Below are 140,949 nucleotides of genomic sequence, written 5' to 3'. Positions count from 1 at the left end.
GAGGGGATTCTATGTCAACAGCTAGATGGTGGTAGAGGGTGTGTGTCTGCACTGGTGGGGCAGAGAAGGGTGCTTACCCCGAATGGCAGTGACCTTGCACACCCTCATACATTTGAAATTTTTTTTTAACGTTCATTTATTTATTTTTTGAGAGAAAGAGACAGAACGTGACAGGGAGAGGGACAGAGAGAGGGAGACACAGAATCGGAAGCAGGCTCCAGGCTCCAAGCCGTCAGCACAGAGCCCGACGCGGGGCTCGAACCCATGGGCCGTGAGATCATGACCTGAGCTGAAGTTGGACGCTCAACCGACTGAGCCACCCAGGCGCCCCAACCCTCATTCACTTGAAGGTCTGAGCAACCTCAGCAGCTGGGCCCCTATTGGTGAGTGTGGGTTCCCACGCTGGGCTTGAAAACAGGTGGGTGCCAAGATAGGGTGTCGGAGGGGAGGCGGCCCTCCTTGAGGCCCTCACCTTGACATTGTGCATGCTCATGAGGTTTCCACAGTGGTCCAGATACTGCTTCAGGTCACTGTCCTGGAACACAGAGCCTGGCTCAGCCCTGACTTGTCCTGACCCCCGGCCGGAAGCCCCTCCCTGGGCAGAGCCCAAGGTCCGAGCTGTCCTTTAAGCCCCCCTGGCCCACTCCTGCATGGGAGCATGTGAGAACCTGGTTCTAGAACAAGGCCTGGGCTGCCCCCTCCCGCTGTCCCCACCCCTACCACAGAAAGGAGAAGCCCCTAGCCCCAGCCCAACTCACCAGGTACTCAAACACCAGGGTGAGAGACCGCTCCGTGTGGATGAGGTCATGCAGCGTCACAATATTGGCATGCTTTAGATTCTTCAGAAGAGACACTGTGGGGTGACAGGCCCACCTGGGTCCCTGGGGCCCCACAAACCCCTCATTCCCTCTCTTCCCGCAATCAGCCTCGGGAGCCCCCCCTCCCCCAGCAATGACCCTCTGTCCCCAAGCACCCACTGGGGATCAGGTCAATGAAGCCCTCCTCCCAGGAGCCCCCAGGAGCGCAGGACCCTAGGACGTTGTACCCTCTCGGATGGCGGTGCAAGGCGCCCCCTCCTCATGCTCCAGCCGGATCTCCTTCAGGGCCACGAGGTTCTCTGTCAGTTTGCTGCGCCCCTTGAAGACTGTGGCATAGGTACCCTGGGGACAAGAACCCCAGCCGCACCAGCCACACTCAGGGCCCACAGTCCTCTGTCCAGCACCCTCCCCCTCGTGCCTCCGCTTGGGCTGGGCCCTTCGTCCTTCTTCTCCTTTCACTGCTATTCTCTGTTTCCTCTGAGGGCCACCTCTCTATGACTTTCTCCCTCCCTCCTCCCTGTTCAGGATGCACTGTCCTCCCCCGAGGCCCCCAGTAGGCTAGGTGCCCTTCTATTCTAACACCAGTTTGCCCTTCCTCATGTCGATGTTTACAGGTCGGTCTCCTCTTTGGGTTTCGGGAGGGAGAGGGCTGTGTCTGTAGACCTCCGCCCACCCCGAGGCTCTGACACCAAGCGTGGTAACAGAAACTGCGGACGGCACCCAGTGCTTACCGTGTGCCGGGCACTAAGTGTGCACACGAGCTTATTATAGTAACCTGTTCCGGCCTCACAACCCTAGGCGGCAGAGCAATTGCATCTCCATTTCCAGAGGAAGGAACTAAGGCAGAGAGAGGTCATACGACTGGCCAAGGCGACAGAGCTAGCAAATGCTAGAGCAGGGATTTGAATCCAGAGAAGTACTTTCAGGCAAAAAAAAAAATAAAAAAAAAAAAAAAAGGCTGGATTATGCCCAGAGCCCACGGGCCACTGTGTCCTCAATGTCCTCCAGGACCTGGGCCCCCCTCAACGCCTGCAAAAGGCTGGGCCAGACTGGCCGGCCAAAATGGTACGCCTCTGTGGGGCGGGGGCAGTGAGAAGGCAGGAAGGGCAAGGAAGATGCTGACCCTGCTCTTGAGCGTCCTGCCCGGTCTCTTACCTCCCCCAGTTTGTCCAGTTTCACGTATGTTTCCAGTTTCCCAAAGCCGATATCGGACTGAGAGGGAGAGACACAGGGTCCTGTGAGCTTCAAGGCCCCAGTAGCCCCACATACATGACACCCCCCCAACCAGCCTCCGGGAGGGAAGGGAATGAGACCCCCATTGGTGAGAGGGAAGAACAGAGGCTAGCGGGGATGAGGGCAGCCACAAACCCTGCCTCTTGGCCTCTCCCCTCTATCCCTGTGATAAAGGAAGGAGCCTTGGAAGTAAGAGTTCCCTCCTCCCCTGGCAGTGGAGGGTGTGGAGCCAGGGCTGGGGCACGTGGGACTGTCGCACACCTTCTCACTGTCTGCCTCCACCTTGCTCGGATGACCAGCTCCCCCCGGGCGGGAACTGTGCCTTTCAGGACCCAGTTCAGAACCCGCCTCCCCGGCAGCCTCTCTCATCAGCATACCTCCTCTAGCTCAGTGGTACCTGACCCTTAACGACAAGATTCCTTGACCCCACCACCCGGAGTCTAGTTCTGTAGGTATCTGGAGCAGGGACCAGAGTCCATGTTTTTTGCAAGATGCTCCCAAGGAAATCTGATAAGCGTCCGCGACTGGAAAGCACGGGCCAGCTGGTCTATGGATCTCACCCCAGTGGAGATCCAGGGGCCCAGAGAGGGCTGGGGGCTCAGCCCCAGGCCCGGCGGGACTCCTCTAGGGAAGGGATGTTGACCAAGTACAAGGTTTGTGAGTCTCCTGAGGCCAGCAGGTGGCGCTGGAGGCCCACAGACTACCGCAGGCCTCAGCTGGGACCCTCAAAACGAGGACTGATGTATCCAAGTTGGGGAGAGGATGGTCCACCCTGGTGACCTCTGACCCTTTTAGGACTCACCAGGGATGCTCGGCGGGACATGCGGCTGAGCGGTTTGGGCAGGTCTGGACTCTCCAGCTGTAGCTTCTGCAGGAATTCCTGGGGCAGGCGGATGTCCATGGGCAGAGAGAGCCTCTTACTGATGTCCTACGTGGCCGGGATGAGACAGGGACACTAGCATTTGCTCCAGGTTACCTCGTGCTGTGGGACCCTCGCCTTTCCCCCAGGGCCCGGCTTTCCTGTACAGCAATCCCAGCAGGGCCAAACCATGGACTGTGGCCCCAGGCTCACAGCTGCTTCAAAGATGTGCTCAGAGACATATGTGAACACACAGGGGTTGCTGTGTGACCTTAGGAGGTCCCTTCCTCTCTCTGGGCTGCAGTATAACCATCTACGGGATGAGGTTCCTACAGACGCTGTGATTCTGTAAGCCTGTTTTTCATTTACTCGGGCACATGCATACGGGTCACAAGAACAATAATCAAATTGTCCAGCCCTTGCCATGTACCGGGACTGTTCTATGCACTTGGTATATATTAACTTGCCTAATCTCCACGATGGCCATTTTGACACAAGGAGACTGGTATGCAGTGCATGAGAAACTTGCTCAAGGTCGCAGAGCTGAATAGTGGCGGAGCTGGGATTTGAACCCATGAAGTCTGGCTCCCACGCAACCACCCTCCTTGGGCATACGTTGTAGACGCGTCTGTCACCTGCACAGGGCAGAGCCCTGGGCCCCTCACCTCCATGGAGAAGCGGCGCTGATTCTGCCGCCGGTACTGCATGCCCGGGGACAGCTGCCCAGGGTCCTCCCCGCTGTCTGTCGGGGAGAAGGTGCTGGACGCCGGCTGGGGGTCTCTGCCGAGAGGACTGAGCTGCAGGTCTGAGAGCAGAGGCATGAGTTGCCCACCCCGGCCCTCTGCCCCGGAGGGAGGGGAGGGGTGGGGAGGGGAGTCTGCTGCCCCACCTCTGTCCTTCCCCAGCAGTGAGGGCGTGGTCAGGACGGGCCAGGAGGGGCCGTGGGGGAGCATCAAGGATGGGGCGGGGGTGGGGGGGGGGCAGACACCTCACCCTCATTGCGCCGGTTGTGGAGCTGGTTGAACTGCTCTGTGAACTCGGTCAAGGACTCCTCGATGGTCTCTGTGCGGGGCACGGATAAGGAAAGACGACGCTTAAAGTTCTTCATCTTGTTCATGGTCAGCAGGGACCAGGCAGCAGGGCCTAAGACGGGAGAGGGGAGAAGGGCAGGTGAGGACACGGCACCGGGTCCGTGCTGACACCAGATGTGAATTCTCGGTCTTGGTCTCCGTCTGCCCCTCGAGCTCTGGGGCCCTGCATCCAGAAGCTGGGGTTGCATCTTCTTAACCAAAGTTCGAGCCCCCAGAGGGGAGGACCTAGCAGCCCTCTTCCTCCCTGCGATTCTCGTTCCCCCAGGATCCCCTGCCCCCCGGGGGAGACGGTCACACCATGAATCAGTCAGTATAGCAAAGTACTGCTCATAATAACCGCACGATGTGCCAGCAGGACCCTGGGGGCCTCACCGGGGCCAGATGGTAACCTTTTAGCTGCTGGAGGTCTAGAAGGTTCTCAAAAGAGGCCTCGAGTGGCAGCAAGGGGACCGGAACTCGGTGACGCTCAGGCCAAATAGCTCTTTACCAACTTGTATGTGAGAGCCTGAGTATGCGAACAGCCAGTAAGCCTTACTGATTGACGCCCACAAGCTGGACATCAGCTCTGCCTACAGCTTTGTGACAGAATCTGGCCCCAACTCCCATTTCATCGTGCTACTGACACCTGGAGGTCCCTCTCTGGCTTGTCCTAGGTCCCTGGGAGACAGGAGAAGAGAAGGGAGGGACAAGGGAGGGGACATATGCATCTGAGCGGGCCCGGCCCCATCTCTCCAGCTGGAGGGAGGTCAGGAGCAGCTGAAGGTCTCAGGGGAAACACAGAAGTTTGCCGGAAAAAGAGGGCCCCAGGGACAGGAGGCTGGGCCCGTCCCTCGCCAGAGCCCCGAGGGCGGCAGGGTGTCCACTGCAGAGAACACAATGGGGGAAGAGGGTGGGCTGCTAGGCTCACCCCCAAGGCCCCTGTCCCAACCAGAAAGGGTTCCCTCCTTGTGGCTCCCCAGCCCTCCCGCCCTGTGAGTGAGAGGACACCCCCAGCCACCCAGTAAGACTGCTTCTTCCTACAGACACTTTCTTCTCTATCCTGCCCTGAAAACCAGAGCGGGGCTGGCCCACCTCGCTTCCCCCAAATCACCCCCTCCCTGCTCTCCTCCATGATTTCATAAGCTCTCGGTGTGGCTGCCCTCATCCCGCTCTGCCCACACCTCCCTCAGCTGCAGGGGGACTGAGAGGCCTCACAAGGGCCCCACTGACGCCTGCCAAGAAGACACCCAGGGCCAGTCCTGTGATGGGAGGGGGGCACCCTGCACCCTCTCCCAGCTTTTACCCAAGCACCAGGCACAGCCCATCCCCAGGGGATGCTCTCCGCCCCGTCACTAGCCAGTACCCCGTTGCCAAGGCAACCAGACCCCTCCGGAATCCTCCCGGTTTAAGGGATTATGGGTCAGTAACATGTTTGCTTTGCTTAATGATCATCCTCTGTCCTCAGCCAGCCTGGAAAGGGTCCCTTCCCTGGGCCTGCTGGCTCCTGGCTGCCCCCAAATGCACCTGAGTCGTGGCCCTGCAGCAACCCTGAGCCCAGAGACTGGGGGTGGCCAGGCCCTCTTTCCTCAGGCCGGCAGGTCTCAGCGTAGAGGTCTCAGGTCTGCACTGCCTACCGAGCCCATCTTTGTCAGCGGGTCCTGGAGGCTCACTTAGTTCAGTGAGGACTGAGCAAATGAGGACTGAGCACCTACTGTGTCCAGGCATTGTGCTAAGGCACGGGGGTCACGACGGCGAGTAAAGTGCGGCCTGTGTTCTCAAGGAACTCGGGCTGGTGACACCTTTGATGAGAAGGTATCAGAAGCTCTTCTACCAGCTTCCTTGGCAAAGCCCAGCAGGCTTGGACTTTCCCGTTCTCCATCCCTAAGCTCATTCCTGCCAGCCAACCTCAGCTGCTCTTCCATGGCTCTTGGCCATCTCGGGCCTGCCCTCTGCTTTTTAAAAAAAAAATTTTGTTTTTTGATGTTTATTTACTTTTTTTGAGAGAGAGAGAGACAGAGACAGAGCGTGAGCGGGGAGGGGCAGGGAGACAGGGAGACACAGGATCCGAAGCAGGCTCCAGGCTGCGAGCTGTCAGCACAGAGCCCGATGCGGGGCTCAAACCCACGAACTGCGAGATCATGACCTGAGCCGAAGTCGGATGCTCAACTGACTGAGCCACTCAGGCGCCCCGACAAGACTAATTTTTAAAAATCAACGTCAAAAGCTCATTCTGATTAGTTTACAAAGAATAACATTAAGGACGGACCAATGTATTTTCTAATTACATACGTTCTATTATAAAATCTGTCATCATAGAATAAACGCACAAAGGAATTTAGTCCCTTGAGGCAGAGCTAAACTCTGTATTTTAATCCAGATTCTTACACTTTCTAGGTTATCAACACATTAACACAAAACTATAGTGCAAAATTTTAAGGATCCGAACAAAGAATTTATCTTAGTTTTAAGGCAAGTCAGAAAAATTTTCAGTTGAGCAGCACAAGATTTATCAACCTTAATAAAGATTTAAGTAACACACATATGAAATACAACATAAAAAGACTACTTTTTCATGGCATTAACAGTTTTCTGTCAGTATGATGTCCTTAAGACACCTGCACAAAGTGGCAGAACTGGGCACACCATAATCATCACAAGTCCCCATCTATAAATTTAAAAAGAGTTACTATTTGTGAGTCCCTCAGTGGAGTCCAATGACCACTCACTGATGGGTGTCTATCAGGAAAGGTTTTGGTTTTTTGTTTATTTTTGAGACAGAGAGAGACAGCACAAGAGGGCAAAGGGCAGAGACAGAGGGAGACACAGGATCCGAAGCAGGCTCCAGGCTCCGAGCTGTCAGCACAGAGCCCAACGCGGGGCTCGAACCCACGAAGCGTGAGATCATGACCTGAACCGAAGTCGATGCTCAACCGACAGAGCCCCCCGGGCGCCCCTGGTGCCTTCTGTAGGACTCACAGACGGGAAGCTCCCAGAGGGCAGCCACCCCACTTCACGCTGTAGTGGCAGCCAGCTGAGGGCGAGGGGGTGTCCCGCGATAGAAGTTTCGTGATAGCGGCGGCATATGGGTTCCGGGGACAAGAAGATCTAGACGCGTCCTACCTGTGGCCTCCCATTCCCAAGCAGGACAGGAGAGAGGAGATGTCCCCAGCGTACAGGTCCATTGTTTACCAAGCGGGCTGAACATTAGCAGCACCAAGGGAGTATTTTTAAAAACTCAGATTCCTGGGTCTCACCCTCAGAGTCTGGAACGGAGAATGGGGACTGGGAAAAGGAATTTTTTTTTTTTTTTTTTTTTTTTTTTTTTTTTTTAAAGAAGCATCCCCAGTGCTCTGGACACGGAGCCATGGTGAAAAGCATCCGATGTCCAGGTAAGGGATGGTAGTTCACCCCGGTTTCCAGCTTCTGTGCTGATGGGGAATCCTCAGAGCTGGGGAGGTGCAGGAGGGCAGAAGGAAGGCATGCTGAGTAAAGCAGCGGACCCCCCACCCCTCCCTGCCAACCACCACCGCACAGAAGGGAGAGGAATGTCTGCCCTGCAGACTGATGCCCCAGGCTTGGTCATCGTTATCCTAGGGCCTCGCGGCAGTGGAGGGGGGGCAGTCACTTGGCTCCTTGAGGTCTGAGCTCTGCCAAGAGGGACTAGTCACGCCCCCTCCTAAAAACAGGGCTCCCCCATAAAGCCGTCCTGCAGTCTGGGATTTATGGGATGGCATGCTGGGTTTGTGTTCAGGAATCCACCAGTAGCTGCCATAAATCTTATGCCCTTGCTCTTGTCTGTAGGGAAGGGGGGCTCATTAAAGGCCTTTGGGGAGGGAGGCCCCCAATTTCTGCAAGACTCGCACCTGCTCCTGCTCTCCCCTCACTTCAGTTAGGAGCCAGGAGCCACCGGCTTGGGTCTAGGGTGGGGTGGAGGGTGGGGTGGGAGCTGGAAGGAGGGTGAAGCAGAGGACGGCTTCTCAAGCAGGAATGCAGGGCCACGCGATGCGGAGGGATGGGGACCGGCTGTTCTCCACCCACTCGGGACCCAGAGGAAGTGATTGTCACTGTAGCAGGAGGGATAGAGGGCAGATGTAAGGATGGACTTTCTGATGGTGACAGTGGAGCAGGCGGCAGGGGTGGTGGCCACAGCAGAGAGTGGACGTCTCTCTCTGCTGGGGACAATCGGGGCATTGAGCCGGACAGGGTCTTGGGTGCGACAGGGCAGACGGAGTAGTGAATGGTTAGTTGTTCCCCAGCTCAAGACATAAGATGCCTCTGTCGCTTTTCCCTTGAGAGAATCGGCTCTTCAGATTTGGGGGTCAAGGGGGAAGGGAGATAGGAAAAAGGCCTGTCACCTTGGTGCTGTCTGCCCCTCACCCCCATCTGGGGACAGAAGGGCTCAGTGTGACCCAGCCTGCGGCCGGCCCAAGGCCGGGCACAGTGTGGCCTTTGTCCCTGGGCCAGGGAGCCATCTGGGGCTGCCTTCGTGCAACTGGTGCCAGGGGAGGAGGGGGATGGGCATGGGGGATACTGGCCTGGCTGGGCTGTCTGGGGGGGGGGGCATGTCGAAGCAGAAGGGCCCCCCTCAGGAACTGTGGGGTAGACCCTCCACAAGCAGATGCCCAACTAGGCCTTCCCTCCTGCACCCCCTGCCAGGGAAGCCTAAAGCTCTCAGCCTACCTGCTGTCACTTCCTCCCGGGCATACACCGGCCAGCCCGGAGCTTCCTGCTGGGGCCAGAGAAGCGGGCAGCACAGGAGGAACCACAGGAGGAACCGGCCGGGAGGAAACCGACACTTGCCCAGAGGCCACCATGCACCCAGTGATGAAGGGCTGAACTTCTGGAATGTCAGCCGCAGCACTTACAGATCCACCACTGCAACCCCCTTGCTGGCCCAGGCAGGGAGGACGCTGAGGCTCCAAGATGAGAGCTGACTTGCTCAAAATCATGCGGCAACTTCCTGGTCATTGCCGAGCGCACAGACTCCGTGACCACACGGCTCCTTGCTTCTCTTAAGGGGAGCTCTCCCCGCCCCACCCCTCCCTATGGACGAGGCTGTGAGTGCTGTTTCCTGTTCCGGGTCTCTCCCACCCCCGCCCCGAATTAAAAACCAAATTCAAATCCTGGTGTTACATTAGCAGGGCTGGATGGTGGCAGTGATGTCCTATGATCTCTCTTAGCTTTGGTTCTGGTCCTTCATTTGACAAGTATCTATTGAACGGCTACTACATGCCATGCCCTGTTGTAGACCCTGAGAATCCATTTATGAAAGAAACAGACATAGTTCCTGCCCTCATGGTACTTATATTTTAATGGTGGGGAGCAGCAGACAAGCAAACAAATACATAAATGCACAGGATGTTAGATGGCGACAAGTGCAATGGAGGAAAACGAAGTAGCAAAGAAGGATGGGGTGTGGGGGGGTGGGGTGTTGCAACCTGAAACAGGGTGGTCAGGAAGGCCTCCATGGGGAAGTGACACCTCAGGAAGAATTCCAAGAAGGTGTAGGCGAGGGAGTTAGTCATGCCGAACCTGGGGGGGAGCAGATCAGTGCGGAACAGGAGGTGCAAAGGTCCTGAGGCAGAAGTGTTAGTGTGCTCTAGGAACAGCAGTGTGGTTGCAGAGGAGGCCATGGACGAGCACGGAGCAGATGGTGTTGGTCCCCCCGGGGAACAGGAAGGTTCTGGCAGATGACTGACATGATCCCACTTAGATTTTAACAGGGTACCTCTGGCTGCTGTGTTGAGAACAGACCGTATGGGCAAGGAAGGAAGGGGGAGCCTAGTCAGGAGGCTCCTGTAGAGATCCAGGTGACAGATGGTGGTGGCTGAGACCAGCGTGGGAGCAGTGGAAGTGGTTGGCTTCTGGATACATCTTGCAGGTGGAGCCAAAGGGATTTACGGACGGATTTGTCCAGGGGGTGACAGAGGGAGTCAAGCGGGACCCCGAAGGGCTCTGGCTGGAGCACGTGGAAGGATGGGGTGGCCATCGGTGCAGGTGAGCAAAGCTGGGATGGAGGTTCTGGAGGGAAGCCCAGGAACTGGGTTTGGGGCAAGTGCTGATGTCCAGTGGGCACCTGTGTGCAGGCACGGAGCACCCGGACACGGTGCAGCCCGCACAAGGAAGACACTTGTCTAGTCTTCTCTCAAGCCCCTGCTAAGATGCAAGGATGTGCCGGAAGAGAGGCCCCAGATCAAGCTCATCAGACACGTCCCTCGCACACCTCTTTACAGCCTGTGAAGGGCTCTGAGACCCCGGATGGAAGAGGGGCAGGAGGCAGGAGCCTGCCAGCTATCTGCAGGCCTGAATCCCCTGACAAAGAGGGACAGGCCAGGCAGGCAGGGTCCCCCCCTCCCCCCACCCCTGCTCAGACTGATACAACTCTCCAAAGCCATGCAGGGCAGAGGACCCCGGTCCTCAGAGGACCAGGCTGGTCCACAGGCTCTTTGCACAGGTAGTCCGGACACAGCCTGCTGCCCCCGACCCCAGGACAGCCTCTCCCAGCCCCTCCCGCCTACCACCTGCCGGGCCCTTACCGGGAAGCTACGGAGGCAGAGAAGGAGGTTGGCAGAGCATCCAGGGAAGCTGGGTAGGAACGTCCACCTCACGGAAGTGAGACTAACGTGGAAGGCAGGGGTCAGCTCCATCCCTTAACCTCCAGGGAGCCAGGCTTTGAGATTTCTCTCAGCAAACCCTTCCGAGAAGCCCTTTGCCTTCTCCCTAAATAAAGCCCCCATCTGCAGCCTGCACCCAAGGTCCTTCGATCCAGCCCCCTTGCTCCCCGGCTTTGCTCTCCCCGCTCCCCACAACCCTAGCTCGGCTCCAGCACCTGTACCCCCTGCACACGGTTCAGGCCTGGGGTCTTCCAAGGCTTCCCCGAACCCCCAGGGCCACCGGGCAGCCCTGTGATGGACACAGTCCGAGAACACGCATAATCTCCCAGGGCCACAGTGAGGACTTTTCAAGTGCCTCTCCCACAAGGGTGCTCTGCTCTCTCTGCCCGGTGCCGGTGACGTACAGCAGACAGGCACGTGGTGAGCACCTACTGGGTTCCAGGAACAAGTCAGATGCTTCTCCCAGCCCCTCTTCTGGTTTCGTCCCGTTTGCTTTTCTTTTTTAGATCCCTGTCTCCGTGGTCCCGGGGGCAGGGCTCCAAGGACAGAACTCCCAACTGCCCACTTTCTGGAGCCCAGAGGGTCTGAGCCTCAGTCTCAAAGGCTGCCCACTGGCCAGGATCCTCAGGGCACCCTCTGCTGCTCGCTCCCTGCCCCCAATCCCGGTCACTCTGCCGCTTTGGGCGGGTTTCAAAAGAACAAGAGGCCACGGCCGAGCAAGTTTGCAGCCGTCATGAGCTGGGACTTCAGAGACATGCCCTGTTCCCAGTGAGAAGCGTGCCTCAGGGAGCCCTGCAGATATTACCTGTTCTGCCCTCCTCTGGCTGCCCCGGGCCTGCACAGCGTGGGGCTTCGGTTTTTCTCCAGCTTGTGACAAACCTCGGGCCCACCAGTCACCCCACAGCTGCCTGGAGTTGCTGCCACAGCAGAAGCCCCGGAGCCCCCATCACGGACCTCACCCCGCCCCAGCTCCGGCCTGGATGGGAGGCTGGGAGCCTGGCGCGTTCTGGGTGGCCAGCCTCAAGGAGGACAGATAGGCCCACAGCCGCCCTGCCAGTGAACAGACGCTGCCCGCAGCCTCTGTTTGGAATGCAGGAAGCAGGTGGGGAAGGCCTTCCGGGAGCCAGCCGAGCTGACCCGCAGGAAGCATGGTCAGGAGGTGAAGTGTCTGGGGCTCGGGGGGGCCTCTGCTCTCTGGACAGATGCACCATTTACCCCTGCAGGGTCCCACCTGATGGAAGTGTCCTAGAGTGAGGGCCACATGCTGTCCAGGCCTGCTCTCCGAAATTCTCTGCCGCTCGGGAGTATGGAAGAAACCCCAGCTCTCCCACTTACCAGCACCGTGACCTGGGAAGACCCCCCCCCCCCATGCCTCAGTTTCCTTGTCCGCTAAGTGGAGAGAATACCTAATCCCCGATCCAACTGCCAAGAAGCTGCCAGACTTAACTTTCTTGGCTACTTTCTGACAATATCACTCTCCTCTTTAAAATCCTTCAAAATAACATTGCCCTCAGACAAAAGTCCAAACTCCAGGGCCCAGCCAACTAGGCCTCTTGTGTTTTGATCTGTCTCCTTCTGGAGTCTCGGCTCTCACGCCTCCCTGGAGGGTTATGGAGTTAACCTCCCATATGGAGGGTTGGTAAGACTGCTTCTAAACTCCAGTGTTGCTTTCCCTGGAAAGTCACATGTGACCGCACCTCCTTCCTTTAGGTAAAATGGGATGCTTCCTCCTTGTTGCTCCCATTCCAGCCTGTGAACATCTGTCCCTAGACTGTGATGTCCTTCGGGACAAGAGCAGGGGCTCTGTGAGCTGTTTTCCCAGCATCTTTCACAGGGTAAGGAACCTACAAGGTGCTCAGTCCGTGTTCGTGGAGTGAATGAGACCATCGGGCCACTGCACCCCAACGGCCTGTTTCAAGCTCTTCCCTCTGCAGCTATGATGGGGACGAGGCCCATTGTCCTCCCTCCACCCCCCCAAGGTCCCCTTGAACCTCCAGGGTGCTCTCTCTGTGTGAGGCATATGTGATTCTCTTCCTACATCCAGCCCAGCCAAGGCCCTGATTCTAAGTGGTTCTTCTCATCAGGCCAGCTCTACTCTAATCAGGTAGGCCTCCAGCACAATGGGGGTGAGCCTGGCCCTGCCCTCCTTCCGGGCACACCAGAGCGAGCCCTGCGGCCCAGTCAACCAGCCCTAGTCCCCCGGGACGTCGCTCCTCCTTGGTTCTCCTGACTCTCAGTGGGAACTGGAACACGGGCAGGACTGGTGGGCTGGGACTAGGGAAAGCCGGGGAAACGCTCCCATCTTCAAGGCCTGACGGAGGCGCAGACTCTCCCACGAGGCCCTCTGCGACGGTCCTCCCTTCTCCTCCAACCGGAAAGCCCACTGGCCCCAGCCTGCGGCGTGCCAGCCGTCCCCAAGCAGGGCACTTGGCACCCTGTACTGTTCCTGTTCACCTGTCTGCTTCTCCAGTTTGCCTGTGAGTTGTTAGGGCAAGGACTGGGTCTGACTCGTCATTACACCCCCAGGGCCTGGCACTGAGCGAGCCCTCAAACGATTAGTGAGGGAGTACCTGGAAGGTGTGAGTTCTGAGTTCTAGGGGCTGTTCAGAGACAAGAGAACAGCCAGGAACAGCCAGGAGACTGTCCGTTGCTCACTGGCCTCGAGGCCTCAGCTGTAACCGAACCTTCCTTCTCTAGCCCTCCACTGATGGCAGTGGTGGGGGCCAGGGGGCCACTGAGGCATGGGGGGGAAGCTGCCTGCCCCACGACAACTCCCTCAGTGAGGTCTGCAGAGGTCTCTACTTGGGCTGATGACCCACCATGATGGCTAGACTGGTGATGGAGAAAGTCCTAAGGGGGGGGGTTCCAACAAAACACCATCCATTGGGGCCTACAGGGCTTGTGGGGAAGGGGGGATGACAGGGCCTGGACCCTCCTCATGGGTTCCCATCCCTCAGGGGCAGACTCCCAGTGCCTCACAGGTCAGGTGCATTATCCGGGATCAGACCTTGACCTTGACCCCTCCTGACCCCCTGACTGCCCACTTCTAGCCCCTCTGTGTGGGCCCCACACCAACCCTGCTGATATTCACTCTCTGTTGCTCTCTTTGGCTTCCTACGGTTCAAGGAATGGAGGCTCATGTATCCTGTTCTCGTATTTTCTTTTTGACCCTTTTTGAGACCCAGCTAAGTCTAGTCTGCAATCTTTAGGGAGGCTCTGAATTTGCAAGTGATACGATGGGGACAAGGTGCCCTTCCGCCAGGTCGAGCCCTGGCAGAACATCCCAGACCAGAGGCTACAGCAAGGGGCAGTGTAGGCAAGACCTGTCCCCACATTGTCCTGCTTCGAGACCGGGCCCGCCTCCCCTGCCAGGGGAGAAGCCCGCTCCTTTCAGCAGGCTCCATTAAAGACCCTCAAGGATGGGGAGCCTGGGTGGCTCAGTCGGTTGAGCATCCAACTTCGGCTCAGGTCATGATCTCACGGTTTGTGGGTTCGAGCCCTGCGTCGGGCTCTGTGCTGACAGCTCGGAGCCTGGAGCCTGCTTCAGATTCTGTGTCTCCCTCTCTCTCTGCCCCTCCCCTGCTCATGCTCCGTCTCTCAAAAATAAATAAATGTAAATAAAATAAAATAAAGACCCTTAAGGAAGGTCCCTCAGCCACCTAGCCCAGCATTTTCATTTTTTTGTTGTTTTTGTTTTTTTAGATTTAATTCTTAAGCAATCCCTATACTCAGCATGGGGCTTGAACACACAACCCTGAGATCGAGAGTTGCATGCTCCACTGACTGGGCCAGGCGACCCCAGTCTAGTGTTTTCAAAATCCCAAGGTCTGGAACCTTTTCTTCAGTCCCAAAGGAAACAGCTCACACCTGTGTCCTCTGCATTTGCTGAAGTTTAGAGGCCGGTGCCCACCAGCTTCCACACGATAAAAAGGAGGAGAAATAAGGCCTATCAAGTTCACCCACCCTGTCCCTCATCCACGGAAGAAGCCCAGCTTTCATGGTGGTCTGTCACGGGATCTTTGTTAACATCAAGCGCTAGCATCCCTGGGGACCTCTCAGTCTCAGGAGCAGGGAGGGCAGGAGGGGAGGCTTTCCCAGCATCTCTCGACTCTGTTCCTATTTATATTCCACTCCCAGTCGCGCCCCGTGTCCCCCCCCCCCCCCCCCCGCCCCAGTCTGGCCCACATTCCAACAGGACCCTCGGCCAATATTTCCCAACCTTTAGGGCAAGCTGGCCTCCTCACACTCAGCAGGTCTTCCCTCCCACCAGGCTGGGCCCAGGCGGCCCCCTCTGCCCAGACCTCCTCCCACCCCTCCCCGCTTCCAAGGCGCCCTCCGAACATCTCACAGTTGTTCAGCTTATCCTCTAAATGCCCCCATCAGTGGCCCCTGCTGCCTGGAGCTCAGGCTCCCCCACTGGTTTCTCCTGGTCACTCGCTCCTTCCACAAGTACCTGCTCTGGGCCAGGCACAGTCCCAGGCTCCACGCCCCGTCTTCCCCTCCCTCAGCCTCCCGGCTCTCCTCCTGCTTCTCTCTGCCCCTTGCGTCTGTCCGATTCACTTCCTCTACCTGTCCCTCAGTGCCCGGGCTCCTCCGGCCCTCTGTTCTTCCCCTCCACACACTTTCCTGGTGACCTCATGCTCTCCCGTGGTGGAAACCACCAGCCACGTGCTGATGACTCCCAGACCCACAGCTCTGGCCCCAGCAAGCCCCGGAGCCTCAGTGCTACCTGTAGATCTGACCACTTGCCGGGCCACCGCCGGCTGGATGTCCCCCCACCAGGGTCTGAAATACTAGAATAAACCTCACTGGGCCCGGATGTAGCAAATAGTTTGAGATGTGTTGTTAAGTGGAAAGGGCAGATGTGTACCACTGGTAAAGCTGTGTGTGTGCTAGATAGGCAAGTGTCATACGTATACACTTACACGTGTGGACTTGTAAATATGAACACTAGATACAGTCCAGAAAGATGCAGGTTAAAATGCTAACGGGAGTGAGCTCAGGGTGGCAGAATGGGGGTGACTGTCGCATCTTCTTTTTGCTTATTCGCATCTTCCAATACTTCCACAATGGCCATTCATTGCTTATGTTAAAAGAAGTAACACTTCTTTTAAAATAAAAAGAAAGTATTTTTAGATTGAGATTCCGAAACTGTTTAGTGCAAGCCTTGGGAGGGCTATAATTATCTGGAACAGGGATTGGCCAACTTTTTCTGTAAAAGGCCAGAGAGTCAATATTTTAAGCTTTGGGGGTCATATGGTCTCTGCGGCAGTCACACAACCCTCCCCCCCCCGCCTTGTAGAAAAGTATCCAGAGATGGGGCGCCTGGGTGGCTCCGTCGGTTAAGTGTCCGACTTCAGCTCAGGTCATGATCTCACAGTTCGTGGGTTGGAGCCCCGCATCGGGCTCTGTGCTGACAACTCAGAGCCTGGAGCCTGCTTCAGATTCTGTGTCTCCCTCTCTCTCTGCCCCTCCCCTGGCTTGCGATCTGTCTCTCTCAAAAATAAATGTACATTTAAAAAAAAAATTTTTTTTAAATACCCAGAGACCAGATGTAACCAAGTGAGTGTGGCTGCATTCCAGTAAACTTTGACTCGTGGACAGTAGAACTTGAATTTTATATAAGTCTCCATGTCTTCGAATATTATTTTCTTCTTCTGACTCTTCCCCAACCATTTAAAACCGTAGAAACTATTCTTAGCTCACGTGCCATACTGCAACAGGCTGGACCCGGCCGAGAGCCAAGTCCCTTGTCCCCGAGCATCCAGTGCCTGGGTGACACTTGAATCCAGCACCCCCTGCTTTGAGAGGGTTTTTTTTTCCCCCTCATTATCTGGCTGTGGGGAGGCCTTCCAGGGTTTCCTGGTTCATCTGAGCCGTGGCAGGGACCAGGTCCACAGGCCTCCGCTGGGGAAGCCCCTGTCCGTGCTCCAGAGTTTAAAAGAACGGCAGAGAGAGTGTCCCTCCTGGAGTCTCAGAGTACAGCTCACCTGATCAGCACGACCGGCAAAAGCTGGAACCACAAACCAGCAGTCTTGCGTGGAGCTTTAGAAATCCCTTGATCTGTGCCCTCATTTTTCAGGCGAAGGCAAGACTCAGAAAGGGGAATGGGCTGCCCAAGACCACTCAGGCTGAAGAGGCCGAGCTGAGACCAGAACTGAGGGCCTGTGACTGTAAGTGCAATGCCCTTTTGGCTCCCTCAGGGACTGCAAGGACCTGCCCAGAGATAGCTCTCTCCGCACAGGGCAATATCACCTAGACAATCATCAGCCCACCCAAGGACCCGCTTGCCTAGGGAAGAAGCCATGTCAGGTATGGCCTCAGCCCAGAACACGGCACCCAGCCCAGCCACATGGAGGGTACTGCCCGCTGGGCTCCGTGCCAGGAACAGGGAGAGGCTCTGGGACCCCTCGTCTGGCCTCATCCCAGAGGTGGTCTGGAGACCCAGCACTGCTGACGTTACGAGGGATACCCTCCGGCACAGGACCTACCTCCTACCTGCTTCCAGGCACCGAACCCTGCCACGGACACGGGGAAGGACCCAAACCGGTCACCCAGCAAGGGTCTCCTCTGCTGGATGGCTGGGGCCAGGGGAGAGAAGCAGCCCAGTTCCTGAAGGGACCCCCAGAGGCAAGAAAGGGTGGGTTTCTTTAGGGAGGCAAGATGTAAGGACAGAAACCATTCTGGAGTTCTGCTGGAACTTACCACGATAACAATAAAAATGCAGAAGGTGCCTGGAATGAGGGAGGGTGGAAATGGCTTAGGAATACTGCCCTTCTGGATTTGAGGCCTAAGCCCTGGTTTCTACAGGGGCCACGCAGAGGCCAGGCTACTGAGAACTGCTACGCGTGTCCCAGTGACTCCGCTGGCCACCGCTCCTCGATGACGACACGAGGTGAGGCAAAAAGCTGGGAGTGCTGTGGCCACGACCCCACGGACATCCTCGTAACCACACGAAGTAATACTGCGACTCTCCCCGTTTTCTAAATGAGGAAACTGAACCTTGGGTGGACAAGTCCCTTCACCCAGACCCACCGCTCACTGAACAGCAGGGGCAGGGTTTGAACGAACCTCAAAGTCTGTAAAGTGCCCCCACCCATGCAGGACATTAGACGGGCACTTGTAAAGAATGAGTGAAGGCATCAGCCGTTACGGAGTCCTCTTGTCTGTCCCCCGCCCCCCCCCCCGGCCCCCCCCTAATTCCAGGGAAGACCTGAACGTCGGTAGGTGCGGTGGCAGCACAGGGTGAACCATCCGCGGTTCCAAGAAAGAGGCTCTCACCACCGTCCCTTCAAAAGTTCTGGCCAGTGTCTCCGCCACCAGGGTGCCCTGTCTCAGCGGGGACACTCATGCCTGCAGGGAGCTTCAGGACCCTTTTTGGTTGTAAGCTAAACCTCTTCCTTGCCTGCCCACCCCTCCCCCTCTGCAGACGAAACTGGGAAGATTTCAGAAGCAGATGGGCTCTCCTTCAGACAGGAGTTCTGGCTGAGATGCGCCTACAGCTTTCCTTCTTCCTTCATCTGCTGCCGCACCACTGGCCAGCTCCTGCCGCGCCCGGCCCCCAGCTCTGGGGCGACCCCCAGGACCCCAGCCCCCTGCCCCAACGGCCAGAAGCCCAGCCTCAGCGCTGGGTTCTGTGGGTGTGCACGCCGCTGTGGGGACCAGGACGAGACAAGACTAACCGTGGCGTGTTCCCACCCCCTGGAAATGGCAGAGTGCCCACTCAGCAGCTCACGCCAGGAGGGCAAAGGCAAAGGGTCCAGGGTGGGGGAGAGAAGGGGTTAGGGCAGGACACAGGGCTAGAGAAGAGAAATGTGACTTGTTCCCAACGAGGTAAAGCTGATCAGGTGAGTTTGGACCCAGGCCAGCCACTCCCTCATGGACAACAGAGCCAAACAGAGACGGTAATTAATGAAGCAGTGAGCAAGGGTCTCCTTACCCCGGGAAATGGAGGCCCCGCCAGAGGCCTGTCAGAGCAGGAGGCTGTTGGTTTTCCAGCTTCCGGTGCCCCCCTCACTCATGCTGGGAACTAGAGGGCGGAGTCCCTACCACACAGACTCCTGGTCCCCTCCTGGCAGGTTTCCATCCAACCCTTCTTTCCCAACCTGCAAGAGCAGAAACGATGTGCAGGGCCCAGCCTGCTGGAATTAGGAAAGCCTGCCTCAGTCTCTACCCCAGAGCCAGGCATGGCGTGATAACTAGGAAATTTCCTTCCCAAATAACCTTCCACGGTACAGCTAGCAGTCATTTAACATCTGCTGCGTGCCAGGCACTAGGAGTTGTTTTATTTAACTCATGTGACAACCCTCCTTACGATGAGCCCCATTTCACAGATGAGGACACTGAGGCTGAGAGAAGCTCAGGAGTTTGCTGGGGACAGGGGAGTCACACAGCTTGTATGTTCTGGAGCCGGAGTCCAACAAGACCCTGGGTTTGCCCTCCCGTGTAGGTCTCAAACTCAGGGAGGAAAGGAATCGGGAGGGATAGACGGACATGCCGGACAAAAATCCCAGACAGGGTGACCCCCGAAAGAAGAGGCATGGCTGGGGTAGCAGCTGAGAAGACAAGCCAGGCTCCACCCTACAGCATGGGGCGTGTTTGCCTGGGCCCGGCCGGCCGACGACAGAGTCTGGGTCTACAGAGAAAACAAGTACAGCCGTAAAGGCAGCTCCACGTCCCCTGGGCCCTGGGGGGTGGCTTCCAGGGCAGGCGGCTGGATCCCAGGAGATCTCAGACCAAGAACCCACTTGCTCCTCAGATCTGGTGCCTTCTCTCCTGCGACCCATGGAGAAGCCTGGCTCTGCCTGGCACAGGACAAGCAGGGGGGCCTCATTTACTCGGAGCACCACACCCATCCTTCCTTCTCCTGAGGACTGATGTCAAACCAGAGAACCCCCAGAGTGGGCTGGGATCTCCCTTGATGGGGCAGGGACTGCGAGCAGGGAGCTCGGGGTCAGATGAAAGAAGGCTGGATCCCACTTATGCGGGACTCTGGGAAAGTTGGCCCCTCAGACTCTCTGTTTCCTTGCCTGTAAAACGGGGCTAGTAATGCCTACTTTATAAAGCCGGGTAAGACACTGCTTGGCACCCAGTAGATATTCTATAAACGGTAGCCATCAAGGCATTCAGAAATCGGATGTAACTACTGAAGTCTACTCTGGTTCCGGGAAGCCCCGTGAATATGGGAAGAACAAAGGCTCCAGGCTCCTGGAAGGGCATGGGCAGACGGCAGGGAGAGTCCCAGAACCCTAATGGGCAGTGAGGTTGCAGGGGTGGGGGGAGGTCTGCCTCACAGGTTCATCAGTCCAAACAGGAGGTGGCTGGGACAGAGTAATCCGAGACAGTAGCTTTGCTGTGGCAAGGTGATCCTCTCTCCAGACCGCCTTCAAGATGCAGACCCAAACCCAGAAGACACTGTTGCCTGGGCCCATCCTTTCACCAATTTTCCCAGCCCCCTCCCAAGGCCACACTAAAGGTAGGGGCTCTCCCAGGGCCAGCGGTGCCCGTCAGCCCGGCCTCCCGGCATCTTGGAGGCCTCTGCTCCCTCAGGCCAGCGTCCTGGAATGTGCCATGTGCCCATGCCCAGTGGAAAACGCTACCGAACATGCTGTATCTCACAGGGTACTGACCAGGAGGGGCAAGCTGGTGTTGGTAGTGAGTCACAGCGCCCAGGCCGCAGCTGGGGAACTGCTGAGGGTTAGGCTGGGGGGAGGGAGGAGATTGGGGGGAGCTGATCTCCCCCCACTCCTCACACCACCCTAACTTTGCAGCCCCCCACCTTCCCCCCCCCCTCTTCCCCACCGCCTCCCTGTCAGGAAAGGGTTTGGAGAGCCTTAAAGAGGCCACTGGTGCCTAGGGGCGTGCTGACCCCACAGCACAGAAAATCAGTCACTGTCTCAACAGCCGGAGGCCCACAGGGCCTGCAGACAGCTCCAGGGAACCCCCGCCACCAACAGGGAGAGGGGAGAGGCTTCCAGCCCATTCCCGATTTCAGATCCCCGATCCTCCCCCTCTAACCTCCCCCCCCCCATACAGCAGAATCCTCCAGCCACAGAGCGCAACAGGCCGCCCGCCCTTCCCCACCGCTGTATTATTAACCCTTCGCCCACGACTGCTGCGGGGTGGGGGCCGCTGCCCCCGTGGTCTCCCTGGTGGGCAGAGAAGAGGCAGCAATCCCCAGAGGCCCCAATCCATCCCCCTCTCCCCAGCGCTGGAACCTGCAGGGCTTCGCGTGTCCTTCCACCTTCACCCCAGGGCTCTGGTCTCCCACCCTCCAGCCTGCCACTCTGGAAAGTTCACCGGAGCCCAGAAAGCCCTTCAAGGCGCGATCTGGCCCCACATTCGCGGGTTCTCCCGTCACCCGAAGACTCCTGACCCTTGCCCTTTCCAGAAGGAAGGGCGACTAGAAAGCGCCTGGTCGGAGCCTGGGTGGAAAACTTTGCTTCCTAGGGTTCTGACCGGAGCCCGGGGGCCAAAGTGAGTCCCGGCGGAGATTCCCTGGGTGGGGGGTGGGGGAAAGCTGCGGCTGCAAAATAGCGCACCTGGAACTTGGGAGGGGGCCGCACGGGGCATCACCCACCCCCGGCACACTGGCCCCTACGCCTCTTGATCTCCGATCTCCCCGCGGCGCTCCGGCATTTCCCTCCAACCTCTCGCCCCAGGGCAAAAGCAGACCGGCGCCTTTAAGAGCCGCTCCGCTTACCTTTGCTCGGTTTACCCGGCGCCGCGGTGCCCCCTCCTCCGACCGCCCCCTTCCTCCCCCGGCGCGCCGCCCGCCCAGCTCTCCGGACACGGCGCGTCGCCCGCGGGACTCACCGCGCGTGTCCTGGGGGCCGCGGCGCGCCGGGTCCCGCCCGCGACGGCCGGGGTGCCGCGGGGCTGGGCGCCGTGCCCTGTGCCCTGCTGGGGTCCCTGCCCGGGCGCGGGGCTGCTTCCCCTGCTCCGGAAAGGTGAGCGGCTCCCCAGAGGAGCCGCAACCTGAGCTGGAGGAGGAGGAGGAGGAGGAGGAGGGAGAAGGGGAGGGGAAGGGAGGGTTGGAGGAAGGTGGGGAAAAGGAGGGAGGGGGAGGAGGAGGAGGAGGAAGGGAAAAACCCGGCCCCCGCCAGAGTTTTTCACGTGTACAAGTTGACTCCTCCCCCGTGCCTCCAGCCCTGCCCACAGCCGCTGCCAATCCCCAGGGCTCCCTCTGCCCGAGTGCCCACCCCTTTCTCCCACTCTGGGAACCAGGGTCCAAGTGCTTCTTCCGGTTTCGTTCCTTAGGCCTGGCCCCTGCTAGCCCTCTGGGGCTGGCCGGGTTAACCCCGACTAGGCGATGAGACCCTCTGGACTGGAGCACCCCAGGACTGGGGCCAGACCACCACCGGTGATTTGCTGACAGTGCTTTTCTGGAAAGGTAGCTTTCCCACCGAGGCTGATCCTGGATCCCAGCCCCTGGCACCCAGGAGCTAATGTGCAAAGACTGATCCTGTTGGCTACGTTTGCCTTTTGCGTTCTTGGCAACAGTAGCCCTAGGGCTCTCCCTCCGGTGGGACTTGTCACTAACGTTTTGGGACAAAACTCCCACCTGGTTTCCCCACCTCTCCAGGGCCTGAATGAAGCTTCCCTACTAGTCATCACCGCCACTTCCTACCCGGGAGGGTAATTCAGTTTGTCCTTTTGGAATGAAACTCTGCAGGCCGACTGAGATTCATCCAGGAACCCTTACAGAATAGCCAGTGCCGGTCCCGCTTTCATTTTACAGAAGGGGAAACTGAGGCCCAGAAAGGTGATTGGACTGGCCTACAGTTCCACAGAGTCAGAGACAAACCATGATTGGGACTCAAGCCAATGACCACACCATCTAACTTCAGGGATCGAAGGAAAACTGGGATGGAGTGAAGGGCACACCTGTCCCATCTGGGCCCCGCCCAGCCCTGCTTCCTTGTGGGGGCTATCAGAGAGCAGGTGGTACCTCAGACCGTAGGGGCACCGAATCAGAGAGATCTGTGTCCTCAGCCTTGCCAGTGGGCGTGGCCTTTACAGTCTGGGGGTCTTCACAGGGGGTGGGGGGCTCTTGAGGAGGGTGGTCCACAGTGTGGATGTGTTTCCTTTCTGGAGGACATGGGCCTACCTACCGTCTGCCCCCCAACACCAGCCCGCATCCAGCCGGCAACACGGATCTCTCCAGACTCCATGGGGGCTGGAGATGGCAGAAAGAAGGAAGACCCTGGGCCCTTGCAGTAGAGTGACTTGTGGGTCGTCAGCGGGGGCACACCACAAAGGGCGTCCCAACTCTGCCACCTGTTTTCTCTGCCAGGGCACGAGATTTCCTGGGCACGCGCACTTTAGGAAGAGAAAACTGCCTGGTGCCGAAGGGGTGCAAAAAGTGGATGGCTCCATAGCCTCCAGGCTATGGGAACAGCCAGCTGCCTGGCTCCATAATCCATGTGTATGATAACACAGGGGGCAGAGAGGCCATGCAGAGGCAGGGAAGGGACAGGGAGGGCAGGGGAGAGGGCTATGGCTAAAGAACTGTGCATACTGGAGGGTTCAAGAGAACGGGGCCAAGCTAGAGTTTTGAGGAACCAGGGGAATGGATGGGGTCGAGAGGTTTCAACAAAAGTTTTCTGAACATTTCTTATATGCCAAATAATAGCCAGAATTCTGGGCACCAAAGATGGATGGAACACAGGCCCTGCCCTCCGGGAGCTCGCGATCTAGATCTGGGTTGTCTATCTAACCCAGGTTAGAGCTGCGGCTGCCTGGAGAGTTTGTTTTGCTGCTTGAGCTGATGGTCCAGGGATAAGAGGACAGTGGAAGGCAGGAAGGGGGTTCCGTTTTCTCAGGAAGGGTAACACCTGTGCAGACTTCAGGGGTGAGAGGCCAGAGCTTAGAGTTGCCGGGGCTAGAGGTGATGTGCTAGAAGGAGGCAGGTGCTGGGTTCTGAAGACCCTCCTAACATTCGCCCTGTCCCGAAACTACGGGGCAAAGTGGAGCATGTCAGAGGAAAGAGAAATCACCAGGTCTGTGATATAGGATGACCCCTTGGACAGCCAAGTGGAGGCTTGACAGTGGGATAAAATCTGGAGGTAGAACCCCCAATTTGCCCAATTTGCAGGCTGATCCTGACGATGAATGTCACAGGCTTAGACTGGGGCAGTGGCAGCAGGGACAGAGGAGGGGGCTGACTTGAGAGACGGTTTGGGAGCCAGGATCATGGAATTTTGTGCCTATTTGAGTCTGGGAGATAAGGGAGCAAAGAATGTCAAGGTTGGAGCCCCTGGTGTGATAGACCAAGCTAGAAGCTTCTTCGGGTTGCCTTGATTCATACAACCTCCTTTTATTGGTTGTGTGACCTTGGGCAAATGACAACCTTCCGGAGCCTCGTTTTGCAATCTGTAAAACAAAGATACTGAAATCGATCTTGCGTGGTCATTGTATATATTAAAGATAATGTATGCCAAGGCGTAGGGCTTAACTCGTAACAGGAATTCAATAAATAGTAGATGTAATTATGATTGTTTCTCCTTTCCACAAACATTTGTTGAGCACCTGATATGTGCCACGGATTGTCCTAGATCTTTGGGACGTAAGTCTCATTCCCTAGTCACGTGTAGCTCACCATCTAGTGGGAGAGAGCTATGCAGAGGATAGCCATATAGCCAAGCAATACGGGCTGGTATGGGCTGGGGCAGAGGAGGAAACTGTGCCCAAAGAATCAAGGACAACTTCACCGAGGAGAGATGACAGCTTAAACCACGTAGGGCCAGCTATCGGCTCAGAGGCTACCATATCGCCCCCGTCTCCCAGACAATGGATTGTGTTTCAGAATCTGAAATGTTCCGTTTTGAAGGCATTTGACATGCTCCTCGGGGTTGGGAGAAGGGGGTGGACTACAGATGAGTGTCTATATGAACCCAGGGAGTGGTACATAGAACCTTGGCAACCCCAGGTCAGGGCATGAGCAGATGGGCAGACAGAAGAGGGGGACCAGGTAAGCGTGAACGTGGGCACGTGGCTGGAGCTTGCTAGCTGGGTAGGAGCCTATATGTGTGTGCACTTGGGCCGTCCTGATTTTTCTGCTCCTTGTCTGTACCCTTCTAAAAATTCCTTGCAAAACCATTTGGTGTCCTCAGCCTGCCTCCCATGCCAATTTTCTTTCCATCCATCTCTTAACGAGCCCAGCTTGGTAGAAGCCGCGCTCCCTGGTCCTCCACTAAGGAAGGACTCCTGCCTTGCTGTCCCACCAAGCAAGACTCTGGGCTTTCCAGCTAGATGGACTGTTGTTACATCTCCGATTTTCCCATCTGTGACATGGAGATAGTAACAGTCCCCGTCTTGTGGAGCCGTTGTGAGGTTTCAATGTGACGTGAAACTTGGTGGACAGGGGATGCTTATTTCCCTTCTCTGCCCAGTAACTGCCTCCTTGCAGAGGGTCAGACGAGACTGTCAGCTGGGGATGTCCCCTGGCACACCGGCCTCTGGGGCCCCACGCTATAGGCCTTCTCCTCTGCTGGCCTAAATGGCATCCCTGGGTGGCCCTGGTCACCCTAGGGTATAGTGCTGGCAGGATGACAGTAGGGGCCCAGCAGCGGCCCAGCCCACTCTCCCACTCCAATCCTGTCTCTCCTCCCTGCTGCCGATCACATGCCACTGCTCTGCAGATAGGACAGGCGTCCCTGGGCGCCCGAGGGCTGGCGGGGAAGCTGGAAACAGCTCTCCCTCACAGACTGTGTGGGCAGTGCATTCGAATAGCTTCTGAAAAACCAAAGTTCAAGCCCGCCCTACTTTCCCCTGGGAGGCTCAGCATCCAGACAGGGAGACCGGCCAACGGAGAATCTCCTTTCTGCACGTTGCTGCAAACTCTCCTCCCTTCTGGTGCTACCCACACATGCGACACAGTCTCCAAAAGCACTGCAGGGACACTTGGGAGGCCCGGAGACCCGACTCTGCCCCTAAGGTGCCAAGAGCCGTTTCGTTTATCTGGGCCTCAGTTTGCCTCCTCTGAATAATGGGGAATGATGTGAGTGCTGCCGCTCCGGAGGGTTAAATGAGAGTGTGAATGCGAAAGTTTACTTTGTGAAAACACCTGCCTGTGTATGAGATCATTAGTGTTTGGCCAAAGAGACCTTCTTAGGGTTCTCAGGAGACAAGTGAAGACAAGAGAAATGGGAAACTCAGAACAGAGAGAAGTCTTCCCCAAGGACGTCTGTGACCTCAGCAGGAGGAGGGAGAATGGCAACACGGAGCCTGGCCCATGGACCACCCTGCTGTGGGCTAGCTCCTTACGAGTGTGTGAGTCCGTAGGGGCGGCAGGACGTGGCCTTGGTCAGCCGATGCTTACTCCTCCCCTGAAGAAACTCAGACCATTGTTTTCCAGTGACTTATGGAGAGTGAGGGTGACTAGGGTCAGTGTCATTTACCTGGTTCCAGTGTGATGCCACTACAGAGCCCGGGAGCTGCCACTTTGTCACTGCACCAGGCATCACGTCCTCTCCTCACTGCTTGTGCTAAATGCACGGGCGCACATGTACTCGTGCGTGTGTGTGAACACACACACACGCACACACACCCCATGCACAACCACTCCAGACTTCCGATGGAACAACAGCTGCGCCCCCAGAAGGTTCTAGAACAGGGTAGGCATGTAAACAGAGTAAGCCAATCACAGCCCTGTTGACCCTAGCAACCATCAACCCGACTAGAACCCCCACCCCCACCCCGAGTCCGGCAGTGCCTCCCAAACACACCATATACACACACAACCTTCAGGTTGCTGCATTGCCATGGCAACGAAACCATCACACAAAGCAGGGAAAATGGGAAAGTGGCCCTTAGCAACAAGACCGGACCAGTCATTGGGGTGAGCACGCCAGCAGCACTGGCTAGCGTGAGGTCACGGTGCGGAGAGGGTCCCCATGCAGGGAGGGGAGGAAAAGAGGGCTGGTGTGTCTGGACTTCGAAGCCCAGTTTTTAGCCCTGGGCCTCCGCTCGCTCACCTTTGACCTGTAGGGCCGCAGACGCCTTCTTGTATTTTAGTGTATCCCCAGCGTGTGCCTGTATTATCGCGTTGCAATTACTTTTTAACCAATAAATAAGGATAGGAACTATAGGTGATCTTTTCAGAAAACCTCCAGAATGTTGAGACTCCTGGGGAAAAGAAGACTTCCGATTGATCCTCAGAGAGACCCTAAAATCCAGCTCGTGAGTTCCTCGTAGAGTTGGGCCTCGATTCAGTTTGTAAACATTTCCTTGGTATCTACCCTGTGCCAGGCCGGGTCAGCCAGGCCCTGACGTCAGCCGTGGCTGGGTGGGCTGGGCGGGGCCTGCAGAACGTATCGGGTGGTGAGAGCGTCCTGGAGGTCTGTCGGGAAGTCTGGAGCAGGTGCTTATACGAACAGCAGGCTGCCTGCAGGAGATTTTGCTCCGGGCCAAGGGAGAGGGCTGAAGCTGGGACCCTGCGGGCGCCCTTGGCGAACTGGCTTCTGACGTCCATGCCTCATCATCCTCCCTTCAGCCAGCTACCAGAGAGACCTTAATTCAAAATGAAAATTTGACAATGGGCTCCTCTGCCCAGCTTCTTCTTCCCGTGGCTCCCCAACAGCCTTGGGTCCCCTCCTTCAGAATCTGACGACAGCTGAGAGACTCCCTTCCTAGCATCCAAAACATACATGCCCAGCATTTTCCATTCATTTTGGGGAGCTACGGGCCTCTTCAAGCTCCTTCATGGACTTGATTGGGGGGGAATAGCATGTGAAGGCCCCTGCGGCCAGCCTCTGCCTCCCTCATCAGCTCACTTGGCTTGCCCCGCCCCCACCCCCGGTATATAACAGGCCACACCAAACAATGTGCACTCCCCTTGCGGGCACCGCCATACTGGCCTGCTTCATGCCTTTGTGCCTGTGTTCCCACCAACTGGAGAGGCCTCGTCCTTCACCTGTTACCTGGTAAACTCCTATTCATGCTTCAAAACCCTGTTCAGGAGTCAACACCTCATAGTTTTTGATGCTGACCAGACAGGCTTGATCACTCCGTGGTCTGAAGTACTCTCATTACCTGTCTCCCACTACATGGGGGATCTGTGTCTGTCTTCTTTATCGAGCTTTGAGTTTCCTGAGGCCACACACCACTTCTTAGCCTTTATGTCCCTAGTTCCTAGCATGTAATAGGTCTGGGGAACCAAAATAGCAGGACCAAGTTGGCAGAGGAAACAGAGCTGACAAAGGAGGAAAATAAGCAGACGGGAAGTTAGGACAGGAGCCAGGAGAAGAGAGGCTATCAAGGAGGAAAGAGGCATCAGAAGCTCGAGGTCAAAATGGTTAAGGACTGAAAGGCATCACTGAGTTTGGCAACCAGGAAGCCGTTGGTAGGGTAACCAGCAGCCCCAGTTTGCCGGGGACTCCCCCGGTTCTGGAATTGGAAGTCTTGAGTGAACGGTCATGGTTGGCCACCCTGCAGGTTGGTCATGGTTGGTGACCCTAACGAGGGCAGTGCTGGAAGTGAGATTGGGGCAGAAACCTGCCTGAGGCTGGCTGGAGGACCAATGGCAGATGCGGAAGGACGACTGGGGACAACTGGTGACCGACCGCAGAGCCAGTGTGCTGGATCCAGGAGGGAGGGCAGCGGGAGCCTGAGGATGGCCCCAGCCTCCCAGCCTCTCTCTCCTGGTCCCACTGCCCTGCGGAGAAAGCAAACGAGGCTCGTGTCAAGAACATCGCGTGCCCCTTGACGACTTCCTCCTGAAGGGCTCCAGGGTCACTACCTCTATCGCCTGACTGACCCTCCCCACCACCTCAATGCCCACAGCACCAGTGGCCCTCTGTCCCTTGTATCTGTAGTATTTTGTCCTGTAGGCACAACAGATCCAGCTACTCCTGGTCGACTTTTCTTCTAAACTTTTATTTAAAATCTTCCTTTGAGGGGGCGCCTGGGTGGCTCGGTCGGTTAAGCAACCGACTTCGGCTCAGGTCATGATCTCACAGTTTGTGAGTTCAAGCCTCGTGTGGGGCTCGGTGCTGACAGCTCAGAGCCTGAAGCCTGCTTCAGATTCTGTCCTTCTCTATCCCTCTCCCTCTCTCTCTACCCCACCTCCCTGCTCGTGCTCTGTCTCTCTGTTGCTCTCAAAAATAATTAAAAAAAATTTTTTTTAAATACTATAAAATCTTCTTTGGGGGCATCTGGGTGGCTCAGTCGCTTAAGGATCCAACTCATGATTTCCCCTCAGGTCATGATCTCATAGTTGTGAGTTGGAGCCTGTGGCAGGCTCTGTACTGAGCATGGATCCTGCCTGGGATTCTCTCTCTCTCTCTCTCTCTCTCTCTCTCTCTCTGCCCCTGCCCCCACGCCACTCTCTCTCTCTCTCTCAAAATAAACTTTTTAAAAAATAAAGATTCTTGCAAAAAATAAACTAAAGATAAAAAATGATAAGAATCTTCTTTTAGTTTGTATTTCTTTAGTCCAACTAATTAAACTCTGACCTTCTTAAAGGCAGGGGTCAGGCGCTCCCTCCCTGCCTCCTCCTTTCCGGAAACACTAATGAAGCACTGTTTATCCAGTGGTCAAGGTGACAGGCACAGTTCCTACCCTCAGGTATCTCGGTCTGGGTTCAGGCCTCCGAAATGCAGAGAAGCTCATACCCCTGAGCAGCAGGAGACAGTCCACGCGGGGCTTCAGCGAGTCTGAAAGCCCATAACATCATCTGGAGTAGAGACGTTCGAATGGACCCCGGTGCCGTGGAATAGTGTGTCCGGATCGGAACAACGCATTCATTAGGAGACACCCGAACTCTGTTTCTCCCAGTTAGATTAAAGAGGAAAGAGGGAGGAAAAACAAGAAGGAGGTTGCTCTTATCGAACGAAGAAGCAATAGCCCCCCACAGCCGTGATCACAAGGCCCGCCTCCGTCGGCCGCCGGGACACCGTCTCATTAGCCAGGGTGCCCAGACACCGCACGCCCTGCTGGAGCCAACTCCTTGCCAAGTGTCTGCTCCATAATTAAACACAAAAACCCCTTCTCTTCAAGGCACTGGCTGCCCCTCCTGTGGGGGATAGGGAGGCAGTGGGGAGGGGCTGAGCGTGGGTGAGGCCTCCCTCTGGCCCTGCTGGGGGAAGGGAAACCAGAGGGGTGTGCGTCGTGAATGGGGATCCCTGGGACCCTCCCCTGGGGAGGAGATGTGGGAAGCTCTCAGGGAAAGGAAGTGAAAGGGCATGGAGCCAGAGGAGGGACCCTGCCTTCTCCCTATCTGACACCAGGACGGATGGAGGGCAAATGGGCCACACGGGCCTTCTGCAGGGTTTCCGAGCTGGACTCTAGAAAGTGAGGTCCTAGAAAGAGGGGTGTTATAAAGTCTTTGCTCCGGGTTTGTCTGAGAACATCTCAGCGTCCACGCACCATGCACACACACACACACACACACACACACACACACACGCACACACACGCACACACATACACACACATACATCCCACATTTACACATCCCACATATACACACACCCCCCTACATACACACATTCCCACCACACACACACACACACACACACACACACACACTCCACTGGTTTGTAACCAGAAGAGGGCTGACACGGATGGATTCTGGGGGGAGAGGCCTGGACAAGATGGACCCCAGAGACCCTAGTAGCCAAAGTTGGAGTAAGGGGTGGGCTGGCAGACAGGGGCACAGGCCATTCCTAAAAATGTAACAAGATGCACGTAGGAGAAATCATTTGGTAGGCCTCTTAGGGTCAAGGTGAGCTCGCCTCATGCTCAAGACTGCTCTAGTGACAAGATGGCGGGTGGGAGGACTGAGCACTTTTGCTTTGCTATGTGGGGGGCACGAACTGACTGGGAAAGCCAGAGGGGCCAAGCCTGGCCCAGCGGTCCTTCTCTGCCCAATCCCACCCAAACCTTGGCTTCTCTGCTAAAATCACTTTGAACAAATATTGCGAAGATACCCTGATGAAGAGGTGCCACGTAATTGGCCTGCCCTGGGCACCCACATGTCTCCAGCCAAACACGATCTCCGGCTGAAGGGTAGAGAAGATGCCAGGGGGCTTCTGCCCCTACCCAAGTGTGGCTGCTCGGGGGCGCAGCATGAGGGTGGAGTAGAGGCAGAAAGGAGATTGGAGAGAGGACAGGTGCCTCGGGCGTGGGGATGGGGCGTCCACACCCTTCCAGAGTTATCCGGTCCCTCAGCCTCAGTGGCTTGGGCCTGAATGACCCGATGCTCCAAGCTCCAAGCCCCGGCTCCAGCAGCTGGATCCTGATGGAGGACAGGGCCACGGAGCACATCATTCTGCACGGGCAAGAAGGTGAGTTCACAGGGGGCAGAGACGGGGAGACCCAGAGGCCAGCGCCTCTGAAACCGAGGCATAGATAGAAAATGTGGATGCTATACGTGTGCAAGGCATTAAATGTCAAAGTGAGCAGCTGGACTGGTGGCCAGCACCCAGCTGCAGCACAGAGAACTAACTGCCCATCATCAGACAAGTGCACCCGTCTGGCCCCTGCCCCTCGCCCCTGGGGGTTACCCCGGCTCGGACTGACCCGACCACCACAGAACTGCCACCACCAATCTGGGAAGGAGGGAGAGGCGAGGACAGCCTTGCAGTGCTGACTCACAGTGCTGGCCTCTGAGGCTAGGCCGCCCTGAGAAATGCCTGGGCAGGCTGTGCCTACGGCCTGCTGGGACCAGCGGGGAGCCCTTTGTCACCACACCAGGTGAACCCAGCCCTGGAGTGGCAGCTAATTTCCTGGGGGCTCCTCCCAGACCAACTTCCCCTTTTCCTGCAGCCTGGGAGGGGCTGGGGCCCCAGAGCAGCCAGGTGTGGCCTAAGGGATGGGAGTGGGGCCTGGCAGATGGGAGGGGTCAGGAGGGATCTGGAACCAGAAGGAATCGGGACAGGCCCAGTGTTGGGGGTACAACCAGAAGAGGGAGAAAGGAGTAGGGAGCTTGACTCACAATCCTTTTTCTCTGAGGTAAGCCCGTGACCAGAAGGGTGTGGATGACTGGGGCCTCCCAGGAGCACACCCTGTCTGAGTGATGGAGCAGATACCAGGCCTGCTCAGGTCAGACACACCCGAACGATCAGCTAGGTCCAGGGACCCTATACCTGAATGAACAGGTATGTCCAATCAAAATAGATCTGAATATGTCGGGTACTATCAGGTGAAAATGTACCTGAGTGGCCAGGCAGTGGTGGCCACAGTGTGGCTGAGTGAACAGGCGTAACCGGGTACAATGCCTGGATCCACCAGGCTGCCCCCACTCACACTAGAGTGCCAAATGACCTGGCAAGAAAGACCCAATCCAGGGGACCGGCTGCTGCCGGTGAACAGCGCAGTCTCGCAGGTTGGTATCTAACAGTGCTCAGCACAGCCCGGAGAAGGAAAGGATCGGTGAACAGTCTGGAACCCACAGGCCTACTGTTTGCCCCGGGGCACTTGCCCACGGTCCCTCTGCGGTGTTGATAGGGCTCGGCATTTCTTCTCCAGGATCCCAGCCATTTGTGAACCCACAGCTTCGCTCTTTGTTAAACAGCTGGTGACTGAGGCTGATCCAATATTTACTCCTGGAGAGAGGGCAAAGGGGCAGGTGTCACCCCAGGCAGCCCGAGGCGGCAGTTGGCTGGGTTCTGGGGGAGGGGCGATGAGAAGAAGGGAGAAGTTGCTGCGTTTTCTCAGGTACTGGAGGGTTTCTCAGGCCTTAGGTATCCCCGGACCCAACCATCTACTTCCTCTTCCTGCCATGGGCTGGGAGGGACTAGAAGGAAACTTTGGGACCAGTAGTGGATGAGGGGGCTCAGGGTTCTCTTCCTGAGATCAAGAAGGCACTGCCTTCTAGGGGCGCCTGGGTGGCTCAGTCGGTTAAGTGGCCGACTTCGGCTCAGGTCATGATCTCGCGGTCCGTGAGTTCGAGCCCCGCGTCAGGCTCTGTGCTGACAGCTCAGAGCCTGGAGCCTGTTTCAGATTCTGTGTCTCCCTCTCTCTCTCTGACCCTTCCCTTTCATGCTCTGTCTCTATCTGTCTCAAAAATAAATAAACGTTAAAAAAAAAAAAAAAAGGCACTGCCTTCTTGATCAGGTCCTGCCGCGGTACCCAGTTGGAGGCACCCATGGCAGGAGGCCTTCCTGCAGGAAGGGGACACTTTTCCCTGGAAGGGGATGGGGACAAGGAAAGGAGGGGCGTTGGGCTGAGACCCCGCTGAGGAAGGAAAGCACGCGGGTGCCAGCATCAGGACCAGCAGCTGCCACGCACAGAAGAGATCGGGCCCACCGTGACTCTGTAGGAACCCCAAAACTTAGGGGGCGCCTGGGGGCTCAGTCGGTTACCCGTCCAACTCTTGGCTTGGGCTCAAATCATGATCTCACAGTTTGTGGGCTTGAGCCCCGTGTCCGGCTCTGTGCCGGCCCTGCAGAGCCTGCTTGGGATTCTTCTCTCCCCACCCCCCTCTCTTTCTGCCCCTCCCCTGCTCACGCTCTCTCTGTGTCTCTCAAAACAAACTTAAAAAATCATTTAAAATGTCTAGCACCCCTTAATACATGATCGTTCTTGGCAGGGGTGGCTTTACAGATACTCAGTCATGCAACGCACGGGGTTGGGCCCAGGTGGTCCCACACTCAGAAGGCCCCACGCTTGGTTTAATGCCTCATTGTTGCCTTCTTGAAATTCCTCATGCTCTTTAAACAAGGGGCCCTGCGGTTTTCATTTTGCTTTGGGTCCTGCAAATTATCTAATGAATCCTGCTTATTGGTTTGGGTTCAGTTCCCTGAATCCAGAAAGAATTGACTGTGCCCCGTGCCGGAACAAGCCTCCACCATTTCATCATTTCAGGAGTTTCTATGCCCACGAAGTTTCTCTGCAACAGAGGGTGGGCTCCGTGATGCCACCAGCCCCATTTGGTGTTAAGTGCCCCACAAGGTTGGGAGCCTCCACTCGTCCCAAATCACTTCCTCCAAGAATGCATGGCAGGGCCACGACACTTGCCCAGCCCCCCTCGGCACCCACTGGGGTGATGAGGGCTACAGGCCAGGGAAGAGACAGAGCTCTGAGTAACAAGGTCAGAAGACGACGACCAGGTTAGACACTCCAGACACGCTTGTCCCAGGACTGGAACCCGAGGCGGAGCTGGAGCCGGACCGGAGCCGCCTCCTGCCTCCGACGCAGACTGCTCTGAGGCATCTGACCTCCACAGCGTCTGCCCCTTAGCTGTTTTTAGACTCCTGTTCCCAAGGGGCCCAGCCCGTTTGCTAAATTGGCAGTCTGGGCCCACCTACTGACCCCTGAGAAGCATTGCTGCAGGGGAAATGGAAACAGATAGGCTGGGAGGCTGCCTGTCTCTTCCTATTTGCTCTCAAAACAGGACTTGACCTGGGATCCTTTTACAAGGACACGGGAGTGGGTTGGGGAAGATGAGGGAGAAGACGCTGGGAAGAGGAGTGTGGCATCCCACACTGCATGACGGGGGGGGGGGGGGAAGTCATAAGCCCCCCCAAAGACCATGACATGCCAGAGCCAGAAGGGACCTCTGAGAAATAGATCAGAGAGGGAAGGTAAGTCACCCTAAGTCACAGAGCCAGGATTGGAAGTTGGGTCGCCTAATGGCAAGTCCGGGGGTCTTTCTGCCTCATCGTTTGAATTCAGGATCAGAGACAAACTGGGAGAGTGGGGGACATGAGAGATGGAGAGGCTGTCTTCTTCCCATCCCCCTCCTTCTACACACACACACACACACACACACACACACACACACACACGGTTCGAATTCCTCCTCGAGACTGGTGGGGACCCAGGTCTGGTAAAATGGGCTCGGAGTCAGGAGTCAGCAGCTATGTGCCCTCTGACCCTCCTATTGGCATGGCCTCTGAAATCTGAGTCTCCTGGCCTGGTAAGCCATGCTATGCTTCTGCCAAGGGCCCTTCTGCTAATGGCTGATCTGATGTGGCTACTATGTTTCTGAGTCCCCAGGCTGAGATTGCAGCACCTCTTCATGGGAAGTAAGGAACCTGGGGGATTCCCATTCAGTGTGGCATTTTAAAGTTCATAACATTAACTGCTGATATTTAAGCACTTTCTATGTGCCAAGCACTGTTCTAAGAGCTTTTCGTGTATCAATTCATCCAGTACTCAGACAGCCCTATGGAAATAGATATTATCATTTTCCTTATTTTATAGTTGAAACTGAAACAGAGAAGTCAAGTAAGTTGCCCAAGGTCACACAGCTAGTAAACATCAGAGCTGGGATTTGAAACTAGGCAGCCTGGGAGTGTGTACCCTGTGTTCCTCCAGCCCTCCCCAAGTGAGTGCTACCCTTCGGGCTTCTAGGTCAGAGCTCCTGGCAATATAATACCTGCTTGATTCCAGGGAGTGTTTAGTTGGAAAAAGCTACATGTGTTTCTACCCACATATACATACACCCCCCTGATTCAGCTCTCCTCCCCTCCTATACCTGGGCACCAGGCATTTGCCCAACCAGTTGGCAAATCTGAAATTTGGGGGGCCTACCCCTCTCTCCCAAGCCCCTTTCCTGCCCCTCAGAACACCCCTTAAAGGCCTATGCTGCCACCTCCTGGCCACAAAGTGTTAAGACTAGCCCAGGGGTGTTTTTCAGGCTTCTTCTCTGATGTCATCCTCTCCTAGGGCTATGTGACCATCTACATGCTGCTGACTCCCATATATATATAATCATTGAAGGTTTTGTTTTGCAATCTTTATTGCGATGCAGTTGATGCATAACATTGTGCAAATCTGTGGTGTGCGAATGATGATGTGATATATGTATATGCTGTGAAATGATCACACATCCATGGCCTCGTAAAGTTATGGGTTTTTAAATTTTTTTTCAAGTTTTATCTATTATTTTGTGAAAGAGAGAGAGAGAGAGAGCAGAGAGCATGAGCAGGGGAGGGGCAGAGAGAGAAGGGGAGAGAGAGAATCCCAAGCAGGCTCCACATTGTCAGTGCAGAGCCTGACATGGGGCTCGAACTCACAAACTGTGAGGTCATGACCTAAACCGAAATCAAGAATCAGATTGCTTAACCTACTGAGTTACCCGGGTGCCCTCAGTTATAGGTTTTTAAATTTTACTTAAAATTTTTTTTAATGTTTATTTATTTTTGAGAGACGGAGAGAGCAGGAGTGGGGAAAGAGCAGTGAGAGAGGGAGACACAGAATCCGAAGCAGGCTCCAGGCTCTGAGCTGTCAGCACAGAGCCCAACACGGGGCTTGAACTCACGAACCGCGAGATCATGACCTGAGCTGAAGTCGGCGTTTAACTGACAGAGCCACCCAGGTGCCCCTAAATTTTACTTTCAAATTTATTTAGTAATCTCTACACCCAACATGGGGCTCGAACTCACAACCCCAAGATCAAGGGTGCAATGCTCTACCAACTGAACCAGCCAGGCGCCCCTCGTATAGTTACATTTTGAATGTGGGTGGGGGGGGAAGGGGAAGTGGGAACGTTTAAGATCTATTCTCAGCCCAAATCTTCATCTCTTCTGAGATCCAGGTCTGTGTGTCCTGATGCAAAAGGCCCTAATACCCCAGCACCCAGCACCCCGTAATTTCCCCAAGTTCAGAGCTGGAACCAGACACCAGGTGGCCTGGCCCATAACTCAGTTCTCATTGCTTCTCCAACAACATAGCATGAGACACAGACACAATGATTGTGCCCCGGAGGAGGACAAGATAAGGATCACATGCTAGCTGGTGTCAGAGTCAGGTTGTAGACCCAAGCTGGAGAGGGAGCAGCACCCTGCACGCTTTCCGGAGCCGACCACATCGCTGCTGGGGGTTGGGAGAAGGGAAACGCCTTCTCCAGGTAACACACAGGTAAGGAAGGGTAACGTAAACTGAAGGGCTGGTGAACCATGGGGCTTTTACGTTTTTAAATGGCCGAACAAATTCAAAAGAAGAATATGTCATGACACCCCAAATTACGTGAAGTTCAAATCTGAATGTCTGCAGATAAAGTTTTATTGAACCAGCCGTGCTCATTCACTTATGCATTCTCTATGATTGCTGCCAGCTACAATGGCAGACTTGAGTTGTGACACAGACCATATGGCCGCAAAGCTTAAAATAGTTGCTATCTGGCCCTTGGCGGAAAAGTGTGTGGATCCTGAGCTTGGAGTAAAAGGGCCTTGAGCCACAGGATCTGCCCCCTTGTTGCAGCGGAAGCAGCCTGTCCGCTGGGTGGGATGGAGTTGGGGGGAGGGCGGTGGGGGGTAGAGGATGCGGGATGTGCAGGCTGCAGAGAGCAGAGGAAGGAGGGGCCGGTCAAAGGAGCAGAAGGAGGAGATAGGCTCTTGGGAGACCTTCGCCAGAGCCAGCTGCCCTGATTTTCCCATGACAAGACTCCCCAGTGAAGAACCTACATCTTCCCAGCTTCCTGCTAGCTCCCTAGGGGAATCCTAAAGGTGCCCAGACCCCTCCGCACACCCTCTGGTCTGGAAATCCCGGCTTCACCATTGTGAACTGCTGGGCTTACACAATCCCATAACCTCTAAACCCTAGGATTTTCACCTGTGAGAAGGGGATCATAACACAGACCTTGGAGGACTGTTGAGAATTCTACAAGGTGACAAATCTCACAGTACAGTTCCCAGGGCACAGTGGCTTCCTGCTGCTGTTGGGGCAGGCGGCCGTGCCAGGGCTACGGAAGTGGGTGCACCTCCTAATCGCGCCCACTAGGGGGCAGGAGGGCCCTGCTGGCTGCCAGGAGGGCGTCTGCGGGAGTCAGTCTGCAGCTTCCCCGCATGGGGAGAGGTGTCTGCCCCTGCTGTTTACAAGCCTGGCCTGTGATCAGCTCCTGCTCTCCCTACAGCCTGCTGAGGGCCGGACTGACGCAGAGCTTCCTGCCGGGGGCAGGCCAGGCTTTTTTCTTGACCTTTCTGGGGCCGGCTGGACTGAGGCCAGGCCAGGATAAATAAATATTCCTTCTCCCATCTATTTGCATATCACCTCTCGTCAACCTCCAGTGCCCCTGGATGCAGGCAGAGCAGGTGGGATGATGTCGTCCCAGAGAGGGCACCGGAGCTCAGAGGGGGGTGGAGGGGGGGAGTGACTTGCCCAAGATGCCACAGTTCATTAGCAGGGTGGCTGGGATTATAGCTTGGAGCGTATCTTCTGATGCCAGGTGTGGCTCTCTCCTGGTCATCTGCGGCCACACTGTCCCTGAGGCTCAACCTGCCGCCGCTTCCCTCAGGGTCCTGCTCCTGCTGATGAAACACCAAACGGCTCCTCTGTGGAACTCGGGAACGTTTCAAGTGCTTCCCCGCACGTGAGCTCATTTCAACTGAGAACAGGCTCTCCCAGGGGGTTTGAGGCAGAGACTGTTGGGTCCAGGGGTTTGTGATACAGTTGGAAACGCGAGGGCACACTGGCACATACACACGCGGACGGGAGGCTCAGCTGCAGACTGTGACAGAGAGGTTGCTGGGCTGAAGTGGTCGGGGAAGGCTGTCGGGAGAATGGCCCTTGGGGAGGCGCAGGAAGGAGAGCGGAGAGGCAGAGAGGCTCATGGTCTTTCAGGGGCTGCAGCGAACCAGACGGGGGTTCTGGACCAGCCAGCAGAGTAGAGGGGAATATGGGAGCCCATAAAGTTAGAGGCGGCTGCTTGGCAAACAGCCTTGAATGCCAGGCTAAGGGAGGTGGATTTGGTCATGTGGGCAGCGGGGAGAGCAGAGAAGGCTTTTGAAGGAGGGTAGGACAGTAAGCGCTGCGGAAGTTTCGGGAAGGCTGATGTGAAAGTGATGAGGAGACTGGACACATCGGGAAGGAAGCAGAGGAGGATGCTTCTGTGCTACAGGCTGAGGGCCACCAACGGCACGGTGGAGAAGGCACGGGTTCCAGGTGAACTACCAGGGTGTCGAGCCCGATATGATGTGGGAGGGCGAAGGAGGAAGACTAGCCCAAATTAGGACCAGCTGGAGAGCCACGTGGTGTCTACGAGTGAGGGGGCAATGGTAGGGACAAGAGGACGAATTCTTTTTATAGGAGGCAGGATTTGAGGACATGAGGTAGAAACGCTCTATGACCACTTCAAGATACCCTAGTGCCCCACTTGTCCGCAGTTTCACTTACCTGGGGTCCAGAAGCAGATGACCCTCCTTCTGAGTATCATCAGAAGGTCAACAGCAGCCTAATGCTACGTCCCGGTGCCCACGTAGCTCATCACGTGGCCGTTTTGTCATCTCACATCATCACAAGGGTGAGTACGGTACAGTAAGAGATTTTGAGAAAGAGACCCCATAACTTTAACTACGGTGTATTGTTATAATTGTTCTATTTTGTTATTTTTTGTTAATCTCTTACTGTGCCTAATTTATCTTTTTAATTTTATTTATTTATTTACAGACAGAGAGAGAGTGAGAGCGAGTGGGGGAGGGGCAGAGAGAGGGGAGAGAGAATCCCAAGCAGGCTCCGCGCTGCCAGTGCAGAGCCCGATGCGGGGCTCGAACTCACAAACCGTGAGATCATGACCTAAACCTAGGCTAAGAGTCGGACGCTTAATGAACTGAGCCACCCAGGTGCTCCTACGGTGCCTAATTTATACATTAAACTTGATTGTAGGTACAGATGTACAGGAAAAAACATAGTATACGAGGGGTCAGTACTCTCTGTGGTTTCGGGATCTGGGGACGTAACCCCCGTGGGCATTGGAAGAGAGGGCTTGAGACACAGATAAGGAGGGAAGTAGCCACATGGACATGACCTCTGGAGCTGTGAGAAGGAGTACGGATGCTAGGTGGGCAGGGCAGGGGAAGGCTGAGGCCCAGCAGGAGAGGGGGTGATCAGGGGAGGGCCCAGGGGCAGGCTGTCTGTATGGGTCTCCCGGGGGGGGGGGAGTCCCCTTCTTCATCCCAGCAGCTCCTGAGTGGGGCGACCATGGTTGGTTCAGGGGGCACATTTGTCCTACGTCAGGCCAATCAGAGAATTACAGCACTTTTGGTGGACATGCGGGACAAAGATCTTTCCATGTACATGAACAAAGAGGCATGTGGGACCAAGAGAACTTGACCCCCATCTGGGAGCCCCAGGGAAGCCAGCCTAAGGCTGAGGAAGACAGCGGGAGATGGAAAGAAATTTGGCCCTTGGGGACATCCTAGAGTTGCCCCATCCATCCTTGCCTGAACCACTGGTGAATGAATAAGTGTCCATTGTGGTTGAAGGCAGTTAAGATAGAGTTTTCTGTTTCCTGTAAATGGAAGATCCCTCATTCACAAGAAGGAGGAGAACCTGAAGAATGTCACTTGTTAGTAATCAAGGGAGAAGGTTTCAAAACGGAGGGAAGATGAATAGTATCAAATGCTGAGGGTGTCAGGTCAGAGACGGCTTTTCAGCCAAAAATTGGGTGACAGAAGAGGAAACAGTGGGTCAGACAGGTTCCTGTAGGCAGACTCACAGCTGGGACTCAGGACTCACAGTCAAGTTCATTACCTCAAAGGGCAAAGGGCAGCTGAGTCTTGGAGAGCTATTCCTGGGGGTATTCCTCACTAACGGTTTTGATATACTCCCCGCCAGCCCCTACTCAACTCCTTTCCAGAAAGTTCTGGAGGCTTAATGGCCAACTCCCTGCCTTCATGCCAAACTTCCAGTCAGCTAAGTTCTACCTCAGACAAGAAAACAGCTCGTATTTTTGACACTCGTTAGACAAAGAGGGACCACATTGCTTCTTACTCAACCACCCCAATTTTCAGCTGAGTGCGACCTGTCGGCCCTCCCACTGATGGGCGCTTGTCGGTGGGTCTGTAGGGCATCTGGAGGTGACACACTGGGCAGGAGAGAAAGGAGAGCAGAGGCAGACGAGCAGGAGTGGCTGCACGGGCCCCCCGGGCCCCCTGTCCCAAACGAGGCCCCTGGGCTGGGCTGGGCTGGGCTGCGGCAGGGCCAGGCTCTTCCTGAGCCGATTACCCTGTGGTCTAAGTGAGTAGAGCTGCTGAGAATGCTATTGTAGCAAGAGGCTTACCGAAATGCAGACACCCAACCCTGGCATGTCCTGACACACAGACGGGGGAAATAAGCAGAATAAAGCTCCCAGCTCTAAGCCGCCCTATTGTCCGGCTTGTTGCTAAAATACCTTGCTGAGCTTTCTGCCAAGTGCCCCGCCCCCCTCTAGAACAGCACTGTGTGGCCCTATGGGCTCCCCCTCGCGAACTGGTGGGGGAGGCTCCCCACGGGGAGGTGAGGGCAGAGGCGTACAGCCTAGATGTGACCGAGGAGACCTGTGCAGATGAGTATGTGGCCCGAGGTCACGTGGCAAGTCAGTAGGAGGGCCAGGATGGCATCAGGGTCTCTCGATCCCCAGGGAGAGGACCCGGCCGACCTTCCTTCCAGAGCTGTGCCTGCCAGACACGGCTCTTCCCCATCTCCCCCAACAGACCAAGGGGGGCTACCCTCTAGGAACCCCGTGGCGGCTCCCCCCCCAGCCACCGGTGCCAACGCTCTCCCCACCCCACCCCTGTGCACACGCCGCTTGGGGGCGTCCTCAGTTTGGTGCTGGTGCTGGGTGGAGTCACATAAAGGGAGATAACTAACGTCCCGCCCACCGCTGCCAGGGGAAACCAGAGTGGAAAAGTCCCATCCCACCGTCAGGGGGCAGGCAGGAAGTGGGGGAGCGTCCGTGGACCCCCCATCGACAGGAGGCAGGGAGGGGCCCTGGAAACCGCGGGGCCCTGGAAGGCCAGAGTAAGCACTGGGGCTTTCCACGAAGCTGGTGGCTCTGGGGTGCTGTGGAAGGCGGGGCGGGCAGTGGCTGGGGGTGGGGAGGGCAGGGCAGGTGGGAGGAAGTGGGGCCTGGGAGGCAGCGGGCTGTGGGACGCTTGTGTAACTTCCGCACACGGCCACCTGGGTGTCCCAAAGGTACTGCAGAGGTAACGTGTCCCAGCCTGAGCTCTGGCGCTCCCCTACAACCTTCTCCTGGTTCTGTTTCCTGGCTGGAGAAGCACCGGCCCCCCAGGACCCAGCCAGAAATCAGGAGGTCCCCCTCCCCGTCTCCTCTTTCTGATTCCTCACTTCCTGCCAGGCACCGCAGTTCGCCAAGTTTACCTTCTCTGTGTTTCTCCAACTCAACCTCCCTCTCCCACCAGCCCCTGCTCCCCTCTTCTCACCTGGATCACAGGAACTGGCTCTCTTTGCCTGCACCCACAAACCCGTCCCCCCAGGGGGCCTCCAGGCTCAAACCCCAAAGGGGCTCGCCTAGCCGCTCTCTGTCCCATTTACATCTCCAGGGTCTCCCCATCCCCCCTGGGATCAGGTTGGACTGCTCAGCATGACCAAAAAGGCACCTGTGGTTTGACTCCCGCTTGCCAAGGCGGTGCGGGATGCGATCCGAGGCACGGATGCTAGAGCCTGACTTCCTGGGTTCAAATCCCACCTGCTACTTCCTAGCTTGTGACCAAGGGCAAGTTACTGAACCTCTCTGTGCCACCGTTTCCTCGTCTGTGAAATCAGAATGTTAAGAGTACCTGCCTCATAGACTTGTGAGAATTCCATGAGCTTCTCTGAGAACTGGGAGCGTTACTACTGCCTCCCCCAGCTTCCTCTGCTGCCCCTTTCTGCTGCACGCATTCGCTTCGGCAGCTTGGCTCAGCTTGGTACTTCTTGTCATCACGCCCCACCATGCAAATTGCGTTATGTCTTACCTCAGTGTCTGGACCCCTCCGAGAGGTGACTTCCTTTTAACCGCCTCGCTGTACCCACCACGTGCTTGCTGCTTGTCCTGCTGGCGTGTGACTGTCTGTCTGTCTCCCTTGCTAGACTGCCAGTCCCTCCTGGAGCCCTGGTGCCCAGAACTGCATGGTACACAGTGTGCCCTTGATACATGTGTGTTGAGTGAGCGAATGAATGAATGGAATGAAATGGTTTCCCTGAGAGTCCAGCACATGGGTCTTCACTACAGGGAAAGTGCTTGTGTAGGAGGACTTTGGTGGCATCACCGTGGCCTCAAGGATACATGTTATTATTTGCGTCCCTCCCCAGGCACATGTCTGTTCCACTACAATGGCCACCAAAAACACAATGATGGGCCAAGCCAAGGGAAGGGATGGAGCCATCTGGGGTCTATGGACCGCTGCTGGAGGGACCCGCAGAGGGAGGAGACAAAGAGGAAGGAAAATGGGACCTGGGGCTGCCAGAAGCCAGCTGTCCCTTGATTCTTGTGACCCTGGGGACCTACCCCTAGTGTGACCCAAAGACGTTCCCTGGGCTGGAGTCAGACCAACGCTCTGGTCCCACAGTTGCTCCAGGCTGCCACTGTGAACCCCATAAGACGGGACAGTAATACCTACTCTATGTTCCTGGGGTGATTATAAGGCTCGGATTCATTCACTCGCCCATCGTTCCCCCACCCTCCATTCATTCAATAGCGTTACTGTGTGTCTTCCATTTCAGGTAAGGGCACTGGCTGCAGAGGGCATGACCTGGAGTAAGACACACGGAGCCCCGGCCCCCAGAGAACTTGGAGAGTGTGAGACAGACGGACAGTGGAACAGTGAGGTTCAAGTGTGGTGAGTTATGACCAAGAGAGGGTAGGGAATAATGAGAGAGAAGGAAATAAGAGGGGGATAGTCTTGCTGAGACACCAGGACGGCCCTCTGCTCCTGCGCGGTGGTACCGGGTGCCAAAGGCATGGGGTCTTGTAGTCTCTCATGGTCGCTGATTCCTGATATCATGACCCTGCTCCCTCCCTGCCCTCCCATGCCAAGGACCACATTGCTGCTCTTCGGCTTGCAAAAAGCCTTTGACCATTAAGGGCTTAATATTGTGAAGCTCAGGGGTGCCTGGGTGGCTCAGTCGGTTGAGCGTCCGACTGCGGCTCAGGTCAGGATCTCACGGCTTGTGAGTTCGGGCCCCGCGTCGGGCTCTGTGCTGACTGCTTAGAGCCTGGAGCCTCTTCAGATTCTGTGTCTCCCTCTCTCTCTCTGCCCCTCCCCTGCTCACACTCTGTCTCTCTTGTCTCTCAAAAATAAATAAACATTTAAAAAAATTTTTTTTAAATATTCTGAGGGGCGCCTGGGTGGCGCAGTCGGTTAAGCGTCCGACTTCAGCTCAGGTCACGATCTTGCAGTCTGTGAGTTCAAGCCCCTCATTGGGCTCTGGGCTGATGGCTCAGAGCCTGGAGCCTGCTTCCGATTCTGTGTCTCCCTCTCTCTCTGCCCCTCCCCCGTTCATGCTCTGTCTCTCTCTGTCTCAAAAATAAATAAACGTTAAAAAAATTTTTTTTTAAATATTCTGAAGCTCAAAGGCCTTATATATATTAATATATTAATATCTATATTTATATATGTATATATTTATGCATATCAATATATAAATGTCTATATTTAGATATTGATATATTAACATCTATATTCATCCATATTTATATATCTATATACATATATATTTATGTATATAGATATATAAATATCTATAGATACATAAGTTTGTTTGTTTGTTTATTTATTTACTTATTTAAGTAACCTCTACACCCAACATGGGGGCTTGCACTCATGACCCTGACATCAAGAGCTGCCTGTTCTGACTGAGTCAGGCGGCCCCCTGCCCCACCTTTGTGTTTAGAGCCAAGTTTAAGGTTGTTCACGGCATCTGGGAAGAGAAGGTTGATGGTCCAGTAGTCCTTCCCTACTCGTCCAAGCAGCTGAGATGGCCTGGCCCCCATGTGTCTCTCTCCTGTACTCATCTGGAGGCAAGCTAGCATTGTTTAAAAGTTCCACGCTGGAGCTGGATGGCATAGGTTTGAATCCCTCCTCACTCCCTGTGCCAGCAGGATGATCTTGGACAAGCTACCTAAACTCTCTGAGCCTCGGCTTCTGTCTTTGTAATATCCGTACTACGGGGTTGTTGTTAGACTTTGTGACTTAATATATGTGTGCTTAAAACAGTAATTGCCCAAAAAACAATGATTACATGTGGCAAGTTCTCTTATAGTGTTTTATGAGTACTGTCCTTGCTCTTACCAAGACATGCCTCTCTTTTTTTTTAGTGTTTATTTATTTTTGATATAGAGAGCACCAGTGGGGGAGGGGCAGAGAGAGAGGGAGACAGAGGATTCAAAGCAGGCTCTGTGCTCACTGCAGGGCGCCAGAGGCAGGGTGAGATCTTGACCTGAGCTAAAGTCGGATGCTCAACTGACTGAGCCACCTGCCCCCCTCCCTGTCTCTTCTTTTTTTTAATATTTATTTTTGAGAGAGAGAGAGAGAGAGAGAGAGTGAGAGCAGGCTGGGTGCGGGGCAGAGAGAGAGAGAGACAGAGAATCCAAGGCAGGCTCTGAGCTGACAGAAGAGACATCCACACAGGGACAGGCAGAGAGCCCCCATACCGGGCTTGAACTCATGAACCTCAAGATCATGACCTGAGCTGAAATCGGACACTTAACTCACTGAACCACCCAGGCGCCCCTTACCATGACAGGTTATGTCACCTGTCTGCTTCTCCCAAGGTTCTTGAGGGCAGAGACCCTCCCACATCCTCCTTCATCTTGATATCCTCGAGACCTGGCATAGTGCCCAGCTCAGAGCAGACAGGCCAAAAATATTTGTTGAGTGCCGACTGACTAAATGGTCAGTAGGAGCGCTGGGATCGGCTGGTGGGAGAGCCAACACTGCCCGGACATGGGCAGGGCTCTCTGTTTGGGGAGGGGTCCAAAGAAAGATGCCGGGGTCACAGGAGGCAACGTCAGGGCGAGCCTGGTCCGGGTGCCATGCTTCTTTTCCTGCTCACGGCGACCCAGGGCGCTGTGGCCATCTGCTGGGGCGGGAAGGGCAGGTGCCCAGGGAGGTAGAGTTTGGAGCCAGCCTAGAGGATTTAGTCTCCTGCCACTGAGCTCCTGGACCGGGGACAGCTAGAGGGAAAGTCCACATGGCCCTCCAGAATGGATGGGGCACTGGTCAGTCACCCCTGGGACCTCCGGGGGCGTGAGGAAGTAGAGGGTGGTCCTGGGGGCTGCCAAGATGGAGAGAGGAGGAGGGTTGTCCTGTGTTGGACAGGACACAGAATGTCAGCGTCGGCAGAACCCAGCCCCCTGCCCTCACACGCTGTGAGGAAGTGGGACCTGCTCAGGACCTCCCAGGGCTCACACTCTGGTCACCCATGTGCTTTCCACCCAACCCATGGACTTGCAGAAGACGCGTGCAGAGGCTCGGGTGTCAGTCCTTGAAGCTCAGCGGAGCCCTTGGGCAGCGCAGCGGGGACTCTGAAGTCTCACTCAGTTGAGGGAGATGATGAGTCACAGACCATCGGAAGCACATTCTAATGGAGATTGTGTTCTAAGTCGATTAAGGACTGGTTTTGTTGCTAATGGACAAGAAAAGGTCTGAAATACTGGATTACGGGTGTGGAGGGATCCCTCTGCTCCCTCAACCTGCTCCCACTTGGGCTCCTTTTGCTCCTCTCAGGCCCCCATCCCTATGCACGGGACCCGCCGACCAGCCGAGTGACGAATGGCTGACAACGTTGCAGGTAGGAGCGTCCTGCTGAAGTGACAGCATCTGCTCCGGGGACCCCAGGGGGCCTCCAATAAGAGGGGCTTCACGGGCCCAGAGGAGACCCCAAGGGGGCTGGGATGCATGCCCTGGCTCTTGGGGATCAGGAGGCGGCGCTCAGATCCATCCCCCCCCCCAACAACCAAGGGTTCTGTTGTCAGATTCCTGACAGCTCCTAGCCTGACTCTGGTTCCCCACCCAGCCACTCCCCCCCCCACACACCACACATACCACACATGCAAACACACTTACATACTCACCATGGGCACACCCTCACACACAGATACATAACACACACACAAACACATATAAACACACAGCCACACCTTTCCCACCCTCACCATCTCATGGTGGACACATACCCACATCCCTATGCTTCCTTCTCGTGCTAATTCCAGACAGACATGCCCGTGAGATGTGCTATTTGTTCCCGGTGGCACATGAGGTAATGGCTGAGGGTGAACTTGGGGGAACAGTTGTAGCTCTGTTTGAAGTTATTCGCGTGGTTTTCATCAAGTCTTTGCTGGCAGCTATTTTCCATTCATTTCATTATTCCACGTGTTATTTGTATGTCGATCGAACACCTACTATGTGCTAGGCACGGTCCTAGGTTCTGATGACCTTGCTTTGGGTTCCTCCAGAAGTGGGCCTTGAGAAAAGGGCTTTAAAAGAATTAAAAGGCTTTATTGAGATTTCATTCATTCACTATAAAATGTACCCATTCGCATTGCATATTTTGGTGATTTTTAGTCTATTTTCAGAGCTGTGTCACCACCACCACCACACTCAATTTTAGAACAGGGTCAACACCCTCTAAAGAATCCCACAGGGACACCCGGGTAACCCAATGAGTCAAGCGTCAGACTTTGGCTTAGGTCATGATCTTGTGGTTCATGAGTTTGAGCCCCACATCGGGCTCTCTGTGGTCAGCGCGGAACCTCCTTTGGATCCCGCGTCCCCTCCCTCTCTCCCCCTCCCTCTCTCCCCCTCCCTCTCTCCCCCTCCCTGGCTTGTGCTGTCTCTCAAAACTAAACATTAAAAAAAAAAAGAAATCCCACACACCTTAGTCGTCTTTCACCGTTGTCCTCTCTCCCTGCCTTCCTGGCAACTACAAACGGACTTTGTCTAGAGATATACCTACTCTAGACATTTAATATAAATGGAATCATACAATACATGGCCTTTTGTGACTGGCTTCTTTCACTTAGCATACTATTTTGCAGATTCACCCACATTGTAGCATATGTCAGTATTTCATTCATTTTTGTGGCTGAATACGGTTCCACTATATGGGTCTGCCACATTCTGCTTATCCATTCCTCAGTTAATGGACACTTAGGTTGTTTCACTTTCTGGCTGTTATCGATTACGCTGCTACGAACGTGTGCGTGTACAAGTTTTTGTGTGGACATATGCCTTCAATTCTTTCGGGTGTGTACCTAGGAATGGGGTTGCTGTGTCATATGGTAACTCCATGTTTGACATTTTGAGAAACTGCCAAACTGTTTTCTAAAGCAGCTGGACCATTTTACATCCCCACTAAGCAATGCATGAGCGTTCCAATTCGAGATAAGATTTGAACTGTAGGATTCTATTTGGGAAGTGATCCCAGGAAACACCAGTAGGAGAACAGGGGAGGGAGAAAAGAGAAGGGAAGGCGGCCAGTAAAGGATTATCATCGAGCAAATTACCACTGAGAACAATTGAAGCTTAAGGCCACTGCCCAGCTCTGGGAGTGAAGAACTCGGCACTTCAAAGTCATTCTGCCCGAGGAGGAGGGGGCAAGGGGATGTATAAACCGATTTCCAGGAGCCTCGTTTGAGGGCTTCTGGGTGTGTCTGCGTGTGTGTTGATTTCCCGTCAGTTCCCTTTTGCTTGATGCAGATGCAGGAGAAAGCCATCCTGCAAAGAAATGTAGAGCTGGCAGCTGGAGTCAAGTCTGCTGTGCACTGGCTGTGGTGGGGCGGAGGAGGTGAGCTGGGGCACCAACAGCAACTGCTACCTTCAGCGAACAAAACTCCTGCCCTCATGAGGCTTGCCATCTAATGAGAGTGATGTAAACAAACCTATGTAGTGCATAGCCAGGTAGCATTTGGGAAAGGAGGTGGAGGGGGATGAGGGACGCCGTGTTAGCTCAGGTGGTCAGGGCAGGCATCTCAGAGAAGACGAAATTTTAGCTGAGACCTGAATGAGGTGAGAGACAGGCCATCTGCAGGCGGTTGAATGTCAAATGGGGAACAGCATTGGAATCAGGGCTGTGGAAATAGCAAGTGCTGAGACCCGGGGTGGGGGCAGGGAATAACCTTAGAAGGCTGGGGAACTGCAAGAGGTCCAGAGTAGCTTCCACAGAGTGAATGAGGCAGAGTAGGAAAGAGCAGAGACACGGCCAAGCTGGGGAATAAGTATGGATTTTGTTTGAAGGGTAATGGAGGGCATCGGATGGATGAGAGCAGGAGAATTTCCGATCTGATTTACACTTTTGTTTCTTGCTATCACAGCCACTGGGTTCCAGAAGTACTGAAAAGCCCTCAGAGTTGCTAACACCTTGTTGCTGGGCATCCAAACCCAGTCCCCAAACATTCATTCATTCTACTTATTAGTTCCGGCACTGGTCCGGGCGTTGGTTGTGCAACAGTGAACACATGTGATGTAAGCCCTGCCCTCACGGAGCATACATTCTAATAGGGGATGAGTAACAGTAAACAGCATACATATATTATACCTATAACCTATAAATACTATAGGATACTAATATATAACTCATATTAGAAAATGATCGATGCTTTAGACTAGAGAAAAATGAAGTAGACACAAGGAGTCCAGAGTACTAGGAAGTGCTTAGAAAGTTCAAATAGAGGTGCGAGGGTGGCTTCTCAAAGGGGCTGACAACACTCAGCACCTCTCAGCCTGTCTGGCTCCCAAAGCCCCCTGCACACCTCCAGGGTATCCAGAGTCCCTGCAGCCAGGGAGGGAGGGCATGGCTGGGGATCTCCAGGGGAGACAAAGGAGAGCAGGGACCCTGGGGTGTGTGTATCAGCTGGTCCAGGCTCATAACCTGGGAAGAGGAGAAGGAGCCAGTGTGGGGGCAGGGGAGGGAGGGGGGCTGGGTCTGCCAAGCCACAGGGGAATATTGATGAGTTTTCTGGCAAGAAGCGATGGAGCTGGTAGGGATGGTGTAATGAAGACAGATGATCCCCGGCCAGCTCTGTGCATCTTCCTGCCGGAGGAGGGAGGGTCACAACTAGGTGTGTGGTGGGGGAGGGCTTGCCAAGTGCCTGGGTGCCCTCTGCTCTGGTATCCCCATCCTTTCCCCTTCTCCCCAGCCACCCTTCCTCCCTGCTTCTATAGGAGTGCCACAGAGGAAAGGGAATGGGATTCCCCGCCCCCCCCCACCCCGCCCCGATTGTATCTTTCTTCTTGACTGTGGTAAAATACACATAACATAAAATTTGCCATTAGTGACATTTAGTATAGTCACAAGATTGTGCACCATTGCCACTACGTATCCAGAAAATTTCATCACACCAAAAGGAAGTGCCACACTCATTAATAGGTACCCCCCCTCCCCCCACCAGCCCCTGGCAACCATTAGTCTGCTTTCTGTGTCTATAGATTTGCCTATTCTGGGGGTGCTTGGGTGACCCAGTCGGCTAAGCATCTGACTTCAGCTCAGGTCATGATCTCATGGTTCATGAGTTCAAGCCTCACGTCAGTCTCTGTGCTGACAGCTCAGAGCCTGGAGCCTGCTTTGAAATCTGTCTCTCTCTCTCTCTCTTCCCTTCCCCTGTTCTCTCTCTCTCTCTCAAAAATAAACAAACATTAAAAAATTAGATTTGCCTGTTCTGGATATTTCATATAAATGGAGCCATGCAATATGTGGTTTTGTATGTCAGGCTTCTTTTACTTCATGTTTTCAAGGTTCATCCGTGTTACAGCATGTATGAGTACTTCATTCCATTTTCTGGCTGAATAATATTCCACTGTATGGTTACACCACGGTTTGTTTATCCAGTCATCAGCTGATGAACATTTGGGTGGTTTAGGCACTGAACTATTTTTTTTAATGTTTATTTATATTTGAGAGAGAGACAGACAGAACTTGACCAGGGGAGAGGCAGAGAGACAGAGAATCTGAAGCAGGATCCAGGCTCCGAGATGTGAGCTGTGAGCTGTGAGCACAGAGCATAACATAACATGAAATTTATGTTATGGAATTTATATGGAATTTATATGGAATTTATGTTATGCTGGAACTCACAAACCGTGAGGTCATGACCTGAGCTGATGTCAGACGCTCAACCGACTGAGCCACCCACGCGCCCCTAGGCGCTGAACTTGGAAACAGAAATCCCAGCATTGTGTCCCATGCCACTTCTACCTCTGTGGCCTTCAGTAGCCCTGAAATGTCTCTGAGCCTTGACAGTTTCGCCTGTAAAATGGAACCATAAAAATTTTAATCTCTAGTGGCTTTTAGAGCATCAGAAAAATTGGAAATTGCCTCTCTCCCCTCTTTCTCTCTACTCTCTTCCCACTTGCCATTGAATCTGGGGTAAACATTCAATAAAAAGATTCATGTGCCAAAGGCGGGTGGACCGATGTGTTGTGTTGTGTTCTCTGTCATTTATACCCTCCCACTGATTTTCACATGCATTATTTTTCAAATTTTAGCATCTTTGAAATCGGCACACAGCGCAGAACTGGTGGTTGCATCATAATTGGCAAACCTCTTTGTTTTCTTGGTGGCTTGTAAAATAATGATGCTTTTGTTGTATGGTCCAAGGTTTGTGTAGTATGCTAGGCAGAGGTTAGTGACTATCACTATGAACAGTAGGAGAAATGAAAACTGACTCCGTAATGAAACATTTGTGATGGTGGGATTGTGTGAATTAACCCGTATCCTGGTATGTGAGCTCCCAGCGAAATTAGTTGGTTGAGCTGGAAATACTGATTTACTTGCACTGACGCGATGCCAGCATCATTGTAAAGCCACGTGGGCACGCCTTGCTGGCGCGAACAGGTCTCGAATGCATAGCCACAGCGATAGGGCAGCAGGACTGATGAGAAAATACACGTGAATGGACCTTGTGAACAGAGAGGCTTGTGGAAGTGAGCAGTGGGGTTAGTACTCTCCCACTCTCCCAGGGAACCACCTCCCCGCCCTGCCCACTCCAACCCTCTCCAACACAGGAGAAGCCTGAATACAAATACTGAATATGTTTGCCTTCATTAAAACAGGCCAGAGAGTGTAATTATATCCCACGGAGCAGAGGGCTCCATCTGGAGGGAGGAGGTGGGGGTGGATGAAAGCCAGTTAGGTAGACGTGTAGGATTCACGAGTGTGGCTAATTGAACACCTCCACAATGGAGCGTATCTTAGCTGCTTGGGGACGAAGACTGTACCTGACTGTCGTAGCCCTGCCTGAACCTAGCCTCCTTCCCAAAGCTGCCTCCGACAGAGCCAGCCCTCTGCTAAGCTCTCACAGCACAAGACATCTGTCAGGACCTTAGCACTAATTCCTCCTGTGGGTGTCTTCTTTCTCTAGCTGGACCGCGAACTCTTTGAGGATGGGGCATTTTGTAAATTCTTTTTTTTTTTTTAAGCTTCATTTTTTTTTTTTTTTAATTTTTTTTTCAACGTTTATTTATTTTTGGGACAGAGAGAGACAGAGCATGAACGGGGGAGGAGCAGAGAGAAAGGGAGACACAGAATCGGAAACAGGCTCCAGGCTCTGAGCCATCAGCCCAGAGCCCGACGCGGGGCTCGAACTCACGGACCGCGAGATCGTGACCTGGCTGAAGTCGGACGCTTAACCGACTGCGCCACCCAGGCGCCCCTAAGCTTCATTTTTTAAAGTAATCTTTACACCCAACGTGGGGCTCAAACTCACGACCCTGAGATCAAGAGTTGCATTTTCCACCAACCGAGCCAGCCAGGCACCACGAGGGTGGGGCATTTTGCAAGTTTCTTATGGTCTCCCCAGAGGTCTATGTGTGTGGTAGGAATACAGAGAGGCATCGCCAACCAGAGCAGTGTTTCTGAAAATGTCCACCCAGACCACCCACACCCACCACCCCCCTGCACACACCATCACCTGCTGGAGCTGGTTATAAATGACATTTCCAGCTATCCATCCCAGAGACTGTATTTCAGTAGGACTGGGGTGGGGGCCAGGAGTCTGCATTTTAATAAGCTCCCCAAGTACTTCTCTGCTCAGTATTTTTGGAAAATCACTGATGCTAAGGATTAAGCATCCAGTCTCTGTCCTCCTAGTCATTAAAAGCCTACTGTGTGTCTTGATCTTGCCTGTGTATGAGACTGACACTCAGCCAGAGGTCAGGGAAAGAGCCAAAGACGAGACTAGCATCATTGTTCCTGCTCCCACCAAGAGAGCAGGGATGGTGGGGGAGGAGGGGTGACGGGGCAGTGAACTGGGGAGGGGGAGAGACAGGACAGAAGGGCTCAGTAAGCAAACGGAAGGAGCGCTTGGACCTAGCAGTCGCTGGGCCCCAGCTTGTCGTGTGCCCTCAGCTGCCCTGCCCACCCCAGCAGCCTGCCAGGGGAGGGGGGAGCACCGTCCTCTAGATACCTCTCTGCTTCGATCATCAAGAATGGGCTGTTGGGGGCCGCTGGGTGGCTCAGTCGGTTAGGCGTCCAACTTCGGCTCAGGTCATGATCTCGAAGTTTGTGAGTTTGAGCCCCACATCGGGCTCTGTGCTGACAGCTCGAAGCCTGGAACCTGCTTTGAATCCTGTGTCTCCCTTTCTCTCTGTGCCCCTCCCCCACGCGTGTTCTGTCTCTGTCTCTCAAAAATGAATGTTAAATTTTTTTTTTTTTTTTAAAAAGACTGAGCTGTTGGGGTTTCATAGGACTAACGTCAGAGGACGAGGAACAGGACCTGAGGGCTTTGGATGCGCTCACGGGGTCCATAAAAGCTAGTGGCTCTGGACAGATTGATGACATGGAAGGTCCTGTCCTTGACCTTCCAGTGTGTCTCTGATGGTTTCTCTTGTTTGAGGTGAACATGCTCAGTGTGTAATAACAGCTGCTGCAGCCGACATGCACCGCCACACGTATTCTCTGTGCCAATCCTACTATCCACCCCCTTTCACGGGTGAGAAAACCGGAGCTGTCCTATCTGCGTGACTCAGGTTCACCCAGCCCTTCAACTGGCGAGTGTTTCACCTCTTCCCTGATGGCCATCTCTCTCAGTCCCAGCTGCTGTCCTCCGAGCCCGGCCTTGCTCTGGGCACCGCAAGGGGCTCAGAACTCAACCCAGCAGGTGCTCCGGGGCTTCTCACCTCTCTGGTGTAAGACCCTGCCCTTCAGTCCGTGCTGCCCTGTGGTGGGCTCTTTTGGAAGCCTCCCTGGTGACTCAGCTTGAGTTTGATGTCCGGTGAAACGCCTAACTAATGGCTTTCTGGTCCTAATGCGCCCCCCTCTTCTTATATAATGGGGATTCTGTGCCCCGTGTGCAGGAGCTTACATTCATTCCTATGGAATATTTTCACCTATGTGCCTTGTGGTTCTGTCTGCCACACCCTACATCCCCTAGAGACAGACAGACGGACACACAGGCCCACACTCCTCTCCTCTGGAAGCCAGGTGTACATTTCGGACAGTCCACTCCTTGGGGACCGCCTGTTTCCTATTCCCCTCCTTCAAAGCGGAGAGGTGATTGTAAACGGGCTTCTTGCTGTGTTCTGCTCACTGCGCACACACAGGCAGGTGGCTTCGTGCCCCAGAAGGCAAACCCCGGGGCAGACCGGCTGGGCTGGAGTCCCAGCCTGAGCACTTGGTTCTGTGACCTCGGGAAATTAATTCAGCCTCTGTGCCTCAGTGTTCTTCCCTGCAGAATGGGGAAAACCCTATCTACCTTTCTTGTTTTCAGGATTAAATTCGATAGCAATTGGTCAGTAAATAGTTCTTCTTCCTCCCTGCTTCTGGCTTCTCCGGGCCTCCCAATTTTGCTTTCCTGCCCTCACATCTCCCATATCTGCTTGATCACGCTTGACCTTAGTTGCAGAGTGGAACGCGGAATTTCAGTGATGAAAGGGCTTTGGATACAGTATAATCCAGCCCCTTTGTTGTACCGAAGAAAAAAGCACCGTCCCTCCTGCCTTTCCTCTGTTGCTTCATTTTGTTCCAAAGTGGTTGTATTTCCAGCACTCCAGCTACTACCTTTTCTCTCTCCAGCTCACGTAGCAATCAGGTCGGCGGCTTCTCCCCTAGTGCAGCCCGTGAGCTCCCAGCTTCAGCTCCCCGGATTTATGGCTCTCTGCCGTCTTGCGGGGTCCTTTGGGGTCTGTGAGGCTAAGGAGTTACGGGCGCACAGAGACAGGGCTTTCAGTGCACTTGGCCCAACTTGTCAGTCACCTCCTGGGACCGGTCGCATGTAGGGGGGAGGGGGGAGGGCAAGTACCAAGGCCAATATGCTGACCACATTTTTATACTCCAAAAATCACCCCGTGAGACATGCTGGGAAATCTTTAGAGGGAAAAGGCAGAGACTATTCTCTGGCCAGGGAAGGACCACGACAGGGAGGGTGCAGCCTGTCTGAGCAGTTTGGTGTTCCTTCTCAGAAGAGGGTGTGCCCGTGTGCCAGAACGCTGCAGTGACAGAAGGTGGCTGGGCGGGGCTCTGATTTCTCTGAAATCTTGGTTACTTCTTCCAAACCAAGGTAAATAGTTATGCAACCAGCTCTAAGTCAATTCCCCCCCTCCTCCTTCCAACCAGACCACTGGTTGCCCCATTAATGCAGAAGTCCCAGGGCCAGTCCCCCTGTCACGGGGAGATGAGCGGCAGCCTATGTAGGATATTCGAGGCAGTTTTGTAATAGTGGGGATACGTGTACAGCTAGCTTTGTTTCCCAGTAAGAAAAAAATACATCATTTCTTCAGATAAAGGACATTCTAACACTAAAGGAGAGAGAAAGAGAGAGAGTGGGGAGGGTAGAGAGAAAGAGGACAAAATGCCAGACCGAAGGACAAACCTTTAAATTGAATTCAGTGTGCCCGGATGGCTCAGTCGGTTAAGCGTCCCAACTTCGGCTCAGGTCATGATCTCACAGTCCATGAGTTCGAGCCCGGCGTTGGGTCTGTGCTGACAGCTCAGAGCCTGGAGCCTGTTTCAGATTCTGTGTCTCCCTGTCTTTCCCCATCTCCCACTCACACTCTGTCTCTCTCTGTCTCTCAAAAATGAATACATGTTTAAAAAAACTTTTAATTGAATTAATTTGGCTTTATTAAAAAGTCACTAGATTGTCTTTCACTGCGGTGCCAGGAGTCCTGGGTCTGGAGTCCAAGATCTGGGATTTGAACTTGGGGTCTGCCACTTAGCAGGGTGTGACTTTATGTGAATAACCAATAGACTCAAACATCAGAAGACTTGCCTTCTCCACTGTAAACCAGAAACCACACTTATCTCATGGGGGGGGGCGGGGTGCAGCAGGGAGGGGAAAGGAAGGGAAGGGAAGGGAATGAAAAATTCCCTCGCATCTATGAAGAGACGGGCATGTGACTTAGGATGTTTGCTTAATTCTCGGACAGCCTAATGAGGTAGGCGTTTTCATGACCATTTTACAGAGGAGGAAACTGAGATTCAGAGGTTAAGTAATTTGTCCAAGGGCACCCATGTCTCCCTGAAGGCAAAGCTCACATTCCAGAAGGGCAGACAGGAAGGAGAAAAGGGAAGGAAATAAAAGGAGGACTCAGGAGTTCCTGATCTGGACCTCAATTTTCTCTGTGAAACAGAAAACGAGATCCTCTACTGAGCTGAGGAGGCAGGGAAGTGTCAAGAGCGCTGTAGGTTTGGAAAGACTTCTTTGGCTAAGAGAGAGGGGGCTTACCCAGCCTCGGAGGCAGTGTTGCCATGGAGCTGCTCAGGAGCCAGTTACCCTGCGATATGCTCCTCAGCAGGTGCAGCCCTGTCCGGTTCACGGAGAAGGAACAGATTTCGTTTGTCACTCATCGTTGAATCCCCACGTCTTAGTACAGTGCCTGGCACATAGAAATAAGTTTATTTATTTAATAAATGTTACGGAGCCCCTATGATGTACTGGATCTGTTGCAGGTACCGGGGATTCAGCAGGGGCAAAGGCATATCAAGAGCTTGCCACTCTCGATCTCAGGGTGGTAAGTTCAAGCCCCACATTGGGTGTAGAGCTTACTTAAAAAAATAAATGGGGGCGGCTGGGTGGCTCAGTCAGTTGAGTGTCCGACTTCGGCTCAGGCCATGATCTCACGGTTCGTGAGTTCGAGCCCCGCGTCAGGCTCTGTGCTGACAGCTCAGAGCCTGGAGCCTGTTTCAGATTCTGTGTCCCCCTCTCTCTCTGCCTCTCCCCTGCTCATGCTCTGTCTCTGTCTCTCAAAAGTGAATGAACATTAAAATAAATAAATAAACAAATAAAACTTCTTAAAAAATAAAAAATAAACATATATATATATATATATATATATATATATATATATACATACAGATATACTCCCTGTCCTTATGACATTTGCAGCCTGATAGAAGCCTGACAGTAAACACAGGACCTAACAAATAGTAATAAAGGTATGAATTAAAAAAATAGAATAAGTAGCTAGACAGGGCCTGTCACAGTGGGGATGGTTTCTCAGGAGGTGACATTAGAGATATGACTGGAATGAGAGAAGAAACTCCTCATGCCAAGATGGGGGAAGGGTGTTCTGGACAAAAGGAACAGCAAATGCAAAACCCCGAGGCAGGAACAAGCTTGGAACATTTTAGAGAGACAGAAGGAAGGTTTGTGCAGTTGGAGAGGAGGCGAGAGTGGGAGAGAGTGGTAGGAAATGAGAGAAGAGGGGTCAGAGCCTATCAAACCTCATAAGCCAAGTTAAGGAGCTTGGATTTTATGCTAATTCTAGTAAGAAGTCTTTGGAAGGTTTTAAGCAGTGGGAGGGATGTGATCTGATTTATGTTCTAAAACAATCCCTCTGGCTTTTTGATGGAAAGTAGACCCTGGGCGGGGGGGTGGACAGGGAGCAGAGCAGGAGGCCTGTGCAGGAGCCCAGGAGAGAGGGGAGAGTATGGACTCCCATGGTAGCAGAGGAGCGGGAGAAGGGCTAGGATTTGGGCAGTGTTCTTGCTGATAGGTTAGATGTAGGGCATGAGGAAAAGAGAGGAAGCAAGGATGTTCTCTAGGCTTCTGGATGGAGCTGATGATGATGGGGAAGGTGGAGGAAGTACAGGATGGAGGCAAGAGGTATAGAAATCAAGAACTGCATGATAGACATGTGAAGTTTGAAATACGTAGTTGATGGGGTGCCTGGGTGGCTCAGTCAGTTGAGCTTCTGACTCTTGATCTCAGCTCAGGTCATGATTTCACAGTTCGGTTTGTGAGATCGAGCCCCACGTGGGGCTCCACGCTGGCAGGGTGGAGCCTGCTTGGGATTCTTCTCTCCCTCTCTCTCTGCCCCTACCCTGCTCGTGCTCACTCTCTCTTTCTCTCTCTCTCAAACAAATAAACTTAAAAAAAAAGAAATACCTAGTTGACATCTGTTATGGGTTGAATTATGTCCCCCCCAAAAGATACATGGAAATCCTAATCCTCAATACCTATGAAAGTGATCTTATGTGGAAATAAGATCTTTGCAGATGTAATCAAGTTGAGATGAAGTCATTAGGGTGGCCCTCATCCAATATGACTAGTGTCCTTAAAAGAAGAAGAAAGTGGTGCCTGGCTGGTTCATTTGATGGAGCATGTGACTCTTGATCTCAGGGTTGTGAGTTTGAGCCCCACGGCGGGTGTAGAGATTACTTTAAAAAAATAAAATCTTAAAAAAAAAAAAAAAAGAAAGAAGATGAAAATTTGGGACTTACAGAAAATACCATGGGAAGATGGAGGCAGAGATCAGAGCGGCGCTGTCACAAGCCAAAGAACATCTGGGGCTCCCCAAAGCTGGAAGAGGCAAAAAAAGGATCCCCCCTAGAGCCCTCACAGGGAGTGTGGCGCTGCTGGCACCTTGATTTGGGATTTCTGGCCTCCACGATTGCGAGACAATAAATTTCTGTTGTTTTAAGCCACACAACTTATGGTACTTTGTCACAGCAGCCTTAGGAAACGAATACAGCATCCAAGTGGAGAGGTCAAGGTTGGATATGCAGGCCTGCAGCTCAGGGAGAGGTTGATCTTTAAAGTCACAGGACTGGATGAGAGACTGTCTAGAGAGAAAGTTAGAGAATGTTGAGAGAAGAGAGCCCTTGTGTTTCAAGGGAAGAGTGTTTTAAGAAGGAAAGAGTAGTCAATTGTGTTAAACACTGATGGTAAGTAAGTCAGATTGACTTTGGCTCTTGGATTTGGTAAGAGAGAAGCTGTTGAGAGAGAGGGAGAGAGAGAGAGGGAGAGAGAGAGAATGTTGCTGATGACCTTGGCGGGAGATGTCAGCAGGTGATGGAGACAGAAGTCAAAGTGGAGTGAGTTGAGGAGACACCGTAGGTAAGGAGGTATAGAGTGGTTGCAGGGAACTGTTTTGAGGCTTACTATAAAACAATAAAGAAATGGAACCTTGCCTAGAAAAAGATGTGGGGGAAAGGGAAGGTTTTTTAAGGTGGGCAATATTAAGGCATATTTTTTATGTTAGTAGGTATGGGAGAGACCACTGACTCAGGAGACAGAGAGACAATTGCAAGAAGCAAAGTCATGGAAGGAACAAATGGGGTCCAGTGCACAAATGGGGGGACTGGCCCCAGAGAACACAGAGCCTCTTCATCTACAGGGAGGGCAGAGAATACAAGTAGAGATCATGCAGATGGGTTGGTGGGGGAAATGAAATAGCTCTCATTCATTTGCATTTTTTAATTATATCAGTGACGTAGGAGGGAGGATATGGGAGGGTTGAAGAGAGAAGGAGGAGAGGGGAGGCATGAAATAGTTATTTGAGAGGGAGGGAAAGGGGAATACACCGGGGAAGTGCAGAGGTGTGGTAGGCAGGACCCAGTGCTCTCAGGAGATTTCAAGTTGCAAGTTTAGAGTAAGACCAGTGGATAAGCAGAGCTGTATGATTTTCCTCAGTAACGTTCAGTTGCTTGGGTACAGGTGAAGGGTAGGTGGGTAGCCAGGTTTAGCCAGGGTTAGGATTTTGCCAGAAAAGTACAACGGAGGTAAGAAAGAGAGGCAAAGCCGGTGAGGGCATTTGTAAGAGATCACAGCAGTAGACGTGATAATGAAGCTGGTTAAGGGATAAAATGGTCACATGCAGGGCACGGTGGACAATAAAAACTGTTTTGGCACATCAGGTCCCTATGAGATCAAACAATAGGCAGAATGGAGGTCTCACTGTAAGTTAACGGGGTTGATAGGAGGCACTGGGGGGCTGGGATGCCTGAAAATGGGATAACTGGAGGTAAACATATTGGTAAGGGCAGGGTTTAGGGGATGACCTTGGGAGAGACTGGAGACGACAGCAAAAATGTAGCCTATGAGGTGAGGTCTAACCCCATTCGTATCAAACATGCTGACGTTTTTGCAGGAGGCAGGAGGAGAAGTAGTTTGGAACAGCACTATAGACCCTGAGGTACGTGGGGTACTAGAGAAAAGAACAGCCTCCACTGTTTTTGTTATCCTTCATCCTTGACAGTAGACAAGGCTATTGGGAGGCAGCGTCTCCAGGGGACAGCCAGGTGTCAGTAGAGCAAGACAGTCAAGGGAATGCTCAAGGAAGGGTCTGAGGACAGAGGGGCGTTGGCTAGTGGCAGACTGAGTTCCAGAGGATTTAGAGGCAAGGTGCGAGAATGGGAGAGAGGTGGGAGATGGGATGCAGTCGGTAGCTATACAGAGTTATTAGGGGTTTCCAGTCTTTGGAATTATGGACGATGCGGGAGGTTAGGATTTGGGATGCGAGACATGATGGAGCATGTCTTGACATTGTCATTAAAAGAAGGGGTGGTCAGGTAAGGCTACCTATAGTCTAGAGTATGTAGCTGGCACCTACGAGGACTCGACTGGAGAAGAGGATGTATGAAATTAATCCACGTATCCCTGAGGTGTTTAGTGCTGTGAGAGGCACTCGATGTATTCATTAATTTAAACCGCTATGGCTGATGCTCTGGTGACTGTAATAGGGGCAGGTCACAACCTAGTGCACTGAATACAATAGGTACTCAGGATCCTGGGGGTGATGACAATCTCTAAGGACTTCTGAGTGCTGACTATATAAATAGCTTGCACTTTGTCCCTTCTAATGAAAATCATTCCTGTGTTCAAGACTGACCAGGGACTGGACTCTGGTTGTGTTCTGCCTTAATTAGGAAGAGGTGGACAGGAGGCAAAGGAGAGGACCAGGAAAGTGACCTATTTCAGGTTGAGCTTCAGGACATCCCCGTCCCCCACAGCCCTACCTCAGATGCTCTGCTGAGGCCCTTCTCTGGAAACTCACAACAGAAAAGGGAGCAGCCACATCCTTCCCTTAGACTGAAAGATGGCTATTCCAGGCCTGTGCCTTTGACTTTATTTCCTTTTCTCCCTTACCTGCTGTTCGTCCGGAAGAAATGATTTCCATTTCTTTTGATTTCTATTTTTCTAGCTTTTCTGATCCTGTTTGCCCTCCCTTTGTTTCACTGAGGCTCAGGCCACTTTTTCTTTCCCTCTCCAGAATCTCCCACGACATGCTTCCTTCCTGTCCCAACCCCTCCCCCAATACTACTACATGTGACAGTCCAAAGCTTTTTAAAAGAGGCCTCTAAAGTTCCCACTGATGTTATGCCCCAGTGTCTGAGGTGACCTGGCCTGGTCTCCGTGCAGCTGAGAAAGTGTCTCTTTGTGTTGGCTGATGAATGGCTGCCCTGTCCTGCCCTGGGACCTCAATACCTAGAGGGTAACAGGAGAAAGCCCACTCCCCTCCTTAGGCTCTGCACCTGCTGCTCTCAGCTTTCCTTGGGGGCCACGGGGTACCTGGGTAGGTAGCTCACTTGCTAAGCTCTGGAAGGGCAACACTATAAGGGTAGGTCTGGGAGCCCTTTCTGCCTTAGTGTCTCTGGGCAGCATGATGCCTACGGGGGGTCTGCCCCCACCCCACAGCTTTCCTTCCCCATCACCCCTGCTCTATCCTCCTCCATCTCCTGTTACTTCCCAGGATTCACAATAGAATAATGAGCCTGCTGGGATGCTGTTTCCCTCTGTGACTAAGGGTTTGAACTGTAGAATTTCTGCGTTGGTAAATATCTCGCCTGGTTAGACATCTTTGCCTTCGCCTGCAGACAGGGCGGTGTGCAAACCTTTAGGCCAGAGTCATAGGTACCTCCTGATGTTTCAAATGGCAAAACTCAGTTCAGTTCAACAAATGTGTGTAGAGTGCCGTTTTTATTGCTGTTGTTATGTTGCTGCGCATATTATCTCATTAAAATATTTTATTGCTCATTTTAATTACTCAGGCGAAACATGCACATGGTAACACATCACAACCACTGGAGGTAAATCATGAAAAGTGGGTTTCTCTATATATTCTTGTGCCATATCCACTTGAATCCCCTTCCCAGAAGTAACTGCTGTTAGCAACGTCTTGTGTATTTTTCCACAGATATTCCACATATACCAAACGTCACTTAATCTTTGCAACAGCCTTCTTTGGTGGGTATTATGAGTCCCATTTGGAAGACAGGGGAACCATGACTCGGAAAGTCTAAGTGTGTTAGTAACAGTGGCAATTCCAACTGAAGTATGTGTGAATCCAAAGCCCATGCAGTTTCCGCTATAACATGTTCCCGGTGGGTTGCATCAGCATCTCCCAGCCCCCACCCCAGTCACTCGTTCACTCATTCCACAAGGTTCACTCATTCCACAAGGTTCACTCATTCCACAAGGTTGGCGCTGCACAGGGCCCTGTCCTAGGTGCTGAAGACATTCTCGTAGAGACAGGGGATCAACGAACCCCTACCTCCTGGGGCTCACCAATGAGGAGAGGAGGCTGGCAAATACCTAAAATCTGGTGGAGAGAAGATGGGGAACCATAAACTCTGCCTGGCTACAGCAACTGTATGTGGCACCAGGCAGGCCACTCCGTTTCTGACTCTCAGTTTCCTCATCTGTCTGTTGGAGATAAACTTAACTCACAGGGCTATTGTGAGAATCTAGGGATTATAAATGCAGAAGTGCTTGGAAAGCATCCAATCTCAGCACATGGAAAGGAGTCTAGGCCAGTTCTAAGGACAGCTTCCCCATGTGAGGGCCACAGGTCACCGAATCACTGAATGACAGAGCAAATAGTGGTCTAAGCCTCTGAGAAGTGATACATTGAAGCAGGGCTGCCTTCCTCTATGTTCTTGGTTTTAGTGTAGTCTTTAGAAGGCACAGAGTTGGTCTGGTTGCAACAGACAGTGACTAGAAGCAAAATGGCGGTGGGTTATGGGGTTGGCCTAGAATGAGACATAACAGCATACAAGTGAGCCTCTTCCAGAACATTAAGCTGTGGGACATGGAGAAGTCTGCCCTGGGTTATATCTGTAAATACTAATCCAGGCAGCTCTCCTAGTTCTTCTCCAGCCCATCTCCCTCTCTGCAAGGTGGCGGATTACTTGCCTTCTAATGAGCCAGTTAAGAGCAGCTCAAGGGCCTTTCTAGAAAGTTCTTTCTGCCCAGAACTCTTCCGTTGTCCTCCGCTGCCCCCCCCCCCCCCCATCCCATCTTCACATAGTTATCTCTTTTTCATCTTTTAGGGCTTGACTTAGATCTCATTTTCTCACACAAGCCTTTCTGGGCTCCCCAGAGGAGATTAAGAGCCCCTGCTATTCGCCCTTTCCCCCCGTGCCTCTGATTAGCTCATATCACACCAGCCAGTGCCCATCTTGTCCACCAGACTGTCTGCTCCAGGGGGGTGGGCACCAAGCCCACTGGCTCAGCACAGAGCCTGGCACTTAAGACATGCTAAATTATTTGTTGAATGAATGGTTGAAGTTAGTCACTTCTGCCTCTGGGTTCAAAGTGGCCTGTATATTGATATAGCACCTCTTGCACAGTTGTTATTTTATTTTATTTTGACGTGACTGTGTCATCTGAATCTTTCCCCTTTGTATTCCTGGTGCCTAGCCCATGTCACAGCACAGGGGTGGTCCTGCATGTTGCTGAATGAATGAATGAATGAATGCATTCTTGGCAGGGAGCTGCTTTGAACCAGAGCACATTTCCTTTGCAGTTAATGACCTGTCTTCCCAGGTGGGCCACGGAAAGGCTCAGGAAAGTGGGGAACAAGATTATGCCGGAGCTGGTGGGGCTGGACGGAGGAGAAAGCAAAGACCTGAGTGCCGTCTCCTCTTTGTCGTTACTGCTGGGTGGAGGGCAGGAGATGACTCCCAAGGAGGGGGACTTGGTCCTGGGAGGTATCCTCTCAGGGGGCTCCCAAAACTCTCAGGGACTGAGGTGGGCTTGGCTCAGGTGTCCGACCCCAGTGACCCCCCACCCCACCCCCCACGTCTTTCTCCTAGGAGAGGGGGTGAAACGAGAGAGGGGTGGAAGGGACTCTGAGATTTCCATCCTCTGGGCTTCTCTTTCTCAGTCTCTACGTCCCCAAGGCACCAGATTCGGGAGGGGAGAGGGGTCAGGCTGAGGCGGGCAGCGGGGGAGGGGCGGCGCGGACAGCCGGCCGGTGTCCTCTGGTGTCTGGAGCCAAGGCCCGGAGCTCTCGGCCCCCGCGAAGCGAGGCGAGCCGGAGCTGTGCGGTGAATGCAAAGAGCCGGGCGAGCTCCCAGCCCGGCGCCGCCGACGGCGTCCTCAGCCACAGCCCAATGAGAAGAGAGCAGATAATTTATTCTCTAATCCCGGTTCGGGTGCCCGGCGCTGGCGAGTGGCAGGGACTGGGGGGGTGAGGGGGGGGGTGGGTCTCCTCTTCCCCTCTCCCCCTCCCGCCGCCGCCCCCTCCCCGCCCCTGCGGGCTCCCGGCGCGCACACACACATTTCCTGACAATTAGCGAGCACACCTTGGCCGCGCGGCCTCCGGCGGCGCCGCAGCTTTTGTCTCCCGCCCGCCGGGCTGCGAGGCGCGGGCGCCCGGGCGCGAAGTTGCCGCCCCGACGCGCTGCCGGGGAATGCCGATCGCAGCTGCCGTCGGACTGGCGCGGAGGGCGGGGTGGGCCGGGCACGCCGGCCCGGGGCTGGGGGGCTGCAAAAGAGAGGAGAAGAGAGAGAAAAGTAAGGCAGCGCTGGCCCCCTCTTCCTTTGTTATAACCCTGAGTGTGTGCAGGCGTGAGCGCGCGCGGGAGTGCCTGTGTGTGCACATACGTGTGCGTGCCTGTGTGTGCGCGCTCGTGTGCAAATGCGTGTCTGTGTGTGTGGGTCGGGACCGGCCCGGGGGGCGGTGGGACCCGAAGACGCGAGGCGGCTGGGCCTGAACGCGAGTTGAACCGCGTCCCGGGTCCTTCGCGCTCAGCCCCGGACTCGGGCGTGCGGGCAGGTAGCGGTCCCGCTCTTGCCCGCTGCTCAAAGGACTGAGCGCGGAGTTTGTTCACAGATGGGCAGCGTGCGGGAGGCGGGGAAGCGCAGCCGCCCGGGCCGGGCCTGCGGACGTCGGGGGGAAGGGGAGTCGCCGGCTGAAGGTCTGCCCCGACCGCAGGGGGCGCACGAGGGGGTCTCCGGGCCAGCGGTGCCGCGCCGACGCGGTTACGCGGCCCGCTTCCACCCGGGTGGGAGCTCGCTGGGGCCACTGCTAGACCCGGGAGGGAGAGAGGCTGTGGAGGTGGCTCTTGGGGCTATGCAGCGCCCGCGGGCGTGTCGGCGAGACGAAGTCTGTCTAAATGCCAGTTCCCTGAAGTTCAGCGCATCGGTTGTCATATCATACCTTAATGCATATTTATGCTGCGCCGAAATAGGCTTCATAATTAACTCCCGGAGTCATCCGCAGAGGTTAAAGGGACCCCGAAGATTTGTGCATTGATTGGGTACCACGGCGGTGTGTGTGTGTGTGTGTGTGTCTGTGTGTGTGTGTGTGTGTGTGCGCGCGCGCGCGTGCGCGCGTGTGTGCGTGCGCCCCGTGCGAACCCATTGAGAAGAATAATTATTTTTCTCCACTGGAAGCTACAGCAGAGAATCAGACAAGGAGAGAAGAGAGAGAGAGAGAGAGAGAGAGAGAGAGGTTGGAGAGGGAGAGAGAGGTTGGAGAGGGAGAGAGAGAGAAAGAGACAAAGGAAGTGAGTGAGAGAGAGGAGACGGCTTAGCATCCGAACTGTGAGTACTGAGCGAAACCAAATAGGCAGAAAGTGCTGCGAGTCGGGGACCCCCTCGGCCGGGTTGAGGGCCGGGAGCAGCTGAGGAGGACTTGCCTCTTCGCCGAGGGGTTTGGCTGGGCGATGAGGGGTCCTTGAGGCATGGGCGGACTCCGGGATGCGGGTTCAGGCACTCACCTGAAAGCCAGCGCCAGCGCCGACCGGCTGCGGGCTGCGTCAACCGCAGCCCCAGGTCCGCCAAAGGGAAGCCCCCCCCCACCCCACCCCCATTGCCTTTGTTCCTTATAAAGGTTTTTGCAGCTGGTAGGATTCAGGCGGGGTGTGGGGGGGGAGTATGAGAGGGAGCTAGAGAGAAACCCGCTTTGGGTGCCTCCCCCCTTGCCTTCACCCCATGGTGTGGGGTTGGATGGGGACGGGGCTATAAATGAGGCAGGGATCAGGACTTTGTGACACCTGTGCATTTGTTTAGCACTAAGAAGGGAAAAGCCGAGGTGTCTGGTACCCCTGGGACAGTGGTCTTCAGGAGACCCCAGCCTGGGAGGCTGAGAGAAGCCATTTCTATGAGCAAAAACCACCAACTCTTGGCCCTGGGTCCTCTGCCCACCTCCCTTCTCAACCCTAGGGCCCTTGCACATCTAAGAGGGGCTGGAGCTGGAGGCCCGCCAGGGAGCGGGAGCCTTGGCTGGGTGGGGGGGGGGGAGGCATTTGTAGAGAGGATAGCTGCTCCCTTTCCTAAGAAAGGGTCCGTGACAGGGTGCCCCTAGGGAACCGGGCTGGCCACCAGCCCCTGGCTCTACCAAACCTGTCAGGAGAGGGCGCCTGGGTGCCCAAGGGAGAGCCCTCCCTTCCTGACCGACATTCCACAGCCTCCCTTTGAAAGCATAGTATCCTGCCCTCCTCCCCTCAACGGTCATTAACAAATTCCTCTTCAGGTCTGATTTTACTCTCTCCTGGTGATTTTTCAATGTACCTTTCTCTGCTGGTGAACAACTTGGCCCGACTTAAGCCTTAAAGAAGGGCTAACTTCAGAGGGAAATTCAGCCCTCTGAGGCTGGGATGGGAGCCCTAAGATCACAGAGCTCTGAATGGATTGTCCTTTAAGAAGCCCCCTTGGGGGCCAGTTTTGGTGGCCTGGAAACCCTGCTTGCATCCTTCGGAGGACAAGGCTAAGGTTTGGGACTGGGAACAGTTTCTATCTGTCACTCAGTTCCAGCTCCCATCACCCTACTGGGGCCTAGCAGAGGAGAAAGAGGAAGATTCCGCTTACACACACACACACACACACACGAAGAAGTGAATATCTATCCAGGTGGGCCACTCCTAAAAGCACTATGAGGAAGGAGGAACCCTCAAATAGGGAGAACCAAGTTCAGTGTAACCCCCAGGAGGTGGTATAAAGGCTCTGGGTGGTGAGGGAGACAGGGATCAGGGTGGCAGTGACTGCTCTGAATGCAATCCTATGCCTATGGGCCTGTCTTCCCACTGGACTGCCTGCTTGGTGGCTGACTTCCTGAGTGCTGTCTCCTGGTACCTAGCACGGTGCCTGTCCCATTATTTGTGCCCAGGGCACGTTTGCTAAATGAACAGCCGTCCCCACGGACCTTCTCCCCACCCTTTATTTCTGCCTGCCTCTTCCTCTGAGAGGTACTCCGGAAGAGCTTGGGAGAGCCCAGCTGTGTAATTCTTTAGGCTGGGCTGCCGTTGCCCTATGTGGGTTTAGGGGGGCAGCGGAGGAAAGGAGTTGGGGAGGAATTGGGCCTGGGGAGAACATCAGAACATTTTGGAATTCATGAACTGCTCAGGTTGAAATGCATTGAGTTTGCCAATGACCCGTTGTATTTTTCTTTAACAGCATAACTGCTCTGAGAGGCAAAACTGTGGCCTGGGTCCTGTGTTTGGGGAGGCTGGATTCTGGTGACACAAGCACTTCCCTGGGTTCTTCTTCCTCCCACAGCCCGGTCCTGGAGCTTAGTAGAAATCAGATGCAGGGGCAGGAAGCGTCAAGGCTGGAGAGACACTCTTGCACGCTCCTTCCCCTTGGTCTCTCTCTGCCTTGATTTCCTGAGACAGCATGAGGTCTCCCTTCTCCCTTCTTTCCTAAGAGCCCAGGGACCCTGCCAGGCCTGGAGCTCCCTCGTTTTGCCCTAGAGGGCTCAGAGCTGAGGCTCCTGAGACAATTCTAGAAAACCCTTGGGAAAAAGGAAAATTCATGCCTGACCTCTCTGTGCTTTCTTGCTCAGTGGAGCCAGCCACTAAGAGGGAACCCGAGCTGGTTACGCTCTGGAGTAGAGATAGAGCCAGGAGCAGTGGGAGTTTGAGCCCTGGGGGAGCCCTACTGAAGGGTCCAGAAATAGGGCACTCATCCTGTTTCAGTACAAGCACACCGCTAGCCCGGTTCAGGTCTGGAGGACCGCGCACGGGAGACTGGCAGACCCATCTGGAGCTAGTCTTCTCCTGGGTCGGTTCTGGGCCAGAGACTACACCCACTGGTCCATCCTAATTACAACTCCAAATCTAGGCATCTGTTTGGGGCAGAGGTAGCAGAACCGAATCCCTGAGGCTCCTCTGGAGTTTCAGCAGCGCCTCCCTCCTCGTGGCAAGTGGAGTCAGATGCCACGCACACCCACAACCTGCAGCAGCACAGGAACCCTCCTCCCGGAGAGTACAGGCATGAGGGGGCTCCAGGCACACCAAGCCTGGAATATGGGAGAACCTGGATCTCTTGTCCTTGTTTCTAAGCTCATCAGCCATTCACGCATCCGTGTGTTCATTCATTCAACAAATGCATACCTGTATCATTCAGCCAACATCCTTAGAATAATGTGATATATACTTCCAGTTTAGTCTCCTTCAGGTTGGTGTGGAGTGATGAGAGCCTCCCATTCAGAATCTTCCTAACATCCTGGTTTCCTGCCCCCGTGAGCAAAGACGCAGAGTTGCTGGGCTCCAACCCACCCCCCCTACCAAAAGGTACCTAAGCCTGAGAAGCTCTGAGAGGAGATGTCAGCTCCAATGCTGACTCGTGAAATCTTGAAGTGGGATGGGACCTTAGATTTGCTCTATCTAGCTTCCTTCCAGGTGCAAAGATCCCTTCTACACTAGTAGACCATTTATTGGGCACCTCCTGTGCGCCTGGCTGTGGGTCTGAGAAGGGGTTGACCACCTTGTGTTTGACTTCTTCCGGGGTCAGGGAGCCCGCTGGCTCCTTTTGGAGTAGCTCTGGGTCTTCAGTCCTTTCTTGAGCTGAGCCCAAGCTGGTCCCCTGACTCCCTCCATCTGTGGCTTTCTCTTCTATGGACAGCAGGGTGAATGGCTGGCTAGCCCCATCCCCACTCCTCTCCTTGCAAAGGAGTGCTCCCCCATCGGGCTCATCCTTAGCTGGAACCATCTGCAACCTCAGTGACCAGACTTAGGCTGAGGTTCAGGTTGACTGCGTGCCCTCGAAGGGCATAGCAGGACCCCTAAAAAGGGAGTCGCTGCAGCCTGTTCCCCAGTGGAAGAGGCTTCAGTATCCAGGCTGGCCCTCTGTTCTCCCGTAGGTGAACATGGAGGGGCTACTACTGGAGACGGAGGGCACACAGCAGGGGCTGGGGAGTGTCTCTGCCCTCCAGTCATGCAGACAGACCCTGAGGGGAACTATAGGAGGCCAGGGATACCTCTCTGAGAGCAACCCTCCCCGCCTGCCTGCCTCTGTAAGCCTCAGCTTTCTCATGTACTAAATGGGAATAATAGTGTTTACATTACTGAGTGGTTATACACAACAGGGACCTAGCGTGTGCGTGACATAGTTTTTCACTCCATTAAGTATCAGTTCCTGTCCTTTCTCCTCTGTGATTTCTCTTGTTTCCATCTGCTGTCAACTCCATGCCCCTTTCACTATCAGCCTTTTCTGCTCTGTCTCTCCCAGTTCCGGCTCCTTCCTCCTCGGTCTCCCACCTCCTCCTGGCACTCTCTCCTGGTCGCCCCTGCCCCTCCCCCACCTCCTGCCAGGGGCAGGTGGCAGGGCCAGGCTGCAAGCACAGGGCAGGAAGGTGGCTGTCTTGGCTTCTCATTAGAGGCCCAAGAATGTGTGGAGTCATGAGGGACAATGAGAGTCAGCGGCAGGAAGAATGGGGCCTCTGTCCAGGCAAGAGAAACTTTCCCCAATTCTGAGCTCAGCTGAGTGGGAGTACCTGAAGGCCAGGATGGGGTGGGGAGGAGGCCGCAGGTGGTGGGCATGGGGAGGGGGGCTGGCAGAGCTCTCTGGAGCCGGCCACCATGGGAATTCTTAGCATCTGCTGGCATTTTGGGGGAGAGCTCAGACCTCAAAGGTGACTGTCTCTCTCCCTGGGGACAGGGCTGGGGAAGCCAGAGAGAGAATGTGCCAGTGGGCTGCCTGGGCCCTAGCTCTCAGCCCCCCAGCAGAGCTGCAGAAGGCTTGGGGGGTGACTCCAGAGGAGACAGGAATGGGGGGGTGGCCCCAGCTTGAGGTGGGTCCTTAGGGTCCTCGCCTTTCACTTAGGGTTCTCGCCTCCAGATTCTCAGGATTGGAGGAAGCAGAGGAGGCTGGGCTACCTGACCTGCTTCCCCTTCTTCCACATTCCAAGGAGATCTGGCCTGGCCATTGCCTAAGACCAGACGGATGTTCTCTCCCCTCACTCCCCGGTTTCTGGCCCCAGAAACACCTTGGAGAGACGCCGCCCTTTCTGGGGCTTACTTGGGGCCTGTCGGTGGGCTGGGGCTGGCGGCGCTGAGCCTTTCAGGGGCCCAGGGCCGGGAATCTGAGGGAAGAACCAGGTGAGGGTGGGTGGAGGGGCCAGATCTGAGCCGGTGCGTGGACCTTCAAACAAGTGCGGGAGTACGGGGTACGGAGGGACACAGGGTGGGGGCGTGAGCGAGGGGAGGAACAGGGGCTTCAGAGATGGGGAGGGGCAGCGAGGCAGGAGAGGGGGCCTCTGGGGAGCCGCCTCAGGTCTCCTGCCAAAAAAATGAACCATAAAAAAGCTGGAGGGGAGCAGCAGGGGAAGGAAGGAGAGAAAGGAGATGGGGGGGAAGGGAGGGGAGGAACAGCCCCTCCACACCAATAGCCCGGCAGGGGGACGTGAGTAATACATGGCTGGTTCAGAGGGAGTGAGATCAAAAGCGAGTAGATACAAGAGGTTTGTGCTTCACCGACCAGACAGCCAGAGGCTCAATGAGACCTTTGTTACCCAGGCCCAAGTCAGGGTTGAAGGAATACCTGACCTCCCCCGCCGGCCCAGCCCACCCTCACCCTACCGGCCACCGGGCTGGGGGAGGGGCGAGCCAGGCCTTCTCAGTGAGTCAAGTGGAGTTGGGCACCGCTCAGACCCGGGCTGGTGGGCGGGAAGAAGGAGGAGGCCTGCCCTCGCTGGGCGTGGAGCTTCTGGGGGTAAGTGGAGGAGTGAGTGGCTGCCTGGAAGGCAGGGAGACTGCCAGGGCCAGGGGGCCCGCCAGGTGAGCCGTCCCTTGGACCCCGGCCCCAGTGGCCCTTGGGAGGGGACCGAGGGCATTCTGCTTGGAGCCCGCGGTTCTTTGCAGGTCCTGAGTCTGGGATGTGGGGGCCCACGGGAGAGGGAGGCAAGGGAGAACCAGAGGTTTCTGGGGTTGGGGCGGGTGACCAGAAGTTCAGGGACGTTGGAGGGTGTCCAGCTGTTTGGCGGTAGGTTGGATAAGACGTGTGTGTGTGAATGTGCGCACACACCCTGTTGCTGCTGGAGTGTGGGAAGCCCAGTTAAAGGAGGTCGGTCCAGCTGGAGTCCTGAAGAGAACAGTGAGCCTGCCCCTGGGGCGAAGGACCCAGCTGCTCCCTGGCAGGGACATGGCCTGATGTGGGCCTAAGACCTCTGATTTTCTCCTTGGGGTCTCAAATCCCCTGAGGCTTCCTGAAACCTGGAGTCCCCTGAACTCCTGTCCCCCAAGGCTGATGCTTGCCCACAACTGACCCATCATGGGAGAGGGAATTAGGAGACAGTCCTTATGTTTACAGCACGTCTTTTCCAGGGTCCTGAGACCTTGGTTCCCCTCCACTCAGCTCTGCCCTGAGCTCCGGCCGTGCCTGTGTATATCCTGTCAACGAGAGAGGGAGAGCACCAAGCACCCGCTCCCACAGCATCGCCCAGGGATGGGTCCAAAGCAGGCCGCCCTCAGCTGGTGGGGATTTCAAGTTCCGGCCCTTTTCCTGCCTCCACCTGGGTCTGAAAAGAAGGCCCTGCTTTCCTCTAAACCACATGAGAACAGGTATAGTTGTAGTCACGCTGACCACTCGAGGCAGTGTGGGCCAGCCCCCCACCTTGGGGGTGCTCAAGAAACTTGTTCACCCCTCTAAAGAATAGAACCTCTGGTTCTCCTTTGCCTTCCATTCCCGGGGGCCCCCAAAGCCCACACTCAGGCCTTTATCTTACCTCTCCTTTACCCACACCCTCCTTTGCCCTCTCTGCTTCCTGTGGTTGGACTAGGAAGGGTTAAGCTTTGTAAGGAGAGAGTCTAATATGGGGCTGGCCCTGGGCACTGGCTGCAGTATCATTGAAAAGATCCGGCCTTACTGTCTCTCTCTGGGAGGGGGTAGTTAAGGACCCGGAGCAGGGGGCTGGAGGCTAATTAAGGGAATTTGAGGAGGTCCTTTATGGCCAGGAAGCTACCCCTCCTCATACCCCGGAGTGAGGCCCATTGTGTGGGGACTTTGTGGGGCCAGAACTGGAAACTCATTACTGGGAAGGCTTTAATGCTGGGGCCAGGGCAGGTGGTGGGGGATGGTGAGAGAATGTAACCTGGGGGGCCCAGTACCTCGAGGGTGGCAGTGTGGGTGGGAAGGGTTGGTGGGAAGAGGAGGGAGGGCTCCCCAGGTACCCCCAGCTCCCCGCATCCTTTTGAGATTCCCACCGCTGGACCCCCTCAGCTCTGCTGTGGCCTATGGCTTTTCATTCCTATGTGATTGCTGTTTCTAATTCATGTAGGGCTAAAAGCCATGGGCTACAGTGAGGGGCGTGCTCCTTCTGAGATCTGCACCTCCCTCCCCACAGGACCAGGCTGGGAGCCAGCCACAAAGGGGGCACCAGGAGAGGTTTCCACTTGGGGATGGGGCCTGCAGGGGATCTGGTAACCTGGGGTCTGGGGCCAAGGCTGTGTGAGCTGGGCCAAGTCACTTCCCCTCTCTGGGCCTGGTCTCTCACTCTGAAATGAAGAGGCTGAACTGGTGATTCCAGAGGGAGATTCCTTCTGAGGATGGAGACACATTCAGGGGGTGCTGAGGTCTGTAAGTTGGTTTCCTCCCCCCCACCCCCTTGCCATGTTGAGGACTGGCTCATGCTCAGAGATTTGGGGGCTAGAGTCAAGGGCATGGGACCACACAGCCCTCCGGCCTTCACTCGGTGCCCCCAGGACAGCCTGTGCTTCTCGGCCTTGCTCACTTCTCTGTGGTCAACTCGGAATCCACAGCCTTCTCTGTGTAAGAGAGACCTCGGGACTTCTCAGTGGTTGAAACGGGAGAACTCAGGCCGGCCACTCAGGGAGAGGAAGTTCAGTAGCGTGAAACTAGGAAGGGAGCCTCTCCCCGTGGGCTGTGACGTGGAGTCCGGGGTTGCTAGCTCCTGGTCTGCTACCCCATCCTGGCATTTGTCACCCTCTCCCCGGATCTGTGAACAGTACCTCCTCTCCCTATCCCGCACCGTCTGCCACTCACCTTGCCTGACTCCCCAGGCCCTTCTCCCTCTCCAGTTCCTGTCCTACCCCCTAACTCCCATGCAGATCTGCATCTGCCTAACTCCAACCCAGCCCTCCTGGAAGGCTCCAGCTGATGGAAATACAGCGGGCAATCTGGCTGGAGCAGCCGTGGAAGCACCCTCGCCCTCCCCTCCAAGCCCCCCAGTCTGTCTAAGACAGACCACTAAAGAATCAGAGGGTACGGTAGTTGGTGTTGAGAACCAGGAGGCAAGTTACTTACAATGTCTCGGAGCCCTTCATCTCCCTGGCCAGCATTCGCCTAGTGTTGGCTCTGTGCCAGGCAAGACTCTATCCGTCTTACCTGTGCTCATTTAATCCTGGAAACAACTCTTAAGAACAAAGTACTATGATTATCCCATTTTACTTTGGGAGATCTGAGGCAGAAGGGAGCCAAGAAACGAGCCCGAGTTCATAGGGCTAGTAAGGGGCAGAGGCAGCGATTTGAACCTGGATTCTTACCACATCGTGCTGGATGTGGGGAGAGCCAACAAGGTGGCACGGGAGAGCACTCTGGAAGCTGGAAAGTGCTGGATGCATGTCCACAAACTGGCTCCGTGGCCCAACTCTAACCATCCTTTGTCCATCGCTGGTTTTCCTTTTCCAGCAACAGCAGAGGGGGAGAAAATCAAAACAATAGGAGAAGCAAAGAGAAAGCCCAAGCCAGCTGGGTTTTTGCTGGGGCTGCTCCAAGCCACTTCCCCTCTCGCCCCAGCTTCGGTGGTGCAAGGAACAGGGATGAGACTTGCCAGGCTTTCTCACTTTCCCTCTGGGTCCTCTTGCCCAGAGATCAGAGGTGGCTACCACCTTTCCCCACCTCCCTCCTCATCCAGCTGCCCCTGGCTCCGAATGAGCCTATCCTCTGTTCCTTCCTCTGTGCGAGGACATCCAGGCACCCGACTTACTCCCCTTAGCTTCGGGATCTAATGGGCAAGTCAGGTTGGAACAGCGCCCCCTTCCTGTCTCTGCAACTGGGTCCCTCACAGGAATCCTGTTGCACGGTTTGCCAGGGAGTCCCCCGCAATGGGCTGGGCCTAGAGGAAGGGAACAGGGGACCATGCCAGATTTTACCTCCGAAAAGCTCCAGCAAGGCAAGGCTCTGAGGAGCCGCTGCTGGGTACACGTTTGTCCAATGAATTGTGAACTGGGAGAAAAGGCGGGTGGGGTAAAAGCAGTAAATTGCCACAAACAGGGACACAGAGCAAGCCCACCCTTCCTGGGCCTGGGCCTAGGGTGCTTCTGGGGTTACAAGGTTGCAGCTTGTGTCTGTTCTTTGCCTCTTGGCCACTGCCAGTGGTGCGGGCCTGGCAGAGATATGTAATTATATGTTTCACATAATTGTTAAACTGCATTGAATAGGCAAGCTGGCCTCATGCCCTTTCTCCCTGGAGGATTCACGGATCAGAGGGCTGCATCTATCCTGTTCCCTGCCTGCAGACAGCTGAAACCAAAAATATTCTGAACCTCAGTCTTTTTCACAGTCCTCAGAGCTACCCCAGTATAAGCCCTCCCCCTTTGAGAGCGTGGGCCCACACTTAACAACACAGATTCAAGTGAATCTCTCCGGTTGTATTTGCCCTGTTTTTAGTGGAAGTGGAGTTTCACTGCTAAAAGTCTGCTCCTTTTAAGCGCAGACTATTGAAAGAAAAAATCTCTGTCCCATCATTAGAAGGGGATAGCACGGACCATTGGCCTCTGGAAGACCTTCTAGCACTGATAGCCTGGACCACCGCGTTCCCAGCTCTGCTTCCGATGACTCTTTAGATAGGCCAGCCTCTGCCAAGCGGTGGGCCTCCTGGAAGGCCCAGGGCATAAAAACACATCAAGACTGTTAGTGCCCTGACCCTTCCAGCTCCCATGGCGCCTGAGTCCCCCGGAAGCATCGGTGAATGCCTGTTTGTCCTAGTAGTCTCGGAAAGGTGGGAGGAGCGTCCCCGCTTTCTCCATAGGTGGGCAAGCGAGAAATGAGGGGGGCTGGCCCGGAAGCCCTCGAAGGCAGAGAGGACCTTGGCTCCAGATTCCAAGGAGTTCAGTCAGCCAGAGGCTGGAAGTCAGTCTCAAGCAGGCCAAGAAGGAGTTAACCTCCAAGGAGAATGAGGGCTTCTCCCAGACCGGAGGCCTGTGCCCAGCTTCGCCTCTGCCAACTCCGGGAAGAAGTCCTGGGATCTGTAGTTTGTGCCACCACCCACCCCTGGCCTGCCTGTTTATCAACAACGTCTTGGGGACTACAGTTCCCAGAAACCTGCAGAGGCCAGGCTTTGGGGGAAGGGGTGGGGTGTGAGGCTCGGTGGCAGCAGGAGGGAGAGGGAGGAGGTGGGGAGAGAAAACCCAATTCACCCCCTTCCTTTTTAATTCTTTCTCCTGGTGTGTCTGCTCCACCGCCCGAGCTAATCCCCCAAATCCGGTCTCCTAAGCCGCAGCTGCTTTCCTTCGCAGTGATGAATGGCTCGGGGAGGGAAGGTGAATTCATATTTTAATTACTGAGGCGCGGTGCTAAGGGGCGCTGGGGAGGGGGCGGGGGTTCAGCATTGTTCTGGAGGCGCGCTGGGTCACTTCTCCTTTGCCCTTTACCTGGGGTGGGGGTGGGGCAGAGTGAGGCTGCGGGGCGCCTTCTCCGCCGCCACTCTGCTTCTGCTTTGGGAGGTGAGGTGAGGGGGGTGGGAGGGAAGACCTCTCTCTCCCTTCTTTTTTGTTTGGCAGAGGATTCCAGGCATGTCCCAACACTTGTAAATATCACCCTACCCTTCCAGCCCCCACTGCCGTCCACTTTGGTGGAGGACATTGCCCAAATCCGAGGCACTTAGGAGTTCCTGGTCTGCCAGCATGAAGCCGTGGCTGTCTCCTCCCCTAGTGTCTAGCTTGCTCTGGGACCCTCTCTGTCTTGGTCCCTCCAACGTGTTCAAGCCGTCTCTGACCCACTGTCCCAGTTTGGCTGGAGGTGCTAGGGTTGCCCCCCCCCCCCCCCCCCCCCCCGGGAGGGTGCCTGGTATAGAGAGGAGAAGCAGGGTTGAGGGACAGGGGAAGGGGTCAACAGGAAGGCTGGGAACCCCCTGGTGGTTGGGGATGATGAGCTGTAGGTTCACACCTCTGCTCGGCTCCGCCAAGCAGAGGCTCTTTCTCGCCTCCATACCCCAGATCATCTCAGATCTGAGCTGGGGACAAAGGCCAGAGAGGCGGATGGGGAATACATCCAAGCCACCAGCTTGCAGTCAGATGCAGCCAACTGTGAGTTAGCGGGGGGATCTGTCCTGTGTCCACCTTCCTTTCCTTCCTATGCTGAGTTGATGGGGGCCATCTTTCTATCCCTTAGCCTCTCCTGGGCTAGAGGCATGGAAGCTGAGGCCGGAGGGGAAGCTGCAGGATGGGAGGGGAAGTTTCCATCACGAACACAGTTAAGTAGGGGCTGCCTCCAGGCGCTGGTCCACTTGCTTCATTGAAACTCTGCACTCTGCCCATTTCAGACACTCAAAACCCTTTCTCCTCAAGTAGACAGAGCAGGAGGAAGTTCATCAGGACCTACCTTTTCCAGGAAGCCCTCCTGTTGGTGCTGAGACACTCCGCAAAGTGTGAAGGGATCAAGGCAGTGTGGGCCAAGCAGAGAGAGACGTGGAGGCACAGCCCCGACAGCTCCCCAGGTACCTGCCAGCAGTGCAGAGGGATCCTGAAGGCTGAGTGGGACCCCGAGCAGGAGAGATAACCCTGGAATGGGAAGGCATTCTCTACTCCACAGCTCCCCACTTTGGGGACCGGCCCAGGGACCTGTATCATGCACAGAGCCCAGACTGCTTTCAGGGTTTGTAGTCCCACTCCTTATAGGGAAGACGACCTTGTCAGGCCCTGGTAGGGAAGGCAGAGGACAATCAGAGCACTTTATATATCAAGTATATATATCGGCTTCATCCAACCCTCTGGAAACTCTGATGTGTAGGTCCTGGTTCCTCCAACCTCTAGCCCCAAACTTCCCTACAGTTAGCAAAAAAAGGCAGGATTTTCTCATCTCTCCCAAAGGACCTTGGGGAGGAACAGTCACTTCTGAAGTGTATTTACTTATTTTGAGAGAGAGAGAGAGAGAGAGAGAGAGAGAGAACACGCGCGTGCGTGTGCACAAGCAAGGGAGGGGCCAAGAGGGAGGGAGAGAGAGAATCCTCAGCGGGCTCCACACTGTTCAGTGCAGAGCCTGACTCTGGGCTTGGACGCACGAACCGTGAGATCGTGACCTGAGCGGAAGTCAAGAGTTGGATGCTTAACCAACTGAACTACCCAGGCACCCCCACTTTTACTGTTTTTTTTGGAAAGAGCAGACATTGGAGGGGAAGTATGGTAGGGAGAAAAGAGTATCTATGCACCTTGGGGCCAGAGACCCTGAGCTGCGCCTGGACCCGGGCTTGGGGTGGGAGAGTCATGGTCAAAGCGACTTGCCTGGCTTGTTTTAACTACGAATTCCTTCCCCAGATCAGCTTTGTTGTGCCTACTGATTTCTCCCCACGTATTTTTTTCCTGTAATGGAGGAAATGCTGTGTTGATAGTACCCTTGACATACATCCCCCTAAGCAAAGGAAGTGGATGCATTACAATTACTGATTACAAGGAAACCCAACTGTCTCCCTCCCGTCTTCCTGATCAGACCAGGATTTCTAGTGCTCTTCTGGCCCTTTAGGTAACCTCTTGGTACACTGAAATGAGGAAGTGAAAGCCCAGAGAGGCACAGCCACTTGCCGGGGTGACACAGCATGCCGGCGTCAGAGCCAAGAATAGAGCCCAGGCCATCTAAGCCCCAGTTTAGATCCCAGTCTCTCTAGGTTTGTCACGGGAGGGATCCAGAGATAGCTGCAGGAGATAGATCTAGAAATATGGTAGTTGCGTCCCGGCTCTGTCTATATATATCCTGGAGATTGCTCTCTGCTCTCTATATATACTCCAGGAGAGTGGGTATGTGGAGGATGCTGGAAATCGGGTGATTAAATGGCCAGTCTACCTACCCATGCTGACTCAGGCTGGGCCTCCTGCCCACCCAGCTGGCCATTGGAAATGCACTGCACCTATTAATTACAGTCATTAGCTGTATTACCAGGACACTTGGAGGGTAAGGGAGGGGAGAATCCTGACGGGACCCAGCTCCGCTGTGGGCACCGTGCTTGGTGAGGGCCTGCCAGCCGGGGCCTTCTGCTCAGCCTGCGGAAACTCGAAGCTTGTCCAAAGGAGCAAAGTTGGCCAAACCTGTGGAACTGTCCAGAGAGCCGTCGCCTGGGCCTTGCCAGGTTCCTCAAATACAGGGGGGACCATTTGCAGGTGTGTTTAGTGTTTGCAACCTGGGACACCCGATGCAGGGCCGGGCCGGGGACATGCCTCACGCTTCCTGATTCCTGACTTCGGCATAGCCCCACACCTCCCTCCTTCCTCTCAGCATTTGGGCTGCCCCCCAAATTCTTTCTAAAGAGAACAATGATCCAAACAAGGCCTAGGATGGGAGCCTGATCTCCATGCAAAGTGCTCTCTTGGTGCCCAGCTGCTCTGCTTCGGCCGACTTGAGTATACATCTGCTCCCTCCGGGGCAGGCTAGGGGCAGAGGAAGGGCAGAGAAGCAAGCTGGAGGACTCTGCAGACTGGGTACCCACCTCCTGAAGCCCGCTCCCAGCCCTAGCCAGACTGCCCCCACTCCCAGAGGTGCGCCCGCCTCCAGTGCTGGGTGCCTGGGCACCGTGTCAGCCAGGAGTGGAGATAACATGCCGAGCCGGGGCGAACCCAGCCTCAGCCTCTCTCTCAGCCTTACTTTCCTGCCAGGGAAGAAACTATATCTTTACCCTTATGTACCTACCTCCCCACCCCGTTGCCCAGCATAGCTGCTCAATAAAATAGCCTGTTGGCTAAAAGAATTCTCCGCTGTCTGTTCTCTGCACAAGGAGGACCGGGATTTGTGCTGCTCTGAGCAAAGAAAGTCCATTCTGTTTTCTATAGGTTTCCTGAAGGGTATTAAGCAGATGGGGGCTGTGAGGAAAGGGGGGGGGGACCCCGTGACTCAGTTCCAGGTGTCAAGGTCAAGGCTGTTGGATGCAGGCCCACAAAGTCCCGCATTTGTTTGTTTGTTTTTTAACGTTTTTATTTATTTTTGAGACAGAGAGAGACAGAACATGAACGGGGAGGGGCAGAGAGAGAGGGAGACACAGAATCGGAAGCAGGCTCCAGGCTCTGAGCCATCAGCCCAGAGCCCGACGCGGGGCTCGAACTCACGGACCGTGAGATGGTGACCTGAGCTGAAGTCGGATGCTTAACCGACTGAGCCACCCAGGCGCCCCCAAAGTCCCGCATTTGGATCATTGGACTGTGTGACCTAGAGGAGCGAATGGAAGCCCCCACCCCTAACCCGGCTCAGGTGGCGCGGAGGGCCGGCTTGCTTCCTGTTCCCCAACCACAGGTGTGTGGTGGTGAGGTGAGGCAGAGCGGGCAGGAGAGGAACAAAGGCAGCAGTAGCTGGGGCTCCCTTTTCCCCACCCAGGACTCACCCAGGCTCCGATTTGAGGAATGACATCAGCTCCACAGAGATCCGGAAATGCTGAACTTTTCACAGAGGCTGTTTGTTTGATGCCTGTCCCAGCCCCACCCCCACCCCCACCCCCACCCCCCCAACCTGTGTGAGAGGTTTGGCAGGGCCTGGCAGGCTCAGGGAGTGGTGGTGGCTGGCCAGATCCGGAGGGCTCTGGGACTGTTAACCCCAGCTTACATCTCTCTCTCTCTCTCTCTCTCTCTCTCTCTCTCTCCTCCTTCCTCCTGCCCCTCTTCCTCCCCTGCCTCTCCCTGCAGATCTTCTCCGGTGAGCATCCCCCCAGCCTGGCCCAGGGCATGCCCCAGTTCACTTTTGCCTGCTTCTGTGGCCTCCACGGCTTCTGCAAGATGAAGAGGAAGAAGGAGGAAGTTCACAGACAGCGGGAAACGGCCGTGTGAGCTGGACCGGGGCCCCTTCTGCAGCCTCCAGCAGGTTCCAGGCCTGAGGGCGCGCCCACATCTGGAAGGACCCACCTGGCCTTCTGGAGACCGGGAGACCGAGAAGCCTCGGGGCAGCCCCAGGAGCGAAACTTCTTTCCTGCCCTCAGGGCTCCAAGCCCTCCACTCAGGGTGACTCTTCGGCTGAGGGATGTGCCGCCTTGGTGGGCTAGGAGCGCTGCTCCTGGATGGGAAACTGGACCTCCCAGCAGCCCCCACGCCGGGGGAGGCCTCAGGCAGGCCGGGCCGAGTGGCGGTGTAAGAGGAGCCCCCCTCCAAAGCCAGGATGCAGTCTCTCCTGGGAGCCCGGGACTTGAGGCAGGAGCCTCTCCGGAGGAGCATCCCTGAGAGAGGGGTCCTTTCCTGTCCCCTCCCAGCGTTCTCCTGGGCCAGGTGGAGCCAGGACCAAGGCGGGCAGCCAGGTTGGGAGTCAGATGGCAGAGTCGGGACAGTGAGAGGCAGGCAACGTCCTCACGGCAGGAGGCCAGCTCGGTGTCCCCTGGGCGCCTCCCTCTCCCACACTCCAGAAGGCAGCTTTCTCTCCAGGCCTGGCCTCGCAGACCCTCTGACCCCTGTCACGCCTCCTTGCAGCACCACAGATGTGGGGGCCTGTTTCCCAGGCCCCGACTCCCCTTCTTGGGAACTGTCATCCAGGACCAGACTGTGGGGCCCCCTTCCTGGACTGTGCCGTGTCCTCCCTTTATTCTCCTGTCTCCTCGCCTCGCCCACCTGCCTCTACTTTCTCTTCTCAGAAGCCATAGAGAGGGAAGGGCTTGCATGTTGTGCCTTTGGGGGAAACGGGGTAGAGGGACCCTCTAGGACCTGCCTTGCCTTTTCCCCCTAATCTCTCCACTAACCTCAATCTTCCAGGGTCAGTCTCAGCCCCCTCTCCCAGCCTATTTCCAGCCGGTAAGAAGCAGACAAACCCCCCTTTCCTTCTTCCTTCCTTCCCTCCTCCCTCCTCCCATGTGATCTAACTTACCCTTCTGTCACGGTGCCCGAACCTCTCGGGTGCTAGAGGGTCACACGGGCAGCAATGGTAGTGGCAGAGACACTTTGGGCAGATTCTGTAGCTTTAGCAAGTCTGCCCTCTCCTTCAGCACAGAAAAGGTCGGCCCAGGAACAAAGTCAGAGGCCCGGTAGCCTCTGGGGACAGAATATTCTTTCTGACAGTTAACAGGTGGGCTGGGGAGAGGAGGTCAGGACCCCAGGACTGAAGGTGGGGCTGTGTGCCCTTTTCCTTGGAATGTGCCTCTCTGGGCAGTCAGGGAGGGCAGAAGACCACCTGTGCTGGTTCATCCGGAACCTGGGAGAAGCAAAGGCACATTCTGTCCTCGCAGCTTTTCTTTGCCTGTCCAGCTCATGCCCCATGCTCAGGGGCCTTTCCTGAGCTTCCGGCAGATTTGGTGGGAGACAGGTCATCTTTGTGAAGCCACAGCACCGCTTACGATCCCTCTCCTCCCATCCTCCAACCACCTCCTTTGCCCCTAGCACCCAGCCCCAGACCTGTACAATCTGTTAGTTCCTTTTATATCCAAAGAACTATAAACAGAAGTCCTTCCCTCAAGGAAACAGCAATAAAGGCCAGTGGGGTCACAAGGGACAGAGGAAAAGCTCCCCGGTTATTTGGCCTCTTGGACGGTAGAGGCCTTGGAAGAGGCAGAGACGGGCAGAAAACGCTTTCAAGGGTACCTTGATCAGGCGGCAGGGGAGCCCGCCTGGAGGGCATGTGTGTCCCTAGCGGTGGCCTGTGAGGCTGCAGGCCTAGAGAAGCCACTCTTGCGGTGGAGGATGAAATTGTATCCCTGGAACCTCAGAGGTGTTGGGTGTTAGGTCCTGACCACATGGGCTCACCCGGAGGAAAGGTCAGGAGAGGTGGCGAAGGACGGTTTTGCCCCTGCGTACCTCTCGGGGCTCAGCAGCGATGTCCGCTGCAGGGGTCTGGCAGTAAGCCCGTCCAGAGAGCTTCTTCCCCCCGGGGAGAACTCCTTTGACTCCAAAGGGATACCGGATATCTGGAGCCCCTGCTACGGGAGCATGGGAGAGGTCCCAAGGTCAGGGCATCACTGGTCTGAGTGGAGGGCTAGCCGTGCCTGCAGACGGCAGCCCGTGGCCCCTCCTTCATCCAGGGTGAAGGTGGGGGCAAATGCCTTGCTGAGTAGGAGGCGGCAACAGCTTTGAGCTAGACCCACCCCTCGTCCCACCGTCCCTCGGTCTCCTTCTCAGGGAAATGGTGACTTGGCTCCTCTCAGCGCCTGGAGCCGATCTGGAGACCTGTGCCTGCCCGTCTGCCTCTGGGTGAGCCCAGGGGAGAGGTTTCATCCAAAAATGCAGAAGCAGCCCTCGTGTCCACAGACCGTGCGCCCCAGGCCTCTGGCTCACAGTCCGGGCTTCTCTTCCTTCTGTTTCTTTTGGGGCATCGAGGTCTGGCCACCCCATTTATTGCCCTGCCCTGAGGCTCCTCCCCAGGGGACAGGTTGGACCATTTTGCCCTCCCCGTTCCTAATTCCCTCCACCCCACAGTTCTCTCCCAGACTCTACCTTGAGGAGGGGGACGGGAACTCCTGGGTGGAGGAAAGGGGCACAAAAGTCAATGGTTCTGGAAGGAGGCGAGCCTCTCCTTCTTGCTGTGTGGCACTGAGTCCTTGCTGGAGGGCGGGAGGCCCTGGCCTCCCTGGGCCTCAGTTTTCCCCTCTTGTGCTGCGGGCTGTTGAATGGGTGATAAAGAAACGTGAGGGGTGCATGAGGTTCTTGTGACTCGAATGTTGTCTGGGGCCGGGCCCTAGGGACCCCGAGGGGCTTCTTGAAGTCTTTTATTTTATTTTATTTTATTTTTGTAGAATATCATTTCCTTCTCCACTCCCAGGGAAGGGCTTTTTGGATGTCGCAGGAGTCAACAGAAATATATACAGAGATTGTTATTTTTGAAACAAATAAAAAGAGCAATAATTTAACTGAAATATGCACGAAGTACCACAGTGGATGCAAAGGGCATTGAGCTGGGAACCAGATCTCCTGGGTTCCGGCCCTGCTGCCTAGACACTGATGACAGTGTGATCTTAGGCTAATCATGTCCTATTTCTGGGACTCAGTCTCCTCCCACCAACGCCCTCTAAGTACCCCCCATCAGAGGCCAGGACTCTGTGGCCCTGGGCAGTCGAGCCTCAGTGAGGCTCAGGGCCGAGGAGGCACAGGGGTTGTAGTCTCCTGGGCTCTGTGTCTGCAGCTCCGTGTGGGGAGGGCTGGTGGAAGCCGTACGGCAGGTCTAGGCAATGGCGAGGGTGGTGAGAGGGACAGCCAAGGCACCCATAGCTTCCGCTCGAACCCTCCCCCAGGGCCCCGAGCAGTTCTGCCTCTCCTCCTTCCTGCAGCCGGGCCTGTCTAGGCCACCTCAGGTGCCCCTTTTGTGCACATTCTCTTACACACACACACTCCACCCCTGGCAGATGGGATCTCAGAGGACCAGCTCGGGGTCCTGGCTCTGTAACCCATGGGCTCCCCTCTACCCAGCTGCTGGTGAGCCCGTCTCCAAGCTGCTCGAACCACCCCACCTCACTACCTTGCCTTCTGCAAGGGGAAGTCAGGCTGCAATCTGCCCGGCCTACAGAATGAATGTGCATTTCTCCGGTGGGTTGGGATGTGCCCGTGGTGGGATGGGCTGATGACTGGCCATCGTTGGATGGAGAGCTGCCGCCCGCAGGTTCCCAGTGCTCCGCCACGGCTGGCTCCTGACCTCAGTAACTTGCCTCCTCTCTCCTGGACTCTATAAAAGGTGGTAAGAAGACTCATTTCCTCCCCACCTCATAGGAAGGCAATCGTTACAAGGGCACTTTGTATCAGATGTGCCTAGATGAGCTTGAACTTTTGGAGGCAAACACTTGGTTTACAACGATGAAGATGGGCTTTCACCACAGAAGGAAACTTCTGGCTGCTGCATTTGGGGGGCTCCCAGTAGGCTGATCCAGAAAGCCTGGTGTCCACCCTGGAGGTGGCTGCTGTGCCCAGCAGGTGACAGGGCTGACAACACCATCAGAACCAAGAACCAGAATCTATTCTCAAAGAACGAACGCTCCATCCCTCTGACACAAAAGCAAGAGCATGAGAGAGCTGTCACCACCATCACCCTGTTCCCAATACAAAGAGCATCCTAAGCCTACGTGGCTAAAAAAGCTAGGAGCAGGGGGCGGGCTGGTCCGAGTGAGTCCTCTATTCCCCAGGCCATACCCCCTAGGTCAGTGCCTACTGTGTTGGGCTGTGTGGCCAGTCCAGTCTGGGTTCCCTTCTGTAAATTCCTGTAGGATCGGAGCCACAGATCACGAAGAAGAAACAGAAACCTTGGCTATCCACAGGGAAGCCAGGACCATCCGCCAGGAGGGTGAGGTTGGGGGAACTACCCAGCCCATCCCTGGAGGAACTCGTTATCCTGAGGAAGGCATTCCAAAAGCCCGGAGCCCCCAAAGCTGGGCACCTCGACAGCAACTCGAGGCTCTGAAGTTCAAGGGTTTCCTAGTGGGCTACTGGTCTGTCTCCCTGCCCTTCTGGGGCAGCCTGTCCTCCTCCCTCAGTCACTCCTGTGTTCCATCAGACAGGCGGGAGGAAGGCTGCAGGGGAGATGGCAGGACCCAGCCAGATCCTCAGGACTCTCCCAGCCTCCGTTGCCATGGCAACGCTGCTATTTTTATCCCGTTGTTCCTGATGCTCAAAGCTCTGACTTTCTCTGTTCCAGAGAGGCCAGGCGGGCTTCTGCCCTCATCCTTCAATGCCGCATCTTCTCCCAGAGGCCTGAGAAGAAAAAAGAGTAATGGAGGAAAGGGGGAACCCACTGGGTCATGCATGCCTCAACCAGGGGAATTGGCGGTGGTTTGCCTCTGCATTTGTGAGCCGTTGGGTTTCGAGCTGGCTTAGGAGCTCTGTTTCGTATTTTCAGGGAGATCAAAACTCCCCATGGTCTCCCTGAGAGGCTGCTCCAGAGGAAAAAGAAAGAGCTGCCGCTCTAGATGAGTTTTTCCTACACGGCTATGACATTGGTCGGGGGTGGGGGGGGGGCGGGGGGTGGTGGCTGCTGCTCCTCTTGGGAAAATCAGACCTGGTTCCAAAGAATGTCCTGTTGGTACAGGCCAACCCCCGGTCCCTTGAAAGGGCCGGAGAGCTAAGTTTGATTAATTAACAATCAGATACACTTACCATCACTGGGAAATCTAAACCGGTACTTCCCTTCGCCTCTGCCCCTCCACCAAAGAACTAAGGCAATTTGACTTCGTGTCTTTGTCCAATCTTTGTGCCCAAAGCAAGTTAGCATACATCCTCCAGGCTGGAAAGCAGATTCCTGGGTTCCTCTCCTTCCTACCCACCCCCACATACAGCCATGTTTCTCTCCAGGCGCTTGAGGTCTTAAATTTTGACAATGCTCTTGAAGTCGGGGTTTGAGGAAAGGATTTCTTAGAGCTGATCATACCCTGTCCCTTTTCCCTGGCCCAGCCTCTGGTCCTCTCCCTATGTCCCCATTTCCACCCCAGTGGTACCCTGAAAGTCAACGGTGCTAACGTTCCCCACCTGTATGTTCTGATCGTCAGTGAGATTTGAACCCAGCAGCTGGGGTGGTTGGGTTGGGGGGACCATTTCATGCACATCCTCGAGACCATGACCCTGGAGACCGGTCCAGGTCTAAACCCAGCAAAGTAGCACTCATACTGTGTTGGACTCCTGTACAGAGGTTCTACCTCAGCTGAACTGACTCCAGGATGGCTAATTTTTCTAGGGTGGCTGGGATGCATTTACTAAGCGTCTAATTGGTTTCATTTTGGCTCAAGTTGCATGGTTTCCTGAATCTATGCACCTGGAGTAAGCACTTTTCTGGTTGCCTCTGAAAAGCATGCCGGCAAATGCTGCTCTGTTAATTGCTGTAATAAACAGACTTTATTATATCCCTTTGCAGTAAATGAATTATGTTGTCAGGGTAGATGGGGCATCCGTGTTTATTTCGCACTGTGATACGTTCCGGCAGCAGAAGCTAAACATTTATTTCTACCGACTCTGCTGGGGAGAGGAGGAAGGTTGGAGACTGGGAGGAAGTCAGGGGCATGGAAGTCAAGTGAGGTGACAGGGCTTAGAAGGAGGCTTGGGGAGACCCACCGAGCCCCTGTTGCTGTGAGCTTCCTATACATCCAGGGCTCCTGCCTCCTGGAATCTCAGAGAAATAGTGGGATCAAGCTGGCTAGAGGAGGTGGGGTGGGGAAACCGGGAAGGTGGTTTAGGATTATAATAGGATCACATAGTCTGAAAAGTGCTTTTATTTTTACAGACAGAATAAAGACCTTTAGTTGGGCTTCTCAGGACTATTGACAGAACAAATGGGAAGTTTCAGATTTACAAGGAGAGCAAAATGCTACCAGATGGCTTCACATTAAGAATAAGAATTATTATATGGTATGTGAGTTATATATCAGTAAAAGTATTTTTTTTTAATAATTCTTTGGGGTGCCTGGCTGGCTTTGTTGGCAGAGGATGTGACTCTTGATCTCGGGGTTGTAAGTCTGAGCCCCACATTGGGTGTAGAGATTACTTAAAAATAAAATCCTAAAAAGAATTCTTATCTCACGACTCCACTTTGATCGGAGGGACAGAGATTCCAAACTATCACTGAAATAAGGGGCCCTGAGAGGGGCTCGGAGAGCTAGAACCAGAAGGTCTAACCCCAAAGCCAGCATCCGATAGGCATGGAGTGGTTTGGGGCAGGATGAGGCTAATCTATAGTTCAGAGCAGTGGATTCGCTGCTCCTGAAAGGGGTGGCCACCCCTTTCCTGGTTCGGCTACCATGCTGCCTAGCACGAAAACACTCAGTAAGTGCTTGTGAAATGGTCTGGGGCAGGCAAGTGCCCCACACCTTTCAGCCTTCAGGAGTCGGCAGGGACGTCTGTCCCTACCCCTTCTGCTGTCAGCACCGTTCCTTACCTCCTTGTGTGGGGAGAGTGTGCCCTGTACTGCTGTCAACTCAAGCCTTTCAATCAAGATCGAGTCCTGACTCAGTGCAAAGTCCCGTGGGAGGAGCTGCAGGAGAAACAGGGACATCAGACATTGCTCTGCTCCTTGAGGAATTCGCAATTTAATAAAAAGCAACAGGCCAAGGCTTGAGGGATGCAAGAAACCTTAGGAAGAGTGTAGCAAAGTGCTTTAAGGCTGCAGGGACCTGAGAGAGCGAAGCTGTTTGGAAAGTGGGGAGGGATCAGGGAAGGCTTCACAGAGGAGGCGAATTTCAGCTGAGCCTTGAAGGATGAAGAGGAAAAAAACCGTTCAAAGCACAGATCCCAGGGACCCTTCTCTCCTTGCCAACAGCTGCAGACATCTGCCCGTAGTCATATGCACAGCCAGAGCCAGCCATGACCTGGCAAGCAAAAGCTATACGTAGCCTCTTCTGTTGCAGGCAAGCCCCGTTGCTCCCAAATGCCTCTCCTCCCCAAGAGTCCGATACCTGAAATTTCATCAGTGCTTCCTCTCTTTTGCTTTAGGCTTTGATCCCCTAGGGTTTGTAATCCAGGAGGGAGGCAAGGACTGGGCAGTCGTCAGGCATTTGCCCCACAGCATCACTGGTACATCAGGCTGGGGACGACCTGGTGGGGAAAAGGGGAACAAAGAAAGGTGTAGCTGGGAGGTCTGACAAGGAACTGCCCCTATCTCACGGCTCTGCCCAGCCAAGCTACGTACGCCCATGCCTGCTTATGCTCCAGACCTCCTCCCTCTTTTTCCCTTCTCCTTCCTTTCTCTTTCCAACTACCTTTTCCTCTACCCTCCTTCCAAGGAGACAGTCAGAAAACCTCTGGCAAAAACCTGGGCTGGCAATCCTAAAGCTCCTGTGTTTTTGTCCTGGCTCCGCTCCAGCTAAGGTGCTTGTTGGTGGTAAGACAGACACGTGTCTTTGTCTGTCTGGACCTCGGTTTCCCTGCTTGTAGGATGGGTGGACCTCTGCCTCCCTTCCTCTCAATTGGCTCTGGGGGAAACAGCACCAGACTCGCATTCTGATTTCAATTCTCTTCCCTAGCTGTGGTAGCCTGGAGAACTCAATCTCCCCAAACCTCTGTTTGGCATATGTCAAATGCGGATAATAACGCCCATCCCACAAGTTTTTGTGAGGATCGATAGGACAGCATGTGCTGAAGCGCTTCCTTAGTTCAGGGCCCGGCACCAAGCAGGGGTTAAATACGAGTTAACCCAAAGGGTCACCTGAAACAAGAGTTACAAATGGCAAAAAGTTTTGCATATCTCACATCGTCCCCTGCGTCCGGCACAGTGTCGGTACCGGACAGAGCCAGAGATTCGGTAAACACGATAGAGATTCAGTAAACACAATTCAAGCTGAATTGAAGACGCGTATGGTGAGGTCAGGAATTATTACATTAGCTCACTTGTATCCTAGATAACTTCTCCTCTCTCCGGTAACAGACGAGAAATAGATACGGATGCCCCTAAATGCAGTGTCATGGGGCGTGGCGAAAGCGGGCTGGGGATCTTCCAACATCTGATTCTTCCTTCTACTCCCCCTCCCCCCTTCTCCCCCCCCCCCCCCCCCCCCCCAAGGGGCTTAGTGCTCTCGGACCGGTCACTTTCCACCGCCGCCCCGCCCTCCGCTACATTTTGGGGCGCGTCCTGCAGGCGGCGCTCTCCCATCATCTCAGCCTCAGCCGAGTAGGGGCTGGGGTAGGGAGCGAGGGGGTGAGGGGAAGTGTGAAGGAAAAACAGCCCCACGCGTCGTTCACATATTTACATCTGAACTGTCAAAACAGTTATTTTTAAGTCGAGTTCCGTCTGCTGCGGGTTTAGAAGCGGGCGGGGGCGGCGGGGCCGAGCGCGCGTGCGCACAGCGGCGGGCGGGGGTGTCCGGGCCGCGGCGAGCCCCCGCCCCCCCGCCGGCGTCAGCCACTTCGCTCGCGGTTACGGCGCCAGCGGGAGCCGTCCCGGCGCGGGCCGGGTGTGCCGTTCCCGGCCGTCCCCGAAGGGGAACGCGCGGCCCAGCCCAGCCCAGCTGGAGATCTGTCCACTTACTGTCTGCTGCACAGGAGGCGCCACGACTGTGGGTCTCCCCCTGCGCCCTCCCCGATCGCCCTCAGTCTGCAAGTTCTTCTCCTTGGCCTGCCTGCATCGCCCCTAGCTACATCGTGGGCCCCATTCCAGATCCAGGTCTGATTCCGAGGACCAGCCCCCACCCACCCACAGCCATTCACACCACCAGCCTTTCCCAGGACGCAAGGAGCTGGAGGTTCTTCAGGAGCTGGCCGGCGCTGGGGGTGCCTGAAGATAGGGACCCTTGGGTGTGCGGGCAGCGGCGAGAATGACTTAGCCCTAAATGCGCGCAAGAATGAATTTCTCTCTGCAAAGTGAGGGGCCTGTGCGTTTGACACTCATGACGCCTCTTTCTGGCTCTCTCGCTTGCTCTCTCAGGGGCAGTGGGATTTGAGACAGACGCTGGCTGGCCCTGCTGCCATCAATATGTGTCCCAGCCCTGTCCAATGTCTGCTCTGTAATGAGGAGTGTTTCGGAATGTCACCTCTGGTAATGGGGAAGCGGCACCTGTGCACAGCCGGAACCACCTCTCTGTCTTCATTAGGCAGTCCGCAGCCCGGCTGCCCGCGGCCCTCGCTGGGTGACAGATGATGGGGTGATGGGGACGAGGAGTGAGCGCAGCAACCTCCTGCTGTCCAGGATTCATTCCCAGACAATGACTCCGAATGCCCGTCCCTGCCCTCCCCCCAAAAATAGACAGCTGAAAAAAAAAATGCCCTTCTAGGGCAAGGTGTTGCAAGGACTGATAATAGCTAAAAATGGGGCGAAGGAGAGTTGGAGGAGTCATTTCCAGAAACAGACACCCGCCTAGCCACTGTGGTCTCCTGTCTAGATTGCATTTGGGAGCATCTTTCTCCTCCCTGCCCCGACTGTCTTCGCAGGCCACCTTTTGTGTCCCTTCTAATCTGTGCACCATGCAAAAGTCACAGGATTGAAATTCTAATGCTAGGCTTCCCTGTAGCCAGACCTGCGTAGTCCTGCATATTCCAAAAGCAGCAAAACCCTGCTCCTTTTGAATCTCAGCCCTCATAACCGCCTGAGATGGGGGGCATTGAGATCAGCCAAGCCCCAAAATGGCGTGAGACACAGACGTGGCTTCACAGGACCCCTGCTATCATGATAGAAACATCACCATGGAGACCATAGTCCTCTGGTTCAGTTCAATGTTCCCACCCTCCCCCAGAGGCTGTGGTATCTCCATCACCTTGTCCACTGCCCAGGCAAGCATCCTTCCATACTCTCTACGTGATCGGAAGTGGCGGTGGCTTACTACCAGCTTTGGAGGGTTAGGGGTGATGGCGGTGATCCCGTGGAATTTCCTGAGGCAACCATCTGATCCAGAAGCTGCACGGATAATCGATCTCTTGACTGGAGCTGGTGATAGAAGTGGCTTCGCTTTGTCAGGCCCTCACTTTGAAAGGCTGTGAGGGGGTCCCCTGGGGATCCGAGCTCTGCCCATTACCCCTCTTCTCTGTCTCAGTAAAGGGCACCCTTGTCTGCCTACATATTGGAGCCAGGAATCATCCTTCAATTCGAGCCAGAGAGTGATTCCTGACGCCCCTGCATTTGATCCATCGCCAAGTCCTGTTGGCTCTCCCTCCTAACTGTCCCCCCAAATGCACTTCTCTGTGCCTCCACTGCCACCACCTCAGTCCAAGCCATCACCCCTTCTCGCCCCTCCTCTCTCCCCCACTCTTGCAGCCAGCTGGCTTTCCTGTTGCGGGAACGCAAGCCTGACCCTCCCTGACCACCCAGGCTGAATTAGTCTCCCGCCCCCCCAAGACCTTCTCTGTCACATCAGTCTGTCTCATTGTCACACTCCGAAATTTTCTTGTTCACTTCACTTGCTTGTCTGCTTTCTCCTCCTAGGACGTAAGCTCTAGGAGGGCAGGAACCCCGTTACTTTATGTACCTTTAAATCCACAGCACTGAGAACACTGCCAGGCATGTGGTAGGACTCAGGAAATATTTGTTGGATGAATGAATGAATGCATGCATGAACGAATGAATGAATGAACGTTCGCTGCAGCCTCAACCTAATGACACCCATGTCCAGTCCTGCACCACTCCTGTCTTTCTCTCCAAAGCTTCTGGAGGCATTTCTCTCAGACATAAATGTCATCATGTCACTCCCCTGCTCAAAGCCCTTTGGTGACAGGCAAAGCGTTCACAGCTATTGAAGCAGAGTGAAGGGTATGTGTGACTTTCATTATATTTTCACTTTATATTGCTTATAATTTCCTTCTGCTTGAAACTGTTTAAAATTAATTGGGTTTAAAAATTACGGAAATAAAAATTGGCCCCCGCTGTCCTCAGGATAAAGCTGAGAGCTCCTGGTGCCCCCGGGGCCCTTCACTGAGCGCCCCCCACCCCCGCCAACCTGCAGCCTCGCCCCGCAGCTGTCACCCCATTGCTCTGCACACTCAGAGGATCCCCAGGAAACATCTACGCTTCTTAGTACCAGGGACAGATAGAATTCTCTGGAACAGTTATTTTGTTTTTATTTTATGAGTATGGAATGGACAATTTTTGCGTGGCTGCTGGAAAGCTAGGTCAAATTAGAAATCCTCCTGCAGGTACAATAAACGTGTATACAGGCCATTAGGGCTCCCTTCTCCCTTAGCCTCGTGCTTTGCTCCGTTTTATGTTCCTGCTTGTTCTTTCTTCTTTTGCTTCCACCTTGATTATCTTTCTGTGCTGTCCTAAACTCCCGCGGAGCCTCCTTTAAGCCACGGGTATTGACCTTTCCTGGGTTTGAGGGAGAGGACTGGATCTCCCACCATGCCCTCTCCACCCGGTTTGTCTTATCTTTTATTAACTGTGGCTGCTCCTTGGTGAGTGTTCCTGGTGCTGAATGAACCCTCTCCCCCTCCTGCGCTGTAAGCCCATCCCCTCCAGTGTGTTCTCGTTCTCTCTCTCTCAAGTGTTCCTTGGAGGAAGAGCAGATCCCTGATGGTTCTTTACAGGAGGACAAGTTGCTTTCCGTTTCTCTGGCTTCCAGAGGAAAGGTGGGCTAGGACGCTGAATGAGGTTAGGACACTGTCACACCTGTGTCCCCTCCCCACCAAGAGCCCTGGGAGAGGACCCTAATGCCTTGGCATAGTACCGGGGCTATACTTACAACTCACACTTTGGAGCACTTACCTGTGGGCACTTAGTGAAAATAGTGTTTTGAGCACTTGAGATGCACTAATTCAGTCCTCAATAATTCTGTGAAGAGGGTACTATTATTATGTTTCCACTTTATCGACGTGAAAGCCAGGGCCCGGGAGAACAGAGCTTATAGTAAGTGGCAGGTCCAGGGCACAGAGGCAGTCTGACCGGAGAGTCTACACTCCTGACCACTGTGCATTTGCCTCTCAAGGTCCTCTGGTGGCCCCTGAGCTCCTGGTTGGGACTCTGGCACTCCCAGGGCTCCTTGCCTTCCCTTCACTACTGTTCATGACCATTTCATGGAGACACTAGGGCCAAGAACCCACAGCATCTCCCTCCCTGCGGGTGTCTCTTTTTCCAAAATGCATCTTGGCCTGCACTGTCAGGCTCATCTTCCTGATGGCCCTGCTGTCATCACTGAGCGCCCTCTGTCAGCGGCCTCGAGGGGCAACCCATCATTGGCATCAGCGGGCCCCAGAATGGGAGGATCCTGGAGGAAGAAGGGTCCTGGGGGCCTACACCTTACTATGAAATCTTAGGGCTCTCTGGTTCAACTGTATCTATCCACTTCTCAAAGCAATCCTCTGCTGTGGCCAGCCTACTCCGTTCCTTCTCCATTTTCCTTTGTTCACGATGTGTCTTCACCTAGGATGCCCATCCTCGTGCTTCCTGCCTACCTAGACCTTGGCCTACGCGTTAGCTTGCGCTCTGAATTCCACCTCCTCCAGGAAGCTTTCCCTGAACACCTACCACCCCCCAACCAATGGTGATTTTCTTCTCTGCTTCCGAACTCCTGGGGCTCCATGGGTACCACTGTGTTGGTGTTCGATTATGAACTTTGATTTACCTTTTCCCTTGCGTGTTTTTGGTTTCTCCACCTAGAACCTGATCCCTTTGAGGACAAAAACCACATTTCAGTTATCCCTCTGTCACCCACAGATTATTTCTTTCAGGTTTATGCAGAAAAAATCTCTGTAGGCAGGACTTACAGGACACCAGGAAGGGAGCCCTCCGGATCGTGATTTGTCAGTATCCAAGGTTTGCTTTGTCTTCGTAACAGGGCTAGAGGCTAGACCGATGTTGGGTCTAGGGCCATTTTCTCTTCCTTTAAAGGTAGTCCTCACAGGAGCTCAACATGTAAAGCAGGCAGGGGTGGAGTTGTCCTGGTTGCCCTTGAGTGGGGCTGCTCTGTGCCCCCACCCCTCCATGGCAGCTTGGAGGGAATCTTGGTGCTGAAATATTATAATTAAAAATCACTAGGGAAGGGATGCCTGGGTGGCTCAGTGGGTTAAGCATCTTGATTTCTGTTCAGGTCATGATCTCACAGTTCATGAGATGGAGCCCTGTGCAGAGCCTATGTGGGGTTATGTGTCTCCCTCTCTCTCTGCCCCTCCCTCCCTCTCTCAAAAGAAGTAAACTTTTTTTTTTTTTTAATCACTAGGGAAGATCACACCAAAATTCGCAAACTTGAGTTACTGGAAGAAGAAACTACATGCACACATTTTATTAAAAGCGTATTTGCTGGTGTGTTTATAAAACAGCAATTAGGCAACTTTTCCCCCCTTTGTTTTAAAAAAAATTTTTTTTTTAACCTTTATTTATTTTTGAGACAGAGAGAGACAGAGCATGAACGGGGGAGGGTCAGAGAGAGGGAGACACAGAATCTGAAACAGGCTCCAGGCTCTGAGCTGTCAGCACAGAGCCCGACGCGGGGCTCGAACTCATGGACCACAAGATCACAACCTGAGCTGAAGTCTGAGCTGAAGTCGGACGCTTAACCGCTTAACCGACTGAGCCACCCAGGCGCCCCACCCCCCTTTGTTTCATACAACTTTGTTTTTGTTTTTTCTCCATTAACCTTGCTTATGCCTTATTCTCTTGAGAAGACGCTTCTGCCAGAGCCCTGACTGCATTTGATTAAACGATCTGTTTACTCCTCCGTTGTCCCCGTTAAACAGGCAGCTCCTTAATAACAGAGACTTCGCTGTGTTTATCTTCCCATCTTCAGGCTCAGCCAGGTGCTCAGTACATAGTAGGTGCTTGGCAACCGAACCCCCAAAGCACTGAAGTCTCTAGTTATATGGCCACCTCTCAATGAGCTAGACCCAGCTCATGGCCCCTGTGGATGATTCACCCTGAATTTTAAGGTGAAGTGGCTTTCTCCTGCTGTTCAGCCCTGCTCACCCCTTCCCCTGCCCAGCTGTTTTGGGCTTGGAGAATATTAGTTCATTTGATTTTTTTTCATTAAAAATTTTGTTAATGTTTAGTTTTGAGACAGCACAAGCGGGGGAGGGGCAGAGAGAGGGTGTGTGTGTGTGGGGGGGGGGGTGACACAGAATCCGGAGCAGGCTCCGGGCTCCCAGCTGGCAGGCAGCACAGAGCCCGATGCGGGGCTTGAACTCACAAACCGTAAGATTGTGACCTGAGCCGAAGCTGAACGCTTAACCGACTGAGTCACCCAGGTGTCCCTTAGTTAATTTTAATATTAGCCTAAGAAAGATTAATTAGGAAGGCAAATTTGCTCTAAAAGGTGCAATTAATTCCAAAGCCAAATAGAAGAGTTATGGGTTGTCTGCAACGCTGCTGCCTTCAAGTAGTGTGGATAATCAAGCACTGACTAGACGAATACAGAATAATTAAAGCATCAGTGCTGTGTAGACCAAACTCCAAGTGGGCTCATGGCTGAGACAAAAGATTGAGATGGAGTTCGTGCCCATAAGAGTGAGGTCAAGGGGCGAAACATCCAAAGAGACACCCTGCCCTGGCTCTTCCAGCTCCTAAATCATTCATGAGTCATGTGACCTCCTCTGCCTCCCTCCCCCACACTGGCCTGGTCCAAGTCTGAATCCACTCTTTTCTGGACTGTTGTAACAATTCTCCCAATAGCCTCCAGACTCTGCACTATCAACTCACATCCACTCCGAATCCACCCTAAATTGTATTGGATGCAAAAACACAGAACCCTACAGCCAGCGTCCAACAATTGTAATCTTGCCAAGTCCTACTTACAAACTTCCAAATGTGCCTAGAGGTGAAGGGTTAACTCCTCAGCACGGCTCAGAAGCTGGCCCTGACCCACTGGCCCTGACCCGTCCGCTCCCCTACCGCCCCCCCCCCCATTTTCTTCTTGTCTCTTCTATCACCACACTCCTAGAACAGGCTGTCCTCAGCCCCCTTGTTATAGGGCAAACCACCGATCATTCTGGAAGTCTCAGTCTAAATGAATCTTTCAACCCTAAGGGCTTCCAAATCTGGGTTTACAGGAGCACTCTGTTAACAGTTTACCTTATTTTCTCGAAATCATTTGTTTCTCTTGAAGGAGACAATGAGCTCTTTAAATGAAGGGCTGTATCTTTGTATTCTCCTATACCAGCTTCTTTTTTTTTAATGTTGGTTTATTTATTTATTTATTTTGAGAGTGAGCAGGGGAGGGGCAGACAGAGAGAGAGAGAGAGAGAGAGAGAGAGAGAGACTTAAGCAGGCTCCACACTGAGCGCGGAGCCCAACACGGGGCTCGATCACACAACCGTGAGATCGTGACCTGAGCTGAAATCAAGAATCAGACACTGAGCTGACGGAGCCACCCAGGCGCCCCTCTACCATTTTCTAATTTAGGCCAAGCATGTTGTCTGTCCTACAGGAGATGATCAATAAATATTTGTTGAAAGAGATGACTCAGTTAATGACTCCAAGGATGATGCCAATTGAATTTGCACATTGAAACCCAAACTTCCTCTTTTCTCCCCTAGTCAATAGTAAATGCAGTTTGAAATATCTGGGGAAATGCCTCGGTTCTCCACTTCCTTCTGCCCGCCTAGCTGAGGCTCAGAGGCAGGTGTCTTCAGGAGGAAAGTCTAGAATAATGGCAAGTGATGCAGACTTCAGCCTGACAGCTGCTGATCTTTGCTTTAGTTGATTTCCCCCTTTGCAAATGGTTATTGGCAATTGAAACTGCAAATCTATCTGCTCCCCTATGTAAATTGCATTTACATTTAAATTGTGCATTCTTCCAAAGGATGGGGTTAGTAAATAACTGCAGATTAAACTTGAGGAGAGGAAATTGTGCCCCACGTCAAACCTGAGACCGAAGTGACATCTGGCTTTTACTATTTCCGTTATTTCAGTTTAATAACAGCATGTGGCATTAAGGGAAAAGAAATTGGATCTACATTTTAATGAAAAGAGGAAGCTCTCAGGGTTTAGATACCTTATCATGTTGAATACCTCGTCAATTGGCAATTAAAACTTGTTTCCCTCAAGAAATGGAATAAAATATCTTTACAGCCATGGGAGGAATAATAAACAAAAAAACAAGCTAATGCCCGGGACTTCACAGATAAAACCAAGAGAAATGGGTGCTGCAACCATCAAAACCGAGTATTTCCGGATACTGCAGAGTACAGGATTTCTTAAACAGAATAATGCTGAGAATAGAATCACGGAGATGCTGGGTGGGATCTACAGGGGAATAATTTCAGACAGAATAGTTTGTGCATAATAGGAGGCTCAACCCAATCAGATCAACTGATTGAATCCTTTGTCAACCTAGCTTCTTTGAAACCGCAGAGGTCTAAGAAAATATTCTAGAAATGCCTGTTTCATCCTAATAGTCTAACTGTTTAAATGGAAGCAGTTCCACCTGCTGGCTGCTTTTTTGTCTAAAGCAATTCCCGGAAATGTAAACAAAATGCTATGCATCCTAATAACCCAAGCCTATCATTTATTTGCTTTGATTGAAACAAATGTGTCAATTTTCCAAGTCTTTGTTTGGTGAATCCAATGTTTGGATGTTGGCAAATGTTTGCATTACATGTTTGTTTGGAAACTGATGCTCTATTCAGAAACTCTGGAGCTGTAGCCCTCAGAACCACAGCCTGGAATCATTCAATGAGCCTCCCTGACAATACACGCAAAATTGCTTAATCTTTTCCCAGAATCCGGATGGTGTTGAAATGGTAGAGTCCCATGGGCGAGTGTAAATGGGATGAGGCCTCCTGAGCAAGGGACTCGGTGTGGAAACTTTGAGGACATGGCTCACGAATAATTAGAACAATGGGAAACATTTAGACAGGGCTTACTATGTGCTAAGCATTTCTTGTGTATTGTACACTCCTTGACGTCCAGTAACAACCTTGTAAGGTGGGTCTGTTGTCATCCCCATTACAGAGGCGGCAAAGGAGATATAATGAGGTTAGTAACTTATCTCACCTGATGTCACCCCGCTGGTAAGAGGCAAAGCCGGGATTTGACTCCGGACAGGCTGGTTCGCTGTCTGTGTAACCCTTTCAGGTGACTCCCTCCCATCCCTGGCATTTAATTAAGACAGTGTGTTTTCCCGTACTTACATTTCATCTTACATAATTGTTTTTAAAGTCTCAGCGGTCTTTTTAAAAAGACTCAAGCTAATGGTCTGAAGGATCTCCTCATTCTTTTTTTTTTTTTTTAATTTTTTTTGTTTTTCCAACGTTTATTTATTTTGGGGACAGAGAGAGACAGAGCATGAACGGGCGAGGGGCAGAGAGAGAGGGAGACACAGAATCGGAAACAGGCTCCAGGCTCCGAGCCATCAGCCCAGAGCCCGACGCGGGGCTCGAACTCACGGACCGCGAGATCGTGACCTGGCTGAAGTGGGACGCTTAACCGACTGCGCCACCCAGGCGCCCCGGATCTCCTCGTTCTTAAATGAGGGATTCTTTGACAAGTTAATATAGCTTCTCCCACTTTCTCAGTCTCCCTAGAGTACATGGCCAAATCACCCATCTACTACTGTCGATCTTTTGATGATGACCCTGGCACCTGAGTTTGTCTGATATTTCCTTTATCTTCCCAGTTTCCTGGCACTGTTTGGTGCCGTAGTATCTCTTTCCCTTCACTTCCTGTACATAATGATAACTTCTCTGCATCTCTTGACATTTCATCATGGCAGGCTGCCCATAAAATCAACCAGTGCCTCCTTCTCTCTGAACTTAGGTTAAATTAATCATCTGACTTCCATATCAGTCTGTTGCTATGGGGTTGATTGATGTCACATTGTATTATGATCACCATGATATCTAACAGGCAAAAAGGGGTTGGTTGCTAGTAGAAACCCTTGGGTGAAACTCACCCGGCTTTAGTAACCAACCCAACTGCATAGACTTTAGACAACCATGTAAAGGGGTAAGTGAATTAATCATCCAGTTGGATTCCATTTGAATATTTTTCTTCCATATGTGTGTTCCCTCTAGGCAATTGTCTAGTGTCACTTGAAATTGATGAGGGTTCTTTTGGAGGTTATTTTGGGGAAGTTGGTGAAACAACAGACAGCTGTTCTTGGGAACAAGTGTCACAGGATCTGCCTAAGCTAGCTTCTAGTAAAAAAAAAAAAAAAGTCTGGGGCGCATTGTCCTTTTCCTTTCTATATTAGGTTGTTTACTGGTAGCCAAAATTTTTAATTCAGCTTCCCCAACACATAGGAAAGAAAACTCCCTTTTACGAAGCACCTACTGTGGTGCCAGAATGTGACTCTGGTCAAAAGCATAGTTTTAAAGTGGAAAACTGGAAAGCTAGGCATTCTCAGACAACCCTGATGTACATGACAATTCACAGCTTCTTCTAGCTTGTATACAATGTTCTTCCTAATTGGACATTGATTGATCACCAATAAAGGCAAAGTCATTACTTAAAATTGGTCCAGATCCTCTTGTGCTGAGTAATTGTCTTGAGTCATTTTCACTGCAATATTAAAAAGCATGGAAACATGATAGAAGTGAGGTACAATAAACAAGCTCCTAAATTATAAATCTCTGTTAAAAGGTTTGACAGACGTATCTTTTTCAGGGTTTTGTTAAGTAGGTGGAGGGGTCCTTCGGGGGGGTGGGGATGAAGGGATCAAGTGAATAAACGTGATTGAACTTGAGGCTAGCGTAGGTCTGGAAAGCCAATCAAGACTTGGGTAAACCTATATAAATCAATTTATGTGCCAGAGAATGAATAGCTGACTTTCTCCAAATGCCAATTCAGCAATTACCAAGTCTGTTGACGGTTAATTAAAAACTACCATCTCGTTACGTTCAGAGTTAAATTACAAGTGTGAAAACTACTACTGTTAGCAGGAACTGAATGCTCTGGACTCTCTGTACTCTCATCAAAAGGAGGGCAGGGATAAATAACTTTTATTTAACTCACTAAAAAAATCTCTCTCAGCTCTTTCGTATTTAATTAACTTCTTATCTTCTCAGAGCGTGAGTCTTACTCAGAGTTCCTAAGTAGGAATGGAAACATTTGTTCGTCTGCTCATTTTGCGCAGAAGACTTCTCTCACATGAGTTGAGTAGCAAAGTTAGAAATAATTGAACCCCAAAGGCATTGGGGAAAGTGACACCTACCCAAAGCTTAGCATTGAGGCAATTGAACCCAAGAGAGATTTATGGCGGAAAATGGTGATTTTTGCTTTCTTGCCTCTGTGCCTCCAAGCCTGGAGACATTGGGTTGAAGCACTTTTGCGGACTTTTGGTAAAGTTTTCGTGCTTATTTGGAAGTTGTCTTCATGAATTTAATGTTTTCCTCTTTCAAAGATTCCACTGTCTGAGAGACCAAACATCTATCACCATGGTGGATGTGAAGTGTCTGAGTGACTATGAATTACAGAACAAACTTAATAAGCTTGGATATTCACCTGGCCCGATATTACGTACGTACGCAGCAAATATTAGAGACTAGTCGTTTATCACTTACACACTACCTCCAGAGATTTAAAATCATTTACAATGGAAGGAACATATGCAATAAAAGCCCTCAAAATGGAAATACAAAACAAATTTTTGTACACAAAAAACCATAAACAGGGAAGAGGTGATAAATACGTCCTGATGCTACATATGGATCACTAAATAGGGAGCCAGAGAAAAAGAATTGTTTTTTTCCAACAAGGAAAAACAAGTTACTCTTGATGATATCACCCTGTTGGGTGGGGTTTTGTTTGTTTGTTTGTTTGTTTCATTTCTAGTATGTGCGCCATGTTAGCTATTTGTGTATTTATTGTTCATATTCCCCATAGATAGGATGTACGGTTTTGTCAGTCTTACTTTCGGATGTGTCCAATGCCTGCCTCCGTGGCTAATCCACAGAGGCCCCCACCTTAAGTGTGGAACGAAAGGAGAGTAGCTGTGGGGTCGACCCGATTGTAAAAGCCATGATTCACCAACAACGTAAGGGACAAGAATAAACGCCTTCTCTGTGAAAGACCTTGAACGCAGTGAGATCGTATACACAAACAGAACAACTGACTGTGTTCTCTGCATTCTTCTTCAGCTTCCACCAGAAAAGCGTATGAAAAAAAGTTGGTGCAACTCTTGGTCTCACCTCCCAGTGTATCACCTGTGATGAATGGACCCAGAGAGCTGGACAGAGCTCAGGATGATGACGCTAAAGGTACCATCGGAAGCTGCGCTGTTAGAGAGCAACTGTGTACTCATTCGAACCTTGTCTGGTATGATCTATGCGGCAGGGTGGCCTGCAAAATATCCATATGGCCTGTTTTCACACGGAGCCTGGAGACTAGGCCCCTGGGCTGCCAAAGGAACCCAATACTCCATTGTCCATACCAGTGACCCCACAGGTGGAAAGCCGGAGGGGAGGCACTGTCCTCTTATTAACCAGAACCAAATCTGGGTTTGATTTCTTTTTTTTTTTTTTTAATTTTTTTTTAACGTTTATTTATTTTTGAGACAGAGAGACAGAGCATGAATGGGGGAGGGGCAGAGAGAGAGGGAGACACAGAATCGGAAGCAGGCTCCAGGCTCTGAGCCATCAGCCCAGAGCCCGACGCGGGGCTCGAACTCACGGACCGCGAGATCGTGACCTGAGCCGAAGTCGGACGCTTGACCGACTGAGCCACCCGGGCGCCCCGTGTGGGTTTGATTTCTAAAACCAGAAGTTCCTGCAGGTAGTTTTCCCGTCTCCTTTGAGGTCTCAACCTCTGCTTTGCCTCAATCAATACATTTGGCAATGATTTGGTCGGATTAAATGATTTCAAATGCATTCAGAAAGATGAAGCCAACTGTACCTTCCTGAATTCCTATGCCTACTGCCTTCCCGACTTCGTAGGCACTGACCACAGCTGGTCTCTTCCGGGCCCCAGGGGAGGTGGAGAGCTGTGGTCTCTGGGATCCCGGGGCTCCCATTCCAGTGGCCCCTGCCCCATGTGCAGCATTCTTCTGTAGGGGCGTCTGGCTTGAAATTGTAGGGGGTGGGCTTGAAGACTCCTACGATCAACTCCAAGGCGGTTTCATTCGATAAAGAGTTATTAGGAGTCCTCTATGAGCCACAGTCAAATAATAGAACTAGCACGTACTGAAGGCCACCAACGCATCTCTGTTCTAATGCGCAATATCTCATTCAACCCCCACGCTTCTAGCTGAAGTCCAGAGAGGCCAAGTGACCGGCCCAACATCAAATAGCTAGGAGGCAGCCCCAGAGTGGGCCGTGAAGAGCAAGGTCCGTTGTCTCTGTCGCCACTGCACATCCAGATCCTGGAAGTACTAAGTGCTTAGTACTAATAGTACTAAGCACATAGCACGAATTCAGGAAATGTTTGTTGAAAGAGGGTGACAGAACCGAGGTTTGAATCCAGGTCTGGTTCTCATCGTTGTGCTCCTTCTACCACGTGCCTTATACGCTCGCCACAACTTCTACCGCGAGGATGAGCACATTGTGTTTTTGACCACGTTTGATCTACAAAAAAAAGAAAAAAAAAAAAAGGCAATTTCAAACAGTTCAAATGGAATAGTTTAACAAATAAGATAAGTGCCTGGGCCTTTGGAAAAATCCCCTTGATGCCTGGTACTGGAAGAGGTGCAGGTTCTGAAGGTTTTCCCTAAGTCCGGCATGGCTGTCCTCATCTGAAAGAGCAGCAGGGCTTGGAGATGGACCCCACCGACCCCAGAGTGGGGCAGTTAGCACCAGGGAGCTGCAGGGCAAGTGGCTACCCCAGACCCTTTCTGGATGTGCAGTGTGTTCCGAGTCCTATCCCGGACCTGGGACTGCTTGTGTTTCCTGCCCTCGACAGGAGCCGAAGGGACTCCATCAGCCCTTTGATGAAATGCAGTGCCAGGGTACGAGATTCCAGAAAGGAAGGCTTGTGTACTCACAGCTCACAGCCGGCCAGCGCTGCAGGTCAAAGCTGCACAGCCAAGCGGTTGTGGCCTCAGGCCAAGCTCACCTGGTTCCCAGCACGCAGCCCTCCACGGAGGGGCATTTACGCCCAGGCAGGAGAAAACGGGCCCCTCGGTTTGTAAGCTTTGCCATTGCTTCGTAGACTGTGTCCACCTGCTGTTAGCGGACTGCAGGCGATCCGGTCAGAGGTGGGAGCTCTGGCTCAGTCTTACCCTTGTAATGCAATTCTGTTGTGTCAGTGGATGGTGATTGGGTCAAGTACGAAATGACTGCTTCTCTGGGTCAGGTCTGAATCAGACATTTGAATTCCCTCACTGGAGGAGCCTCGTAGACCCTGGTGCCATTCAAATGAAGGGGATGATGCAGAACTGCTAAGTTCCCCGGGAGATTCCATCTTGGGCATTTCACAGAAACACCTAATCCCCGGGCAGGGTTGCTGAGGGGAGTGTGCGGCAGGGGGCAGTGACGACCTGAGGCTAAGCACTAGGTTATCCAAACAACCTGGGTGGGTTTGATTTTCCTCATTGCCCGTCATTGTTTTGGCCCCCAGTGGGCATAGCTTTAACGACTGCACCTCTTTTCAAGCTTCCCAAATATTTTTGAGTCGGAGAGCTCATTTAAAATCCCCTCCAACGGCTCTGCTGAACGTGCAGTGGCACACGATCGCTCCAGGTTTATCAAAATGCTCCTCCGCGGGCTGAAGCCAAGGGTTGATGAACAACCAACCACCTTTCCTTCCCCTGGTAGTTTCCCTGATTTTGAAGCCTTTTAGCAAAGATTTGGCCTTCCCTCCTGGAGAAGGGGGCGGGGGGCTTCTTTGGACACAGAAGGAGAAATTCCTCCTGCCCTGTCTTGATATTCAGGGATGTATGAGGCTTGCAGCTGGTTTGAAGGGGCACTGACTAGACTGAAAAGAGCCGCCCAGACGAGCAGCCAGCTTGCACGCAGCAATGTGTTTTCCTCGGAGACATACACGTATGACAGCCTTCCTGTCAGGAGCCCCCCCCCTGTCCCGGGGGGGGGGGGGGGGGGGGAAGCCTCAGCGCATCGCACAAAGGCCACCGCAGAGACGCTCTTTTCCCTCAGAAGGGCAAAGTGAATTTTCTTCCCCTCCCCAAATTCTTCTGCCCTACAGTTGAGAGAATTCACCCCGACGATTGGTGTTTATTTCCTTTGCTCGCTCCTATGTCCTCATGGCCCTGTTTTCCTTTTGTTTCCCGTGATCCAGAGCTTAAGACCACTATCATGTTGAAAGGAAATATCATTCTCTCATCAGAAAAACACAAGGGACCCAAAAAAGTATGTACAATTCTAATGCATGAATACTTTTACCCATATATTAAATATAGGAACTAGCACTCTTCGCATGTATTAAGAAAGGAAATAGCAAGTCGCTACATTCTGTGACCGAGGTAGAATCCTCGCTTAAAGAGTCTCCTTTGAATGCAGGTTTCTGTTTTGTGAAACTATTTCCATGTTCTGGCTCAAGACCCTCTCCCGCCCACGCACCCACCCCCAGTAGCACGGTCCTCCAGCCCCTCCGTGAAATTAATAGCACTGCCTACCTCACAGGGTGGGTGTCAAGCGAAGGGCTGTGCAGGGAAAGCGCTAGAACGAGGCACATAATTAGTTCATATAATGAACTCCAAGATGTCAACTCCAGGGACTTCGTTCTCAGTCCTCTGACCACGGTCCCTCTGTATCTGGAGACGCCTGCCTCCTTCAATTGTAACAACACCATGCTCGCCCAGTTCTTGGTTCTGTACCTCTGCGTCCATTCTGACTCGTCTTTTGGCCTCTAAATGAGATCGGTCTGCAGGCCCCCCTCCCCTCCTGCTCCGCATCATTTCCCTTGGCCTCCCATTCCCCTGAGGCGTAGGCCTGCCTAACCAGCCACTTCCTGGGAAGCCCCCTCCTCTTCCTTGTCCTTTCATCCCTCCCCTCTGTCCTGCATTCACGCAACAAATTTGATAATCAGGAACATTTCGTAGATTACATTAGTGTATTTACGCTTCTCCCCCGTGGCTCTCTCTACTTCCCAGCTCCTCACGTGGGACGTGGGGACCAAACTCATTTCTGTTGACTCCAAACCTGCATTTGTGGCCTCGGTTCACCTTCATGGTTTTACCACCTTCCCATCCAGGCTCAAAGCCTCAAGAGTCATCTTGGAACCCCCACTCCCCATGGCCCCTCACATGTAAACACTTGCCAATCCTATGGATTTCAGTTATGAGTTTTAAAGATCCAGCCCCCAGGGGTGCCTGGCTGGCTCAGTAGGTAGAGCGCATGCGCGTGACTCTTGATCTCAGCATCTTGAGTTCAAGCCCCACGTTGGGCGTGGAGCCTACTGGAGGGATGAAAAAAAAAAAAAAGAAAGAAAATCCATCCTTTCTTTCTGCTACATCCTAACTTATACGGTATTACTTTTTTTTTTTTTTTTTAATTTTATTTCAACAATTGTAATATCCTCCTGAGTGTCCTGGGCCTCTGGCCTTTCCTGACTCTAGTTCAGATCTACAAGCAGAGACTGAATCATGCCTGGAAACAAGACGCAAACTTACCACACACGATAAAGGTCCCGTAACTTCATCTGATGCCTTATTAGCCCCCCGCCACCCCCGCCATTTTTGTTCTGGTTAAAATCCTGTGATGGTTTAAGGACGATCTCCAAGGCCATGCCTGGGCCTCCCCTTAAAATTGCCATTTATCCCCTTCGATAGCTGTCACAGACTCTTGCACAAACTAGGAGCCCGAAGCTCACCTCATCAAGTCTGCCAGGGCAGCTCTAGTGACAAATAGGTTAGTTTGCAAATATGGTCTAGTAATTCTTCTAAAAAATTTTTTTAAATGTTTTTAGTATTTTAATTTTTGAGAGGGGGGCAGAGCACGAGTGGGGGAGGGGCAGAGAGAGAGAGAGAGAGAGAGACAGAATCCACAGCAGACTCCTCGCTCTGAGCTGTCAGCACAGAGTCCGACGCAGGGCTCGAACTCACAAACCATGAGATCGTGACCTGAGCCGAAGTCAGACACTCACCTGACTGAGCTACCCAGGCGCCCCTGGTCTCATATTTAAACTACTTGCTGCATTTCAACAAATGAAAAGGAAAACCCCAAAGAAATATTCTGGTAGTATGTCATAAGCTTTAGCTTCCCATTTGAACATAACTCAAATTTGATGAAGTAATTCTGATATCGTATCAGGTTTTCTAAAAGAATTTTTAAAATCTTCCAAATGGTTCATCAAAGGAATCTTTTCCATTCAGAAAACCTCATTTCCACACACACACACACACACACACACACACACACACACACCCTCTGTAATCATCCGGGCAGGGGGGGGGGGGGGGACAACCAGAGTATTTAAAATGCATCAGATGGGACCAATGCCCTTCAGTCCTTGCTCTACAGAAACTTGAAATAAAACCACATCAATATTTTGAATTGGCAATAGAATTAAGCAGAAAGTCTGTGATGGCATGAAACGTTTTTGACCCTGGAGGATTTATATAAGCCACTTGGAGTCTCAGAAGGGCCTCAAGACATCTGTTCAACTTTAAATTCTAAAGTAAATGTAAATAAGCATTTAAATTTCCGCATGAAAGGTGGTAAAAGTGTGTTTATTGAGATACTTGTCTAACACCGTAGACTTTAATTACTGAAGAGCAGGGGTCTGTGCCTAACAGTCTTCTAAGTACCTGGAAAGGTAGTATTGCCACATTTCTTTGAAACACAAAAGAACACCTAATTTCCTCTCCCAGCCTAGGCTTCCAGTGGCATAGAAACCACTTTGAGATTTGGATTATGTCAACTTCTGGAAGCTTTGTGATACTGTATGTGTGTCTTGTATCAAATCATGTATGCAGCCCACTGCTCTGGTGGTTAAGACCACTCAGAAAGTCAGGCCAATGTTTCAAAACAATTTTTTTTTAATAAATAGTTTTGAGACAGAGCGTGCGAGCCGGGGAGGAACAGAGAGAGCCGGAGACCCAGAATCCGAAGCAGGCTCCAGGCTCCGAGCTGTCAGCACAGAGCCCGATGGGGGGCTCGAACTCAGGGACTGTGAGGTCATGACCTGAGCCCAAGTCGGACGCTCAACCTACTGAGCCACTCAGGCACCCCAGGCCAATAATTTTTTCCTAATTAAAAAAAAAATTTTTTAATGTTTGTTTTTGAGAGAGAGAGAGAGAGAGCGCGCACATGCGCGCGCATTAGTGGGGGAGGGGCAGAGAGAGAGAGAGGGAGAGACACAGAATCTGAAGCAGGCTCCAGGCTCCAAGCTGTCAGCACAGAGCCCTACACGGGGCTCAAACTCAGGGACTGTGAGATCATGACCTGAGCCCAAGTGGGACGCTCACCTGACTGAGCCACCCAGGCGCCCCAGGGCAATATATATTTTTTTAACTGGGGACTTTTTTTTGTCCGATGGACTCCAGGCACACCTTCTAGTGCTTCCAGTGGTAGAGTAGGCAATAGAGCCCGTGTGTGTGACACAGGCTCTAAGTCCCTTCTACCAAAGAGGGGAAAATGGGATTTGCGGTGTTAGGGAGGCAGAATAATCTACAATGTCACGTTGCACGAAGTGGCCTTTGAGTAAGGTGACCATGTCATTTACACCCCCAACAAGATGCTCTTGAGAATGAAAGGGGACGCTTCCAGAAGGGACTTGGGAATACCAGGAGTCAAACAGGACTGTCCTGGCGAACCGGGGCATATGGACGCCCTGGCTCAGGCACAGTTCCTTGGGTGAACGTGTTGGCATGCGCAGACTAACTCGAGGACTGGATACCCAGAGGGCAGCTGACCCCGGGGAGGTAGGCTTCCAGAGCTCCTGGCCCCTTTGGGCATCTCCTTGTTCCCTCCCAGACACAACATGCTCTTTCCTGCCGGAACCCCAGTTCACTCAGTCCTCCCAGCCTGGAAGATTCTCTTCTCTCTTGTCACCTAGCCTACACATTCCACTAGGAGCTTCTAAAAATGTGTTCCCTCGGTCTGCGCCTCGCAAGCGGCCTTTTCAGTCAGCCCCAACTCCCACCCTCCTCCTAAGAGCTTTTGCTTCGCGTGTAAAACACTGAGGGTGAAAACCTATGTCTTTGAATCCTCTGCATTGAATTCAATGGCAGGCATACCGTGTAAAACACTGAGGGTGAAAACCTATGTCTTTGAATCCTCTGCATTGAATTCAATGGCAGGCATACCCGGGGAGGGAGAGGGAGTTACTCAGTCTTTGTTGGCTGAAGCCAAGGGAGCCTTTGTTGTGCACGGATGTTGGTGATCTCCCTCTCTCTGACCTCCTATTCTGTACCACCTCCTTTGTATCTTAGACATACCTTAATGTATTCTCCTGAGAGACAACGCTTAGCTCACAGTGAATTGATGACCACCCAGGGAATGGTTGCAAGAGAACTTCCACCCCTGAGTCTCAGCCTGTGAGTTAACAACTATTTATCTCTACTGGGCGTTGTGCTGGACCTTTCTGAGGAAGAGAAGAGGTGTAACAGGAGCCACAGTCCCCGTCCCCAAGAAACTTAAAAATGAGCTCGGGAGACAAAAAGTGTGTGTATCCAAAATACGGACGCCAGAGCCAGACGGCCTGGGTTCAAATCCCAGCTCTGCCACCGACTTGGACAAGACACTTGACCTGTCAGTTTCCTCACCTACACATCAGGATAATTAATAATGGACTCAACCTCGCAGAGCGTTGCGAGGATTAAGTTACAATATATAAAACAGAGTCCTGATGGCACGCGAGAGGAGCTATGTAAGTACAATGAGAACCACTCTCATCAATACTATTTTTGAATGTTTATTTATTTATTTTGAGAGAGAGGGTGCAAGGAGGGGAGGGGCAGAGAGAGAGGGAGACAGAGACTCCCAAGCAGGCTCCAGGCTCCGGGCTGTCAGCACAGAGCCGCTGCGGGGCTCGAACTCACGAACTGTGAGGTCATGACCTGAGCCGAAATCGGACACTCAACCGACTGAGCCACGCAGGCGCCTCTCTTATCAATACTATGTACAAAGCATGATATTTAATTATCCACAAAACAAAGCAAAATACCTAATGAGAAATAATATAATGGCAAGCGAATTCTCAGTATTGAACTCCTAAGTGCTGCAGAATGATATATCGGAGTGCCTGCGGATATGTTCACATAATTAAATATACAGATAGAATTAAAGACTACTGCCTGTAAATGCAGTGTGTTGAATGAGGCAGTCCAACCTTAAAAAAAAAAAAGTCATATGTGCCCTCCTAGGCCGCTTCTTCACCTTATGCTAATCCTTCCCCTGCCTTTTGAAACATTGAAAAATAATTTATTTTGAAATAACTTCAAACGTAGGGACAGTGGCGAGATTAATACAAGGTATAAAGAACTCCCATATTGCTTTCACCCAGATTGTCCAGGGTGTTAGCTTTACCACACTTGCTCCGTGTGTGCGCACGCGCGCGCCCTGCCATCGTGTCCTTGAACCGGTTGAGAGCAAACTGGAGACAGGAAGTCCCTCCACTAGCTCCCCGCCATGTCTCCGCCCACCCCCAAAGGACACTTTCCTACGTAACCACCACGTGATGCTCCATATAAGGACATTCACATTGATTCCGTGCTACTGTCTAATCTTCAGACCCCATTCAAATTTCACCAGTTGTCCCAAAAATGCCCGTTTGCTTTCCGATCCATGAGCAATCCAAAAATGCACATGGCTTCTCTGCAGCCTCCTTCGGTCTGGATGAGCCGTGCCTCAATCTTTCCCTGTCATTCATGCCCTTGACTATTTTTAAAAAGTACAGGCCTTTCATTCTGTAGGGTGATTTTTCTGTTTGATTTTTCCTTTTGACTATTCATAGAGGCCTCGCTTTCTGGGCAGACATTCCTCAGACATGATGCCGTGCTGTTCTCGGAGCATCACTCCTGGGAACATGTCACCCTGTTCCCCAGTGATGAGGGTAACCTTAATCACCTGGAAAAGTTGGTGTTTGTCAGATTTCTCCAAAAGACCATCATTTTTTCCTTTGTAACGGAACCGTATTTTGTGGGGAAATATTCTGAAATGACGCCAACATAGTGTTCCTCAGCAAACCTCATCCGTAGCCCTAGCAGCCGTGATGACTGCCTGATTCAACTTCCATTATGACGATGGCCCATTAAAATTTTTTATTTCTAGGGGTGCCTGGCTGGCTCACTTGGTAGGTCATGGGACTCTTGATCTTGGGGTCATGAGTTCAAGCCCCATATTGGGCAGAGAAATTACTTTAAAAAATTAAAAAGAAAAAGAAAAAGATTTTCCGTTCCTTTGTTTTAATGTATATTTTATTCTGGAAGAGAAAGAGAATCAGAGAGAGAGAGAGAGAGAGAGAGAGAGAGAGAGAGAGAGGGAATGACCAGGGGGAGAGGCAGAGAGAGAGAGAAGAGAAAGAAATCCCAAGCAGGTTCCCCACTGTCAGCCCAGAGCTCAACGTGGGCCATGATCTCATGAACCGTGACATCACGACCTGAGCCGAAATCAAGAGTCGGTGCTTAACTGACTGAGCCCCCCAGGCGCCCCAAAGATTTTCTATTTCTATCCTTCCTTCTATACTTAACTAGTTGACATTCTACTGTAAGGAAGATCTCCCCTTGTCATTTATCCATTCATTCATATATATTAGTATGGACTCATTGATTCCTTTTTATTCAGTAGGTTGTATTCGTTGATATCATTTTAATGCTCAAATTGTTGCAGATTTGGCCAGTGGGAGCCCCTTCAAAACGGATGCCGTGCCCTTTTAACATGTCCTCATTATTCCTTGAGGGTTCTCTTAATCTCTGGCACAAGATGTTTCAGACCCTTTTTGTGCTCTTTCTGCCCAAGGAGCCTTGGTTCCTTTTACTGCAGGATGGTATTTGGAAACCAAAATCTAAGACTTTAGGGAGCTCATTGCTACTGGGGAGTCATTGCTTCCAAGCCCTCTCAGTGAATAGAGCTAAAAAATAAATGTATATATATGTACACATACACATACACATCGAAAACTATTTTCATCTCTCTCTCTGTGTGTATACATCTATGTATATATATGCATATATACACACATATACATATATATGTGTATATACATATATATACACATATGTATGTATATATATACACATATACGTGTATATGTGTGTGTGTGTATATATATATAATAAATTAAAAAGCCATGAGTTCATGTTGATCTCCAGTTCCAATCCAACATTTTAGTGTTCCTTATAACCTTTCCCCTTTCTATGACAGTGAGACGCCTGGCTTTCATTATCCTCAATATATCTACATTAAAAAAATGTATTTTAGAGAGAGAGAGGGAGAACACACCAGTGCAGGAGAGGGGCAGAGAGAGAGAGAGAGAGAGAGAGAGAGAGAATCTCAAGCAGGCTCCATGCTCAGCATGGAGCTCAACTCAGGACTTGATCCCATGACCCTGGGATAGTGACCTGAGCTGAAATCAAGAGCTGGATGCTCAACCAACTGAGCCACCCAGGCGCCCCTAAATTTTTTTTAAGTAGGCTTCCTGCCCAGCACAGAGCCCCATGTGGAGCTTGAACTCATGACCCTGAGATCATGACCTGAGCTGAGATCAAGAGTCGGGCACTTAACTGGCTGTGCCTCCCAGGCGCCCCTATATCTACATTTTTGCTCAATTTTTAAATTTTTCTCAGTGTGACCAAATCTCCCGTCATAACAGCCACCACCAGTTCTGCATAACCCCCATCACCACTTCCTTGACCACTAGACTTGCCAGCCATGTCTCTCTTCCTTGGACACAGGGCACAGGTCACACTAATGCCGCCATGCTGTCCCCTCTCCTGCCCCTCCCATTCTTCAACCACCGAGCACCTCAGTACCTCCCCTCTACATGCACAACCCCCTGACCTCCATTTCTTTGGCCTCTGGACATGCTGACAGTCTGTGTCTATGTCCCCTCTGCCTTACCACCAGTGCAGAACACAGTGCAGAGGGGAAGAGAGGTAAGGAAATCTTCAGGTCTCTTTTTGCTTCCAGTTCTGAGGTCTGTTTCCATATCTTTGTGCCAAGACTTCAATAGGATTTTTACTCTCTGTGTCTCCATTGCTGTTATTGCTGATAAGATACTTTGTAAGCCTATAATTAGCCTGTGTATTGCCTACCCCAAATGCTGCAATCAGAAGGCCCAGTGTGCCAAGGGAATATGTATTAAAGGGAATATATATTAAGCGTGCAGTTGAGTTGCAGGTAAAGTTTTTAGGAGAGCTGACATTAAACATCGCTATAATAATTTCTTAGTTAATTGAAAAACATCCCTATTCCCACTAGTAGTTGTATATTCTAGTTGGGTCAAAGTGAAGAGTAAATTGCACATTCTATAACTACTTAATAAGCCCTTTGTTCTTACCTGTAACATATGCTAATGGGAACTAAATGCTGTCTTTACAAGGAATGTAATTTAACATTCTCCCTATAAAAATGCTAACCTCCTAGTAGATATGCTTAAATATGCTTAATGATCAATGTGTCTTTATCTTATTGATTATATGCTGATTCTTTCTGTGTACGAGAACCCAGTTTTTGAGGATAAGAGCCCCAGGAAGAGATAGTGAAACCAAACTCTGGTTACAGTGCTTCTAGTATGATAACAAAGGTAAATTTATTTTCATCAAACTGAATTACGAGCAGTAGTGTTCCCTTTCTATAACAAAATATGAATTTACTTAGAAAGTTCAGCTTTTCTTTTACATTTCAGAATATAGCCTTACTGACTTTAGCTAATTTATAATTTGCTTTTGGGGTATAGCTATTTTAGGGAGAGGAGTTTCCTATTGTACCTCCCGGACAAGAACCCCAGATTATTTTAATCTCCTGGAACTTGTTAAGGTTTTGTAAGCACCAGGCACTATTTATCACTGTTCATGAGCCCAGGCATGATTTATTATAATTATTGATCATGGGATTTCCTATCTTGAAAGGCTTCTTGAAGGAGGCTACATGGCTCATCTTACAGATGAGGAAACAAGGCAGAGAGTGGATATGACTTGCCCAAGACCACAGAGACCACACGGAGAGGTAGCAGAAAAACTGGAAATAGAATTCCAGCCTCCTAATTTCTATTCTGTTGCCCTTTCTGTTGTATCAGGCTGCCAAAGGGGAGGAAAACCAACCAGGCACCTGAGTAGTGAAACAGCTCCCCCCAGTGTCTCTTCTCGCAGTGTCGCAGAAGGACTCCTGGACATCTGTTCACCCGTGGAAACGGAGGCTTACTTTCCGATGATTGCTTTGTAATGAGAGTCCCTATGAGGCATTTTTTGGTGACACTTTAATTCACGCGTAAAAGCTGTGGTGCAGAAATCAGCACAGTTCAAATGGGTTGACACGTATGCAGACGGATTTGCCCAAGTGGACAGAAAAAAACCCTCAAACCTGAAAATATTTTTGACATTTTATCCTAATATGTCTTATGCATCTAAAAGGGTAAAAAGAATTATGTAATGAGCAGTTAGATTTCCACTCCAGAGATTGAAAAAATAAATCAATTCTGTTGAAGACTCCAAGACTCCAATATAGCCCTCCTTCCTCCCTTCCCCCCAAGGTAACCACTACCCTGAATTTTCTACTTTTCTTTCTTTTCCTTTTCTTTATAGTATCCACAAACCTTAGTGTCTCCTGATTTTACATTTTATTTACATGATATCGTCACGTAAGTGTTTCTGAATAACTTCCCTTTGTCATTCAGCATTACGTCCTGGGCTTCTTGCAATATTTGTAGCACTAGTTCATTCATTTTCACTGTTGTGTAGTTATTATAAATATATATCGACCCACTCCTTATTTATTGGACATGTGGATTGTTTCCAAGCTTTTCTAATACGAGCTGCTGCAAACATTGTGATACAGGATCCATTGTGTACACGCGCAAGAATTTTTTTCTAGTTGCATGAATACACCTAGGAATGGAATTGCTACAATAGTCCAGCACACAGACCTCTTTAACTTTGGAGATCACGTGAAATCACTCTACGAGGGGACTGCACCAGCTTACATTCCTACCAACAATATATTAAGAGATCCGTCGTTTTCAGTCTTCTTTAAAATTTAGTATTGCCAGATGTAATGTTTGTCAAAGTAGTGGGTGTAAGATTGTATTTCACTAAAACTACAATTTGCTTGTTGTTAATAAGGTTGACCATCTTCCTACACATTTGTTGCTCATTTGTGTCTTCTGATCTGTGAAATGCCTGTTCGTGTCTTTTGCCCATTTTTCTATTAGGTTATCTTTTTCTTGTTAATTTACAGGATCTCTTTATATATTTTGGATACTAATCCTTTGTCAGTCATAATTATAGCACACATCTTCTAGTAATCTGGGCTTATCTTTTGTTTTTACAGCAGTTTGGGGTTCACAGCAAAATTGAGAGGTAAGTGCAGAGATTTCTCATCTACTCCCTGACCCTACACATGCATAGCTTCCCCCATTATAAACATCCTCCACCAGTGGGCTTCTCTTTTCACTCTCTCCTTGGTGTCTTTTAAAAAAAGTAACAGGGGCGCCTGGGTGGCGCAGTCGGTTAAGCGTCCGACTTCAGCCAGGTCACGATCTCGCGGTCCGTGAGTTCGAGCCCCGCGTCAGGCTCTGGGCTGATGGCTCGGAGCCTGGACCCTGTTTCCGATTCTGTCTCCCTCTCTCTCTGCCCCTCCCCCGTTCATGCTCTGTCTCTCACTGTCCCAAAAATAAATAAACGTTGAAAAAAAAAAAAAAAAAATTAAAAAAAGTAACAAAAAAGATAGTTTCAAACTTACAGGAAGTACAGAAAGTTTCTTTCTTTTTTTTTTAAGGTTTATTTATTTATTTTGAGAGAGAGAGCACACATGCACACTTAAGCAGGGGAGGGGCAGAGAGAGAAGCAGAGAGAATCCCAAGCAGGTTCCATGCTGTCAACGCAGAGCCCAATGGGGGCTTGATCCCACAAACTGTGAGATCATAACTTGAGCTAAGATCAACAGTTGGATGCTCAACTGACTGAGCCACCCAAGGATCCCAAGAAAGTTTTAACAAGTAATTCTTCTTAAAAATGAATTAATTTATTTTTATTTTAGAGAGAGAGCACGCTCACAGGGGAGGTGGCAAAGGGAGAGAGAGAGAGAGAGAGAGAGAGAGAGAGAGAGAGAATCCCAAGCAGGGTCCATGCTCAGCACAGAGCCCAACTCGGGGCTCCATTTCACAACCCTGAGATCATGACCTGAGTCAGACACTCAACCCACTAAGCCACTCAGGTGTCTCTTCCTAACAAATAATTTTATATGGCCTTCACCCAGATTTACCAATTTTTAACATTTTACCATTTTTTAAAATAATTTTATCTATCTTTTTCTTGGACTAAATTGTAAACATCATGATCTTTTACTCCCTCCCCAAAACTTCATTATGTATTTCCTTAGACTGAAGGATAAGGATATTCATACTACAGTGACAAGAATCATAAATTTTTCTATTAGGATTAAATTCACATAAAATTTACTATTTTAAAGTGCACAATCCACTGGCCTTTAGAGCATTCATAATGCTATGAAACCACCACTATCTAGTTTCAAAACATTTCATCACCTCAAAATAAAACTCAGTCCTCATGAAGCAGTAACTCCCCAACTCCTTCCTGGCAACTACTAATCTGCTTTCTGTTTCAATGGATTTACTTCTGCTAGATGTTTCCTATAAATGGCACACTCAGGATGTGATATTTTGTGGCTGGCCTCTTTCATTTAGCTTAAGGTTTTCAAGGTCCATCCACATTATAGCATGTATTTGTATTGACACTCGAGTGACTAATGTTCCATTATATGAATACACCACTGCTTATTTATTCATTCTTCTGTTGATGGACATTTGGATTGTTTCCACCCCATGCATATTGGGAGAAGTGATACTATAAAAATTCAAGGACAAGTCTTTGAATACCTGTTTTCGATTCCTTTAGATATACACCTAGGAGTGGAATTGCCGGGTCATAAGGTAGCTCTGTGTTTAACATTTTGAGTAATGGCTAAGCCATTTTCCACAATAGCTGGGGCATGTTGCATTCCCGCTAATGTCTGAGGGTTTCAGTAACACCGTATCCTTGCCAACACTTGTCGTTCTACGCCACGTTGTTTTTAGAAGCCATCCTGGAGGACGTGAAATGGTACCTCAGTGTGGTTTTGATTTGCATTTTCCTAATGACTAACGATGTGGAGCATCTTTTCATGTGCTTATTGGCCATTTTTATATCTTCTTTGGAGAAATGTCTAGTCCGGCCCATTGTCCATTTTTTTGACCGGGTTGCTTGCCTTTTTATTGTTGAGTTGTAAGCGTTCTTATATGTTCTGAATGCCAAGCTTTTATCAGATATGAGATTTGCAAATATTTTTTCTCATTCTGTGGGTTGCCTTTTCACTTTCTTGATGATATCTCTTGGTGCACAAAGATCTTCAGAAGTTTGACTATGATGTGTATTTGGCATGGATTTTTTTTTGTGTTTGTCCTGTGTGGAATTCACTCAGCTTCTTGAATCTGTACATTTGTGTCTGTTGCCAAATTTGGGATATTTTCAGCCATTATTTCTTCAAATACCTTTTTCAGCCTGACCTCATGCTCCTCTCCTTTAAGGACTCTGATGACACAAATCTTGGATCTTCTATTGTAACCCCCCAAGATTGTATTTGTTTTTTGTTTTGTTTTGGTTTGGTTTGTTTGCTTGCTCTGTTTTCTCTCTGTGTTTTGTTTTGGGTGATATATGCAGTTTTATCTTCAAGTAGATTGATTCTTTCCTCTGTCTTCTCAATTTTTCTGTCAAGCCAAGCCTATCTAGTGAGTTTTTTCTAATTTTAGCTGTTGCATTTTTTTCACTTCTAAATTTACTCTTCCCTATATATTCTACTCTTATATTCTATTCTATATGTTGGCTCTTCTCTACATATTCTACTTCTTTGTAAGTCGTTAATTTTTTGTTGTTGCTGTTTGCTACAAACCTTTTCATATTGTTCCTTGAAGCATTTTATGAAGGCTGCTTTAAAATCCTGGTCAGATAATTCCAATATTTGTATCATCTCAGGGTTTTTTTTTAATGTTTATTTATTTATTTTGAGAGAAGGAGAGCGAGAGAGAGGCAAAGAGAGAATCTCAAGCAAGCCCCACACTGTCAGTGCTGAGCCCAATGTGGGGATAGATCCCATGACCCTGGGATCATGACCTGAGCTGACACTGAGTCGGGTGCTTAACTGACTGAGCCACCCAGGCACCCTGAAAGGGGAGTTTTTACCTATTATTCCCAATTCATGCCATGCAGAGTCGCATGGGGAATTATGAAAGTCAAGCAGGGAAAGTATGGGCACCCAACTTTATTGTGGGTTTTGCAGGAAGAAATTGATCAGGCAAGGTAAGCATTTTAGGACTGGCTAATTTGAATGATTTCGGTGGGCTCCAGGCTACAAAGGTGGTTCCTAGTTGGCCAGTATCTGGCCCTGGACTGAACCGGGGCAAAGGAAGTATTGGCTTAGTATGTGAAGGAAAAAGGAAGTGGTTGGGATTATGGGTTTTGGGTTGGTTGGCTTGCCCAGGAAAGGCTTGCTCGCATGCATTAGCAAGGCTCTGATCACCTGATGACGTTAAAGCATCATAAGCCCCAGAAAACAAAAGCCATGAGAACAACATGGTCTCTATTCTGATCAATTTGTCTAGCCTGTGCTGATAGCAGAATGTTTCAATTACCTTCGCAAGCCCCCAACCTCCTTGTTGTTTTATTTCTTTCATTTCTTTTTTTTAAGTTTGCTTTTTGAGAGACAGAGAGCTTTTGACAGAGAGGATGGGGGAGGGGCAGAAAGGGAGGGAGACAGAGAATCCCAAGCAGGCTCCGCACTGTCAGCACGGAGCCCGACGTGGGGCTCGAACCCACAAACCGTGAGACCATGACATGAGCTGAAATCAAGAGTCAGACACGACCAACTGAGCCAGCCAGGCGTCCCTCTTCTTGTTGTTTTGAAAGTGTCTTTATTTTCCTTGTCCTTTTGTCCTTCCATGTAAATTTCAGAATAAGCTTACCAAGTTCCATGAAAAATTCAGATTGGAATTTTGACTGAAATTTTTACTGACTTTATAAATTAATTTGGAAAGAACTACACTTTACTCTGTTGAGTCTTCCTGTTCACATTCTTTACATTATGCAAACTTTCTTTAATGTTCTTTGGTAAGATTTTATAATTTTCTCACTGTAGGTCATGCTTATCTTTTGTTAGCTTTCGTAGGTAGCTATATTGCATAAACGTTTAATTTTTGTTGCTATTGGGAATAGTATCTTTTAAAAAATTATGTTTTAAATGGCCTGTTGCTAGCATATAGAAATATAATTGACTTTTGCATATTGATCTTTTAATAATGACTCATTGCAATTATAATTTTTCTGTAGATTTTTTTTTAGCCCAGTTTGTATACCTTTAATTTTTGTGTTTTACTATGCCACCTAAGACCCCTTTATTACAGTGTTATGTAAGAGTGATAATAAGAATTCTTCCTTTGATTCTGATTTTAAAGGAAATGTTTTTAGTATTTTACCTTTGAGTGTAGGTGTTGGAAGTCACTTTTGAAAAATAACTTATTTATTTATTTTTTAATTTGCATCCAAGTTAGTTAGTATATAGTGCAATAATGATTTCAGTAGAATACGGTGATTCATCCCCTACATTTAATACCAGTGCGGGCTCTGGGCTGATGGCTCAGAGCCTGGAGCCTGTTTCCGATTCTGTGTCTCCCTCTCTCTGCCCCTCCCCCGTTCATGCTCTGTCTCTCTCTGTCCCAAAAATAAAATAAAACGTTAAAAAAAAAATACCAGTGCTCATCCCAACAAGTATCCTCCTTAATGACCCTTCCCCATTTAGCCCACCCCCCCACACAATACCTCCAGCAACCCTCAGTTTGTTCTCTATATTTAAGAATCTCTTATGTTTTGCCGCCTCCCTGTTTTTATATTATTTTTCCTTCCCTTCCCTTATGGTCATCTGTTTTGTATCTTAAGTTCCTCATATGAGTGAAGTCATATGATATTTGTCTTTGACTGACTAATTTCGCTTAGCATAATACCCTCTAGTTCCATCCACACTGTTGCAAATGGCAAGATTTCATTCTTTTTGATTGCTGAGTAATACTCCATTGTGTGTGTGTGTGTGTGTGTGTGTGTGTGTGTGTGTGTATACAACATCTTCTTTATCCATTCACCCACCGACGAACATTTGGGCTCTTTCCATACTTTGGCTATTGTCAATAGTGCTGCTATAAACATGGGGGTGCATGTGTCCCTTCAAAACAGCACACCTGTATCCCGTGGATAAATACCTAGTAGTGCACTTGCTGGGTCGTAGGGTGGAAGACACTTTTTATCAAGTTAAAGAAGTTCCCGTTCTATTTCTGATTTGCTAGAAGATTCCTTTTTTTAAAAATCAGGAATGGAGATGATCACAAGGTTTTTAACCCTTCTTTCATTAATGTGCTACAGATTATTTTAGAAGGCTTTTAATTAACTCAAAATCGTGACTTAGGTTAAAGGAACACAATGTTGAAAATGAGAGCTCTATTAAATCAAGGTTGACGTATAGACAATGAAGTAAGAGTCTAAAATTATTGTAGGATCTTTTATTAACGGAATCATGTTTAGTCAACAAAGGGATTTGAGGTTAACTCAATTTTCAAGAGCTCTAAATCAAAAGGATTTTTTCCGCCCGTGAGTAGGGTCACAACTGACAGTTTGCCAAGTTGTTGATACAAATGTCTGGTTCTACAGATAGGCCGTTTTAGAAAAACCGCATCCATGAAAGAGAGCCGTTGGAAAGTGTAATACATTGCAGTTAGGAGAAGATGTCACCTCCCCACCTCCAGGAGCGGCACTGCCTCCTGACTCCCCCGGGGCCGGCAGGAAGAAGTCCTGGAACAGTAAGAGAAAGGAGTGGAAAGGCACCCAGCACTCAGCCCGGCGCCCTCCTCTGCCTGCCTGTCACTGTAGGTGTCAGGCTAGCGCATTTCTGGCCAGGTTCGGGTCTACCCTGGAAAATATACATCTCGCGGAGATGCAAACAAGCTTGTGTTTCCTTATGCACAAAAATGAATGGCTTCCGTCAAGGTAGATCATTTTTCAAAAACCAAATACATGTTGTGATGAGTAATGACTTAAAGAGATTGTTGATCATTGTTCTTCCGGTTCTGGATATTAGCCCCGCGTTTTGTAGTCACTATAATACAGTGTGACATAATATCTCATTCACAATCCACTTGCAGATTCAATGGATGTAATAAGTAGTCCAGAATGAGCACAAAATTAGCCTACCAAGAAAAATCTTCCTAAAAAACCAATTTATCTACAATATTTAAGAAGCGATCAGATGGCTACAAGTGTTACTTCCATGGGAAATTAATGAGTGATTTGATCACTTATTAATGAAAACATCATTTTAGACATATATTTTTGCTCTATTTTTAAGGATGAGTTTCCCCAATAGAAATATGACAAAAGAAAAACACAGGGCATCAGAGCCAGACTATCTGGGTTTAAGTATAGTTGTGCCTTTCACTAATTGTGTAACCTGGGCAAATAATTTCGCTCCATAAACCCGTGTTCTCATCTGTAACATGGTCACTACAGAGTTGTTAGGAAGATTACATGGACTGGGGCATGTCGAATGGCCAAGATAACAGACGAGCAGAACATGGTATTTCTGATTCTTTTCTAGTAAACCAGCATTATCTACCACTCTGGAGGACAGTAGGGTGATTCTGAGCAGGGACTCTGAGGCTACGCTTACCTGGGTTGACTCCCGGCTCCACTCTCTCACCAGCTGTGTGACCGAGGATTTAAACCCTCCAGGCCTCAGTTTTGTCACCTGCGAAATGGGCATAATGAAAACACCTTCTTCACAGGGTGGTATTGAGACTGAAATGAGTTTGTTGAGGTAAAATGCTTAGCGCGGTGCCCGGCACGCAGAAATACTATGGAAGTGTTCGCTGGGATTATAATAAGACGCTCATCGTCGATTGTATTGGCACATCTCAGAGTTGCTTACATCCTAATGACAGCTGTGATCGATAATATGCGGATGGGTGTCACTTTCTGAATCGAATGCCAGGACTGTAGCGAAGAGGGCACGCATTGCCTCGTGGCCCTCTTCTGTGAGCGCGCCGAAAGCAGCCAGCTTTGCAGTTTCTTGCTCTGGGCGAAGGGAGAAAGGAACATTACATCCCCCATGGGGGCCACGCGCCCCCACTCAGCCATTGCTTTAATGAACACCAGTATTTTTCAGTTCCAATGTAAATGCTGTTTATAGTGAAAACCATATTTTAACGACATTAAAGGTTTTTTTTTTTTTTTTAATGAAAAATGAATCATGCTACAGACACAAAAACTGATGTCATCACTTCCATTTTCCGCTAATGTTTGTTTCGGTGTGTGTTTACCCAGTGGCCATTGTATACATACAATTTTATACTCTGTTTATTGGGATCAATAACCTTTTCCCCTGACTTTATAATTATTATTATCGACGGCTGCACAGTCAAGTTGAGAGGCCATAATTATTCCGTTTTTGAAAATCAAAATGCCCATGTGTTACATGCTGTTGGAGAACTCCACATGTGAGTGATAGTAAAGAAATTATAAAAGAAAAGGCAATCAAGACTTAAATGTCGTTATGGCAGGAGGGAAGAGGAGGGGACGAGCATTTGATTGCCTAAGAGCTGTGAAATCCTATAATTTGATTTTGCAAAAGACTTCTGCCCCAAATGTTTTCTTTAACCGATCTATTTTTACATTTAAGAGAATTAAAAAGAAGTCGCATGTGACGGGCACATAGAGGCTCATTATCCCATCGTCTCCTCTTGTATACGCTCAAAACTTTCTGTAATTAAAAAGGTTGAAAAAAAGAATGTGCTTATAAACGATTTTCCTTTCGCCCTTGGCAATAGTTTGAAGAGTCTCTTGGTGAGCAAACCGCCACTAGCCCCCGTGGCGACTTGGTGAGAATTTTCAAAGCCCCTTTTCCTCAACAGCCCCCCTCTTCCAGGCAGTTGTAGGGGTTTGCACACCTGCAGCGTCTACGCTGGGCATAGCGCTTCCTTGGATGTGACATCTCGCGCTACCCACAGCTTCCCACCATCCACAAAGGCCCCGCTTGGGTATCATTAAACTGCTGTTAAGAACATCATCTTCTAGAAGGTGAGGCAGGGAGCGGAGGCATGGGGTGCAGGCTGCGGCTGTTTCATCATCTGTGGCCTGGACTGGGAAGGGAGTGACCAGCCATAAGTGATGGTACGACAGGCCACGCCCTGCCCACCTCACCTTGGGCTGAGATCGTCGGACCTGCCGAAGACGCCCGGCCTGGACACTGCAGAAATTCGAGGATGCTGAGGCCTGAATCGTAATTGGGGAATGGACAGTCAAGGAAAACCAGACATATGAGGAAAACCAGCAACACACAATTAATACTAATTACCATGATCATAATCATCGTTGCTAACATTTATTGGATGCTTATGCCGTGCCAGGGGAGCTTTGAATCATTCTGCATATATTAAGTCACTTAATCTTTACAAGTCGATTTCACAGGGAGGAAACAAAGGCATAAAGAGCTATAGCTTTTCACTTTGTTTGGAAAAATAACCACATGAAAGAAACTTTGGGGAAAATAAAAGAAAACATGATTACCCCGACTTCTATCCCTCTCACCGAACATTATCATTTTCCGAGATCACTTTTTGTTCACAGTCAGCTTGCTTTTTATTTGTTTATTTTATTACTATTATTTTTTTAATTATCTCTACACTTAACGTGGGAACCCATGACCCCGAGATCGAGTCACATGCTCTCCCGGCTGAGCCAGCCAGGTGCTGCCCCACCGACCTGTGTTTTAAAATAACTTTAGTCTTTTTATAAAACTGGTGCATGCTCGTAAAAAAAGCTCCAAGCAATAAAAAAAAAAAAAGTCCAGATAAGAACAAAATAGAGAGTTGATATTTAAGACCAGAATGCTGCTTGCATCATGTGACCCTAGTTACTGGTGTGTCTATTGTTAAAGTGTGAGTCACTCGAGCAAAATATTACGCCGTGGAACTTGGATGTTTTTGCTAACTACTGAGGAAAGGCAAACTTAAAAGTTTGTGTTCTGAGGTAATGGATACCCGAGGTACCAAAACTTCTATCAGTTCTCAGATGATACGACTTTTTCTAGAATCAAAAAAGAAAGTCCTTTGTAGAAGACGTTGGACACAGTAAATTCTTGTTGATTAGAGAACAACAATAAATTCTTGTTTTCTGTTCATTAGAGACTTGAGGCTTTCACCACGAGACCAAAAGCTCTAGATGGCTGCTGCCTGGCTTATAAGCATTCTGAGGGAATAAGGTAATGCTTTTCTTAGCATATTGTTGTCTTATATATAACTCCCGGAAAAAGTTTTGTTGTTCGGATTTTTGTGAAGGGCTTGAGGCTGAAAAGAATCTGTGGAGAAAGACCTTGAAGGACCTTTCAAGGCTGAAGGGACCTTGTATACTGTCCAGTTTACCACATATGTTTGGAGATAAGGAAAGAGGCCAGGGAGGTTGAGGAAGGTGACAAAAGTCAAACTGAACTGAGACCAGAATCCAAGTTTCTCGATCTGTAGTCTTTGGGGACATTTATTCCTCTTTGCGTCTTGAAAAAACGGGGCGAAAAAAAAAGGTAGGCCGTTGAAGTAAAAGCCCCAAATGGGCCATTTTATTTGTTGGTCAGAGAGTAAAGTCTTCTGGAAAGTTCCCTAACTTCTAATAAAGTGAGGCAGATTTCCAGGATTCGACAAGTGGCTACATAAAGACTCTCGCTGAAAGATTTCAGAGGGCACCACCTTGTCCTTTTATTTTATTTTTTAATTTTTTTTCAACGTTTATTTATTTTTGGGACAGAGAGAGACAGAGCATGAACGGGGGAGGGGCAGAGAGAGAGGGAGACACAGAATCGGAAACAGGCTCCAGGCTCTGAGCCATCAGCCCAGAGCCTGACGCGGGGCTCGAACTCCCGGACCGCGAGATCGTGACCTGGCTGAAGTCGGACGCTTAACCGACTGCGCCACCCAGGCGCCCCACCACCTTGTCCTTTTAAACATGACATTAGCAGATTTCAAAAGCACATCCCATTTCGACCCTGAGAGGCAGTTCTTATTTATGCCAGAGGAGAGCGAAAGGAGAGGCCTGTGTCCTGAGGTGCCCCCTATCCACCTGTACCCGCTCCCAGTGGGGACCAAAGGATCTGTAAGTCCCTGAGTCAGGCCTTGGGCCAGCCCTGAAAGATGTTATGCAAGTGGGTGATAATAATAACTAATACACGCCCTTTTGGATTTTAGCGAGCTCACATCCCTGTGATCCCTTGTTGAAATCTGCAGAGGTTTTAAATGAGTAGAGGGCTGCTCCCGAAAGCCCCACCATGGTTCTCCCTTGGGGCCCAAGGGCCAGATACTTTAAGGGGGTGCTCCAGTCCTAGCCAGCCACAACCCTAAGCCCACTAATGTTTTCGCAGGCTTACTAGAAGAGCATCAGGCACCAGATTCAAAGAATGGAGAAGCCCCCGAGAGACACACTACTGCACAGTGGACAACATTATTGAGTTCTGGAACGTAGAAATGTTTCCAGTGGCCTTGAGGCTTGCTGTGTTTGGCATCTTCATCATCGTGTTATTTGTCTACATAACAGTGGAAAGGAAGCCGTTCTTTGGTTAAGTGCTTTAGGACAGAACAATGAGTGAGCACCTGAGTATCGGAAAGGAAAGACGTCTCCAAAGGGGGATGCCGGGCCCCATGGCCTGCTAGCCTTGCGCTATGGTGCCCTCACAGATCTGTACCCAGGCTCATCATTTCGAAGCTGAAGGGGTCTTATGTACTCTCTAGTTCACCACTTATGTTTCAAGAGAATGTTTCGGGGAGGTTGAGGGAAGTGCGAAAAGTCATAATGAACGGAGACCAGAATCCAAGGCGGGAAGGGAGGAGGGAGAGAACCAGGCACTTGTGTGCAAAAGCGTAATGACAGGGACTTCCCTGATGATGGCCATCATTAAATGCTTCCGCAGTTGGCATACTTCTAAAGAGGAAACTGTGCCTGGTGTTGTTGTTGTTGTTTAATGTTTTATTTATTTTTAAGACAGAGAGAGACAGAGCATGAGTGGGGAGGGGCAGAGAGAGAGGGAGACACAGAATTGGAAGCAGGCTCCAGGCTCTGAGCTGTCAGCACAGGACCCGATGCGGGACTCAAACTCACGAACCGCGAGATCATGACCTGATCCGAAGTTGGACGCTTAACCGACTGAGCCATCCAGGTGCCCCTGGTGCTTTTCTTTTCAACTATGGTGATAAGCCATAGGTCCCACTTGATTCCAAAGGCCACAACAGGTAATTAACAAAAAAGGAAATGTGTCTGGTTTGGCAAACATCAAACGGTTTAGAACAAGATAGCTTTTCTGCCATTGGAACGTAGCAAGATTTGAAAAAATTAATGCCCGATGAGGGAGAAGGGCAGGGCTGGGTAGGTACCTGGCTCTTCTGTTTATTGGCTCTGTGACCCTGGGTGAGTTAGTTGTCTGAGCTTTAGTTTTCTTTCTTTCTTTCTTCTTTCTTTCTTTCTTTCTTTCTTTCTTTCTTTCTTTCTTTCTTTAAAGACTTTCAGACTCTTTATTTATTTTTTATTTTTTTTAACGCTCATTCTTTTTCGAGGGACAGAAAGAGACAGAGCACAAGCAGGGGTGGGGCAGAGAGAGAGGGAGACACAGAATCTGAAGCAGGATCCTGGCTCTGAGCTGTCAGCACAGAACCTGATGCAGGGCTCAAACCCACAAAGCTGTGAGCTTTAGTTTCAACTTCTGAAGATAGGGATAGAATAGACCTCTTAGGGGGATGAAGAATGTGAAGAAATAATGCTTACAAAGTACTTAGTGTGGTCCACAACTGATTGGTAGTAAGCCTTCAAGAAATGCTCAAGCAATTTCACTTTGGGACAATATTTCTACTCCCTGGAGGAGCTAATTCTAGATACAGACAAGTCTTTTCCCTCCCTGTTTAAATGTTTTTATTTAGGGGAGCCTGGGTGGCTCCGTCAGTTAGGCATCCAGCTTCTGCTCAGGTCATGATCTCATGGTTCATGGGTTCAAGCCCCGCATCGGGCTCTGTGCTGACAGCTCAGAGCCTGGAGCCTGCTTCTGATTCTCTGTTTCCCTCTCTCTCTGCCCCTCCCCCGCTCATGCTCTGTCTTTCTCTCTCTCTCAAAAATAAACATTAAAAAATTTTTTTAATTTAAATTCCAGTTACTATACAGTGCAATATTAGTTTCAGGAGTACAGTACAGTGATTCAATATTTCCATGCAACACCCAGTCCTCATCCCAAGTGCACTCCTTAATCCCCATCACCTATTTTTTTTTTAATTTTTTTTTTAACGTTTATTTATTTTTTGGGACAGAGAGAGACAGAGCATGAACGGGGGAGGGGCAGAGAGAGAGGGAGACACAGAATCAGAAACAGGGTCCAGGCTCTGAGCCATCAGCCCAGAGCCCGACGCGGGGCTCGAACTCACGGACCGCGAGATCGTGACCTGGCTGAAGTCGGACGCTTAACCGACTGCGCCACCCAGGCGCCCCCCCATCACCTATTTTACCCATCTCCCCACCCATCAGTTTGATTTCTATAGTTAAGAGTGAGAAGTACTTCTTTTTTTTAAGTGAAGTCTACATGCACTGTGGGGCTCGAACTCATGACCCCGAGATTAAGAGTCACATGCTCTACTGACTGAGCCAGCCGGGTGTCCCTAGAGAAGTCTTAAGTACAAAGAAGTTGAATGTAGCAATTTTTATGGTGACCAAAATGTAGAACCAGCCCATATATCCAACAATAGGGGAATAGTCTGATAAATTGAAGTACATCCTCTTGATAGATAATTATATAATAATTAAAAATACTCACAATGAATTTATCACAACAGAATATTCTTATTTATAAAAATTTAATAACAACTTCATTGAGATATAATTTATATGCCATACAATTCACCTAAAGCGTACAATGATTTTTAATGTATTCATATTTAGAATATTTTTATCGCTGCTAATTTACTTCTTTTTTTTTTTTAGTAAACTCTATGCCCAACGTGGAGCTCAAACTCCTGATTCCAAGGTCAAGGGTTACATGCTCTACTGACTGAGCCAGTCAGATGTCCCACCTGTAATTTCCTTAAAATTAAAGAAAAAAATTTTTTAATTCGTTTTTTCTTTTTCTTTTCTTCTTTTTTAAAGATTTTATTTATTTTTTAAAGATTTTATTTATCTTTTATTTTTAAAAGATTGATTTATTTAAAAGATTTTAAAAGATAGGTAATCTCCACACCCTACGTGGGGCTTGAACACACAACCCCAGGATCAAGAGTCACACACTTCACTGACTGACCCAGCCAGGCACCCCTAAACTTACTTTTTTTTATGATGGCATACAAAAAAAGACACAGGTTTGTTATTACCATGTTATCACAACTGTATAAAAAAACATCAGAAGAAAATACTTGAAAGTGTTAATAGTACTTCAATGATAGGATGCTCCGACTCTGATTCCCTTTGCCTGATTCCTACTTTTCCACATATCTAAAGATTTCTATAAGCAGGCTAATGAGAGAGAATAAATTTTAATATTTAAAAATGGTACTACCGTTCTACATTTCAACTGCAAGCAACATAAAACTCTGGTGAGGGGGCTTAAACAAGTAAGAATTTTATTTTTATCTCATAGAAAGAAATTTGGAGCTTAAGACATGTAGTATTGTTAAAAATAACCAAATGTAATACGATTCAGATTCAAATAAACCGACTGTAGAAAAAATTATGATCCCAAAAATCTGAGGGGTGCCTGGGTGGCTCAGCTTGGGTGGCTCAGTCATTGAGCATCTGACTTTTGATTTCGGCTCAGGTCATGATCCCAGCGTCATGGGATGGAACCCAGAGTCAGGCTCCTTGCTCAGCAAGGAGCCTGCTTAAGATTCCCTCTCTCTCTCTCTCTCTCTCTCTCTCTCTCCCTCTCTCTCCCTCTGCCCCTCTCCCTAGCTCGCGAGCTCTCTCTCTACAAACAAAACAAACAAAAAAGCTTGAAACTGACTAGATATTCAGTGATACTAAAAGATGTGTGGGGCTGCCTGGCTGGCTCAGAAGGTAGAGCATGTAACTCTTGATCTAAGGGTCATGAGTTTGAACCCCACACTGGGTACAGAGATTACTTAACAAGAGAGAGAGAGAGAAAGATTTGATCTTATTGAGCAGCAGCAGCTATTCTGTGACCATGAGATCAAAAGCATGAGAGGAAGCCCGAGAGAACCCCAGAGGCGTTGGCCTGCCATCTTTGAACTTGGGAAAGTAGTCCTGCAGTTCCCGCCATTGCATTGGCATTGAGGCAGAACTCAAGGGCTAACCACATAGCATCTGTGTTCTGTATTTCATCCAGAACAGTAAGGGAGGCTGGGACAGTGAGGATGTGAAGGTTTAGCGGTCTCTATATGAGACAGACAAGGGAGAAGAGAATTGGCTAGAAGAATAGAAGGGAGCAACCTACAGTGATGGTCACATGCGCTTAGAAAATGACACTTCTTTTTGAATTTAATTTAATTTATTTATTTTGAGACAAAGAGCAAGAGTGTGCCTGCAGGGGAAGGGCAGAGAGAGAGAGGGAGAGAGGGAATTCGAAGCAGGCTCTGCACTATCAGCACAGAGCCCGACTCGGGGCTTGATTCCAAGAACCACAAGGTCATGACCTGAACCCAAATCAAGAATTGGACGCTTAGCTATCTAGGCCACCTAGATGCCCCCCCAAAAGACACTTCTGTTCTTAATATAATTAAGCATTATAAAAACCAAATAAACATCTTCTAGAAAGGCTGCTTCAGTACTTTCTGGTTTTGCCAGTGTTTATAGATCAGAATCCTGGAATCACTCGCAGAGACAGCACAGGGCACCTGGTTAGTGCCCTACCGCTCAAGATGTGGGTCCCCGACCAGCAGCATTAGCATCTCAGGACCTACCCTCACCTACCAAGCTGGAACCTGCATTTTCACAGGATCCCAGGATTCCCATGCATATTAAGGTTTAAGAAGCACTCCTGCGGCCCATCCCCATCAGATGCTTATGTAGGAAGAATCCAAATTCAAACCTCAGTCAGGCTGATCTGAAGGGTCAGGCCAGAGGACCCGTGGGGCAGGTCCATTCGGAACCGATGCACTCTGAGGACTGGTTCCCCCTTTGGGAAAAATTCGTCCAAAAGGAAGAGACGCAGGCACACAAGTTTAATTCCAGGAAATGTTTCACTACTCATTCATTCAGCAATTTATTTAGCACCTCGTGCATACTCTCAATAGAATGACAAATAAAATCAATATAAAAAATTGTCCCTGTTCTCTAGGCATATGCGGTCTGGTAGGGATGCCAATGGCTATTACAGAGTTAAGGACAGGGTGCCTCGAGATCACGTGAGAGGGCAACGTTCTCAGATGTTGGCAGTGGCCGTGGGTACCTCTCTGGAGAAATATCATCACCGAATCCCAGACGAGCATAGGAGGCAGTCCAAAGAAGGGAGAGAAAAGTGGCTGAGGCTAAAGGAAAATGCCTTCAGGCCAGGGGGGGATTAGTATGTGAGAGACAGCAGGCAAGTCTGAGGAACCCCAAGGAAAATGAGGGGTGTGGTGAGAAATGGGGCCAGAGGGAATGCAGGATTCAAATCATGGAGGGTCTTAGGGGCCATACTGAGGAGTCTGCACTTTACTCCTGAGGCTAAATCCAGACAAGAGGAGGGCCTCTAAGAACTAACAATCCCTGCCTCCCTGATTGTCCAACCAGTTGGTTGGACCAACCCAGTTGGTTCCCAAGGCTTCCCTGCCTTCCCTTGAGAGCTAGGGACAGAGCGCTTCTTAAAGAGGCGGCCCAACCAAAGGAGCCATTCGTCAAAACCCCTATGTTGGGCCCTGGCCCCACCAAGAGCAGGTGACCCAGCGTTTGTGAGAGGCGGCACACTGTGACATGGGTTTCACCGCGTGTGCTTGAGCCGAGGGAGCAAACGTAGCAATGTTAATGGGAGCGAGGATGGCCGAGCAGACATCGGGAGACAACTGTGTGTGCTCATGGCGAGCTGACGTGGGGCACCTTCATGGGACGTCCAGGGAGAGAAGGAGTGACCATGGTTGCCCAGAGCAAATAGGGTGGGGGATGAAAGGAACCAGTTAAAACCACTGAAAAGGCACTTGGCCTGTTTTGTGAATATTTATGATGTGACCTGAGTAGTTCATGACCCTCTCTGGAAGGCTCACCTCCCCGTGGTAATCTGGGGAAAGTGCGTCTGGGGAGTGGGGCTGACTGTCCTCCCCGGACCAGGGTCCTCACTAGGAAACTGCCACCAAGCCACCAAGCCACCAAGTTGACTTCAGCAGAGGGCTGGAGAAGGCCACTTTCCCTGTTGCTGCCCTGTCCCCACATTCTCCATGATGGAGAATTACACAAGCTGTGTGACAGGCTTTTCTGAAATTTCAGACATAACGAGGAAGCTAAGATGTGGGCAGGAGAGAACGGAGCCTCTCTGGGTGCCTTTCCCACCTACCTGCCCCCACCCCACCTCCAGCTCCACACAGATCCAGCAGAAGCCATGACATTGAGATGTTCCTGACCTTGGGCCAGCTCAAATTCCCAGGCAGGACTCCCTCCCCAGCTAGTCTCAGAAATGGGAAGGGGCTCTGTCTAGAGATCTATTCTCCTCTTATCGAGAGCAAACTCCCAGCCATCAGGATGTTGTTGTTTTCCAACCCTCACAGCTCGTCTGCCTTCCCTGCAAATCCTGGGGCTCCTTGGGTTGTATCTTCATCATCTCTGGATCTCTTCTCTTCACTGGATGCAGAATGAGCCCGCTTCCTTTTTCAGCCGTTTCCAACCCAAATAGGCACGTGAAACCACAAAACCCATACCCCAGATTTGGCCTCCTCCTTATCCCTGAGCGAAGCTCCTAAAATGAGCAAGCTGCTGCTAAAAGGCATTCCCAATCAACCTCATTATGCAGTGTTTACCCCCGTAACAGGCTGCCACTCCCAGAGCATCACAGTGCTCCTTCCTGTAAATGTCACGACCTACCTCCCAGGAAGGGGAGGCTCTCCCCCCCCATGGCGAGCTGTTGACGGAGCACTGGCTGGCGAAGCAGAATTCAGCTAATTGTATGTCACACGGGGCTCTGGGTTGCAGGGCTGTGTTCTGCATATGGGGCAACGAGGCCCCTTCTATCACATGTGTGCTGTTAAAATCTCTACGCAGCCAACATCCAAGCTGGCAGATGGAAGAAATTCTTAAAGGCTCTATTTCTGGTTTTCGACAAAGAAACACTGTGCTACCACCTCTTAAAAATAATTGGTTAAGTACCAAGTTATTTTCATTGCCACAGTCATAAATAAAGAAGTGCTAGACCACATTATTCACATCCGTAGCGGCTGATGATAATTCCTCATGCAGGGAAAAGGATTATTGACGTTTGGGAGGTTGCCTTTTCTTGCTTTTTTTTTTTTTCTCTCCCCTCTCTCTTTCCTTCTCTCCCCAAGCCACACCCCCACCCCCAGCCAAGAAAAGTCATCGATGAGAGTAATGTGAAGGGGCTGATGTTTTTAAAATTAAACTCTACTCTCTCCTGAAGCAAGAAATGATCTCAAGACTAAAATAAGAGCGTGCCTAGCCAATGTAGCATTTGATCCTGAGGAAGATTCCCCAAAGAAACCTGGATGGCAGAAAATGAAAAAGAAGCCAGTTAGCTTGCGTTAAGCCCCCTGTAACTTTTAACAAGCTTGCCCAAGAAGAAATGAACCTGTTAAGAGGGCACAGAACGCCAGGGCTCCCAGGCCGCCTGTGTAGACAGGATGCTCACACTTCCTTCCGGTGCGTTTTGGCAAAGCAGGTGAGTGCAGGGAAAAATACGGGGAGGTGCTGCAGGGGTGGAGCGGGAGAAAATATACGTGCTAATTAGTATGGTTACTGGGAGCTCTCTCTTGGCATTACAGGACCACATTCGCTGTGAAATAATGGCTCCCGTGAATGTTCTCATGTGTGTGGAGGGCTGCGGGGGGGGGGGGGGGGGGGGGGGGGCGGTAACCTAATGAATCAATCTCCAGAGAGCCAGAAGGGGGTTATTCTAGAAACACTCAGACACGAAAGAGGGCGGCTCTTCTCATTTCCTGGCAACGAGAACGATGTGACAGCTACAGTTTCCTAGAGAGCCATTGTTAAAATCCTCTTTGGAGTTCAAGGATTCACTAAAAGTACGTGGAGGGGACAGAGTGAGTTTGTCTTTTTTTTTTTTTTTTTTTTCTTTTCTGGTTGTGACTGTGTTAAGGCCCTTAGGAGGGAGCTGGGCTATTAACGTCCATCACCATCCTGATTAGAGGGCTTTCCCCTTCCACAAGACTGATACGGAGCAACCCCTCCGAGGGGCAAGCCAAGAGAAGGACAAGTTCACGCCCGTGTGAATAAGGTTCACCCTGCTGCTATGAAGAACACCTCTTTCCCATTTATACTACTGGGGAGTGGAAATCTGGTCTAAGAAGATCAACGTGGAGGAAAGTGCCCTGAGCAGGGACTGAGAGGGTCCGGGTTCCAATCCCGGCTCTGCCCCCAGCCGCTTGTAGGAATGGAGGGCTTTCCGGGGGCTTCAGTTTCAACCATAAACTGGGCACCAGAATTTTGAACCAGAAACCAAGCAATGGTGAGCCTTGAAGACATTGTGCGAGGTGAAATGGGCCTGTCACCAAAGGACAGACACTGTAGGACTTCCTTCCGGGAGGTACCTAGAAGAGTCAAATTCACAGAGACCAAAAGTAGATTGGTGGTTGCCAAGGGGGAGTAGAGAGTTGTGTCGTGGGTGCAGAGTTTCTGTTCGGGAGGATGAAAGGCATTCTGGGGGATGGATGGGGATGATGGTCGAGTAGTGGTGTGGGTGTGCTTAGTCACTGAACTGCACACTGAAAAATGGTGCAAATGGTAAATTTGATGTATACTCTACTACATTTTTTAAAAAAGAAAAAGGAGGGGTGCCTGGGTAGCTCAGTCGGTTAAGTGTCTGACTCTTGATTTCTGCTCAGATCATGATCTCGGGGTTCCTGAGTTCAAGCCCTGCATCAGGCTCTGTGCTGACAGCTCAGGGCCTGCTTGGGATTCTCTCTCTTTCTCTTTCTCTCTGCCCCTCCCTTCCCTCAAAATAAATAAATAAACTTTAAAAAAATAGTAAAAAGAAAAAAGAAACAAAGCAATTATCCACAGCATTTGCTCACAGTCTTGGGGGTCTCAAACTCACACACCCACCAGGGCCACGCAAGGTGTATAAAGGGAGGTGTGGGCCCAGCAAAGTGCAGAGCTCACATCACGCCAGAGGGGACAAGTGCTCGCCAGCCTAGCCAAGATTTGCCATGTTAGATTTTTCAAGAAAAACAAACATTTAGGATATTTAGGTGAAACCTCTGAATTCTTCAAATTGGCAACACATTCAAAATTTGTTTTAAAAAAAGGCAACAGGGGCGCCTGGGTGGCGCAGTCGGTTAAGCGTCCCACTTCAGCCAGGTCACGATCTCGCGGTCTGTGAGTTCGAGCCCCGCGTCGGGCTCTGGGCTGATGGCTCTGGAGCCTGGAGCCTGTTTCCGATTCTGTGTCTCCCTCTCTCTCTGCCCCTCCCCCGTTCATGCTCTGTCTCTCTCTGTCCCAAAAATAAATAAACGAAAAAAAAAATTTTTTTTTTAAATAATTTTAAAAAGGCAACAAAATGAAATACATGTATCGTTTACATTCTCGTTATGGACCTCCAGCCTTCTCCCTCTGTGTAAATGCCAGTTTGTATCAGCTGGTGTCCTTTTCTTCTTTCTTTGCCAGCATCCCACCCCTTCTCTCTCAACGACAGGTTGTGGCTCAGACAAGCTGTACCTAGATAAGCCCCTCGACTTTCCCCCTTGTGCCCATCAGACCCCAACCAGAACGTGCCAGAATGGGAAGAGCATGCTTAGGCACGCTTAACAGGCAGGTGCACTCGCATCAACATCGTGGTGATTCTAGCAGAGCCCATCTGAAACCTATGGTCCTCGTGCATTTTCTAGCCCCAAAGCCACTTTCATCCCCCAAATTCCACTAATGGTCACCCTTATTTTGCTTTGTTTTAATGGAGACCTGGTGAAATAGTCCTTAACAGTTCCCTTCTCAATGTTTCTATCTCTTGATTTTTGTTTTGAAACTAACCAACTTGCCCACGGTCTCCGCCATCCATTCTCTTAGCCGTGTTTAGGAGTCAGACAGTATCATGCATCTTGCTTGACTTTTGACAAGTGTGTAAAGTGACAGAGCATCCCAGGATGTGAGATTCCAGGGTCAAGGGGTTTCTCTTTATCAGAGTAGTGGCGGCCATGCAGATTCTAGAGATTTCCTGTACTGTATTTCACTTATGACTCCAGTACTGCAACTTGGCAAAAGAACACAGGCAGCTTTCTGCATTTGCCAGCAGCTTTATTTAAAGGTGGGACGTTGCTTGCAAAAGTAGGCCATTTGGAGAGGTGTAGGAAACACATCGCTAATCATCTGCCAGTCTACTTCTTGCTTATACCAAATCCGGTAGCAAAAAGGAGAAATGTGGGCATTTCCTTAGGCTAGGATTTCTACAATTAATTCTCAGTGACAGCACATATGTTTCCTGCTTCTGAGAAGCCATCAAAAGGTTCTTTTTGATGTGATATGCCCTCCCAAAGTGGGGGAGCAGTACTGCTCAGATGAATAGATCTGCATCCTCAGCAAACCTGGCTTACGATGGAAGTTTGCCGCCTTGTATTCAACGAGTCTTCTGTCCGTCTTCCCTCGTGGTCCAGCGTGACCTTAAGCGCAGTGATACCTCACTTAGCTGGCCTTTTTTTTTTTTTTTTTCAGATAAACTATCGTCTGCCTCTTTGAAAGCAGGGGCAATTTGCCTCCAGTGAATCATGCTGCTGAAATTTACAGAGAGCCTATTAGTTGCCAAGCCCTGTGCTACAAACTGGGCTATAATGACACAGAAGCCCATGACCCAGTGGGGAAACCAAAGACACAGACAGAGGAGTATACCTTGTCCAGAGTGTGTCCATGGATGCTGTTTTGGTGCTCGGCCCAGATTTCCTTCCATGGCCCAGTGTGCCCCCCGCGACCCTCCCTGCCCCCTCCTCTGCTGGGTGGGCTGGCTGCTGAAATCTCATGACCCCTCTTCCTGAGAGTTGCCCTCAGCTGCTTAGGGCCACTTCTCCTGCTCAGTTTATACCCACCCTGGGCAGCCCGCAGCCAAAGACTAACTGACATGGAAAAACGAAAGGTCGGCCCCTTGGCGTCAAGGTGGGGAGAGGACAACTCTACAATTTTAGTTATGACCCAGAGGACCCCACCCGCCCACACATCCACCGGGAATCAGGCCGAGGCTGGATTTTGCCTGGCTTTTCCCCTTCATCCTGCTTTAGAACCTTACAGACCTTTCTGAAGAACGCTTCTTAAAAAGTCATAGGCCCCAAGTGCCTATCTCAGGCTTGGCTCCTAGGGAACCCGGCCCGTGGCAGTGTTATGGGGACCCATATTCGGTAGAATCTTCCTGAAATGGTTTATAATTCTTTGCCTTTTAAAAAAAAAAAAAGTTTTAATGTTTTTTATTTGGGGGAGACAGAGAGACAGAGCACAAGCAGGGGAGGGGCAGAGAGAGAGGGAGACACAGAATCGTAAGCAGGCTCCAGGCTCTGAGCTGTCAGCGCAGAGCCCAGCACGGGGCTCAAACCCACGAAGCATGGGATCATGGCCTGAGCCGAAGTCTGAGCCTCTCAGGCACCCCATACCTCTTTGCCTTTTTAAGCAAAGAATCTTAAATATAATTTTGCGTATATGGAAAGGTTTCCCCTTTTGTCTCCTCCTCGGTAAAACGAGGGCCTCCCTGCCAACTCTTATGTGTCTCTGACCTCATAACCATGAGCGTCACCTTGGGGATGAGTGGAAAGAGACTCTGTAGCTGCTGATTGCCCTCCTGTTGTTCTCCTTGGATGTTTCTCTCCTCTGTTTCCCAAAGTGACACAGATTCTCCCAGCTTGTTTGGGGTCGAATCATCCCAAGCCATCCGATGCTCCAAGAACAAGCGGTCAGATGCGAGAGCTAGGATGCTTAATCAGCCGTGTTTACGGTCCAGGCCGCCAGGTGGGGGCGGGAGGAGGGCTGGTTTTCCTGGCATCAAATTCCACAAACTGCTCGCAGTGGTACATTTTGTTCACACAACTATTGAACTGGTTAAACAACTGCCTGACCCCGGGATTGCTGGCTGAGAGCCCGGGGTTTGGTCTTCTTATCTAACAGGAGCCTCCCATGCAAGAGTCTTGGCTGGGCTGCCTTGAGTCCTAGTAAGGGAGCAGTTTTCTTCTTTATCTTAAAGGCCCAGCAGCTTCTGGGCAGATCTGATCTGGCCACGCTAGTGGAGACGACGCAAGTTTGGACTGAAGGTTCAGAATCATTCCCACACAGGTTCCCCTGATCCAGTGGTCCTCAACCTGGCTCCCCATTAGAATCACGTGAAGACACAAAAATAATACATAAGAGCCAGGGACGAATCCGTGGTTCAAAGAACAAGGCATCCACGTTTGAGACATAGAAAGACTATGCCTGGGAAAGTTGTCATTCTCTCTAAAAAATAATCTAGGGATCTTGCTGTCCATGAAGAAGCTGGGGGCAAAAGCAAAAAACAAAACAATTGCTTAAAGAGCTTTTGTTTTCTTTTATTTTTAAAGTTTAGAGAGAAAGAGAGAGAGAGAGAATGCCAGTGGGGGTGGGGCGGAGAGACAGGGAGACACAGGATCCGAAGCAGGCTCCAGGCTCTGAGCTGTCAGCCCAGAGCCCGACGCGGGGCTCAAACTCACGAGCCTCGAGATCATGACCTGAGCTGAAGTCGGCTGCTTAACCTACTGAGCCATCCAAATGCTCCCCCCATTTTCTCACCTTTAAAATGGGAGTTCAGGGGCGCCTGGGTGGCGCAGTCGGTTGGGCGTCCGACTTCAGCCAGGTCACGATCTCGCGGTCCGGGAGTTCGAGCCCCGCGTCGGGCTCTGGGCTGATGGCTCGGAGCCTGGAGCCTGTTTCCGATTCTGTGTCTCCCTCTCTCTCTGCCTCTCCCCCGTTCATGCTCTGTCTCTCTCTGTCCCAAAAAAATAAATAAACGTTGGAGATTGCTCCTTCCTTAAAATAAATAAATAAATAAGTAAATAAATAAATAAATAAATAAATAAATAAAATGGGAGTTCAAATAAGTCCCCCTCCCCTGCGTGGGCTCTGTGCGGTAGATAATATATGAGAAATACTTTGTACATGGCACGTATTCAAAAAGTAGTGCGTCTTATTAATGCAGGCAGTGTTTCTTTTGCCCAAATTGTGAGCCCTTTAGTTGGTGGTCTTCTCGGCACCGGTAAGCCTTTCTCCATTTAAGTCAGACAAGAGGATGAGAAGAAATTTCAACTGTTAAAATTGCTACTCTGAATGATTTCTTTTTTGCTCTATGCTTTTTTTTTTTTTACAGTATTCTCACAGCATCACTTGCACGTGTAAATACAAGCGCTTAATGTTCAGGGTTTCGCATTTAAATGATGGAAAAAAACCCCTATGTGGAAGGTTACCCCTTTATACCCTCTTTTCCTTAGTCCCACACCTACCAACGAGGTCTTCATAGCATTCCACCCAAAGGGTACGACGTTAATATAAATACCCCATGCTGAGTTTGCCATGAGACCTTTAACCAAAGTTGAACCACGGGTGTTTTCTGGTTTTGTTTTTAATTTTGAGGATTGCATTTCGACAACTAAGAGATATACTTGCTGATTTTGAAATGCTGTATGGAATGATACAGCTGTTAACTCCCTTAAAGGTACGCACAGTCCCATGAAGCTTCCGAAGCATACTTTTGTACAAGTTAAGGTGCTAGAATGAAGCGTGGTCCATGGTCACACAACAAGTTGGTACTGACCCAAATTTAGCAGCCTAAGTTAACGCTAATTAAAAGCTTATCGTATGCCCAGAACTGTGCAAAGTGTTTCACATGCATTATTTCATGTACTTCTCTCAGCAACCCTGTGAAATAGGTACTATAATAATCCTGAGTGTACAGATGAAGAAAAATTGAGACCCAGAAAGTTGATTTACTCAAGAGCAAATGAAGAACTGGGATACAAAAACCCATATCTACATGATGCTACTGGCTTTGCTTTTTTTTTTTTTTTTAGGTTTGTTTGTTTAGAGAGAGCGGGAGAGGGGCAGAGAGGGAAAGAAAGATTCCAAAGAGAGAGCTGTCAGCACGGAGCCCCATATGGGGCTCGATCCCACAAACCGTGAGACCGTGAGACCCGAGCCAAAATCAAGAGTCGGATGCCCAACCTGCTGAGCCACCCAGGCGTGCCACAGCGTTGCTCTTAAAAAACAAGAAAAATAAAAAATAAAAACGAAAACTTTAGAGAGATAATTAACATGCCATCCAATTCAACTATTTACAGCGTACAATTCAGTGGCTTTTACCAAACAGAGCTGTGCACTCCTGACTACAGTCAGTTTGGGAACATTCTCATCACCCCCAGAAGAAACCCCGTCTGTCAATCGATGAAGAGATAAAAAGATGTGTCAATGGAATGGAATATTATTCCAATACAATGGAATATTATAAGGCAAAAAAAAAAAAAAAAAAAGAAAGAAAGAAAGAAAGAAAAAAGAAAAAGAAAAGAAAAGGAAAAAGAAATAAAGTACCGAACAAATGATTTTTTTTCTTTTGTTGCTTCTGTTTCTGGTGCCATAGCCACGAAACCGCTGCCTGACTATAGTTAGCGGTGCCTCATGACATACTTAAAAGTTGCTGCTAAGATGAGGCGCCTGGCGGGCTCAGTCAGTGGAGCCTGCAACTCTCAGTCTCAGTGTTGTGAGTTCAAGTCCCACATTGGGTGTAGAGAGTACTTTAAAAAAAAAAAAGTAAAATCTTTAGGAGCGGGGCCTGGGTGGCTCAGTCTATTGGGCGTCCGACTTCAGCTCAGGTCATGATCTCACGGTTTGTGAGTTCGAGCCCCGCTTTGGGCTCTGTGCTGACAGCTCGGAGCCTGGAGCCTGCTTCCGATTCTACGTCTCCCTCTCTGTCTGCCCCTGCCCTGCTCATGCTCTCTCTCTCTCCTTCAAAAATAAATAAACATTAAAAAAATTTTTAAGTAAATAAAGTCTTTAAAAAACGTTGCTAACAGAATAGATCTTAAATGTTATCACCACCAAAACAAATGGTAATTATGTGAGGCGATGGAGGTGTTCACTAATCTTCCTGTGGTAATCAGTTGGCAATATATACGTATCATCACTTATACATGTGACACTTACATATGTTGTATGTCAATTGTATCTCAATAAATCTGAAAAAAATTGCTTAATCCAAGGTCACGAAGATTTATCCCTCCGTTTTCATCTAAGAGTTTTATAATTGCAGCTCTTACATTTAAGTCTTTGGAGATTTTACTCTTAGCCACTATGCTTTACTGTTTGGTGTCTGAATAGACACAAATACATCCACAGCCCATGGAGGAGGGGGGAGCATGTAATTAGAACTTGGAGGGATCACTGGATTTTAATGATCTACGTTTCTCCTTTTTTAAAAAAAAAATTTATTTAAGCTGTCTCTACACCCAACGTGGGGCTTGAACTCACAGCCCTGTGATCAAGAGTTGCACACCCTTCCGACTGAGCCAGCCAGGCACCCCCCTCCAACTATCCTTATAATTAAGAATTAAATCACTTGGTCATGTCCTAAATATATTGGTTTACAAAAGCAACGTACATGCCCGTTTCCATGACTCTAATTCAACCCTCCTGTCCCCTCAAGTATGCTACTTGGACAATCTTCAAAGTAGGCCAACTTCCTCGTTCATAGAACCCCTCACCCTTGGGGCGCCTGGGTGGCTCAGTTGGTTAAGCCTCCAACCCTTGGTTTCGGCTCGGGTCATGATCTCGAGGTTCGTGGGTTCAAGCCCCACATCAGGCTCTGCATCAAGCTCTGTGCAAACAGCACAGAGCCTGCTTGGGATTCTCTCTCTCTCCCTCTCTCCCTGCACCCCACCCCATGTCCTCTCTTGCTCTCAAAATAAATAAACTTAAAAAAAAAAAGAACCCATCACGCTTTATCGAAATCAGTTGCTTGTCAACCTGTTGGGCTATAAGGCAAAGACTTTGCTGTTCCTTTTCATCAACATACCCTTGGTGCCTAGCAGGTGCTCCGCAAAGCACCGTAGAAAGGAAAACTTCATGGCGTCCTTCTCTCCCGCCCCCCCCCCCACCTGGTCCAAACCCATTTTGCAGTCTGCTGCCAGATCAGTATTCCAAGCGCTGCTCTGATCATTTCACTCCCTTGCTCAGAGGAGAGCTCTGCCTCCCCCCCGCCTCCCTTCCCCTCCCCTGGCCTTTCGGTACTCACAAGGCATCTTGGGAGCTGGTCCAGATGAGGGTGAAATCATCTCTGCCACTGGCTGTTTGAGCAGAGTCACAAGTTGCTGAAGCCCCGTAAACCTTCATTTCCCCACCTGTAAAATGGGCGCTGCCTTCGTAGAGATAGTTGCAGCGGGTAACAAATAACACATTTAAGCACCTGGAATATTGCAAGGACTTGACCTGTGAGAGTGGTCATTTGCTCCTGTCACAGGATTACCAGATTTAGTAACTAAAAAATACAGGATGCCCTTAGGTAAATCAGAATTTCTGAGTAATGACAAATAAATTTTTAGTATACGTATGTAAATATTCAAATTTAACCAGGTGTCCTGTATTTCATCTGAAAATCTATGGTCAGTCTGCAAATGTGGATCTACTTTGTCTCTGCCTGAATGCCCTCCACTCTTCTTCGCCCAAATCTGACACCCCTTTGAGGACCTGGGTCAAAGACCACCTCTCTTACTAGGTGTTCTCTGGCATTCTCAGATAACTATGATTTCTTCTTCCGTTCTACTCCCGAAGAGCAGACCAATCACGTGTCACTTAACACATGCCTCCTTCCACTCTGGAGATGTATGTCCTATGTTGTTTGCCGGTTTGTTGTTTTTTAAAATGTGTGTTTATTTACTTTTGAGAGAGAGAGAGCGGCAGAGAGAGAGGGAGACAGAGAATCTGAAGTAGGCTCCGCACTGTCAGCACGGAGCCCAACGTGGGGCTCCAACTCATGAACCATGAGATCGTGACCTGAGTCCCCATCAGACGCCTGACTGACTGAGCCACCCAGGTGCCCCTAAGTCCTGTGTTTCATACCCTCGGGAGCCTAGAAGCTTCCTAAGCACACAGACCACACCTGACCTCTGGTAGACCATTCCTGCTTTGTGCTTGTGAGGTGCCCGTTAGCTATTTGTTAAGTGAAAAATATGAGACTCGATTATCCCAAATCAGAGCTACTTTCTCTTTTCATTTTCAGAGTGGGTTTCCCCCCACTGCAATCCTGGAAATCAGTGGCACATGGGCATATGTGGCTTTTAAGAGACTTAATCTGAAATCTTCCAATTTAGGAGAAAAGGGGGAGATGTTCATCTTTTCCTCCCCTGGACAAAGGAACAGAGCTTACGCAAAAGAAAAAAAAAA

At 51.3% G+C, this 140,949-nt stretch overlaps 2 protein-coding genes and 3 long non-coding RNA genes across 11 annotated transcripts in view; 4 read left to right on the top strand and 1 right to left on the bottom strand.

Moving 5' to 3' along the window:
• CDK18 (cyclin dependent kinase 18) overlaps nucleotides 1-21,667 on the bottom strand; it is a 26,703-nt gene extending 5,036 nt beyond the window's left edge. Inside the window, exons 1-8 of one of the 4 annotated variants that reach the window (XM_040462217.1) lie at nucleotides 21,410-21,667; nucleotides 3,904-4,053; nucleotides 3,576-3,715; nucleotides 2,854-2,979; nucleotides 1,974-2,030; nucleotides 1,046-1,160; nucleotides 759-853; nucleotides 473-535 (exon numbers count right to left, since the gene is read on the bottom strand). In XM_040462217.1, coding sequence (XP_040318151.1) covers nucleotides 473-535; nucleotides 759-853; nucleotides 1,046-1,160; nucleotides 1,974-2,030; nucleotides 2,854-2,979; nucleotides 3,576-3,715; nucleotides 3,904-4,027 — 720 coding nt within the window. In that variant the 5' untranslated portion in view covers nucleotides 4,028-4,053; nucleotides 21,410-21,667. Of the gene's footprint in view, nucleotides 1-472; nucleotides 536-758; nucleotides 854-1,045; nucleotides 1,161-1,973; nucleotides 2,031-2,853; nucleotides 2,980-3,575; nucleotides 3,716-3,903; nucleotides 4,054-10,516; nucleotides 10,651-21,135; nucleotides 21,182-21,296; nucleotides 21,326-21,409 lie in introns of those variants that run through there. The other 3 variants (XM_040462220.1, XM_040462218.1, XM_040462219.1) reach the window with 3 other exon arrangements.
• A 219-nt stretch (nucleotides 21,668-21,886) lies between these two features.
• On the top strand, nucleotides 21,887-27,801 carry LOC121021656 (uncharacterized). The gene is made up of 2 exons (XR_005786634.1): nucleotides 21,887-21,986; nucleotides 23,229-27,801. It is a non-coding gene; the product is annotated as an uncharacterized LOC121021656 (long non-coding RNA).
• Nucleotides 27,802-75,242: 47,441 nt separating this feature from the next.
• On the top strand, nucleotides 75,243-82,881 carry LOC121021616 (uncharacterized). 2 transcript variants are annotated; one of them, XR_005786608.1, is made up of 3 exons: nucleotides 75,243-75,403; nucleotides 76,405-76,578; nucleotides 79,742-82,881. It is a non-coding gene; the product is annotated as an uncharacterized LOC121021616 (long non-coding RNA). The 2 variants fall into 2 exon arrangements; XR_005786609.1 differs by having other exon boundaries at nucleotides 75,694-76,578.
• Nucleotides 82,882-98,228: 15,347 nt separating this feature from the next.
• LEMD1 (LEM domain containing 1) lies at nucleotides 98,229-124,398 on the top strand. Of its 3 annotated transcripts, XM_040462272.1 has the most exons (7): nucleotides 98,229-98,288; nucleotides 99,685-99,800; nucleotides 100,421-100,540; nucleotides 103,512-103,582; nucleotides 104,427-104,480; nucleotides 122,607-122,683; nucleotides 123,830-124,398. In XM_040462272.1, the coding sequence occupies exons 2-7, from the start codon at nucleotides 99,719-99,721 to the stop codon at nucleotides 124,026-124,028; spliced, it is 603 nt and encodes a 200-aa protein (XP_040318206.1). In that variant the 5' UTR covers nucleotides 98,229-98,288; nucleotides 99,685-99,718; the 3' UTR covers nucleotides 124,029-124,398. The 3 variants fall into 3 exon arrangements, with proteins under 3 accessions (XP_040318206.1, XP_040318208.1, XP_040318207.1); XM_040462274.1 differs by lacking the exon at nucleotides 100,421-100,540; XM_040462273.1 differs by lacking the exon at nucleotides 104,427-104,480.
• LOC121021682 (uncharacterized) lies at nucleotides 100,943-101,854 on the top strand. The gene is made up of 2 exons (XR_005786651.1): nucleotides 100,943-101,054; nucleotides 101,526-101,854. It is a non-coding gene; the product is annotated as an uncharacterized LOC121021682 (long non-coding RNA).
• Nucleotides 124,399-140,949: the final 16,551 nt, after the last annotated feature.

The sequence above is a fragment of the Herpailurus yagouaroundi genome, unplaced genomic scaffold (assembly GCF_014898765.1).
Source record: "Herpailurus yagouaroundi ecotype Mexico unplaced genomic scaffold, PumYag 308, whole genome shotgun sequence".
NCBI classification, from domain to species: domain Eukaryota; kingdom Metazoa; phylum Chordata; class Mammalia; order Carnivora; family Felidae; genus Herpailurus; species Herpailurus yagouaroundi.
The sequence above is the reverse complement of the archived record's forward strand: the minus strand, read 5'-3'. Positions and strand labels throughout refer to the sequence as shown.

Excerpts from the sequence above, each read along its gene's own strand:
- LEMD1 (XM_040462272.1), top strand. The coding sequence starts at position 99,719 with ATGGTGGATGTGAAGTGTCTGAGTGACTATGAATTACAGAACAAACTT. Across the intron at positions 103,583-104,426 it reads AACACAAGGGACCCAAAAAA|GCTCAAAGCCTCAAGAGTCA; the intron begins GTATGTACAATT and ends CTTCCCATCCAG. Across the intron at positions 122,684-123,829 it reads AAGCATTCTGAGGGAATAAG|GCTTACTAGAAGAGCATCAG; the intron begins GTAATGCTTTTC and ends ATGTTTTCGCAG.